General features: G+C 42.8%; 2 protein-coding genes across 3 annotated transcripts in view; one reads left to right on the top strand and one right to left on the bottom strand.

Moving 5' to 3' along the window:
• Window positions 1–64101: 64101 nt before the first annotated feature.
• GRAMD4 (GRAM domain containing 4) lies at window positions 64102–122890 on the bottom strand. Of its 2 annotated transcripts, XM_042872674.1 has the most exons (20): window positions 122786–122890; window positions 114003–114213; window positions 105556–105676; window positions 93841–93961; window positions 85882–85943; window positions 84696–84828; window positions 84207–84232; window positions 82151–82242; window positions 80621–80712; window positions 79559–79607; window positions 78620–78691; window positions 77359–77402; window positions 77152–77261; window positions 75864–76018; window positions 73571–73606; window positions 72061–72208; window positions 71533–71626; window positions 70390–70474; window positions 68662–68730; window positions 64102–67928 (listed from the first exon to the last, which is right to left on the bottom strand). In XM_042872674.1, exons 1-20 carry the CDS (start codon window positions 122809–122811, stop codon window positions 67827–67829), a joined length of 1848 nt encoding a protein of 615 aa, XP_042728608.1. In that variant the 5' UTR covers window positions 122812–122890; the 3' UTR covers window positions 64102–67826. The 2 variants fall into 2 exon arrangements, with proteins under 2 accessions (XP_042728608.1, XP_042728609.1); XM_042872675.1 differs by lacking the exon at window positions 73571–73606.
• Window positions 122891–139499: 16609 nt separating this feature from the next.
• CELSR1 (cadherin EGF LAG seven-pass G-type receptor 1) overlaps window positions 139500–139802 on the top strand; it is a 198954-nt gene continuing 198651 nt past the window's right edge. Inside the window, exon 1 of the mRNA XM_042872737.1 lies at window positions 139500–139573. Within this exon, the coding sequence (XP_042728671.1) occupies window positions 139500–139573 (74 nt within the window). The remainder of the gene's footprint in view (window positions 139574–139802) is intronic.

Raw genomic sequence — 139802 nt, 5'->3', positions numbered from 1 at the left:
TAGGGAAGGGAAGGGAAGGGAAGGGAAGGGAAGGGAAGGGAAGGGAAGGGAAGGGAAGGGAAGGGAAGGGAAGGGAAGGGAAGGGAAAGACCCTCCCACAAACACATGAAAAGGAATAAACTGAAATTTCCCTCTAAAAGTGCCTCCAAACAGCTGCCAGTACCAAAGCCCTTGCAATGGAGAGTTTCTCTCAGTCTGCAATATCTGTGTGTGCTACTAACACCTCTCTTGTCATTCCCACCTCTGTGGTAATGGAGATAAGTCAGTGGGCACAACAGGGGAGCAGGAAAGAAGGGATCAATACATCAATGGGATGATATGTGCTGCACATATATATTCCTGTGCGTGGATCAACACTTTCAAAATCCCAACAGAAATGATCCCCACTTGAAGATGTTCTCCTCCACTTCATGTTTAGTGAGCTGATGGGTGGCCTCATGGTCCCACTTCTTGGCCTTCAGAGTATTCGTGCTCCATAAATCATGGCCAATGCTTTCTGCTGCTTAACAGAGGGTCCTTGCAGCAACCTTCTGAGCTGTCTCCTGCTTTGGTAGTTGTGATTTATTTGGGAAACAAAGAGCCAGTTCAGAGGTACTGTAGTGGTTTCTACTTAAAAGCACCACTGCACTTTGACACTTTACTGACTTTGCTTTACAAGCACAGTTTCTTCAGCCCTTAGTTGTTCACAAAACCACAGCATGGCTGAGGCTGGCGGGGCCCTCTGTGTGCTTCTGCCCAACCCCTGCCTCAGCAGGGATACCCAGAGCAGGGTGCCCAGGACACGGTCAGGTGGCTTCTGGAGATCTCCAGTATCTCCATGTTTATATTAGAATCATTTAGAATCACACTGAAAATCCCAGGGAGATAGAACAGAAAAAAGGTTGGGCTTCCTGAGAGCTTCCGTCCAGGGCAGAAGTTACACCACTTCTGAAAGTTCTCAGACAGCAGCAGTACACCTTGTTTTGACCAGCATCCATAAGGCCTGGCTGGGCCCAAAACTCTGTTCCAATTGTTTCATTCCTGAGAGGTGCCTGATCTCCAATGAATATGAAAAAAAACCACATTTTAGAGCTCTGTCAATTAGACAGATCATCTTGAAAAAGAAGATTCATTAATTAGTTACACTGGCAGTCTCTTTAATTAGGCATCGCTGAGTACTTTCAGTCTTTGTGATCTCCAGCATTCTTAGCTTCTTGTGCCTTATTTACATATTTTTGGGACATGTACGCATCTCCTAATTAACACAGTAGAGTCTACTCCATCTATTTCAAGATGTCACGTTCTGAAGATCTTCAGACATGTTTATGGGATGTCTACTACATTTAAATTACTCCTTTAATCAAGCCAGAAATCCCACATCCCTTTTTGGGGTACAAGAACCACCACCAGAGGCATCCGGGGGAAGGTAATCCTGTTTTCAGGTGGTTTCAGTGTGAGAGCAAATGAAAGACACTTACAGAAGGAAGCCTTTCAAAGTCATCTCTGCCAGGAATTTTAAAAAGCGGATTTGCCTGCAGGGAAATCCCTCTGACAGCAGGCTGTCAGCAGCACGTCCCACCAGGGTGGGCTGCAGAAAGGAACTGCGCAGCCTGGATCGTGTTGGGATTTTGGGAGACTTGGGCAAATGTGGCGTTTCTTAAAAGGAAAGTGGAAGGTTTGTAACCTGGTGGGAGAACACACACTCGTATAACAGACCTCAAAGAAAAGGTCTTGGCAAGGAGGAGCCTGAGAAAGTAAGGGGTGCCCCTGCGCCCTTCCCATGTGTTGAACCAAGCAATCCTTGAAATAAAAGGATCTTCTCTTCTTCTAGCTGTGTCCCTCTCTGCACCAGTCTGCCAAGTGCATTTTTGTGAAAGCCTCAACCTGATATCCAGCTTCTTTCTACTCAGCTTCTATTTTTAGAGAGCAGAAAGGATACTTTGCAGGGGACGGTCCTACAGAGGCAGATAATTGGGAGAGAGGATGAGAATATTGTGTCTCCTCCCCATCTAACTTAGCTAACAAAACCCTGCTTTGCCTGTCCTAGCTTAAACTGATCGAGTTGCCCCGATCTTATCCATCAGTGTATCTTTCCCTGGTCCTTCTCCTTACTGGCAGCTATGATCAATATACAACACTGTCTTCCTGCAAGGTGGTGCCCTATGTTTTTCAAGAACTTCTGCCACTGCTTTCTCAGGTGCTTCAGATTGAACCTCATCTTTTGTAGGTGCCTTTCTCCCGTGCAGATGGGCCTGACCCTAAAAGACAACCATATTAACTGAATGATGATTTTTTTTGCTCCTCTTCCACAGCTCAGTTTACCCCAGTCCATAAGCAAATGAATAAAGCCTGATGAGCTCTCCCTGCAAGGGCACTTTGCCTTATCCTCAGAGATAAGAGAAAGAAAGAATATGAATAAGGTGAGCAACTGATAAGTCCTGCCCAGACATTTATGCAAAATAGAGACAGAAGGTCTGGATTTTGCAATCTCCCCATTGCTAGAAGAAAAGTGGTCCAGATTAGCACAGCAGTGTGGGGATGTTGCATCCCTCCTGCTCAGCTTTCTGCGGTGAGCTGCAGTGCTCCACAGCTAATTGTGCTGAAGCAGTCCTCCCTCTCACTTGTCAGCCATAAAATAAAGTTCTTCACTGCAGCAAATCTTATAAATTCTATATAAAAAATGCCCAGGTTTCTCTCTCACACACAGAGCTGCGCCTGGCAGCTGCTTGGCAGGAAACAAAATAGCAGCTTAGGAGTGCTGGAGGGAAGGGACCATCCTTTTATCTCAGTCGTTCTGCTGTGTCCTGTGTTGGGATCCATGGTCTGAGAGCACAATGATAACAGAAATATGTAAATAATGGTGACAGGAGTAATAAGAATGCTCCTTGTCCTTGCTGCATGGAGACATTAAGATTTGGCAGCTGTTGCTGTTGCTTTCTGCACCTGGGCTGGCTCCAGCAAGCCAAAGCAAGGTCTGGATTGAATCAAGCACTACCTGTATCAGAAACATCAGTGTTCTGGGTGTCAAACTCTGTATCACTGCTGAGCGCTCGTTCTCTAGGAGTTAGTTAGATCCTGGACCCAGCTGTGGTGAAAACCCTTCACCTCCTCAAGAAGGAAGCACTGCACCTCTTGTGCTCTCCGGGAGGGCATGCCATGTCCTGTTTCTTGGGGCTAAAGGACTAAGAAAAAAGGAGGAGGAGGCTTGAAGGACAGTGGTTAAATTTCCAAAGTCTATCTCAGAGCCAGTTGCAGGATGGGACCAAAACTGAGGCTGTTGTGACATCTTCATCTTGCTTGTGAAAAAACAGGGATCTCATAAAGTTTACTATGGGCAAGCAGAACGGCTTGATAAGGTAGAGGAAGTCCAGCAAAGGGCCTCTGAGATTCCTCAGGGGCTGGAATGTGGCGGGAACTGATGAAGCAGGATCAGTTAACCTTGAGAACTGCGGGCCCTCTGCTGCCCGAAGTGGAGGTAACATCTTCCAGCACTGCAGAGGAGACAAACCCGGATTCTCAGAGACACAGTCACCTCTGGGAAGCACCAGACAGATGCAAGGGAATAGAAATGGAGAGTAAGAGTGGCTGCAAAGCAGAATGGGATGCCCAAAGCATTTTGGAGTCTCCATTTGCAAACATATTCACAACTCAGGGCTGGACAAGAAACAACCTGCCCCTCTTTGAAGCTTGCCCCACGCTGTGACCAGAGATCTCCACAGTCCTCCCCAGGTCTGAATCATTCTATGATTATGGCTTTCATTAACTTATTTCCCCCTTCTGCTAGAAGTAACAATTTGATCAAACGATAGGGCAGGTTGCAGCATCTAAACACGGGATGCACTTCACAGGTTGACACCAGCCTAACAGCTAATGCAGCAGCTGTCCTGTTAGGCTTTCAACCATTTAGTCTCCTGGTAAACAGTGTCACTTCTCCTATTGACTAATAAGTGCCACTGAACAAAAACTTGCGTGCAAATTACATATGGCAGTGAATCTTGGAAGACAGCTTCCCCTCCTAATATTGAGACATGACATATTGTCACAAGAGTTATAAATGAAGAAGTGCATAAACCTTTTCTTTTTTTTTTTTTTTTCTTTTTTTTCAGACAGACAAGCTGTACAAGATGTCTTGAAGAGCCAAGGTATTATTCAGTTGGTTATCTGCATCCTACAGTCTCAGGAGAACTCAGCTGATACTAAACATGTCAAATTGCAGCACATATAAAGCCCAGATGCCTAACTCGGCTCTGCACTGTAGTACTCATAATTGCCAGTGAAGGGGAAGACCACTGGAAAAATTAACAACCTGTATCAAGATTGGTACTTTACTTTAGCATGCTTAGAATTGCATGTTTTAGAGCATAATCTGGTTAATAGAAGATGTTAGAAGCTGTTAAATGGAAGGGCTTCTTGTTTGCAGGATCTCAGCAAGCAGTGTGGCCACCCAAGTCCCTACTCTCTGGTTCCCACATGTGAATGACGTTGCACTGCCCACTGTTCTTCCTTGAGGACACTGGGATAAACTGCTGGACTGAACACGTGGTGGGACTACAACTCTATTTAGGAATCTCATTTTTCTGGCATTAATTTTCTTAGAAAAGTTTTCCTTTATTTCTTGGTCATGCGCACTAAAAGAAGAGATCTCCTTATTTGAAGCAGATGCTCTCCAGGGCCAGTGGCATTTTCCCCCAATAATCCTGTCCCAGAGCAAAATCTTCACAGCTCCATAGGCATCGGCTTAAAGGTTAATGCTCCGCAGAAAGAAACCCAGTCAATCCTCCTCAAAGGGCAAGAGGTGCCAGCCACTATCTCAGAGATTTGTTTAAAGCTACCTTTAAAATGAAACTGACTTTAACCTGCCAGTGCCATAGGTACTAAATCAAGAAAGAGTAGAGCAGCTGCTAAGAAAAGACATTTTATGGTGCGTGAAAATATTGTCTGTAGTGGCAAACAGCATGTTGCTTAATTATTGGGCTCTCTGTCCCATACTCATCCCATCGCCAGCTGCCTGATGCCATATCGCCGCCTGCTCTGGGTCCTTTCCCTGCCACATCACTGCCTGCTCAGGGTCCAGCCTCACTGTACCACACCACATCTCCACTACATCCCAAATCCTCAGCAAAAATGGAATCAGTGTCAGGAGAGACACTTCTGTGCATATCTTCAAGGATCCTTTTAGTTGGTGGGGTCAGAGGTGAGGATGAGTGCAGTTGTTGCCATGGGGGAGCAGTGATGAATCCAAATGCTGCTATAAAAGTCTTCAGCCTCTGGGGCAAGTGGAAGAGGTGGCTCTGGGAAGAAGAATGAATTTACCATTTGAAATGCAGTATGTAGCAATATGGTCAGAGAAGTCAGTGCCCTAATCACATTACTGTGCACCACATCTGCTGGGGAGTTATTTAAAATCACTTGAGATTGCAGCTGAGAAAAGTAGCTCTGGAGGAGCAGCCTGAGGAAGAGGCTGTGTGTCACAGCAGTCAGCCCTGACTTCTTCTGTAAGGAGAAAAGCAGAAACAAGCCCTGAAATCAGCAGGGCCACAGGGAGCATCTGCCTGCAGGACAGACGTGATGCGGTGCCACCACCTACATGTGAACAGGTCTGTGGGGCTCAGGGTTGTGCGAGGCAGAGGAAGGCAGGGGCTGCTTCTGGCTGCTCCCCTGTCCCACCCATGCCTTGGTGTCTGTGTAATGTGGACAGAGAAGGGACGAGTCCCTGCTCATTGTTCTGACACAGCTGTTATCATTGCACATGAAATCACATCAAGTTTTCAAGGTCCTATCTACTACTCTCTGGGCTTCTCAACTATTGTGAAGTTTTGCCAGCAGTACCAGCCCACAAGAACATCATCAGGTTCAATAAATCAAGTGCAAGCTCTTGCACCTGGGTTGAGGCAACATCCACTACCAATATTACCTGGGGGATCAAATGATAGAGCACAGTCCTACCGAAAAGGACCTGGGGGTACTGGTGGATGGCAGCTGGATATGAGCCAGCACTGTGCTCTCACAGCCCAGAAAGCCAACTGTACCCTGGGCTGCATCAAAAGCAGCACGGCCAGTAGGGCAAGGAGGTGATCCTGCCTTTCTGCTCTGCTCTGTGAGGCCTCACCTGGAGTGCTGCGTCCAGATGTGGAGTCCTCAGTACTGGAGAGACACAGACCTGCTGGAGTGCATCCAGAGGAGGGCCACAGAAATGATGCAAGGGATGGAACACATCTCCTGTGAGGACAAGCTGAGAGCTGGGGCTGTTCAGTCTGGAGAAGAGAAGGCACTGGGGACATAGGAAAGAAGGGGAGAGACTCTTTAACAGGTTCTGTTGTGACAGGACAATGGGAAATTGTTTCAAACTTGAAGAGCAGAGATTTCGATTGGGTGTAAAGAAAAAGTCTTTTGCAGTGAGAGTGGTGAGGCACTGGCACAGGTTGCCCAGAGAGGTGGTGGATGTCCTGTCCATGGAGACTTTCAAGTCCAGGCTGATGGGGCTCTGAGCACACTGATCTAGATGTGGGTGTCCCTGTTCATTGCTGGGAAGTTGGACTAGATGATCTTTAGAGGGCCCTTCCAACTCTGTGGATTCTGTGATTCTTTGCTCCTGAGTTCAGAGAAACTCAGTGCCTACTGTTTTACTTTGGATCTGTCTGATTCCTGACCGAGGGCAAAGTCTGAGCAGTTTCTTGGGGCCCCAGTTCCACTATTTCTGAACCATATGTGACAGCACTGTTGACACATGATGCTAAATGTCCATGTCAGCATAGCAGCTCTGAGAAATTCAGATGGGAGGGAAAAGATGTTATTTTTACCAGGCTTCATCTTCACTGTAAAGACCTTATCACAGAATCACAGAATCACAAGGTTGGAAACGACCTGCAAGATCATCCAGTCCAACCACCCTCCCATTCCTATTAGTACCACAAGCTACTAAACCATCTCTCGTAGCTCCTCATCCAGGCGCCTCTTGAACACTGCCAGGGACGGCGACTCCACCACCTCCCTGGGCAGCCATTCCAGTGCCTGACCACCCTTTGAGAGAAAGAGTTTCTCCTAATATCCAACCTAAACCTCCTCTGGTATAACTTCTGGCTGTTTCCTCGGGTCCTACTATTTGCCTGGGAGAAGAGGCCAGACCCTTTTGCACCACAACCTCCCTTCAGGAAGTTGTAGAGTGCAATGAGGTCTCCCCTGAGCCTCCTCTTCTCCAGACTGAACAATCCCAGCTCCCTCAGCCGCTCCTCATAAGACTTGTGCTCCAGACCCCTCACCAGTTTCGTTGCCCTTCTCTGGACACGTTCCAGGGCCTCAATGTCTTTCCTGTAGTGAGGGGCCCAAAACTGAACACAGTACTCGAGGTGCGGCCTCACCAGTGCTGAGTAGAGGGGGATGATCACCTCCCTGCTCCTGCTGGCCACACTATTTCTAATGCAGGCCAGGATGCCATTGGCCCTCTTGGCCACAAAACAGGCATGCGAAAGTCAGATCAAGAACATTTGCTTTCAGGACATTACTTTGCAGAGCAATTTTCTGCCTACAGGTGTTGATGCCCATGACTGTTTGCTTGGCAGGGATGGCCAACTGGGAGTGTCCTAGATCAGTTAGGAGGTTTGCGTTGCTTCTGGTTGTTTCCTTGAACAACTGAAGATACACGCAACCCTATTTTTTTCCTGGAACATCATTGAATCAGTAAATCAAGACAGCTTATTTAGCTATTTTATTTATTAACAGCAGTTCAGGGCTCCCCTGCAACAAAGTGGGTACAGCATTGCCTCAGATTGCCCTTGTGTTTAAATAACAGCGTGTTACCAGAAAGCTAAACTGTTCCCCACCATACAAATAGAAATTGTGTTACCAGCTGTCCTGCTATGGGCTTTCTGGCTCTGTATGAGCATCAGGACTGGGCCGACCTGAGGGAGCATCCCAAAAGACACTGCAGCTCTTTGGGGTGACCCTGAGCTGAGAAGTGCCTTTGCATGAATTTCAACTTCTACATTGCTTGGACGGAAAGAAAGATGAATTCCAGGGCTGCTTTCCTGGATATAAATGATTTTGATGGGAAAGCAATCAGATTTCAAAGATGACCATTGCCATGCAGTGCATCACTTGTTGGGGTGAAATATCAAGTCAGCATAGGTGCATTTTTTGCCCAGCATATCACCCCTTGGTCATTTCACTAGGAGATGTATTCCCCACAGAATCCCCCACTATTCACAGCACATTTCTCGGTGTGAGAGGTGTTATTTCAATTCCAGTGTGATGTCTATGTGTCTGCTGGAGAGCATGAGGAAATAGAGGATGAAGTACATTTTTCCTAGTAACTCAGAAATATTGATTAACTAGTTCAAGGTCTGGCAGATACTGAAGTAACATATTGAAAGCCTGACTGCTGCTTTTGATGGAAGTTTATATAAAACTGGGTTCGCCAGACCTTAAAAATCATTACTGTAAAGGAAAAAGAATTAATAACAAAGGTACATTTTTCATGCACTTCTCTCCAAATTCATATGCTGGTAAAGTACACATGAAACAAGGTAAATAGCTTATCAGCAAGATGAGCCATAATCTTTCCCTGATGTTCATAGTCTGTCTACTGCTAAACAGATTGCCAGGTTTGTCCACAACAAAGTCAGCCCCTGCTCTTTGTAACCAGCTAGCGCATGTGCCCTGCAAGTGCTGATTCAGGTGTGGGAAGCAGGAAGGTTATCTGCACTGTGCTCGATTGCTGGCAGGAGAGCAGCTTTCTGGGAAGTGGCTGTGCTCTGGGGTGTGCTATAGATTCACTCTGATGCTGGGTAAGTGTGCTCCTCCATGCTGCCCAGGCAGAGGGGACACAGTGTCCTATGAGGACAAGGCGCCCTATGAGGACATGGCATCCTGTAGGGACACAGCGTTCTGCAGGGACAGGGCTTCTCATCTCAGTGTGCTCTGCAGCAGTGAACCCTGACGGTTCACTTTAGAATTAATTCAGAATTAAGCCTTTCACTTCTGATGAGGGCACAGTCATGTGCACACCATCATTTCTATTTTGAAGAAGATGCCATCAAATATTGGGAAGCACTTCTGCAGCTGGATAATTGAATTCAGAGCAACCCGTTCCCGAGTGGAAAATTAATAACTTGGCAACTTCAGACTTTACCTTTATTAACTCTATCACTGACACTCAAGAAATGTTGCTCTTAATTCTTTGAAATAAAGAAGCCTCTTAGGATTTCTTGTACCAATATCTCACATCCAGTACACTTGCCCCAGGAATCATCGAATTACAGAATCATTTGAGTTGGAAGAACCCTTAAAGATCATAAAGTACAAATTCTCTGCTATGCTCAGAATCACCTGTCTCTCATTCATGGTACTCAGAGATCTATCCATCCTGACCTTGAATGTCTTCAAGGATGGGGTGTCATCCACCGCTCTAGGCAACCAGTACAGTGCTTCACCACCCTTATCATAATAAACGTCTTCCTTATATCCAATCTGTATCTCCCCTCTTTTAGTTTGTAAACGTTTCTCCATGTGCTATCACAACAGATTCTGCTAAAGAATCTGTCCCCTTCCTTCCTGCAGTCCCCCCTTTAGATACTGAAAGGAAACCCTAAACAACCTGTCTTTAACCCTAAAACAAAAAAGACCACTTACAGGGAGTTCTGTTTGCAGAACACAGACACCATACATCTAATCTGGATACTTTCAGCATGCTGTAACCATAAATATGTTCAAATTGAAACATATTTTGTTGGCCACACCAAAAATGTTGGATTAACGTGTCAAGTGAGTGGATACACCAGTGTGGTCATTAACACAATAGCTGTGTTGTCAGTGTTGTGGCCAACGAAGTAGATCACAGAATCACAATTACAGAATCACAGAATAGTTTGGGAATAGAGGGAACCTTAAAGCCCACCACTCCCAAGCCCTGCCCTAGGCTGGCTGCCCTCCACCATCTCAGGATGCTCAGGGTTCCATCCAACCTGGCCTTCACATCTCCACAATGGGGCACCCACAGCATCTCTGGGCAGCCGTGCCAGGCCCTCACTGCCCTCTGAGTAAAGAATTTTCTTCATAACATCTAACCTAACCTCCCATTTTTGTTGACAACCGTTCCCCCTTGCCCTATCACCACAGTTACTGATAACCAGTTCCACCCATCTTCCCTGTAGGCCCTTTTGGGTACAAGGAGGCCACTGTAATCGGTGTTTTTATTAATCAGTAAGTTGCTCATTGGCATAACCTCTTTCCAGGACAGATAAGCAATTTGAGTGTGAAAAAAAGCCCTCACAGCTCTTATCTCAAAAGAAAGCTCACAGAAATGTAAAGAATTTGTTACCTGGAAAATTGTTTAAAGGTGCTATCTCAGCACTCAGAAAGGTCCTACTCTTGCAACGCATCAATTTTGGTCTGCTCTGAACAACTGGAGCTGGTCTAATAAAGGTGCATGGCAAATAAGTAGAAATAAGTATAAGGGTAATAAAAAAGAAATTGCTTGATTCACTCTCTTGGAATTTATTCCCAACATTTATAGCAAACTGAATAATAAAGTGAGTAAAGCTGTACTTCAGACTCAGGATAAATTCAGCATTAATCTGATTATAAGAATAATTCTTTTGCAGCGGAGGTAATACGTTGACTGAGATGTAAAACCTGAATGTACTGGGAAACAGAACTGTAGCACAAGAAGGCATGTATCCATTCTACAAATTAATTACAGAGAAGCACAGTGTGCAAAAAAAGCCACCGCTTTTTGGTTGTCTGAAACAACCAAACAGATATCCCAGGCATGAAAGTGCATCATTCCTGTTTGAGAGGTGTCACAGCAGCTTCCCATGCACCTAAACCCACTGCGGTGTGATTGCTCCTTAGGGCTCCTGCTATGAGAAAGCAGAGCCACATGGAACTCAGCAGCTTTTTACAGGATTTAACCTTCTTCAGAAATGGCTTTTTTGACTTTTTTTTTAAATTTATTTTTATTCTGACTGCTGTCTGGAGAAATCTCAGCCCTCATGCAATCCTGCTTTCGTGGGTGTGGATTTGGGTCAGCCCCCGCTGGGGTGAGAACCCTGCAGGGCAGCGGGTGCCAACAGGAGAGATGCTGCTGCCCTGAGCGATGGCAGCCTCCATCCCATTCCTGCCTTGGGCGTGAAGGCAGATCCCAGTGCCTGTGCTGCTGGCATGACCTGCACTGCCCCGTGGGCAATGGCATCCACCTGCTCTGTGGGATTCCATCCTCCCACCACACACACAGCCCTCCCAAAAAGGCCTCACTCAGTCTCTTAGCAACTCCTCAATGAAGAGAGGGCAAGAGCCCTCCTGCAGCGTGAATTGGCTGCTGGCACAAGCTGGGCAGGGAAAGAAAAACCATGACAGTGTTGGAAATGCCAGCATGGGTGGGCTGTGAGCTCTAGTTTGTGGGCAAATGAAAGAGCCTGCCTGTGGGAACCACTCAGTCAGCCTTTCCTTCAGCCTTAAGTACAATGTATGTATTTAATAACAATTTAAACATCCGTTATGCAAACATAAATACTTTGCCTACCTTTAATCCTAGTTATCTTCAGCCATTATAGTGTTGTGAATCAAAAATGCCATATTTATAGGCCTGAAATTGCTGCAGCAGCATAAGATTAGTAAAGAAAGCCAAATGCACAGCAGCTCCACTAGACATGGTGTGACTCTGGCTGAAGCCTGGCAACTACCCGCAGAAATCACAGGCCCTGAATCGCAGTTCACCCTGATGGGTTCATGTAGAATCATAGAACTACCAAATCGTTTGAGTTGGAAGGAACCCTCACAGGTCATCTAGTCCAACTCCCTGCAATGCTCAAGGACACCTACAGCTCTATCAGGGTGCTACTCAGAGCCCAGTCCAGCCTGACCTTGAATATTTCCAGGGATAAGTCATCCTCCACCTCTCTGGGCAACCTGTTCCATACATAAATTGATCTCTCTGAGATGAAGTTAGCAGGCACAAAAGCTGCAGTACCTTCTGTTAGCACAGTCCAGCACAGGACACTGCATGCTCTGTGCAGCATCTGAGCACCATTGCATGACTTTTTTGTGGAGCACAACTTCGTATGCTTGAAAAAAATCCCAAGGTCCTCCCCAAGGCAGAACTAAAGACCAAGGGCTGGGAGATGTGAAAACGGAAGCAAAAACAGGGTGGCTCAGATTGCTCAACCCAATTAGGAGTTGATAGACATGGAGCAAAGTCAAGAGAAGCTGATCTGGTGAGATGTATGGCAGTATCACTCAGTCTCAGCCTCACTACTGATTTTTCTCAGCCCAGAAAAAGAGGAGAAAGTAATACAATAGAACAGAGAAGACTGCATTCATTAAGGCACTTCTATACCTGCTCTGCATTTTTCAGACCTTAAGGAAATTTCTGTCACTGAAATCTGACAGAAAGTACATTGGAAAGTATATTTCATATAATGGTGGAAAAGGAGCTGTAATTTCACAGTAAAGCAGGATCTGATGATCTAGTATTAAATGTGGTTTAACTTAAATTACCTCATTAAATGTTCTTCTTATTATTACACATTGTCAAGCAACAGCAGATAACTGAGGCACTGCTGGATGGTTCCCTGGGAAGGATGATGCAGAAAATCTTTCTATTTTTGGTGTGATTTGTTTTACAGTAGTCCTTGAGCACAGGATGGTGGTGTGTAAACCAGGTTTGCTTACTGACATCTTCAGAAACACAGTCTGCACCACCAGGAATCTGTATCAATGCAATTAACCACGCACACAGTAGCTTCTCAAGACATGCACACCTTCATAGAATCATCAAATCATAGAATCGTTGAGGTTGGAAAAGATCACTGAGATCATTCCAGTCCAACCCTCCACCTACCACCAATGTTGTCCACTAACCCACGTCCCTCAGTGCCACATCCACTCTCTTCTTGAACACCTCCAGGGATGGTGACTCCACCACCTGCCTAGGCAGCCTGCGCCACTGCCTCGTCACTCTTTCAGAGAAGAAGTTTTTCCTAATATCCAACCATTGCTTAGTTGTCAAGGAACCAAACCGTAGTTTATTCCAAATTCAAATACTAACAGAGCCCAAAAATAGAGCTCCTACCCTGCTGTCTTCTCACCCCTCCAACCAGCCCTCAGGCTCTCCCACATGCAGGAGATGCAAGGGCCAGCTCAATATAATTGCTTTATATTCCTTTATAAAAAGGTCAGAAAAATGAAAATCAACAGTAACAAAACATTGCCATCGCAGTGAGTGAGCTGAACCATTTATTACGTTACTGTGTTGTATTATGCAGAGCTGCCATAATACCACAAAGAGGTAAGATTAAAAGCAGTTGATACAATTCACATGTTAATAGCTTGAGTATCCGAGAAAGACAACAAATATTGCTGGAGTGCAGACATGAAAGGTCAAGGCAGATCGAGTGGCTGGCAGGCACGGAGCACAAAATCAGCACTGTAGAAATCGTACTGAGAGTACTAAACAACAAGGAATTAGGATGGAAGGCAGATGAGTCTTTAATTCCCCTTTAAATTCCCTTTGCAAAGGTGCTTGTTCCCAGGTACAGAGTGTGGAGAAGCCATGTTTCAGCAAAACCAAGGCAGAGGTCAGAGCACAACAGTGGCTGCTGGACTGGGTGCTGACACTCAGCAGGGCTGGGGCCTGAGCCCACCTGCCTTTCTCACATCTGCACACAACTTCCGCTCACGTTTCTTGTTGCTCAGACAGGCTGTGGGTGCCCCATCCCTGGAGGTGCTTAAGGTCAAGCTGGATGGGGCCCTGGGCAGCCTGAGCTGGAGAATAATATCCCTGCCGGCAGCAGGGGCTGGAACTGGGTGGGCTTTAGGGTCCCATCCAACCTGAGCCATTCTTTGATTCCATAATTTTTTTTCCGTATGAGTTACAGAAAGTACCAGTGGAGAAAACCACGAGAACAGAGGCTTGTTGCACTTTCAGGATCACCTCTGCCAGCACTGTCTTTTGCAGTCTGATTTTGCAATGCTGTGCCCAAAACGTGTCATTGCTATTCATCTCACGGCTGCGTTTCAGAACTTTCACCTGCAAATGGGATTACAAATGCAATCATTAGTACAGATTCCCCAAGAAGCTTTCACAGTATTACAATTAGATTTCCCATTCTAGCAGCATCTAAATCAATACGATATGATTAGTTACTCTCGTGGATTACATGCTGCTGTACAAAACCTTCACACACAGAAATCTGGGTAATTTAATCAGGCAGTAATGGATTCTGGGAATGCTCCCACTGTCTAGAAACTTAAAATGATTCTATCTCTATAATAATTTGCCATTATGCACCTGAAGCTAAATTGCCTGACATACCTGACAGTGGACAGCAGTGATTAAAACAGGTCACATCTCATCATCAGGAGTGGCGACTCCTGCTGAATCCACTTAGAAAACTGAATTTGCAGGAGGAAAAAAAAAAGGAGAAAAAACAAAAGGTTGAGTAGTTTGCCCAGGACTTTGACTTAACTTTTAAGATGTCTCTTTAAATATGCGTATGTGTATATTTGTGTATGTGAGAGTGAGAGAGGAAGAGAAAGACGGAGTGTAAGTGCCATCCATTCCTCATCATTTCAATCAAGGCAAGAAGAATATATGAATTAATGCTCCCAGGGAAATGCAGCCGAGCGAGATGGAAATGAACACATAATTCTGTCTCTGCACCTCTGTATTAAAGCATCATTCTCCTGCAGTCATCTTGGGATAGCAAAATACCCTAAAAAACAAAGCCGCCGTGCCCAGTGCCACACAGAGAAGCTCTGAGCAGAGTGGGGGAGAGAACACCGAACCAAGCACGAACAAACAGCTAAAGCTTCATAGGAAAAATTAAGGCTGGGTATTTTTAGACAGAAGATGCTCAGAAATGTACTGCTGCTCAGCATTTATCCTACTAGCGTGCAACAGTTTATGTCTAAAATATACAACACATTATTTTACTGTTCAGGACATTTCTTTTTCTATGGCATTGCTCCACTGAAATATTCTTGACCTACTGAAATATTCCTGACCCAGGGTGCTCTTGACAAGAATGCTTCCTATGGTAAATTGCAATCTCAGATAGCCATCTGGCAAGAAGGGACAGATATACAGCCATCCACACAGGCTCTCCTAGGCAGTAATTGCCAGTGAACTCTGCCCTCATTATAAAACTCTGTATAGCTTCGCCATAAAAAAGCCCCATGATGCATATAAGCTTTTCACCTCTAGGTTCTCCGTAATAGTCTTGGCTGTATTATTCTGGTCAGATACATTAACCACTCTCAGTGTTAATCTTCATCTTTTTTTAGGACTGTGTGCTGCAGCTGCTCCTATGGTGCCCAGCACCAAATCCCACTGATACGACCCATCCCACTGGTCCTCATGACACGTGTCTGCTAGACAAAGCTCCTCATTTCTTCATCCCCTGTGGAGGGCATGGGGCATGACGCTGTTGGCACAGGACACGGCCATCCCTCCCCGACCCCCATCAAGGTGCTGATAGTGAATGTAGGCTGGAAATTGGACCAGTGCATTGCCATTAATAAACAATAAGGCTATTAAGGCGTATTAAAGCTTCACGATGAACTTGTCAAAATGGATGATCTATAAATCAATATAAATAACAGTGACAGGCAGTAATTGAATTGCAGCAGTCCCTCAGCACGTGCTAAATATGAAGGGACATGACGTGCTGAAAATAAAGTTGGAGAGCTGAAAAATTGATAGCATTAACATTCTCCTGGTGAAACGTGGCATCGCTTTGGCTTTTAATGGGGGTCAAACTGTGAATGCGTATTGACTTCTTCTTTTAAAACAAGAAAATAGCTACATAAATCTGAGACTTCCCAAATTAGACATTGCTGCTTCAAAGTTCACTGTGACTCTGGATGCGGTTGTCACAGAGAGGACAGCACAGCCCTCCAATGGGTTCATTAGCAAGGCCTGCTGCCTCGCTTGGGTAGCAAGAGGAATGGGTTTCGTTCAGTCCAGAAGGTCTCTGAAGTTGATTAATCAGTTTTCATCTTCCTCAGAGGAGTAGCAGAAGGAAGCAGGGCACAGGAAGCTAACGTTTGCACTCTGCCAGGCTCTGGGGGCCGCACATCTTTTAAATTCAGACGTAACCGGCCCAGCCTCAACACAAGCAGATGACAAGACAACCAGAATGGAAAGACATCAGTGAATCTGAAGCAAGCTTTTTAATGGAGATTCAAACAACAGCAAACAAATCATGACAGGTTTTTTGGATGAAATCAAGATCTCATTTTCTTATTTCGTCTTGATGTGCTCCATTCAGTGAAAGATAATGCAGCTATGCTCAGTTGGCTTTTAAAATGAAGCTGTATGGCACAGGAGTTCAGAAACTGCTGAAATGGAGGCTCAACAGACATATTTTTGAAGACAACTCCATTTGTGCCACCTTGCTCATGGGCAGACAGCACCAAAGGTCAAAAACAGTGAAGGCATTTGCTTTTCATGGGTCTCTCTGTGCAAAGAGGCAAAGCTAAGCACAGATACACAAGTGGTCATCCTGTGTGTTAAGGAATGACCTGCCAATAAGGTCCCAAAAGTCTGAGAGCAGCAGAGCTGGGACTGGGGCTGGCATCTCTCCTCTCCCAGCATCACAGCTGCTCTACCCACTTCCACGTGTCCTCCTTCCCATTCTCCAAAATTCTTCTCATGCCCTCTGGATGCTCCCAGCCATGAGAGTGGCTTCCTGCCCATGCCTTTAAACTGACACAAGTTGGGAAGCGTGATGCTCCGTCCGAGTATTCACTTCAATCAACAGGACACCACTGATACATCCAGTGAAACAGGCGAGCATGCCTTGTCTTTTCTCTGAGTTTGCTTCATTCTTAATTTTTCTTCTGTCAAGTTTTTTAAAAAGGTGAGAATTTAGTCTACTGAATGCAGTGCTGATTAGCTCAGTATTATAATTGTGCTTCATGGACTACTGCTTGTATGTCTCAGCTCTTCAAATTCCTATTATATTATTAATCTAGGTTTTACGGTACTTCAGAACTGAAGTATTATAAAACTACGAGGTAAGTGGAAAAATCACACTGGCAATTTACCAAAGAGCTCCTGTGTGGTATTATGAAAACAACAAAAAACAAAACAAGGGGCCCTGTTTGCAAAACCAAGCGTGAGCCTGCTGGCCCCAGAGAACATGCAGCTGTTACACGGCAATCACTGCCTTTCCAACGCCGCCTACAGCATTTCATCATCCTGCATTCAAGGCTGTGCATTTGTTCTTCTTGCAGAAGGGAGAAACGTGTGCCTCAAAGATTAATGAAGGTAAATGAGACCACTCCGGGATGCTTTTACAGAATCCAGCCCTCTCCTTTCCACAGCATCTGGAGGGGAAGAGAAGGAACCTGTTTGTGACTGTGCTAATGCATGCCACACATTTCCATTTGTTGTTTCTCAGCTGCCATACTCAGTTTTATACCTTTAAAGAAATTTTTGTTTCTCAAGGACTTATACCCCAAAGATGCTACTTCACAGGCATCTGAGTCACTGTTTTGTTTGAATTATTATTCACTATTTGAACTGGCACAACCAGAACAGATCTAATTTATTCTAGCAAAATAACACAGTGAACCACCCTGCAGAGCTGGAGAGGAGATGCCCCATAACCTTGTGCTGCTGTGAGCCACTCCCAGACTGGGTCTCTTCTGCAGCTCTTCTGCTTAGGGCCACACAGGAAAAAAAGTGGTTTAAGATGCACTGACAAGGTCTTACAGTGAGCATGATAAATCTGCCTTTGCTTCATGCATTCTTGGAAAGAAACCAGATAACAAGTTATTTTGATTGGGAACACACCACCCCATTTTGTTATGAAATAACCATCTACTTGAGGCGGACCAGAAAATGGTTTCCTTGGCAATCTCAGGAGCAAGGAAGCCACTGGGAACTGTTCCAGAAGCTGCAGATCCCTGGGAAAAGCAAGACATTTCCCTTTTTGACTGCCCTAGCATATACCGTACCCCTAATCCTAACCCTTCCCTGACCTTAAAGCTAGCCCTTTTCCCAGAGGAAGAAGAAAGGGGTTTTGCTGCTCTTGCTGTTATGATCTAACATAAATCTAGGAGAACTCATCCCATGTTTAGGGTCAGAGTAGCAAAAAAAAATTTGAGTGGTCATGGCATTAAGTCTGAGATGGGGATGCAAAAGGAAAACGAAAGCTGCAGAGATATTGGCTGTAAGAAATACTTTGTCTGAGTAATGGCTGAGGAAAAATGGTATGTTTAGGGTTAAGATTAGGGTAGGCATTGAGAGACAGGGATAGCCTGCTGCCCCATTAGCAGGGGGAGGCTGGAAAGGAGCTGTAAAAAGAAGCAAAATTTTTCAAGAGCATCTGTGACATTAACCCTCATCAACAACTCGAGAGATGGCACAGAAAGCCTGGGAAGTGCCCTGTATCCTTTTTCCAGCATTGGCTTCCATGAAAGCATGTCAAGGGGGAACTGTTTCCAGGTACCTTTCCTCTGTACTGTTTAAGGCTGATTATCCACCACATGTATGCTCTTTGATTCCTGGCCAATTACCTGCGCCAGCTCTGGCTGCTGGACCAAACGCACTGCTTGAAAATAATCAAAACACCCAAAAGAGAGGCTTTGATCAGTGTGCTGAAAATGAAGACTGAAACAAACAAAACAATAGGTGCTTCCCACAAACAAACCATGCTGAGGCACATTTCTGGTTGTCTCTAGCCTCGTTATTCTTCACCTGCATACTAAGGACAGTAGTGTTCTGTGCACTGTCTCTGGAGGCTGTGGAAGCAGAGCCTGCTTGTACTCACCTAACGAGGTGGCCCTGCACAACACTGTATAGCAAAGCCCACCAACAAAGCAGGATCTTTGATTCTTGCCAGCTTTCTGCTGAGATTGCAATTGCAATCTCACAGTTCCCAGGACAGGAGGACAAATAGCTATTTACGGTGAACCACAGACTCATAAGAAATTAAATTCCTTTGGTGGTTACGGATGTAAATACACATCTCTTTACACAGATTCCTGGAACTGTTTCCCACTCGACATTTTGGGTGAGGAGCCAACTCCAAGCATTGCAAACGTGCAGCTTGAAGTGAAGAGCGCCATATCCTGCCTTGCTGTGATTGCTCAACAAGGGAGGGAGGAAGCAGGCTGAGTTCAGTGGTGGCAAAGCACTCAGGAGGCTGTGCAAAGCCATCTTTCTGATTTCACAATGTCTCTGCAAGCCTTTTGCCATTAAATATGATTAAATATGATGCACTGGTCAGGAGGACTTCACCTTTAGAAAATGACGCTTACAAGAAATCACTGCCCAAACAGATAGTTGCCTGAATCCGTGAGGTGGAGAAGAGGTCTGATGGATGAGAAGGCAGTATTAAAATGTCTCCTCACATAAGAAAACAGAACGAGAGCTATCATCAAAATTTATCAGCCAGAGAGAAGCAGAGTGTTTTCTTGGCACTAAAGGGACCTGATATACTAAATCAAAACCAGAACACAGGCTCACAAAAGAAAGATAAAGATGTCTTTGCCATATAAACACTGTATAAATGAACTTTCTGGAACTGAGATCTTGTTTAAGCACACACAGTAGTGACATCTGAGAAAGAAATAAGAAATTAAAGCCAAGCACAAAGTTAGTTTCAGCACTAGAACAGCAGCCATTTGTGAGGAATAACTGCCCATCTGCCAATTGAGCCTGCGAGTTACAGCTTTCTGGCTTTTTTGTTTCTACTGCTGTGCAAAGCCCCAACTCCTTGTAACACCTAAACCAGAAGCCATGTACTTGCATTTCACCCATTCTGAACACATTCAGCCAGAAATGCAGTTTAGGCACCAACAGCATTACTGCATATGTAGGGAACCACAGCAGGGCAGTGATCCCAATCACTCATTGCACTCACGGATTAAAATGCACCAGAGTCCTCATCCTGAGCACTGCTGGATGGCAGCTGGAATATGGTTCTCTGGTAATGCGTACATCATTCACTTCTATGATACATATAAACTTATCCACATGAGCTTCAGTGCTGAGGCTGGCTACTTAACCTTGCTGCGGGTAAATACCCATATTGTGTTTTAAGGGTTTTCATTTTCTGAAATTCATGTCTTTGGACATGGCTGTTCCTGAGAGATTTAAATGCCTCTCTTGTGTTAGATGCCAAACAGAAAAGAACAACCACAAACTTTCCTTTATGAAGATGAATTGAGTCTTAAGCCAAGTTAAATTTGGGCTCAAATGTGACTGTTGCATGGCTGCCAAAAATTCTCACATGTAAAATACAACTTCCATTTCCTAAAAGAGAGTTCCAGACTGCACGGGACTTCCCATACAACAGAAGAAAACAGTAAAGCAAGGAGTGAGGCTTTGCAATATCTGTGTGGGGGGATTTTGCACGGAGGGAAGGGCTTTGTGGTGCTTCCTGGTAAAATAGGCTCTGAGAGCTGGCAGACATGGCGCGACAGGTCAGCCACAAACCTCCACTTGGGAACGGGTGAGCTGGCACCTACCGTAGCCATCTACGTTAACCTTAACCTTGGGGCTGATTAGCCTTCAACTCCTTCCTGCAAGAGCAGTCTGCAAATAGCACAAAGCCTGACCTACTTCTGGCCGCTGAACTGCAAATTGTAGTTACTGTGATTGAACTCTTTCCACTCTGGGTTTCTTCCAGCAAGATGTCAGGCTTTTCTTCCCTGCTCTTCAAATGCAGCAAACAAGCTCAAGGCCTGAATTGTGCCTCGCTGGAGCAGGGAGGAGAAGCACAAAGCTCTAGTGCTGGAGGTCATCCAGCAAGCTGCCACTCCTTGGAGCACTGGAGATCCCAGCATCTAGCAAGTAGTCCTGGCAGAAATAAATGAAATTTGAAAGGCACGGCTTGGGTGAACACATCCTGCTTTTTACAGGCAGAGAATGGCTTAGTAAAGAGATGCGGAAACTTCAACAGCATGCTTGACAGCGCATTCATTCAGAGGGAAAAATCATACAAGTGCCATGTATGTTGAACTCCTTTCAGTCCCGTGAAGAGCGAGAGGAGCTGGAGCTAGCAGGTCAGGTCATAAGCTAACTCAAGAAAAAATTTCTACAGCTTGAAAGTTCTTTACATTTTTTTGTTGTTGTTGTTTGGACATTTTTTCTGTTTGTTTGTTTGGTTATTGGTTGTTGTTGTTTCTTTTTTTTACTGCTGAGCACTGCCTCTCAGCAAGAATATTCAGGGACAGCCACTAGAACACAAAAAGTTTTGTCATTCCTTTCTTCCAAGAGCGCATCTCACCTCTTTGTCCCAATCAGTAGAAATTAGGCTGCAATTAATACAGTCATTTGGGGAGTTAGGATAAGCTAATGTATTAATTACCTCTAGGAGTTTGTATTTTATTCCAGTGACATGACCATTTATCATTCCTTAACAGGGTACATTTTTATCCCTCTACAGTCATACAAAATGAACACCCCATTTAAGTGGAGCAGGAGCATTGTCCTCCCAGCCAGAAGTCAGGAAAAAACCTTCAACTGCTTATCTCCATGACATAGAAATAGCTGCAAATGAATGTGTTATTAATAATAGGAACTTTTCTGTTAATAATACAGGAGAGAAAAAAGAAGCGTCCTGAATGAAGTGCCTTATCCGAAAAATTCCATCAAGGTCCAGTTCCTCAGCCCGTTATTATCGTGATTCCACTAATGCAAGTGGGAATACAAGTGCCGACCCCTAACAGAACACATTCTTATGCTATGACATGTGTTGTACTTAAGGACATGGCTGTGGTATTTGAGGACATGGCTGTGGTACTTAGGAACGTGGTTTAATAGGCTATATTGGTGGTAGGTGGATGGTTGGACTAGATGATCTTAGAGGCCTTTTTCAACCTTGGTGATTCTGTGATTCTTTGTACAGTAGTATATACAAGACACTGTCCTTGCCAGGAACATGAGACCCAGTTTGATTTTTTCCCACTGCTAAACTGGTACCTGGAAGATCAAAGAAGGCTGCAAATGTGTGGTGCTCTTTTGATGCATTGATACATATCCTACTATTTATCCTAACTCTCTTAAGTGCAGTACTGTAATATGACTATTAAATCAACACATGAAAACTCTTGCTAAGCAGATGGCAGTTTGATCTTAGTTTGATGAAGGAGTTGAAAATCAAGCACAGCTCCTCTTTGAAAATTATAGGGGTCTTCTTTAAAGATTTTGAGATTTCTTTATACTGCAGTAAAATCCACGAGTGCCTGTTTTTTATACAGTTCCACTCAAAGAAATGAAGAGATGATGAAGAAGTCACTCATTCATATGAGTAATTGGCTACTGACAATGACTCTTACGAAGCTTTTGCTGAGGCCACATGTGCAAGGACGTCAAATTTGTCGTGGCCATAGATTTAACAGACAAACTACATCTGAGCAACAAAAGAACATCCTTGAAAATCAGTGTAGCATTTCAACTACTATATCTATGCATTAAAAGGGATGAGTAATTTTATGGTCAGTAATAATAGCATTTTTATTTTCGCAAATAAGAGAATCTTGTGTCAGGCAGAAAGATGATTGCCAAGGCATTAAAAAGAAACAAGCGCGTATATGTAGATAGCACTGTGTGCTAGACCAGGTTCATAACACTTAGATAAACAGATCATCAATTTTTCTGCTAATATTTAATATCTTTCTCATTTCTTTCCCCAAGATCCTTTCTGTTGGATCCCAGAAGCCAGCGTAGGCACTGACACCTTGAGCAGGTAGACCCTGGCTCTAGGCAGGGGAGGGTGCAGGCTGTTTAAGGCCATTTAAGGTCAATTAAGATGCCAAGTTATTGAAGAGATGCTTCTCTGTCTCTCCTCTGCTTCTGTATGGACCAAAGGCACTTCAGAGGGAGCTGTAGGTCACTTAAAGCTATCCCTACTCTGGAGGATGTATAGAACAAATGTGAGATCTGAGGGATCCCCACCCAGTCTCCCAGTCCTCTTCTGGACAAGACACAAAGAACAGGTGGTGGTTGTAGCTGGCGCGTTATCATCATTCTCTGGAAAGAAAGTGGGAAGTTCTGGTTTCTTAGCTCTATATGTGGGTTTGAGCAGCATCCCAGCAATAAGTCCTGAAAAGCAAATCCTGACTATATGTACTGAAGATAAACACTCTTTTCTCCTTCTGAAGACAAATTCCATACAGAACTGTCAATGCTGATGGTCCAGAAAGAGAGCTGATGGATTTGCAGTACCAGAAAAGCTACAGTAAAGGAGGACTCAGGGTTGTCAAGTCTGGGAAGAATTAATAGCTTCAGTGTGAAGCAAAGACATTTTAGATATCAAGAAAAGATACTAAGAGTAAGGAGAGACAGGGCTCAGGAACCAGCTCAGCTCACTTCTATACACATATTTAGTTGCTAAATCACCTTCTAAATCTGCACATCTTTAACTATGAACTAAATCCTGGTCAGAGAGGACACAGTGAGTTCTGGAGAAGTGATGCTCAGATTGGCACACTCCTCCACAGCTGGTGAGTCCTCTCAGGTCATGTAGGAAGAGTCATACACCACTTGCTGCAGATTTCATGTGAGATCCATGAGTTGTACCAGCTAACAGAGTCCTGGCTCATAGAACCTTGGACCTCAGCGGAGCAGTCTAACAGGTTTTACTTTCATAAAGCTCTGCTTTGGTGTCTGCCACTGATCTTCTCTAAAGATGCATCTGAAGGAGCAGCAAAGTATGCACACTGACCTAGAAGACAACACACACTTGGCACACTTTGCAGATACACTGATTTATCAGTGGTGCTCACACAGGATCTCAGAAAGGCTCAGGAAACATTCTACCCAAGAACATATCACCAGACAGAAATACACCTGGGACATCTCTCTCTCTGACAGTATTAGCTGTGGTAATGATGTCTCTAGTCCAGAGAGAATATATTTCTTTCTCAGAGTGAAATAAAAAGTTAGCATTTTGAGGGCTTTGCATATATTACAAGAATTAGATATACTATGCCACAAACACTGCCATGCTGCACGAGCCCTCCGCAGTGCTTTGGATATATGCATCTATAAATCAGATCTTCCGGAAAGCGAAAGAGGGTGATCTCTGCATAAAAACCACACAGCGTGGCATACACTTTTCATTGTGTGATGGCAGTGGGGCTCTGTGGGCGGTGGTCCTCGTGGGAGAGGGCACAGCCCCTACTGAAATGGAACCTTCCAGGGTGTTAGCAGTGCTGTCTCCCTGACTGTGGTGCAATCTGCAGAGTACTGCTAAACCAGACAGATTCTCAAGTAGCTTTTCCCATTTTGAATGATGTCCCTTCCCAAAGAGGCGGTATCCTTTTGTGTCCCCTGCCATCCCAGCTGCAGTTAATGAACTCAACAGAAAAATATGGAGTTGGTTTTTCTGCTCTCCTGGGCCTGGAGCTCTATCAGGAATGCAGGTCCAGAGGACAGTAACTGGACCATATGAGGGGTTATACAGGAGCTGAATTTTCAACTGAAAATCCTTCCCTGGCTCGCTCCAACTCCCATTAAAGGTAACAGCAGAGTAGCTGTGACTCCCCTGGCGCAGGATTAGGTCCCTGCAGCACGGATCATCCATTTATTTTCCTAAGAGGACAGCAAGAGGCCACTGGTTTAAGTGATTTGACTTAGTCACTCGCATGCAGAAAGAATTAATTTGCACTGGCTGTAAAGCAGCAGGACAGCCAGGTGCAATCATGGATCTCGGCAGCTCTTCATATTTATATTAGGCCCTTTGCAGCTGCTCTAGAGGCGCCTCACTAACTCTGAACCTCCCCTGAATACCAAGTGACTGCGGCTACGCAGTGTGCTGTCCCTCTTCTCAAGGCTGAAAAAAAGATAAAATAATCAACAGAAGCAGTTGGAAAGCCTTTCCTTTGGGAGAGAAAACAGGGGCAAGCAGTTCTTCTCCCAGAGAACAGAGCGAGAGGATGGAGTAGCCCAGAGCAGGTCTCTTCGGCAGTGAGGGCTGGGCTGCCAACATGCCAAGAACTAGGACAGCCTGGTCTGTAGCCCCCCAGAAGCCAGGAAGCTGGTTTTTAAGGAAACATCAGAAGTAGGCAGCTGTGTTTTTATGTCTGTGTACACATACAGTGTACACAAATAGAGACACATCAACAGAAAAGCTCACACATGGCTCTGGTTGTGCTCCTTCACACAGCAAGAGCGCGGTGATGGGAGACCAACTTCATGAGCTTCTCAGCTTCTGGGCTCTTCCTAAAGTTTTGTCTCTTGGCTGACAACACAAGTAGCATTGCCTGACTCTGGTGATTCATGCCCCACTCCCCAAATGGCTGCCCACATTTTGTGCCTACACTGATAGGATTGGAATCACAAACCACACATTTTCATCTTCATCTGTGCTTATGTTGCAGTACTTTCTATGTACAGGTGGTTTTAATACCTCTTTTTATACAATCATAGGATCATTAAAATTGGAAAAAATCTTTAAGGTCATCTAGTCCTACCATCAATCTACCACCAGTACCGCCCACTAACCGCATCCCTCTGCAACATCCACACATTTCTTGGACACCTCCAGAAACAGTGACTCCACCACCTCCCCGGGCAGCCTCTGCCAGTCCTCACCACTCCTGCAGAGAAGAAATCGTTGCAAATATTCAACCTGAGCCTCCCCTGCTGCAACTTCAAGATATTCCCTCCCATTCTATCTCCAGTTACATCGGAGAATAGGCCAGTCCCTACCTCACCAAACTTCCTTTCAGGCTGCTGTAGAGAGCAATATTGTCTCCTCTGAGCCTCCTCTTCTCCAGACTGACCCATCCCAGTTCTCTCAGCCACTCCCCATCAGACCTGGGCTCCAGACCCTCCACAGCTTCACTGCCCTTCCCTGAACACACTCCAGGGCCTCCATGTCTTTCTTGTGAGGAGCTCAAAAACTGAATGCAGTACTCGAGGTACAGCCTCTCCAGGGCTTCATCCCTGGGCATATGTTAACAGCTGGAGCGTGAAGTAGATATTCAGGCACTTTTCCCCTGCCTAGTTAGGGACTAAGTATATGAGGTGACCCTGTCACCTCCTGATGTCATCCTGATTACAACTGGTTAAAATGTTAGCATCATAAAGTGTTGGTAGGATATATTATTTTCCTTAAAAATTTCACAAAGGGATTTGGTAGGAAGAGGTAATTTCTTAAAATAGTGCCGGTGTGGGTTTCTGATTTGATCTTTGAGAGCCCTGAGCTCAAACTCCTGCCTGGCCATAACTGAAGTGCATAGCTACATACAGTGAGGGCAGTCAGCAAAGATCTCTGCTCGGGGGGAGAACTTCAGCAAAGCAACTGGAAAACTTTTAAAATGTGGTTCTGTGAACCTTCTGCCCTCTCTCATGTTGCTGGGTGGGCTCAATTGTGCTTTTGGGACCTGGGTCATATCTTGTGCTGGATGAAGAGGTCTGTAGCCATCTGACCACCATGGACCATTTGGCTGTGCTTTGTAACTGGTTTCTGAGGAAGAAGCCCCAGGCTGTAAGCTGTCAGCAGAGAGGAATGGATACCTGGTCACAGGGTTAAGCAGCAGGAACCAGCCTGAAGCAGATCCATATGTATGAGTTTACCTAAGACTCAGAAAAGCCAGTGAGAAGTTCAGTGTTACGGAGTCAGGGAAAGCAGCAGCCAACAGGATTGAAAAGCAAGCAAGCAAGCAATAGCATATAGCTCCAGTTCTGTGCCCTGCAAACAAGCTGCCAGCCACGCTGCTTGCCACAGGCTGTATCACTCCTTGGTTCTTTGTGTCTCCACTTGCTGTACTTAGGTCGATGCATTATATTGACAAAGTGGTGTACCTCCTCACCCACATACACTTCCAGGGTGTGTTTGCACCAAAACCAGCGCTCTGTGAAGAAGAAAATTTAATTGCATGCATGCTTTCTCTCCAGTGCCCAGTATATGCATCCTCCCCTGTTTCTATCATTCCCACATAAAACCATTCTTCTAACTCGAGTGAGATACAAAAGTTTGTTATTCTGAAGCCTCGAGGCACCTCTGTTCTCCAAACTATCCTGCCCACGTGGGCAGAGCAGCCAGCCTTGCTCTCCTTCACAACCTAAACCTCTATTTTATTCAGTGGTTTAGGGCATCTCTGAAACTTTCCAAATTATTTGCCTCGATAAAAGAGAAACCAAACCTCAGCAGCTTGCAGAGATCTGGGTTTCAATAAATAAATATAAAGATGAAGAAAAGGGAAATGTGAGTTGTTTGATGCCTGGCCTCAAATAGTTGCTGCATCTCCCATCCACTGCCTAACTAACTTGTGTCATCTACTTCTCAGCTCCACCTGGGCAATCATTTGCAGAAGCATTATTAGCTGTTCCGTTTTTTTCCCCGTTTGCTTCCATAGCAACATCCATCAGGAAGAGAACAGTAGGAGCATATGGGGAAGTTACAAAACGCATTTTCTACAAGAGAAGGAGGCCAGAGCATTTAACAGACAGCATTTAGGTTTCCCTTAGTAACTGAAAATCCAACATACCTTTCTTGTTTCAATATGTCCTGGTATTAATTACGCTGCTTAATGATGCACCAGTGCAGGCTGGAGGTAACATGGGTTGTCTTTAATTAATTAGGGTAGTGGAACTTTTCTGTGAGATTTAAGCTTGTTGCTGAAACAGAATCTTGTTACACTGCGACGCGCATGTGTTTTACAAGCAGGTCCCTGAGCTGTCAGACAGCCTTTGACATGCTAAATATTGTGGAAGAGTCTGTGTATGAAGTTCCAAAGTGAAATGCAAGAACTGAAAATTATGTGTTTGAACAGTCTGAAACCCTGGGAACTGCCAGGTCAATTTTAGAATAAGCTTACAATAAATAAAAGCATTTCTCCTGCTTAGTCATTTTTCTCCTTGCCAGTAGCAAACTGTATAGCATGCGCAGTGATATTTTATTAATGAAAACCGTACTGGTGCTCCTCTTTAGTTTAAAATAAAGCCCTTGAAACTCAGGATGAAAATGTGGTTTTGAGGAAAGGGAAACAACACCTTCTTGCTCCCCAGTCTGAGCGAGAGCAGGAAAACAATTTGCAGCATATCAGTGTTGGAGAAAGGAACAGGTGCAATAAAATAAAGCAGTCAGCCAACTCTGCACTGCCTGTCTCTGAAACACAGAGTGTTGTCAGGCCTTCTGGTAAATCAAGCACTGCGCTTTTCTTTCGGCTGGAGTCTGAAACGGAGACCCTGATGTTCTGGAGGCTGTCGCACGCTGCACAAACAGCAGTAGGACTGCAGTAGGACTGGTGAGATGCAGTGCAGGCATTGGTGGGGATGGAACTACTGGCACTGCACAAACACTCAGAAGCATGCTTTAGAGCTGACTGGAGCAAAATGCAGCAGGATTCTCCCGTGGCCATTTCTCCTGAGAAATGGAGAGAAATGTTTGGAATTGTAGCTACAGTTTTTGCTCTTCATTTTTACCCATCTTTTTTTTCTTGCTTTTTAATTCTCGTGTCCAAGTCATTCTTTGCTTCATGCACGGCACTTCAGCCCCCTCCACTTTTGTCTCATCCTCTCCACTGGCAGAAATCTGGGTCCAGCCAAAAGAAATTCCTACTGCTACTCATATTCAGTATCTCTCAATATGAGCTCTTCCACATCTGATCTTTCTGCCAATGCAGGTGCTCTTTCTGCAACCAGTTAACGATTCTCTGCTCCCTCCTACTTTGAACACCACCCCCATCAGCTCTGCAAACAGAGCTGTTCTGCAACAAGACCCTGAAATTCTCACTAACAATCAAAGTTTGCCAGGAAGCTCAAAAACTTTGGCCAGCCATGAGGAACATGGGCTGCTTGAGCTTTCCAGCTGAGCTGAGCTAGCAGACTCAGAGCTACTTGGGGACATACACTTGTGAACCACAAGCCACTGCCTGAGGCTGCTCTTTACTTTTGCTAAGTTGTGTTCTTTGAAACAGGCAAATGTGACTTCGTCCTCCTCCTGCTCTCATGTTGCAGGTCAAAATGGTTTCCTGTATAGCAATAAACCGTGTCATTCTGTAGCTGCATGAAAGTAATTCAGTCCATAACCATGAATAAAACTGCAAGTAACAAAATTGCTCTGGCTGTAATTCCACCAGATGCAAATTATTCACCTTTTTAAGAGACTACTTAAAAACAAATAAATTACCACCCTTCCCCCTCAGAGTTTGAAGGAAGATCTTAATTTCCTGCCATTTGCTTTGGTTTAAAGTGGGAACTGGGAGCTCTTGGGTGACCACATATGTCATGATCAGCCTTGCCTGGTGAGCAGAGGGTTAAGGCTTCCCGAAGTACCAGCCCTTCTTTAACACTGGCTCCTGTGATATTACAACAGCTCTCTTGAATCCTGTTTCTATTAAGGATGGCATAGGCAGAATGTATCCACCTAGAAGTTATCAAACACGAAATAAACAGGAAAGCAATATATCTCCCTTTGTTTAAAAAGCACCTGCTGCATCAACTAAGTTATAGCACAGATAGAACATGAAAAATAAGAGCTGGCATAGCCTAAATTGGAGAAACAATATTTCTGTTTGTTCTGCTACAGGAGCGACTCTTGTCGGACTGATGGCAAGGACGGACAGAGCCAGCTCTCCACTCTGCTCTACTTTCAGAGGCGGCTGGAAATCCCAGCCAAGGTGTGCTGTTGGCCAACTCTTAGCACAGGCAAAGCCAGCAAAGCGCTGAGCGCTGAAAGCAGGGAGGCTGAGATAGCCAGGCTGGGTAGCGTGGCTTATTCCTCTGCACAGCTGAAGGCACCATAGGAAAGAGAGAAAATAAATTGGTTTTTTTCCAAATGAGACTCCTAGCCTTCACTGTTCCAGAAGGGTTGTATCCTGTGTCTTCTAGTTTGTACCTCTATGGTGGATAGTTTTTATTTCTTAATGAGGGCAATATGTCATTTTTATATACATATAGAATGTAACTGCTATTTAAATGAATATAATGTAATTACAGATAAGCTCTGGAGAGCAAATTAACCTCATCTTTTGTTTACTACAGGGGCATAGAAATAGTTTAAACAACACAATTTCATTATTAGCAAATTAGAATAAAAATAATGACATTATTACACTTGCATTATTATTCTGCCATTATTATTGAGATTTTAAACTTCTGAAGTGTGCTAAATGCTCCGCAGAAAACCACAGGGCTACATTCAGACTGTCAACACCAAGGACAGGATTCAGCTCAAGGCTAAATCAAGGTGCCACCTCCTATGCTGCACGTATAAGTTTGTATTACAGTCCAGGGGGGCCCAGTCAATAGAGTCAGCAGAGCATAGAGAGTGATTCAGTTCACTAACAAGGTCACATCCAGAGTGATTCAGCTGCACAAACACAGATATCAAGTACCATTTCAGATATTACAGGAGCCTTGCTGGCATAGCAGCAGTGAGCTTACTGATTTGCTACCACATCCACCAGCCCTTGCAACTGTTTCAAGTGTCCTGGGACATCCAGATCGATGCAGACATCTATGTTTAGATATCCTCAATAGCTGGGAGGACAAAGGCTCAGTGTACTGTATTCAGTTGCCTAAACTGAAAGAGGCACCTAATGATGTTTGTGATGCTTGGAAGTGCTTCAAAGACAGCACCAGAAGGTCATCTTCACCCTGTTTTGTGTTCTTGCCTGGTGAAGTCATCTCAGTTACGCATAGAGCATCTCAAATTGTCTTTTCTTAACATGGGCATCTATATCCCGCCATCCATTCCCTGTACTGGGTGTTGGTTTCACTAATTCCCAGCTGTGGATATATATCTAAGAGAATTCCCTAAGCAAAGTGCACTTGGAGTCAGATGGTCCAGGGCCAGCAGAAGGTCCCGTGCTCCTGGACTAGCAGACACACCAAGCACCTCTCATGGTACTAGATGTTTATGCAGGAAAACTGATTCCACCTTGGTTCCCAAGACAAATGTTGCAGTTACAATCATGTTTTGCTAGGGTGCCTTGATGTCCGGCATCCCTGCCTGAGCAGGGCCATCTAGAGCTGGTGGCCCAGGCTCCACTTTAATATGACTGCTACTGAGACAGTGGATGAAAACCTGAACATGAGCCTGCAGTGTGTGCTTGCAGCCCAGAAGGCCAACTGTATCCTGGGCTGCACCAAAAGAGGGGTGGCTCGCAGGGAGAGGGAGGTGATTGTGCCCCTCTGTTCTGCCCTCCTGAGGCCTCCGCCTGCAGTACTGCTTCCAGGCCTGGGTACCCAGCATAAGATGCTGAGCTGTTGGACTGGGCACAGAGGAAGGCCACAAAGATTACAGGGGGGCTGGAGCATTCCTCATACAAAGAAAGGCTGGGGGAGCTGGGCTTATTCAGCTTGGAGGAGACTCCCGAGAGACCTCATTATGGCCTCCCAGTGCTAAAAATGAGACTGCAGGAAAGTTGGAGAGAGACTCTATATCCAGGAGTGTTGTAATAGGACAAGGGGTAGTGGCTATAAGCTAAAAAAGGAGAGATTTAGGTTAGGTGTTAGAAGGAAACTCTTTTCTCAGAGAGCAGTGAGGCCCTGGCACAGCTGCTATAGAGCTGTGGGTGCCCCATTCCTGCAGGTGCTCAGGGCCAGGTTGGATGGGGCACTGGGCAGCCTGAGCTGGTGGGGGGCAGCCAGCCCACGGCAGGGGTTGGGAATGGGTGGGCTTTAGGGTCTCTTCCCACCCAAACCATACTGTGATTCTATGACAAGCCTGCAATTTATCAGCATGAACATGCTGAAATAGAACCAGACAAACACTCTTCCCAATTCCAGAAGAGCAGACCAAGAAGGCAGAGGAAGGAATAGAGGGACCAAGAGTGCATACAGAGAAGTCAAAACTTCTTCACTGAATGCAGGGAACAGAAAATGAGAAAGTAAGATCAAGAAGCTGAGGAGACAAGTGTCAGCTTTAGGAAGACAGAAAATCAGATCATTGCTTACACCTTGGGAGAAAGGGAGATTAAGGCTGAGGGAGAACCTGTGAGATGCCCAAGTCCTCTGCAGGAGTTGGCAGGGATCAGGGTTGCTGGAGGACAGGGGTGAGGCTGGAGTAACCCTCTGGATTTTAAGAGCGCAAACACTGCTGTGTATTTTGAAAAAGAAAAAAGAAAAAAGAATTGTAAGAAAGAAATAATTGCCTTATTCCTGCAAGAATGTCCCAAACCTCAAATGCTCACTTCATAATTTCACTTGCTCTATGTAACTATTCTAAATCCCCTATGAGATCCAATACTTTTAATATTTTAAATAACTCAAAAGGGATTAAATAAGGAGTTAGTGGTCTTATCTTCCTATGGATAACAACGTGAGGCTTTTCCACCTGTTTGTTGCTGTGTTCTCTCCCTTTCTGTTCTGAGTACGTGACAGTGATGCTTTCTATTCCTCTGCTCTGAGAATTAACCTCCCCAAATGCTGACACGCTGTAACAGCTGTGGTTCCTAATTTGCACTAAAATGAAGTATTATTCCATAATGCTATGCAATTTGCCAACTCTTACACCTCCGCAGTCCTGAAATCTTTTTCTCTGCATCAGAAGACATTTGCATACATCAGGTCATAGCCGATTTCCTTATGAAAACCAAATGCAAACTCTGCCTGTTTTCTTAACGTTTCAGTAGTCTGAAATTCCTGTTATCTAGTCTGGTTGCAAAAACCCCTTTCAACCATGGTCCATTTATCTTGGATGGCAGCAAGAGAGAGGAGAGCATCTCCTAGCCTGGGGTTGGGGACTGGAGCCATGCCTAAATCCCTACCCCTGTGGCTCTTAGAGGTGTGTACCCCATTTCTGGCTATTGTCATGATGGAGGTTATGCCGATCCTCCTGCTGATTTTGATCCCAGAATTTCAGTCTGTGACTGCCTTGGCCATCTAAGCTCAGTCTTGATGGGATGTTGCAGCATATGGAGAAGCTATATCCATCCATGAAGAGCCGTACTGGATGTGGGACGGGGCTGCAAAGGACCAGTCATCTCACACGGCACCACTAGAGACCATCCAGGATGGACAGTCGTGCTCTCCTCATTGCCCCCAAGCTGAGCCACATTGCTGAGCACTGCCTTCACAGTGGGCATCAGTGGGTGATTTTGTGGATGTGGCAAGGGGCAGAAAAATACACAGTCCAGCCCACTTCATTTTTCAGTCTTTAGGAAGTGTCAGAATTGAATTTCCAGATGTACCACTCCGTTGTGAATCTGACTGAGAGATTTAAAGCTTCAAGAACGTATTTCTTTCTTGTTCTGATGCAGATGAAAACTCACAAGAATAACAGTTCTCCTGGGATTTTTGCCCAGGAGTAGTAGAAATATCAAGCATGCAATCCGTTTTGTAATATCTCTGACTTTTCTGTTCAAAATCTTGCAAGGAAATTTTCCAGGACAGTTGAGTCTAAAGCAAAGCGCTACCCAGCCAAGGTCTCAAATCCAAACGAGTCCAGATAACTTCTTATTTTTCTTTGATAATTTACAGAAATAATTTGGGCTACTTAAAGAGAGCATGGTCCAGCCTCAGTGTTTGGTGCTCTGCTATCAGGAAATTTAGGCACAAACGGAACAGAACTGGCCACGAAATAAGCCCAACAGAGGGTTGCTCCCCAGTGACATACAGTGACCATGGGCAGTCCTGGTGGCTTGCTTTGCACTGCCCTGATTTTTACATCTCTGCAGCCACCATGTGGTTGTGCAATTGGTAGAAAAGCAAGATGCTGGCCCAGCACTGATCTGCAGCAGACAAAAGTGCAAGGAGAGCCTGTGAGCCAGGAATGCCTTAACCTTGACCAGGCTCTGCATGATGGACACATGCTTCTGCCCTTGGCTTTCTGTCTGGGTCACAACTGCAGTTCAAATGAGGCATTTTGTAAAAGGAAAACCAACAAAAGTATAACCACCAGGTATTTACAGCTATTCCACTTTACATCACAGAAGTGAGATCCTGGGATTAGCTTATATCCTGCACGTCTGCATCCTCTCTTCCACTGCAGCACTAATAGTGCTGGGGTATAGTCACAGGAAGAAAGATGCATTGGCAGGATCTGATGATCTCTAACACTGAAAGATTTTTAGAGGAGAAAATAAGAAGAAAGAGGAGAGAGAAAGAAAAGTGCACAGGGCATTTTATACTCCCATAGCAAATGGTTCAAGGCCTATAATGGGTAAAAGGCTGTGGCAGAAAAAAAGAATCAGAAGGGGAGGACTAGTGTGTAAGAAAGTACAGGGCCTCCCTCTTGTGAAGCAGAGTCAACAGAAGTGAAAATTTGTGGCTTATGGCTGAGAAACCCTGACTTGACATCCTGTCTTGGTTTGGTACCTGAGAAGCCCTTTAAGACAGGGTAAAGCATTCATGGGAAGAAGATAGGCAGGAGTGAGGAAGAAAGAAGAATCAGCTATTTTCCAAACCTTCCCTAAGGAACGTGACACCTAATAGTGCCCACTCCTGTTCCTGTGAGCTCTGCTGCAAGACAGACAAATGCAAATGAAGCATGCTCTGGCCAATTTGTGGGGAATCTGTAGCTTAGCTCTTGAAAAACTGACTCCTTGTATGATAGATGTTCTTCTCAGCGTGGTACAAACTGCTTGGTATCCCTAAATAGAGATTCCCAAGCACACCCCTCAGTGACTCCCTGCAGATGATTCAGGCCAAGTCTCTGACTCAGGACCCGCTCCTCACAGGGGCACGCACAGCGCATGCAGTACCAAGGGCTCTCAGTGTTACTAAGAGGATCTGCGTAACAGAGCAGTTACATTACACAGAAATAATGGCATTCACACTTACATCAGACAAAAGCACCAGTATCAGGCTTGCAGACACCCACAGCCCTGTTCAGCTTTACACGACCAGTTATTCTGGGAGTTGCGGGGAAGCGCAGCCGCACGCTGCCCCAGCTCAGGGAGGCTGGCAGGCAGGGCGTGCTGCCTTTGGTGCTCCGAGAGCCCAGAGGCCTGGCAGCAGCTCCAAAAATCCTCCCGCAGCTTCCACCTGCAATCAGCACTTTTATCTCCAAGACAAACACTGTCTGTGTGCCATTTCCTGGAGCTGTCAGGTAATCACGGCTGTCTGTGTTCTCCCAGCACATTTCATGGCTACAAGGCCTCGAAACAGAGCGGCCAGGCAAGGAGGAATTTCTCTGGATGAGATGTGTTGACTAAACAGTTTGAAGCTTTTACTCACAGTAGAAATAAAATTGATTGTGTGTACCTGCCCAGTCGAAAGCCCACTCGTGTTCCACAGAAATACAAAAGCACCATGCTGTGCTGCCACAAGGAAAGGAGACAGAAATGCCATAGAAGCCGTGAGGGTACAAGGTCAGACCCAGGATTCAGCCCTGTCTCCAGCTGTGCCAGGAGGTGGGTTGCCTGCTTGGGAACTGTGTGAAATAAAGTGTGACATGCAGCTCATTCCTCTGGGTCTAGCTCCTTCTCATCTGCCCTGCACTGATGTGGGGAAGAAAGGACACCTTCCAGGATGTGTTGGCTGGAGCTACCGGCTGGATGGGTGGCCAGCAGCATCTGGTGGATTTCTCTCTGAGGTGACAGTGGCACATCCTGGGTGTGCAGGAGTCTGGTTTTCAGCTTTGAGGTCTTTAAAAGGCAACAGCACCCTGCATTTTGATGAACAGCGAGAGTAAGAAAGGTAAGATGAGAAACACGTTCATCAACCCAGAGATGGCAGTGGGTGCCCTCCAAGCTAGTTACACCAAGACTTCATTTACGTATGTCATCTGGGAGGAGGAGGAGTGCTTAGGGTGCAGATCTGCTTTACATTTCTAGCCATTCATGTGTCTGCATGGTCAGACAATTCGTGCCTGGCATATCTAAAGCTTTAACTGGTGGTCTGATTTCCTACCTTCTCTGTAGCTGTAAATCAGGTGTTCCTCCAGCGGTCTCCTGGGCAGGGTAGGAGAGGTGAATCAGATCTTGCCAACTCAGAACAAGGTGCAAGAAATACAAAACCATAGCTGTAATCATATTCACCCAGGCAAGATCTGTCCTGATAGGGAAAAACAGGCTTAAAATGCAGTAGAAACAAACCAAATGAAAAAACATTTAGAAAAATAGCTGATGTATTACTTATACTAGATGCACTTTAAATGTCTGAGAGTAATGAACTGGTACCTCACACAAATGGAAACTAAAAGGGAAAGGTTTCACATGGATGGAGGGATGGTAAATAATCCTGCTGCATATATTGTTTTCTGAATGTAAACCTACTTCACACTCCTGTAGGCTAGCACACCTCCCGTGCAAACATCTTTACTCTGAAAGGCTTTTATTTATTTTCATCTGAAAAGAAAACTTCTGTTGCCCAGAAAAGATGAAAGAATATTGAACCAGATCTAACACAGCCTGCTGTAAATAGCAAGAATAGAAAACGGAGATGCTCTCAGCAGTCATTTTACCTTTTTGTTGCAAGCAGTTAACCTGGGATGCACAGCCTGGACAAGCACTGTGTTTTCTGGGAATGGCTGAGCCCTGAGCTGGAGGGTATGATCCTAGAAGTTGAGAAGCAGCAATGGATGACCAAGAAAGACAAACATCGTTTGCTCATCAAAACTTTCAGCTTGCTACTTAGCAATTTTAACAGTGAAGAACAGCATGAACAGCTTGTCCTTAGAGTACCTCTGTAACACAAGTGCTGTGATTAAGAGAAAAGAGTAATCTGCTAGATAACTGTGTGCTGCCTCTTCCCTCTTCTAACCCCTATGGACGCAGGAGGCAGGGAGCTCACACAGACGTGAAATGTGAACCACTTGGTCTCAGCTCACAGCCATCTCCCGGCCTAGCAGCTCAGTGAGGGCCAGTTGCTTGGAGCAGCCCATTCAACACGACTGCTCCCACTGCAGAGTGGCCAGGTGCTGAGACAGCTCGTTGGAGCTCTCCCAGCGATTCCAGCAGGGTTTTTCTCCGATTATCCTCCCACAGCCCCTGGGGATATGATTAATTCATAGAGCATCACTGAAGGCATCTTTCTGTGGCATATGGAGTTAAAGTGTCCTCTTCACAGAGCTGCCTGGGGACAACTGTGAAATTTGTACAGACAATCCCACTAGGTAGTCAATCTTGTAAAAGCACTGATATTACAAAGTAAATACAAGTGATCTATTTGTTTAAGGTTATTACTGTGACCGACAGGGTATTAAAACAATCTTTCTACTGACAAAAGATATCAGGCCTGCACTCCCATTTGATGTTCCTAGGCAGCCTTTTTCTTCTCTCTTTCTCAGCCACTAAGCTTTGGGGTGTTCATCAAATTTGACTGATATGGAGATTGGAATACACTGCACAACCATCCCATTGAAATTCAATTCAGATATGGGCTTAAATTATAAAAAGAAACCTTAGCTAGTAGTAACACTTTGATGTGCAGATGCATAAAAGTTTTAACTTCTACATTCTTCTGAAAGGAACCAGATTCCAGTCATGCTATTTGATTTATATTTTATCTTTTAATACATCCAAAGCACGAATATTAAACATTGCCCTCTGTGGTCAGGAAAATTATAGTGGGTACCGTATGAAGACTTCCATTTCATCCTTTAATCAAGGTTGTATATGGACACTTCCATGAAACGTGAATATACTGCCCAATACTTAGAGTAAAAAGGTCAGTCCCTTCAAATCTGGCCCCTCTTCAAAAGCGTACCAGTTCTTTTCAAACTGGAAATTTCAGCTAGGAAAGGACGTTGGCTGGATTCTACATTCTGGCAGCAGAGAGCTAAGCAAGAAGCCAGCACTGGACACAGTGAGCAGCTGGACTGATCTGTGCTTTGTAGCCCCTGCCATGCTCTCCTGGACACTTTTACTCTGAGGCCTGCCTGCCAACTCTCCACTTTGCTCATTTTTTTTATTTTTGCTTTTCTGTACAATTATCCCACAATGGCAGATCTTGGCAAATCCATTAGTGTTTTAACTGCTCTTGTCTGCTGTACCCAAATCCTCACCCAGTCCAGGGAGAGGTACCACTATTCCTTCACTCACACCCACCTTATCCTTCCTTGGGATTTTACAGCATCCTGCAGCTAGTAAAAAATTATTTGCCCTCACAATCTCCAAGCTTAGCACTAACTGTAAGCTTAACAATAATTAATTGTCACTAAACTATAATTCAGTTACTCTTGTGAAAATCAGCTTCATTCTAACCTCACTGATCTGCTGAGATTTTGTAAATGTCAACAGGAGAGGTGATCATCCCTCTGTGCTCAACAGTGGTGAGGCTGCAGCTTGAGTGCTGTGTACAGTTTTGGGCCCCTCACTACAAGAAAGACTCAATTGCCTGTAATATGCCTAGAAAATGGCAGCAAATCTGCAAAGGGTCTGGAGCACAGGTCTGATGGGGGCAGCTGAGGGAACTGGAATTGTTCAGTCTGGAGGAGTCTCAGGGGAGACATTATTGCTCTCTACAACTGCCTGAAAGGAGGTAGTGAGGAGGTGGGGATCAATATCTTCTCCCAGGTAACAGTAACAGAACAAGAGGAAATAGCTTTAAGTTGTGCCAGGAGAGGTTCAGGTTGGGTATTGGGAAAAAAATTTTCTCAGAAAGAACAGTGATGCATTGGAACAGGCTGCTCAGGGAGGTGGTGGAGTCACCATCCCTGAAGGAGTTCAAGAAACATGGAGATGTGGTACTTAGGGGCATGGTTAGTGGGCATTATTGGCGGTAGCTGAATGGCTGGACTAGATGATCTTAAAGTTCTTTCTCAGTCTTAATGATTCTGTGATTCTAACACTGCACATCTCTACCTCTAACCCTCAGCCCTAATTCTAGCTTTAAATCCAGCCCAGCAATACCTTTGTGTCTCAAAATTTAACATGGATGATTCCAGAAATAAATTTAGCTTATCATTAACCAGAACACATTCATCTTGCTTTCATCTCTCATTTTAATATTTCATGTTTCCCCTTTTGTAACCTGGAACCGTGACCTTAAGCCAAACCATGTCTTTATTCCTTGAGGTTTTGGGATCTATCAGCATTAATATGTCAATATGAGGGAGGGACTAAAGAGCTAGATTTATGTCTCAAGATTCAAAGTCTGGGGTGGAGCTCTGTACCCACAGTGGGGATTTCAACAATATGCGCCAGAACTACACAGTGGCCTTTACTACCCCACAGGAGGCACAGGGCTGCCAATGCATAACCCTCTTCAGGTTCTTAATTCCTGTTCTTTAAGCAGACCTTAACTTAAATCAGACACACAGCCTGTGAGAAGCTGTGTTCCAGGGGAACCAAACCTCACTCCTCTTCTTCAGGAGCTCAGGATGTGCCCAGCTCTTTGACATATGGTTTCCTCAAAAAATTCCTCAAACCCAAGCCTTGTGTAGATCACAACCCAGTCACCTATCCCAGACCGAACAAATCACAAGACATCACCCCATAGGCACAAGTCTTTATCCTACCTCTTAAAGGAGCTTTGGCTCTTTCCTCCAGCCTGTGCTATGCTCTAAGGTATGTCCCAAACTGTGTACAGCCAGATCAGGGCAATGCCCCACAGGGGACTGTGTTAATAACCAAACAATACAGTCAATTGCATATCCTGGCTCTGTTTAATTTACTGCGATAGATATAGCCACAAATACAGTAATAAATACAGCCCTGGAGGCCCCGAGATCAGAAGGCATGTTCTTTATCCCACTCCATCTCTGTCTTAGCTGTAATGCCATAAACAATAACTTTGCTAGATAAAATAGAAGTAATTCTACCCTGCAGGCACCTGTCTTGATTCTAGCATGGAAGATTTGGCAGAACACAATGCAGATAAACAATAAATGATTAATTTTCCAGGCCTGGCAGGTCCCTGTTGTAAAGGTTATTGCTGGGTATTAAGTCCTAGGAGTGAAAAAGTAGAACCAGATAATTGCAGAGCAGTTCAGATGAGAAAGGACATCCCTGCAGAGATCTCTGGTCCTACCTTCTGCTCAAAGCAGAGCAGGACCTTGCCCAAGACAATGCTCCACGACAAGTTTGACCATCCCCTTCCAGTTCATAACTACTCCCCTTGAAAAATGTTGTTCTTATGTCTAGTTGGTATTTCTGTTGTTGCAGACTGTGGCTGTGGCTTCTCACCCTCTCATTCTGCATCTCTGAAAAGGGTTTGGATTTATCATCTCTATGAACACTCCACTCCTTGGGCTGAGTCAGGCTCAGCGCTTTATTTCCTCACAGCCTTGAGCTTAACTAAATCAAATGGTTACCTTTCGTGATTTTTTGTCAGAGGGAAAAGTCTTCTATGCAGGCAGAAGGAGAAAGTAAACATGCCAGACCGATGTGGAAGCTAACAGTGGTGGGACAGATGGCCACTGTTTCAGGATAAGGAAGAAGTGGTTGCCGTAGCCTGTGCTGACTGCAGGCAGCAATGTAGGCTGCTATGAAATGAAGCCAATAGATCAGAGCAATTTCTGAGCACTGTAGTAGCACAGCATGATATGCAGCGATCATAAAAAAAAATATATTATTTTTCAGCTCCTATTTCTAAATCCTACCTCATAACTATCCATTTCATTCCCTAACAGATGAAGAAATGCAACCAACCCTAAGGCAAATCACTCATCCCAGTGAACACTGCTCCTCTTCTCAGCAAACAAGCCTTGCAGGACACAGCAATGGCACAAGCGTTTCTGTCACAGGAATCCCATATTTGTGATACGTGGAACTATAATGTGCATGATGCCAATGGCACCAAATGTAACAAAAGGCTGCTATTTTGTGAGACTCTGTACCATACTAGGTTTCCAGTCCTGGATTTCATAGACCTTAATGCCAACCTCACTGTGTACCAGGTGATGGCATCTCTGCTTCAGTGAACTGTAAGTCACTCTGTTTGTTGGCACTGGCCCTCCTCAGAGACTCTGATAGCAGAAAGAACCTCTAATTTTTCAACACCTGGTTTGCATGCCTCACTGAGCCACGTAGCTTTGATGTGTGCTGTGCAGCACAGGACATGACCTTCAGCAATATGATCTAGCTTTGAAGTCAAAGATAACATCAAAGTTGGCCCTGCTTTGATTGCAGGGTTAAGCCAGAAGTCCTCAGATGACCCTACCAACCTTAACTGAGAGCCTGCATGCAAACTCAGCCTCTCACCTGAGCTTTGTAATATCAACCAAGAAATTCATTTATGCACTCCTTTCTCTACCTGAACACAATGCCAACTATAGCCTTAGTGAGAACCATCCTTATTGCTTATTGCTTAGTGAGAACTATCCAGACCTTATTGCTCTCTATAACTTCCTGAAGGGAGGTTGTAGTGAGCTGGGGGTCGGCCTCTTCTCTCGTGTCATTAGTGATAGGACCAGGGGGAATGGTTTCAAGCTACGCCAGGGGAGATTCAGGCTGGACATGAGGAAGTATTACTTTTCAGAAAGGGTGGTCAGGCACTGGAATGGACTGCCCAGGGAGGTGGTGGAATCACCGACCCTGGGGGTGTTCAAGGAAAGACTGGATGTTGTGTTGAGGGACATGGTTTAGTAGGAGCTTGGGAATAGGTGAACGGTTGGACTGGGTGATCTTTTAGGTCTTTTCCAACCTTGGTGATTCTATGATTCTATGATTCTATGATCCAGTCTAGGTCTGCAGTAGAAATAATTCATGCTATTTGCCCATGCTGACATACAAATGTGGGCTTTGAAATACACTCAGTAAAATTCTATATCAACCCAAGGAAGGAAAGAGAAGCCATCTTTTGCTTTCGCATCACAACCCTCTCATTCACATTTTTTAGAGTTATTTGAAAGTCTCACCTATATGCTTCTGGCTTCCTAGCAGTTCTTTGGCTATTGCAGTTCAGTCTTTCCTTCTGGGATCAGTCCATTCCAAATACACTTTTCCCTTGTTTACAGAGGCACTGACAGCTCTCCTCTGCTCATCCCAAGTGAAGTAATTTCCTGTCTCTCAGACTCTTCATTTTCTTTTCTTGACAGTGATGGAGAGATGAATTTTCATGGGTTTCTAAAGACAATTGTAAATATTACCTTAACACAGCATGTGAAAAACCAAGCAAAAACTTGGAAGTTACAGGTCACCTCTAATTTAATAATTAAGTCAGAGTAGGATGTCTGTCATTTAACTTGCTTCCTTGGTACAGCAGTTTGTAATGGAGGAAGAGTTTCCCCTCCACAGTGATGCCAGCTTCCGGCTGTGCCACAGTGCGTCCTGGCACAGAGCTGAGCATCGTGCCCTGCTCAGCTCTGGGGGAACGACAGCTTCACAGTGCCCTTGCTGAGGGCACAGGGATGTGGCAGCATCATTTCAGATGGATTCCATTTTTCTACTCAAGTGAAGTAGAGTTTCAAAATGAGAGAATGCATTTAAAGGGAATGAAAACCACTACTTCTCAATGAATTTTGATGTCAAGGGTTACCATCTAGCTACAAAAGCTCTGTCGCCGTGAAATACCAAGTACATATCAGTGTACAAAGCCTACATTTTCCAAGCAGATGGTCAGTGGCAGATGACCTAACCCACCAGCTACTCATTCCAAGCTGCAGCTGTGGCTTAGGTTAATTTTCCTGCCAAGTCTTAACTATAATTTAAATTTCCTACACTAGTTAAGCTGAGCAATCTGTACTTCAGATCTCTTGAGCATTAATAAAAGAGTTATGAGAAGTTTCAGGATAAAAGGTTAAGCCCATAAAAATATGCAACTCATTTATAAAAATAACTCCATCAGGTTTTTCACAGGCTGTAAAGACAAAGATGTTAATTTCTGCATTGGTAATAAACTTGGGACTTTCAGTAGTAGAAGTCACAGGGGCAGCCTCCCTTTGGGAATCCCAAACTTTACAAATCTGAAACTAGCCCGCTTGCTTCACCGGCATTTTTGGCTTCACAATTGTGACATTTTATACTTCACAACCAGGGGAGTCACTCAGGAGGCAGAGACACAACCTCAGTCACCCCAGGGAAGCTCTCTGGAGCTCACCACCTCTCTTATGAAGCTCAGGTCCTTTTCTGATGGGTTGCTTAACCACAGAAATCTCCCAGTGGGATTGTCCTTCCTAATAAGTCAGGCTGTTTCAATGAGTCATGCTCCCTGTTGCCTAGAGCTTCTGCTTGCAGGGCATCAGGGACAGTCTCCCTGCACCCCTGACTGTGGCAGTGTCACCTTCAGAGTGATGTTTCAGGATATGTCAGGCATCTCAAGCACCCTCGTGGCTTTTGTGAGTGGGGCAAGTCTGCCTCTCTCTGGTGAACAAAGGGAATCACTGGGGCTAGCTCAGACGCAGACATCCGGGGGTCGTGTCGGCCTCTTCCTTTCTTTCTCAACTCGAAGGGAATTAGTCTGAGTTACAAACTGAGTACAGCTGAAAACAATACAACATTCCACAGTCATAGAATCATTAAGGTTGGAAAGACAGTAAGATCATCCATCAACCCATACATCTGACCACTCCAGATCACGTCCCTCAATGCCTCATCTCCACGTTTCTTGAGCACTTCCAGGGGCAGTGACTCCACCTCCTCCTTGGGCAGCCTGTGCCAGTGCCTCACCACTCCTGCTGAGAAGAAATTGTTCTGAATGTCCCAGCTGAATCTCTGTGGGTGAAACTTGAAGCCATTCTCTCTTGTCCTATTGCTACCTGGGAAAAGAGACCCCCCACCTCTCTACAACCTCCTCTGAGCTAAGCCTGTCAACAAGTCAAGGTTTGTAAGCTGCCCAGTGCATATACAAAGTCAGTGGGGTCTGGAGACAACTTTTAAGCTTTACTAAAAGCCCAGATTTCTTGCTATTGCTGTGAAATACTATGAGAAATGTTTATGCAGTTCCTCAGGAGCTCAGAAATTACTTTAAAATAAATCAGCTTAAAATAAACCCAATAATTCCTTGTTATACTTGATACCATATTCATCCTCATATAATCAGCTTTTCTTGCTAAGCATTAGCTTGTATTTGCCTATCAATTTTAAAAGGTCTGTTCTTTCTTCTCATCGAGAAGCCTTTAAAGCCTCTTCCTCTGCAGCATCTGCTGGGGAGACAGGGAAATGAAATGCAAGCATGTGGCACACAGTGCTACTCCAGAAACAGCAGCCCTGGGTTGGCCGTAAATAGGCAGCCCATGGTATTTATTAAGAGATATATGAATTTACAGCAAAATATAAAGCTGTGTTGATATGGCTAGGGACAACCACTTCAACAAACCCCAGCAACCAGAATTTCTTGCCTGTTTGATGTCTCCAACCCATGGAACAAATGCACAAAGATAGTGAGGAGCTGCCAGCTGGGAGTGAGGGATGGGAGCAAAACCATGGCTGGTGGCAGCGAGACCTTTAGCAGCCCCTGGAAACCATCACCTCACTCAGACAACTTTAATCTCAAGTAAGACAGCTCACTCTAGGCTGGCCATCCCCTTAGATCTATTATTTTCTTCCTATTTGTGTTAAAAACGAGAGCAGAAGCAGGAGAGTGCTTCAAGCCTATACTGTGTGAATAGAAGTAGAAATAATAGTACTTTGGCTTTATGTAGCAGCTTTTTATCTGTAGATTTTAAAGCACTTCCACAAAAGAACATCACAGTCACTCTCCACATTCTCCCAGAAGAAGAGAGGTAGCCAAGCTCAGTGGCATATCCCACCAGGGCAGGCAGCAGCCCCCAGTCCTGTGCTTCCTTCCCCTCCACTCACTCGTGAGCTCTCCAAAGCACGCAGGGCTGCTTCTCTCCACTGCCCATCCCTGGTACCTGCAGCATCTCCTGGGACAGGGACCAGCCCTGTTGGTGGGAGAAGCATCAGAGCACTGGGTGGGATGGGCCCAGGAGCCAGTGCTGCACAGCATCATCCCAGGGCAGCAATAGCTCACTGGAGACAGCCTGAAGAGCTGTGCATCTCCCTGCCGCTGGTGAAAAGGAAACAGTGAATTAGTGCTGTGCTAATAAAGCAGACCTCCAGGTGTGTTTGCTTTTCTTATTAATATGAGGTACACAACAAAAAAAGACCGATACATAGAAGAAAAGGAGTAGCTTGCTTGCTTTGTTCTACCTCAAGAAAGGATGCTCCCATACAAACTAGAATCCTCCTTCATCAATATGCCTGCAACATACACTCATGAGAACTGCAATACTCACTGCACCGAGTTTTGCACTTCTCTGCAGGCCTTTTATACCAACCTGGAATCTGCTGCAAGGTCCTCATGATTTGAGACAGAAAAGGGCTGAAAGCCCAGCACTTTCTGATGTTTAAAAGCATTTTAATCAGAACAGCTGTACTGAATGGGTAAATGGCAGCAGGGAACCCTTCACAGCTGCTGGAGAATTTGGGCCTGCCCTTTACATGGGCAAAATGTGTCTTCTGTGCTTCTTGCTTGTGTGCTGCAAACCCTGTACAACACCAGGATTTCCATGGAGATGGAGGCATTGCATATTGTCGAGGTAAGGATGTGAATTTAAAATAGAAATATGATTGATCTTGCAGTGTTTCTCAGGGGGCAAGGCACTGTTATGCTAAAAAGCGTGCTTTGCAGTCCTCTGCCACCGGCAGCAGGGCTGCTGTTAACTCCTGCAGCACTGAACCCCATGCACCTAAGAGCAGCCTGCAGTAATGTAGGAGCGATGCACAGGCAGCACAGCTGCTTGTCTGCTTGGAAGCCCCAACTTCCCTGTGGCATTAGTATGGCCATACCAGTGTGGCACTGCTCATCCTGCAGCAAGCTGGGAACCCCTGGGGGAGAGTGGGGGCTGAGCATCCTGTAGGATAGGGACATGAGATTTTGGATTTGCAGAAGAACTTATCAGGAAGAGTTAATATATGTATATTTTTGGTATATCAGTGCTCTGCTAATTGCCAGAAAACATGAGCAAAACATATTATTCAAGCCCAATAATAAGTATCTGGTGCCAAGATTTTCTCCTCCCACATCCCCCGCCTGCCACTCAGCGCTTAAACAGAACTGGGAACCAGGAGGAAGTGCAGGGAATGTGGGCAGGTGACCCCGGAGGTGGCTTCATCTGCTTCTGGCTGACACAGGTCTCTCAGATGAATGTCTGTAAAGCTCTCTCAGGACTGAGAAGCCTCATATATATTAACAACAATGTGCATAGTGTATTAGAGGAAAATAAACAGCATGGCAATGCAGAGGTGTAGGCAGCCTTTGCACAGCTCTCACATAGATGTGCAGGGAGTGTTAGCCTGGAAGAGGCATAGGCAGTCTGCTTGGGAAGGAGACTTGGAGGCAGACAAGTTGGTCTGCTCTACAAAAATCAAGGCCTGAGGAGTGTTAAAACATGCAGATTACAGAAGAGCATGGCACAGGGACACACAGTGCTGAGTTCAGAGCCAGGATGGGGATCCGCAGCCCAGGGCTGCACCAGGGCATCAGCACTGCTCTGAGCCACCTTCAGCACAAGGAAAGGCCTCAGAGCCTTTGGTTCTTCGCAAAGAGCTGAGGACCTCCACGATTTAAATTTGTTTTATGTAGGACTGTAGCAGGAGGACGGCATTAACAACACACCCCAGACTGTTGGTTGCACTCAAAGAAACCATAACTACAGATATCTGTGGCTCCACATCCTCTGGTCCTCTCTAAGATCAATCAGCCTTTGCAAAAGCTCAGGTGGCAGCAGGTCCCACCGACCACAGAACCACGGAATACCCCAGGTTGGAAGGGCCCACAAGGACTGCACTTCAAGTACCTTGTTCAGTTGTAGGTCCCTCACAAGAAAGACACTGACGCCCTGGTACATGTCCAGGGAAGGGCAGTGAAGTTGGTGAGGGGCCTGGAGCACAGGTTTGATAGGGAGCAGCTGAGAGAACTGAGATGGTTCAGCCTGGAGAAGAGGAGGCTCAGAGGAGAACCTTATCACTCTGCAACTGCCTGAAAGGAGGCCGTGGTGAGGTGGAGGTCAGCCTCTGCTCCAAGAATATGTTTTTGCAGTGACCAGATCCACTCACAGTCTATATTTTACCTGGGAGCACAGACCCTTTGTTCACAGAATCATGGAATGGCTGGAATTATAAGGGAACATAAGGGCCATCTGGTTCCAACCCACCAGCTCAGGCTGCCCAGGGCCCCATCCAATCCGGCCCTGATTGCCTGCAGGGATGGGTCACACACAGCTCTATGGGCAGCTGTGCCAGGACCTCTCTGCCCTCTGAGTAAAGTGTTTTCTGTAAAGTAAACATCTGACCTAAATCTCTTCTCTTTTAGTTTGCAACCATTCCCCTTGTCCTATCACTATCTGACTGTGTACAAATTGGTCTCCATCTTGCTTATAAGCTCCCTTCAAATACTAGAAGTCCTCAACAAGGTTTACCTAAAGCCTTCTCCAGGCTGAAAAGATCCTCTGGCAGCGGTGGGATCCAAACCCACAGCTGAAATAACAACCTGGATTCTCAGGCATCTCTTCTGGATACCAGAGAGCAGATGCAGAAGATGAGTATGGGTTTGAAGTTGGTCAGAACATCACTGCTGTCAGTGTAAGAGTAACCTTGCTTGAGGGACTCTGAAGTAAAAGCTATTCACTGTTGCCTTCTCTTCAGCAAAAATAGTTAAATTCCCCAGAGATGTTTTCAAAAACAGCCCAGGGAATGCTTAGGCAAGCTGTGAAAGCAGGAGCCCCATCACACAGCCTTCTGCCACCATCCTCCAAGGGCTCTCCCTTGTGTGCCTCCTGGGCTGCTGCCCACACGGGCCTTGGTGGGAGCAGAGTTCAGCCTTGTATCCTGCCTCAGTGAAGATTCAAATGTGACAGAAAGATTCAAGATAAAACAAATTTCAGAGAGAGTGACAGGGGGATTAAAATCCAAGAATAGCATAAATAGACAGGGTTAGCATCATCAAAATGAAATTACTTTCTCCTTATTGTTCTTTACAGACTTCATATTGACCATGTAAGTGAACTGTTTTCTGTAGCGTGTACAATCGACTTCGGGAAACTTCCTTAAATCAAATTGGAAATGTTTCGAGATTTCTCAGGAGAGCGAATGAGAAATAAATAGCAAAGCAGCATTTTGTTGAGGTGTCTAGTCACCAGTCATCATTAGATCTGACAGACAGAACAAGATGTTTAGAAAACTTACTGAATATGGTCTGTTATCTAGCTATGTACTGAGCTTTTTATCTGATGTATCTCTGACTTTCTTTGTATAAAAAGAACTCTGTTGCATTTGCAACAGAAACGTCTGTTTATCCTAAGGACCTCGTTGTCTACATTTACATTGCTTCTGAGCACTACGCAATTTATTTTATGGCAACAGAGTTCTCTCTGTTTTAATGTTGCTGTGAAAAATTAGGAACATTGCAGTTTGGTGAAGGGCAGACAGAAATCTGCTCGTGTTTATGCTTGAATAAATATAAAACAACTGTTGACTTCAGTTGCTCATCTAGATACCCGCTGGTGCAACAGGGGAGAAACAGCCACAGGATGCTCATTTTTCTGGATGACGATCGTGCCTGTAGGGCTGAGCCTGGGCTCCTCATAGATAATGCACAAATGCTTTGAAGAAGTCCTTGTCCTGCAGCCTGGATCTTCAGTCTTCTCCTGCCCCTGGATCTTCAGTCTTCTCCTGCCCCTGTCTCTGCAGCATTAAAGTGAATCAGAGACTTCAGAAGCCTTTTCCCTGGATAGGGACTTACAGGCCATGATGAAGGCACTTAAGCTTCTTCTGGATAAATTATATTGAATACTTGGCACCCTCTAAGCTTTTCCAGACTTCAAATCATTCTTGCAGCACTTCTCTGAATCCTTTCCAATTTATCAGCATGCTCTTTAAACTGGGGATCCAAGAAGTGGTCAGTTTGTTCCAGTAATGCTCTTGCTAATGCCTCACAGAGTGATAATTTCTCCTCACGCCTCTCATGAGCACTTTCCTCCTTCACAGCCCAGGATTGCTGCAGCACTTTAGCCACTTGGTTAGAGGGGAGCCATTAGCAGTCAGCTGTCCACTGTGAAACCATTTCTTGGCCATTGCTTGCTGAAATACAGACCCAAGTCCTACCCCTGGCACCTGCGTTTTTGTTCCAGCAGACGCATTTCTATCTCCAGCAGTTCAGCACAGCATTAAATGGCTCATTGTTCAAGTGGGGCCAGACTGCTGGGCAATCTGATAGCCTTGAAGAGCTGCCCTTCAGCATCTTGCTCTGTGCCATCGGCAGCCAGCTCCCTCGGGGCACTGCTGCACCCCCAGCTGCTGTGGACCACGAGCAGGTAAATCCCAGCAAACACACTCCTCTGGGATGCTGGCTCCTAAACACAATCACTTTCCGGGCTCCATCCATTAGCAGATTTCTGAAGCCTTTTGATAGGGGTTTGTGAACAGAAATGCTGTTGGTTTTCTTAGCAGAACGTCAGATGCTATCCAACAAGATGCCTGACAGTGCAGCGCCTGGCAATACGTTTCTTCTATCAGCCCAGCCGAATCTCAAAGAAAAAGCAATATCAGGTTTGACAGAAATACTGCTCTGCACTCATTTGCCTATGCACACAAAAAAAGCAATCAATCTGCAAAACCTTGGCAAATAAGAAAATACATTCAGTTATTTAAATTTCCTAAGAAAAATCTTTAGTTCATCCGCTTTGCAATATTCCTGCAAACAGAAAGGTTTCTCCTCCTTACTGATATGCAGCAACTCCCATCACATCTGAGACAGCTAATTTCAGTCTCAAGCCATTTAAAGCAGATGGATTGTAGTCATGCACAAAACTCTCTAATGAATAAGTAAAACTACAGTTACTTATTATATTACATAATAGCCATTTGTAAAGAACTGATCATTGAAGCAGTTGAAGTTTTCAGCTTCTCTTTGCCGTGCTATATTTAATTGCCTTTGTCTGAGGAACTTTTGTTGTGCATTTACTGCCATCCAGTGCTTGTGTGAGAGATTGCTCTCACACTCAGAGCTAACCCACAGCATGGCTGTTAGACTCTTCGTGAATTTGCCAGCCTCATTAGCAGGAGCAGTGCCACAGGCGTGTTACAGCACTTAGCTGTGCACGGCTCCGCTGCTGGCAGTGTTTGGTGATGCTGCAGTGTCTCCCTGTGCTGACACTTCATAACGATGGGACTTAAGTGGCCCAAACCCGTCTGTAGGGCTCAGCGTGCCCAGCATAGGAGCAGGCTGACAGAGCTGCTGTTTGCAGGTGTTGGAGGGAAAGCACTTCAGGATGAGCACCTTCAATTGTTGTTTGCTTTGGCTTTAAGATGTTAATCTTTTCTCTCTTTTTTTTTTTTTTTTCCTCTTTATTTCCTACCCAGGATTTGCTTTAGCACAGCCTGCAAATATTCACACAGCTCTCACAGAATGAGCTGCTTCTGCTTGGCTGGAAGTGAAAGCTCAGCGCCTAAGAAGCATCCATCTCACCCGGATTGCACACTTCATAAGATCTGCAACATTTGTACAACATCTAAGAGCTGAAGCAGCAGAGATTTAAATCTTAAAGAATACATATTGTTCCTGTTTTCATGAAATGTAGAGGGGTGTTCATAATGAACTGTCCATGTTGGGGAGAGGGAGGAAAGGTAATCATATGTTCTGCACCTATGACCAAGTTAGAGTGGCTTAGTGCTGCAAGGGATAAATTGGGGCTTCAGGAAGGCCAGAAAATGTTACTGCAGATCTCCTGAGGAGCTTGGGAGAGAGTGGACCGGAGCAAATGAGGAGCTGGGGGCTATGAGCTGGGAAGCCAGGCTGATCCCCGTCCTCCCAAGGCACTCAGACCCCATTCTAGAAGTTCCACAAGCACTCCTTGTCTTGGGAATGGGCGAGACGCCTGAAGAGCTGTATGTATCCATTTTTGTGTTCTCAGAGTTTACCTATGCCATCTAGTGGTATTTTCCCTATTGCAACGATATAGCACATTTAGCAAGGAATTACTGAGGAAAAAATATATAGTAGTATATCTAAACTGAAGTCTGTTTTGCCATCAAGTGCCGATTTAAGGAAGTCTGAGCTTGCAGGATACAGAACTTGAACACTTTTGTTTTTTTAATTATTGTTGTGAGGAAGGTCAAATGCTGGAATTCATTGCTCAGCGAGGTGGTGAGATCTCCAGCCTTGGAGATACTCAACCCCAGCTGGATGTGGTCTTGAGCAAGATGCTGTGGCTGATCCTGCGCTGAGCAAGGGTTGGAGCAGATGGTCTCCAGAGGCACATCCAGCCTCAGACGTCCTGTGATTATGTGGTAAACTGTATGGATTTGTCCTGAAATAAAACACTGTGCAGGGCAGGAAAATATCGTACAGCAATTCTAGTCAGAATTATAGCCAAACAGTTTAATTTACATTCATGAGTTAACCACTTTTCAAGTTCTATTAAGATAATGAACCTCTAACGACGCACTAACTCATAATAACATTCATAAATATAATGTAATTTAATTTCTAATGTACTAAAATGTTGAAGCATGTGTGCGGGTATCAGGTTAACCCTGCTGTGGTCTGTACACATATTAATGCCAAGCAGGTGGTCAGATGAACAGGAAACCCCTACCTTTTAACACATACACTGCTGCGGTGTCAATACTCCAGACCAATGAGCTAGTTAATAAAGGACCAAGAAAGATTTTATGAGACGGAAGCAAACTGTGAGGCAGCTCAAAGAAGGGAAAACCCGGCCCAGAAAACACTTGGTACAGCCATGAATTCCCCACATAAAACATCAAGCACACCTTGTTCGGATACTCCACGAATCTCAGGTGAGTTTGGCCCCAGGTTACAAATGTACAGGATTCGCCCTTCCACAGCAGTATTGAACCAGGAAGGCCGGCACAGGAAAGCATCTCAGCTACCCCGACCCAGTTGTCCTGGCCATCTGGTTCTGTCTGGCATGGCACTCCACAGGTCGCCCCATCCCCAGGAGCACGCATCCCATCAGCACCAAAGCCTTTGTCTCCCCGTGCCACAGATCCGCCACACGCAGACATCTTTCTTTTTCCTTCTGTCTTTTCTCCTTGAGGAGGAAAAGGGCCTCTATAGCTCCCACCTCTGTAACACAACTGCCCACATCACAGTATGCATCCAAGCAGTGGGGTGCTCTTTGATTAGTCGTTCTCTCACATAAGCAGGAGGCTGAGGAACAGCTGAATACCATAATCCAGTACTATGTTTTGTGCTACAACGTTTTACTGTGTTTTATTTCCTTTTAGAACCATGTTAATTAAAAATCTTTGCCTCAGCTAATCTCTGTGTCTTACAAGGTTTCAACTGAACCCTTTAAAAAGTGCTCTTCCTCCTTTATCATTGTTTCCAATTCTGTGCTTCTTTCAGAGTGGTGAATGAAAGAGAAATTAATCTGATTCAATTTGTGTTTGGTTTTGTTTTTTTTTTAATTGATTCCAATTCCAGATGGTTTTTACACCCTTCAAATGGTTTAATTGATGACGGTAGGGAAATGCAGACCCATTTCCACAAGAATAATAATTAAAAAAACTGTCCTGAGTACTTCCATCCTTATCTAAAACAAATCACCAGAAGCACAGAAAAGACTTTGAGAATCTGTAAAGGAGACCTGAACTTGGGGAGGAAGGGGCTGTGTTTTGCATGCTCTCTTCCAAGGCTTTCATCTCATTCGTTTCTTTTCCCTTTATCATGAAGTCTAGGAACTGGGAGCTATCAATTTGACTTCCCGTGGAATAAAAAGCCTTCAGAAGACATTTAAGTCTCCTGCAGAAGAAAACAAGGAGGATTTGGAGCAAAAGTCATTTTGTATCAATAACCTCCTAATCTGCTCCAGCCATCCACTGTAATCTTCCAGTTCTGAACATTAAAAAAAAAATCACTTATCAACGGATATTTTTAATTAGCACTCCCTATGTAGAATAAATACCACAGATTCATAAAAGAAATGGCTTGATGTAGAGATTCCTGGGGGAAGGAAACAGGCTCTTTGTCTTCCTTTTCTTAAATGAAATGTAGAGTTACATCCAATGCTTGGTTCCATGAAGAGCACTTCCAACCTGGACCCACACGTTTGATGTCCAACGCCCAGGTCTGAGTTTGGCCCCAGATTGTCCTGACTGGAAGCTGCAAGACCTCAATGAGCTTTAATATCGATCTGCCTTCAGCTCTGAATAAAAATCATAATTTAAGCATAATTAAAATATTAAAATAAAAATGTAGCACACGGCTGGAGCACGTCTTACAGGATTGTTTGAGGGAGCTGGAATTGTTTGGTCTGAAGGAGGCTCAGGAGAGACCTTATCTCTCTCTACAACTGCCTGAAGGGGGGTCGGCCTCCTCAGTAGGACAATAGGTAATGGCCTCAAGCTGTGCCAGGGGATGCTCGGGGTGGGTATTAGGAACATTTCTTCTCAGAAGGAGGGGCCAGGTGTTGGAATGGGCTGCCCAGGGAGGAGGTGGATTCACCAGCCCTGGTGGTGTTCAAGAAAAGAAAGAGTGGAGATGTGGCACTGAGGGATGCGGTTCAGTGGGGGAGGATTACTGGTAGATGGATGGTTGGACCAGATGATCTTGGAGGTCTTTTCCAACCTTGGTGATTCTATGAAATGCTGAAATCACAGTTGAAGCACAGAATGTATGTTTGCATTTAAATGGCAGGAGAAGAATGCATTTGTTTTGTTTGTTTGTTTGTTTGTTTTACAAATGTCTTTACAAAGTGGGCAAAGACAACATCCAAGCCTTTTCTGGTCACTGATATCTTTACAGAACTGTTCATTGTGATGTTTTTTCCAAAGTTTCATTCACCTGTTCTTGGATGCCTGTGCTGTGGTGCCCCAGCTTAGTATTTCATCATGACTTAAGTCTGTTATTCAAGTTGTTCAGCTTGTTAAGGATCTGACCTGCCTGTTCTCATCTTAGCTTCTCCTACAGTCTCTGGACAGCTCCTCCTCTTCTTAGCCAGATTTTGAATTCTTTTTGGTCCGTCCTTTTATAAACTCTGCATCAGATTAATCCCTCTCTCTGAGCTTTTTTTCTGTAAGAATTTCATAGCAGCAGATTCAGAAGAAATCCTGCAAACTGCAAGAATATTAATTGGGTCCTGTCTCACAAACTGAAAGTCAGCACAGATTCTGAAGGCAGCTGGAGGAACACATGACAGGTCAATCTATCAAATAGGAATGCTGTGGCTTCCACAAGCCTCCTTTTTAAAATTGGGAATTGCTGGCCTCAGCCTTTCGGATGCTGTATGTGTGCTCAGGGGGCTGATGAGGTCCCACAGAAGCAAATGAGAGAAAGCAAAGCAGGCTGCTGCCTAATGGGCAGTGCCTCCTGAGGGCTGTTGGCTGTGATGTAGCAAAGCTGAAGGCTGATGCCATGGGGACAGTGGGAGTGGACAGGACAGCCGCATGCCCTCATGGGCTGCAGCTTCAGAGGCACGTGCAAGCTGTAGATCACAGCTTATAGCACAGACACCTCGATGCTTCCAAATCAGACAGCATTTTGGGATATTTTGTACTGATGTTTATGCTCAGTTTGCATTAGGACAAAACAACAAATGTTGAAAAACCCATTTTTCCCCTGCGATGAAATACCTAATTTCTGCTTGGCTGTAAAAAATAAACAATCTGCAGTAGCTTGGAGGCTTAATTAAAAGCAGACTATACCTGTGGTAAGAACTGGCAAACATCAACTTCTTAATGGCTTGTGAGAGCAATCAAAGGGAAAAGAAAAAAAAGAAAAGGCTGTTGGAGTCTGCACTGTAATGAGAAAAGCAGTTCTGAAGAGCAGCCAGTGTGGGGACCGCGACCTTCGCTGATGGCACCCTTGGAGATAAACATGACTAATGTAAGCACTGAGTGACCCACGGGATGGAGAATATTACTTTAACAAGATGTGTTTTATAGAGCTGCTTGATTTTACCACCAGGATACAATGAAGACATAATGAAAAACAGCAATAGGAGTACATCAGAAATGGTGGAAACAACGTTTATTCCCAGCACCAACTGAAAGGAAGAGGGGCCTAAGCCAGTCCCTCAGCACCCGCCCTGTGGGAGGAAGGAAATGCTCACCAGAGATTCCCCAGGACGGATTTCAAAGAAGCAACACTAAAACCTGTAGAGTTTAATTCCATTTGAAAGGATTGTTTGCTGCGTGCCTCCCTTTTTGCTGCACTGAATTCCCCTACTAGAGAAGAGCCCCATTTCACACTAATGGTGGTGCTGTGCTGGTGGCTCCCCTGCAAGCACAGCGCTGCCCACCGCTGCCCTCAGTGCCTCGCAGTAAGTTTTCTCTACCCTGATTATTTACTACAGAAGAGATGCAATAGCAAATGCTTTCAGATATGTTCATCTGTTAGTCAAAGAGAGGAGGAAGCTGCTTAATTTGGTAACAGGGAGACGTTCTTTACTGAAACATCACAGGCAACAAATGAGCATTCTGGGGCTTGGGTTTGTTGATTATTCTCTGTCTGTCAAAAAGAGAATTCTTCTGGTGCTGTGTTTCAAGTGGGAAAAATATACAGTCGTGTGTTGAACTTTTGAGAGAGAAACCTAAGATGTTTGCAAAGACAAATTACAGTGGAAAAATAAAACATATGTGATTTATTACTGACTTTAATCCTTTCTGTTCTTACTTCTAGACAAGCTCATTAGAGAAGAACTGAATTCTGCAGGAGCTGCCTTGGTTCACAGGCCTGTGATGAGCAATCAGTGCTGTGCTCTGAAGCGTGAACTTTATAAGTGTACAGAAATTCACAGTTCAACAAATTCCAGCGGTCAGCCAGGAGATGGAATAACGACAGAAGTGGATGTGTTATTACAGATAGTGACCCAACACCTTCCTTATCAGTCTTTGAATTTACCTTTTCCTTTGCCCGCCTCTGAAGTGACAAGCTGAGTCTATCCCCACTCCATCACTTATACGACGAGATGTATGATGAAATTTCAGCTGGACAAAAATACGACTGCTGTATTTTTAATTTTGATACTGTTTTTCTTGCTTTGCTTTGCTATTCACATAAAAGCCATATATACATGATGGAGATTAAAAAACATCACGGTGCACAGCCTTCAAATTAAAATGACGTTTTCACCTCCTTCTTTAGGACGTAGAAAACACGTGGGGGATCCTGCATTCCCTCCGCTGTTGGAGGTGGAATCGCAGGGATCACCCAAGACCTGCAGGCAGCACAGGGCAGCACATCAGCCTGTTGGTGGCAGCAGGGGTGGGCAGAGGCTGCCATTAACCTACATAGACTTCTTAGGTCCAGCACTTCTAGTGCATCTTGGCTTCCTGTCTTTGAATGACATTAACTTTTCTGAGGTGGAAGGAGCATAGTGATGCTCTGAGGATTGCAGAGAGAAAACCTGAAATCATAAAAGCTGTTCTGAACACCTATTGTAGGGAACATGCTTTAGCAGGGGGTTGGACTTGATGATGATCTCCTGAGATCCCTTCCGACTTATGCAATTCTGTGATTTTGTGACAAGATCCTTTCATTTAATATACAGCTACATTGCTATTATGAGATAAAGTAAGGAACAGGTGACAAAATGCAGTCTGAGACTTCAGTTTCTCTCGTCTCACAGTCTTAAGCCAAAGCAGTATCAGTGACACCAGTAGTGCAGCCTGGCACTTCCTATTTTCTCTTTTATTTTGCTTAATTCTTCCCATTCTCCCTCCCTCCCAGCCACTGGAGAATATTTTTAAGGCTTCTAGTCACTGAAAAAACTCCTTTATGTAATACATGTTCCATAAAATGAGAGATTTTGGAGCTCATTCCCTGATACATGAGCTGAGTAAGGATGAATTTGCAGAGGATGCATCCATTTGGGAAATGGAGCTGCAGAGTGCTCTCGTCCCTGGAGTCAGGCCGTTGTGTCCTGCTTGCTGAAGGGACAACTGGCAGCCACCTACCCACACCAAACACTCCTTGCCAGCACAGCATCCCCCATCCTCTGTCCTGTCAGCAGAGTGGAAGCGTCCTACCAAATGCTGGAGATCATCACAGCTCCTGCTGGCATCAACCAGAGCTGCCCTAAGCAATGGTTCTTGTCAGTAAGAAACACATTTGCTCTATCCACTAAAGGTAGATGGGTATCTAAATGAACGGGTAAAGGAATTACTGTGTTCTGAAGTGGTCACCAAAAGACTAAAAGGAATGCAGGTTTGTATGGACAGATCCAGGTTCTCCCATTGATGCTGCCTGAAAGCACATCCCCTGCTTCTGTCCCTGCCATCCTCCACAGAAATCAGCCCCAAGAACCCCACCAGCTACTTCTACTTCTCACACCTGTATTATTCACACCTTTCGCTCATTTAAAGTTCCCTAGCAAAGATCATGGAATCGTTATGGTTTGAAAAGACCACGAAGATCATTTAGTTCAACCATCAACTCATAGCCACCATGCCCACTAACCACATCCCTCAGTGCCACATCTCCACGTTTCATGAACTCCTCCACAGACAGTGACTGCACCACCTCCCTGGGCAGCCTGTGCCACTGCCTCACCTCTCTTGCTGAGAAGAAATTGTTCCTAATACCCAATCTGAGCCTCCCCTGGAGCAACTTCAAAGATGTCCTCCCAGGCAGGGAGTTGTCCTACAGCGAGGGCCTGTAGTCAGCTCCATGCCTGCTCAGAAGTTGACCGACCGCAGAATCTTTGGGAACCAATTCAACATCTTCAGAGATTTCCCTTCCCTGATAATGCAGCAGTGGGGCCAGCTTTCTCACAAAGCGTGGCTGATGCCACACCAGTGATGAAGGATGGTATTTTAATTAGTTCAAGGTGGTTTATGCTGTCACAGGACATCACAGAAGTCCAGTAGCTCTATCATCACAAAGCTCCAAACTGATGCATCTGATAGCAGCATGCCTCAAATCTGTTTCCATTAAAGCATTACCCACCCACAAAAATGGAAAATAAATCATCCTATTATTCACTGGACTTTGACCATATCCTAATCTCATGAAACACACAGAAATAGCTATGCTAATGATGTTGTTATGAATCCCTTTTTCCTACTCATCATTACCATTTTAAAGCTGCTTAAATGGGCTAGTAATCACCATAGCAACAAAGCAGCAGTCAGGAGGACTACTATCAAGAGAATGTGGCATCTCAAAAGGAAATGTGATTTTTTTTTTTTTCAAATATCTTCCTAATGGAAACTGAGTTTCTTCTGATTTTGAACGTGACAACAGACCAAAAAGAAACAAGAAAATACAAACATTCTTAGGAAAGCATCAAATATCCCTAAGCAAACACTGCTTATTTATTGAAGCAAAGTTTAAGAGGCGTAAATAGAGAATTAGTATGACACCAAGGATCTGAAGAATGCATTGAGGTAAATAACACGTTCAGGTAGCAAAAAGGCAATGGTACGCTGGGGAGAGCACATAACTGAGGTGCAGAAGAAGACAGCAGTCTCACTGTACCTCAGATTTCAGGTGGTTTGTTTGGCTTTGCTTTAAAGATCCTCTTCCTTGTTTTGCTTCCTCCTTCAGTTGTTCCGTCTGATAGACCCTTAAAATGATCTGCCATGCTATATCCCACAGGCTAACACCATTATTTTAGTTGTTCCTTAGACACTGGCAAACTAAAGGTAATTCTATTAGAAGTGATATATTATTTATTAAAAAAAAGAAGAAAAAAAAAGAAGAAAAAAAAATAGGCCTTGCTGCTGCCTGGCTTGTAAAAATTCTGTATGTTTACAATGACTGAAACATTGAAATAACTATCATTGCTTGTCTGTGGTTTCTCTCCTTTCCTTCACAATTTCTGGAAGACTTTATAGGTCACAGGAAGAAGCAAGTTGATTCAAAGACAAATAATAAAACCATTAAAAACAAAGAAAACTTTAAAATAATGAATCCCATCTGTTCGTATGCCTCACAAACTGTCTGCATAAAAACACCTTCTGTGAAAAAGGCACAAGTTGTGCCTGACACTGGGAAGTTCCTCTGCCACGAGTCCATCCCCGTTGCATGGCACAGGTTTAGAGGCTTCCCAAAGTATGGCTTTTTGTCCCCAAAGTGTCTGACAGCAGCTGTTCCATTCAGGCACTTAACTAGAACAGAGAGCAAGTACAAGAAGAACGCTTGCCTGTAAGCACACATAGCTTAGTAGCCATGCTGGAGTTCCGTGGAGCAGCCCTTCCAACCCTACAAGAAAGCAGCAATCTTAGAGAGGATGGCATTTAGACCCATGCAAAGGTTGGGAAGGACCCTTATGGATCATTTAGGTCCAGCCATAGCAGGGACATGTCCCACTCAAACCATCATCCCACCCAGCCTTGAGCACTCTGGTGGGGGCAGCCATGTCTCCCCAGGACAGCTGAGCTGCTCCCAGGGCCACAGAGCGCCCATCCTGCCTGCAGGCCTCTGTGTGGGGAGGGCTGGAAATCAGGCATGGCTTCAGCCTCAAATGGGCACAAAAGCATCTCAGCATCACGGTGCACTTGGCTGAACCGCACGGCTGCTTTGCGTGGATTGTGCAGCCATGCTTTTAACTGGCCTGGGTGCATGTGGAATACACACGGTACAGAGGCCTCCCCCAGGCCTGCCTGCTGCTCTGCAGCCAGCTGCTGCTCCCACCTCACAGCCCGTGAGCACGCGCAGACTGCTGAGGGGCAGATCTTAAACGGCGCGTACTCTCCAAGCTTCTTTCCTTCATTATTGAACACCAGCAGGCAGACTTGGTGTTTTTACCGGGCTGTGCTCAAGGTTCAGGGAGAACGTGAGCTGTATTAGCGAGCTGAATGCATCAGGAGAGCTCACAGGAAAGCACAGTAGGTAAAAACCTCTAGCAAAGTCTCCCTACCCACCTGAGCTCTGTTTGTGGCTGAAGACTTCTACAGCAGTACAACAGCAACCCCAGTGTCACACGGAACAGCTCTTCTCCATCCCTTGCACAGGAGCTGACACATCACCCTTGCAGCTGAACAGGCTCCAGTGAGTTACAGTCTGCATCAACCACCAGCCAAATGCAGATGAAAAAGGTGCCTGCTGCTCATTAAAAACACACAGAATGAGAGAGAATGCAGGCAGTGTAGTTCTTCCTGGTGAGAGCATCAAACTCAGCATCTGAGAAACACACTGAACTTCATTCTCTGCAAGAACTTCAATTTAAGTTGGTCAAATATCTCATCCATTAGCTATGTTTCAACAATGATCTAGCAGAGGAATAGGAGTTTCAGCTCCTCAGCTGCACTGATAGCAAAAGAAAGTGCAGACAGGAAGAGTTCCTCGAGTCCTGATCGACCCAACGCAGCAAGATCAGAGAATTACAGAGGGGCTGAGGCTGGAATGGACCTCTGCATCCACTGTCCTGGGGCACGAGGTGCCAAGCCTGGGTGTTTCTGCTGCCTGTGATGAGCCTTGACCTGGAGCTGGCCCAGTTTCACCAAGCTAGAGAGGAGCAGCACGGGGCTCTGGCAACCTTCAGTGCCAGGGAACCAAGAGCTGCTCTCCATGTGGTGCAGGCACAGCCAACCAGAGACCCAGCCTTGAATCACCTGCACCCGAAATAGGGAGTCCTATCAACTGTCCCACCATCGCATTTCTCCTGTCATCACCCAACTGCACAGCTCGTGACGTGCCCTCCGTCAGGCCAGGTGCCTGGTTCTTCTTTCATCAACCAATCTGGTGACGAGCAACTTAATGAGGCTGCTGAAATGGTGCTGCTGAAAGCTGGGAGAGAAGCGTCTCTCATGAGGCCTTTTTTGGTATCAATAGGGAAAATATATATATATATACATCCTAAAAAGAACAAAAGCTTACAAACTGCTGAAATTGGGCACTTATATTTTGTTATTCTCTGGCAAAAAGTGGATTATAATGCAGCTGTATCAGCAGTAGAGCAACACGAAGAGCATATAAAGGACCACACGTACAACAGAACTCCAGTCTTCTCCAGCCTGTGCTCTGTGGATGCCCTACAACTTTCCCTGCTCAGAACACAATGCCCAAACACCCCTAGGTGAACCTCCCTCTTTGCCTTCTTTTTCCCAGCTCTGAAGTTCTGAGAGCAAGAGCAGGGGAAAAGCTGCTGCTTGAAGGCTCAGATGAAAGGCAGAGCTAACAGCAGCATGCTGATCTGCAAATATTTGCACCAATGGGATTCACACCAAGTTGTGCACACAGAAGATAGCTTTAGCTCACAGTTCCTTTCATTATTCTTTAACACTATAGTCAGGGCCAACACCGTGATGTTTATCCAATCTGTATGAAAAGGTTACCTCTGAAATCCGACGGACATTGCAGAATGTTCCCAAATGCTGTAGGCCAGGGGAACACTGAGGCAGTTTTATATACCCCCAAAACTTACCTGAGGCTGCAGTTGCAAGGGCAGCTGTGCCAACCCACGATGGCTCACTGTGCTGGAAAGGGAGATGTGCAGAGCACTCCAAGGTGCTCTGCTGGGCTCCTGCCTTTTTAGGAAGGTCTGATGAGTCCCAGTGCCAGCATTAGGTAGGTGGCAGCACACAGGAGCTCTCAGCCCTTGTATTAAGACAGCAACATGAGTAAATACCAACTCGTAACACACGTTTCCCATGGAGAAATGTTCAGTGTATGTCACTGTTAGTTTACGCAGGAGCCCATCCCCCAGCTTTTCCCAAAGAGGATCTGAAAGATGTGATCATTTTTCCCAAACACCAAAGTGCTTCTCAGACTTACATCATTTCTGCAAATTTACAGACGTACGTGATATTTTTAGGGATGGCTGGCTTTAGAAACAGCCCATGCAACTCATTCCTTACTTATGTCAGCGTTTGTCAGTGGCTAAAGACATTTCTGATCAGAAACGACTTTTCAAAATGTATAAATAATACTTAATGCACCTGTTTGGTCTACAGACTTCATACTAACAGCAGTTCCTCTTAAATACTTCCCTGACTTAGGAAAACCAAGGAGAGCATTTACAGAAGCTCTTACTGACTTAGCTGAGAGAGATCAAAACCTGATGCCCTGTGCTCAATAGAACAGCATGGAGACGACTGAGCAAATATCAGCTTAGATTGAACAATCTTCCCCAAATACCTCTCTGTGTTATGCAGCTACTTTTACATTCATCTTTTACAGACACATCTTTTGCTCAAGGTAAACCTGAATCAGTCAGAACCCTTGGACATATTCACCTTCAATCTCAGCTAGACTGTAGGGTAGAAGCCAGCCACTCATTGCTACTAATTACCATGTGAAGCAAAGATGAAGATTAGTTTCTGGTCCATAGGATCTTACCCAGCCATGTGAATCATTCAGAGATGAAACAGAGCAGATGGCAAATGGATCAAATGGTTTTGGATAAAGGTTTGTGTACTCACATGAGAGGGATGAAGCTAGGTGTATAGAGGAAAACATGCACATGGAATTAGGGGAGGGTGAAACACAGGGAGCAGCTAAAGAATAGGCAAAGTTGATAGTTAACCAAAAGAAAAACATAATGAAAAAGGAAGACTGAAGGAAATCCTTCTCCACATATAGCCATTTGAAGTTTGAAGTGGTAAAAACAGAGCGTCAGTAGAGAATGCAAAAACAGATTATACACAGTTCACATCTCAAAAAGGTGTGAAGCTCACAATGCACGAAGAAGAGCCAGGTATCTAAATGTGGAAACAGGTCTCTATCTTCCCATCATCTTTCCTCTCTGCTTCCCAACCAAAGCTAAACTGGCCAAATAAATCAGTTCAGGTTAAATACAGTACCAGGCACATTCACAACTACATCCTTGAGGCACTGCATTAAGCCCACTTCTCATGTCAACAGCTCAGTGAGGAGCTGCTGCTGCAAGAGAGTTCTCTTAAGAATGCCTCAGCTTGTCTAACACATAAAATACATCTTTTACAACTCTTAACTCATGATGTAGGGAAATGTTTGAAGCTGAGATGAGCCATTAACTTGCAGACAGAACATTTAGCTTACCCTGAAACTGTCTAAAAAGAGGAATGTACTGAATCCAGGGACTCCATAGAGGAACTTAGATCTAAAAAAAAAAAAAATACTTAGAATAGGGGAAAAAGAACAAACCACATTTGTATCTCTGGTCTGAATGCAGTAACTGTCCTTTACAATCTCATTAATACTTGTTCTGCACAATGGAGTCAGAGCTGCATGGAGGGCAGGTATGCAGCTCATTCAGTAAATCCTATTATTTCCATGGGCTGCTAAAGTGGGGCTGAGAAAACAAGAGCCGTTTTCAGCAACAACGGCCTCCCCTCCCCAGGTCTCAGGCAGCCTACAGCCAAAACCAGACATGAAGGCTCCACGCACTCCTCCCACCAGGCTGCAGGCAGCCGGGGCTGAATCCAACCTGTGTGAGCGCCGCTGCAGATGCACCTGGCCTTGTATAAAAGTATTTAATGAAAAAGGCATTAACAGAAGAACAAGAGGGAAGTTAAGTATGGTTTGAACACACAAGTATTTAAAATAGCAGCTTAAAAGCATCACTTCGTCACCAAACGCATAGCTGCCATCGTGAGGAAACTAAATATAGAAGTAAATGAAACAGCGCGCATTCATGACTGCAGGATCTGCTGTGGACTGATCTATTTCAATGGAGCAAAACATAAAAAGGAGTATTGTAGGGACAAACAAATACACTCAGATTAGATGATCAGGAAGCTTACTCTTAGTATCATGTTCCTAACCAGAGACAAAGCCCTGAGTATGCAGTGAAAGCCAGTGCTGTGCAGCCAGCTCCTGTGACAGACACCACGGACAAAGAAGCCCCACCATTAATCCCCAGTAGGGTTACAGATTTCACAGAAGCACGGCCAAAGGCACAGCAACTGACTGCATCTAAGTCTGTGAGACAGAAGACCTGAAACGACCACAGGTACTGAAAGACAAAGAACAGCCCTGGGTCAGCTATACAAGCTTTCTAAGCACACCTCCCACATACCTCTGAGGCAGAAAGGCTCCCATTCTTACCTCCGTGCCTACGGTCTGCAACTATTGCTTTGCCTAAGAGCTATTGAGTCTTGTTTTACCCCTGCTCTCCTTCAGTGGGAGCACCTCAGACTCACCTGCCGCTTCTCCATCCCTGGATTTAACTACATGATTACAAAGGGACAGGTGCTCAACAGCACAGGAGCCAAAACCACAGCCGTGCTCTCCAATGCACCAGCAGGATCACTTCAGATAAAAGCACAGTTCTTGAGCTTCAAAAGCAGTGAGCACCAGAAACCACACACTTCCCCAGCAAAGGGCTTGAGTCTGCTGTGAAAATGCCAAAAGGCAGTATTGTGCTCTGCTGCAAGAAATCTGCTGTCGAATTCGCTGCACCAACTACTGGAGTTTGTAAAAAGGGTTAGCACAAAGCATTTGTATGTTTATTTAAATAAAAATTATAATTTATACAAGACTTTTTAAACAAACAACATTTCCTTAAAAAATGTACAGGGCAAATCATTTCATTATCTCAATTTTTCATACAGTATAAGTCTTTTGTCAAACAAAAGTTACACTGATAATGAGTTATTTACAACTTCAAAATATAGACTCAAACTTCAGACATAAAAATTTTAACATCCATTATATTTCAATGATCAGTAGTAGAAATTAAACATCTGCCAAAATGTACAGAATTCAATAAAAACTACCAGTGTTCTTCATACAAGTTTAAGTAGCCAAAAAAAAAAGTACATCCTGTCATCTCTTCAAGATTGGGTGAAATCTTGTTCTTCTTTGTCTGCAGGAACAACAGTGGGGTTTTGCTGCTGGCTTCCGTTTGATGCTGCTACTTAGAAACAGCTTGTTTCATTCAATCTTGCCTCACAAAAGCTACAGTGTATGGAAAGGCATGATTTCATATTTCAGCTTTTTTTTTTCCTTCTGAATTTAAATGGTCACCAATAAGAAACTGAAGTAGTCAGTTTTCATCTCCCTTTTTTTCTTCCTGTAAAAGGGACTCAAACTAACCAATGCACTTCTATTAAAAGAAGTTAAATCCAACAGCAGCGAACCGCATACATCAACATAACTGCAAATATAAACAGCAAACAGAATGACAAGAACATCACTTTCTGCTATTAGAAAGTAACACTCTACATTAAGTGGTACTACCCAGCCTGCTAATGAAGCAAAGCAGGTTACACTGCAAAGTTACGTAGGTCAATTGGAATCGAAGGTTAACTTGAGTGTAATCGTACAAATCAAGTATACACTTCCTCACTGTCCCACCCCTGCTGCCCTCCGAGCACTCGGGGATGCAGCAGAGGAACGAGCACAGGACTCGTCAGTAAACACACTGAGGGCACCTTGGAGCAGCAGTGATGTTCTGTAACGCACAGAGCAGCTACACAGCAGGAACCTGGACAACCTAATGTAAAGTGAGCTTTGCAAAATATGTACATAGACGTCTGTCTGTTATATTACAGCTCCCCCCAAAAAATCCAGTCTGGTTTCTACACGTTCGAATGAAATGGTGTTGCATTGCAGTTTGCCCTAGGTTTACTGCTCAAGGAATTGCTCATTTTCAAATTCACACTGTTAAAGCGTGCATTGATTCTGAATGCCAACACATTAGATTTTGTAAAAAGTTTTTAATTTCTTTGTCCAGAAAGAAAATAAAATTAAGAGTATATTGTACACGAGGCATTTCAGGCTGGGAGAAAGGATCGTGACCTCTTTTCTCCTGCTCTGAAGCCTAGGTATAGTGAACCACCCTGGCACCACAAGCACAGGACCTACAGCTCCTTCAGGAACCAGAATCCAGGACAGCCCCATAAGCCAGGGTCAACCAGTGATGGAGGTGTGGGGGAAGTAACAAGTGTCAGTCAACTGATTTCCTACTGAAACTGCTGTTATGATCAGAGTGAAGGTATAAATTACACTTGAAAAAATGATACAAAAATAAGAAAAAGAGCAGGCTCTCTGTAAAAAATATAGTTTTCTGTTTCTTCAAAAAAAAAAGCCCCAAAACCAATACCTTTAAACATACCCAAGGGATTTCTTCCTTAAGACAAAATGGATGAATCTGGTTAAGATTTGTATAACATTAAGCGATTTTAATGCCTATTAGCCACACTCACTACTCAGGGAAGCTTCTAGGAAGGAAAATCAGATGATAATACAAAACAATTGCAAAAAGATTAATTGATTTTGAAGCAGGTCTGAAGAAGAAAATTAAGTTCAAGGAATTTAAACATAAAACCTGAGTATGTCAAGCGAAGAAACCATAAACTGCCAAGCTACATCCATGTTAGATGGTGGTAAAAAGGAAAGCCCACCCAGCCTCACTTACGTGTTAAGTTTTCAGGTCCTGATGCACACACATGGGCAGCATTAGAAATGCACCCCTTTTCCTGGTTGCAAAGGTCAAGAGATCTCCAAAATGACATCCCAGCCCTTATGGATTCTCTCCTGCTCCTGTTCACAGTTCCATCCAGGGCATGGTGCTGTACCACAGTCAGTGTTTTACTTCACAACACCCAACCAAATCACAGTATTCGACAGTATTTCTTCATATCAGGTGCACTTTAAGTTCTTTGCATCATACCTCTTCACAGCCAGACTGAAATAGTTTCGTACAGTTTAACTGCCTCCTTCAGTACTGCTGCATTTAGTTACTTTAAGTAAAAACTGTGCTAAGTGTTAAAGATGCTTTGGTGTTTGGCTCTGCCACTCCTTCATTCTATCTTTTTCCCCATATAAAGAAAGAAAAATCCCTGTTAAAAAAAAATCTGTGAAACTAAGTCCTATTTTTTATATAAGAATTTGCATTTCCACTACTTTTCTGGGGTCCTCCATATAACACCTGGAGACATTGCACTACTCAACTCAAAAGACACAGAGAAGGAACAGACAAACTGGAAGGCTCAGTGTAACTCCTACTGTGCTTCAGGAAAAATGCAAATTGAATTCTAAACCTCTCAGATGGGTGCTATTGTATAGAATAAAAAAGCTTTCTGTATTAAAGTTGAAGATCAATATGTGCTTTGCTGCCAGAAAGGCCTGAGAGAGTTTAGAGGAGCACAGCCTTCCTGTTTTACCTGGCAATTGGGTTTAACTGTTACTGAAATTTAATTTTACAAGTGGAAACAGTGACAGTGCAATGCCCCTCAAATGATGTTGTGAGAAGGAAATAGTGCTTTCACTCGCTGTCTCATAGTGTTATTATAAGGTAACTCCAGAGAAAAGCCAAATTAAAAACCAGCCATGTTGCAGGTTAGTTTAACCACTCCCAGCTCCCCAACACAAAAAGCCCACAAGTCTTTTATGCAGTAACATACAAACACCTTGTACATACAACATGTACAACAGTTGAGCCCTTCTATGACAACTATCTACAGAAATACAAATATATGATGCCTAACATTTTAGGAACAACGTTTTGATGCCCTCTTTTATAAAAAGTATCTGCCTGCCTTCCTTCCTCTTGCTTTGGTTAATCAGGAAAGGAAGATATAGCTAGAAATGTTTTCCTCCAATTCACTGTACAAACAATTTAAATCTCTGTAAGCAGAAAAAACTGACCCAACTGGTAAACAACCTTCTTCGATGCAAGATTTAGCAAGGAGGAGTTATGTTAAGTGCAGTTACAAATATGGAAATACTAAGATGATAATACTTCCTTGGTGTTGGCCACCAGTTTTAATATAGAACCCAATTTAAAACTTAAAGCTGAAGAAACAGACTTCAGGATATTGCAGTTGTCGTTCTCACATCTTGGGGAAAAAATAACTGAGATAATGGGTCCAACGTATCCCCAGTGATATAAGTGCAGTTAAAAGGGATCAGTCTGTTTCAGTCCATTACTCAGTCGCTTCTTCTAGTGTCTTTTGAGCTACTCATGTCAGTAAATAAACATTAAAAGTGCTTAATGTACAAGGCTAATAGTGATGATAGCACTTCCACTGTTTTGCTTCATTTTGTTGTTGGTTTTTTTTTTTGTGGGTTTTTTACAATTTTTTTTTTTTTTTTTTACAAAAACCTTAAAAACAAACATGAAGGCATATATAAAATACACTTGATTTATGTAACAGATAGAATATAAACCACCAGACAAGAAAAATTATTGCAAAATAGATGAGGATGTTCATTATTTTTTTTTCACTACCAAATTGCAAAATAAGAAAGTTTCCTTTATGTTTTCTAAGATAAGATACTAGCTCTCACTGTTCGATGATGCAGAGGTTATTTTCACATACTGGTTGAAAATCGTCTCAAAAGCTTCATCTCTGTGTACCATAGCACCAAACACCAAAGGCTAAACAACAGGGAAAGAAAGAAAAGATCACGTCAGTCTGGAATAAGAAAACTCTTCCTTTAGGTACTTTATGGTTCTGGCCATATCATTAGGAGCAGGACTGTACTCAAAGTACATTAATAAAGAGTAAGAATCCTTTTCTCTACTAAATCCTTGGATATATGCCCAAGTTTCTAATGTGTCTCCATCTCCATCTTGTCTTTATAAAACAACCACAGCATAAAGCACACAGAACAGGCAACCGAGGGCATTTTAACTCGCTCATGAAGTGCATGAAGTTTTCCTGATGATACTTAACTGTTTAGTACAATAAGGTTTGAACAGGAAAACTAAATCCACCCCAAAACATGCCATACAGCAGATCGTTCCTCACCCAAAGATACTGTCAAGCCATCAACTTTTATTCTCTGACTGTTGCACTATCACCCCTTACGCTCTCAAAGGATGCTGAGAGAGCAGTCAATTGAGGTAATGAAAGAAAGGAGCTGAAAGGATGAAGCAAATCTGTCTGAAGTGTTACAGTGAAGTAGTCAGATGCAGTAAAACAGGTTGAATGTTTAATTCATTAAAATTCTGAAAGAAACATGCTGAATTATGTACAAGCGAATTAGAGAAAGAAGCAAAACACTAGCAAGAGGAAAAAGAAAAACCCTTTTTGCTACCGCTTGCCAGAGAAAGATGTCAAAAAGGGCATGAAGGCAAACAGACAACACAGATAGAGCCAGCTACTTACTTTTTGTGTAGATGGTGTTGATACGGCAATACCCATCCCTGATCCCGGGAGAACAGAGAGCACTTTATACTGGAAGAGCAAGCACAGACCTAAGGTATCTTAGATGTACCGAACAATTGTAAGAAGTGCTGAGGAGGTTATGCAGCTCATCAGAGGTAGACCCTTCCAGCCACAACTAACAGGCCTGTGTTAAAATCAGCACAGGCCACACTTCTTGCTGGCCCCGAAATAAACCAGCACAGCTCTGCCCACGCAGCAAGCACCTGCCCCATGTTGTGCTACCTGCCCACCCCAATGGTCCCCAGCCCAGCACTGCTACTGGGAGCTGCCCCAGCTTCCCCTGCCAGGGTCCAGTCAGGAGCTTCACACTAAGGGATATCAGTGGTCACTGACCAGGCGTGCACCCTGCTCTTCTGCAGTACATCAGTGTGCCTCTGTGCTCATATATATTGTTTACATATATATACATGTGCATAAATTTAAGCAGGCAGAAGAGGTGTGCAAGTGCCCAGAGTTTAAGGGTTTCCCTAGAATTAATAATATTCATTGATAGTTTAAAGCAGCAGGAAATAGACAAAAAAAACCTAATTTTCAAAATTAAGTAGATCAACAGAATATGTACAGTTGGGCTTTTTAAAGAAAGTCTGCAAGGCTATGCAGAAATACTGCTGGCTGAGCTAGAGAATATCCTAAATATAGAAGGAGCGTGAGCCTGTCCTGTTTTCACCCACCCACAAATAAAACAAGGCCCACTGTGCTTTTATGCTTGGCTGCACAATCTCTGTCTCATCTTCATCAAGAAGCTACACTGATACAAAAGGACTTCCATGGCAGTAAAGACCAACTAAACAAGCCAGTGCTGCTTCAAGTATGGTGTTTAAAATACATCAGTATGAATTATTAATTTCAATGAGAAGTTCGAGCTGAGCTCGAGTCATCTCCCTAATGGACATGTGATGTGAATGGAAAGAATTCATTTGCAAATCTGGAGGTACCCAAACTACAGACACCAGACTGACTTCTTTCTCTGTGGGTTATGATTTGTGGTTCTCATGGCCACAGGATATAGCAAAAAGTAGGGGTGCCTGTATTTAAGAGTGAGACAATTTAAAAGAGGTAACAAGAAGTGATACTAAACATCATACAGCGTGATGCTAGGCACAGAATGCAGCCACTGGTGACAGCAGGCTCAACCAGAAGATCACGCTGTACTTGCCAGGCTTCTAACCATCCACTTTTCACTCTCTTAGTGATGGATTCCATCTACACAAAATTCCAGTCCGATTCAGTAATGCTACTCTAATGCTTTATCCTTCTTCACTGTCAGTAATCCCTCTTTCCTCCAAGGCATCTACATTTAAGATGGTGGATCTTCTGACATCAACCCTCTAATTTAAGTTAAGGTTACACAATTCTTGCTAACAAAAAAATCTTAAAGCCTAAGCAGATCCAGTCAATACAGGAGAAACAACATAATTTTAATTAAAAAATAATTCAGGAATGTAAGAGTTTTGTAAACATTTATGCTCCCAGTGAGTTTGCCTGTGGTTACTCTAAACAACTGAACAAATATTCCTGATCAAAGAACGGTCTCAGTTACATAAACGATCAATGTCATCTTCCCCTCCTCCCTCAAAATCCCAAATCACCATAAGCAGAAAATCAAGACATAACTAACAGAACAGAAAATCAACTTTTTTCTCTATGTGCAACACAAAAAAGACATACCTTCTGAATATCTGTTATATCCGTTAGCTTTATAACTTTATTTCTTTTAGATGAGCCTGATTTGGAACTTTCAAAGCACAAGTAACTGAAGACAAGAAAAGAAAATGCTCATTTTAACACAGTATTCTAAAACAAAATTCAATTAATTTGAATTCAATTAATTCAATTACAACTTTCGATTCAGAACAAACATTCATGAAATGCTAGCAACTGGCTAACACATTGGAAAGCCAGGAACACACAGCAAGTACAGACCAAAAAAACATTGTTTTTATATTACTGCACTTATGGGGAAACCCAACAAGCACTTTAAAAATACAGGAAACAAGTAAAGACTTAAACAGTTGAAATATTCTATCTCAAAAAGCTTGTAAGTCTTTTACCCTCCCCTAAAATAGGACCTAATGGAAAATTACTGTGTTAATTTCATGTTATTGTGATGCAGACAAAAGCTCAAATTTTTAAATGCTACAGATTCCAAACACTCTCCATCACTGGGTGACACTGCATACGGATTAGCTTTACTTCCATTCATTACACTCCAAAGGAATTTCAGTGCAAGAGCCAAACGGTAGTGACACTCATTTCAGCACAGGGGAGGAAGAAAAAGGAAGTAAAAACTAAAAACAAGAACAAAAAAAACAGCAACAAAAAAAATCAATTACTAGTTTTGAAACCAAGGCTTGAGTTTCTTTGGTTTGCTGGTTTGATTGCACATTGCTTCAAGGAAGCATTCTTTAAAAATGAAACTTAAGAATAATTGTCACATAACCATTAATCACAGCTCCCAAAATACATCCGGCTGTTAGGTTTCTTTTTTTTTTTTGGCATACACACATAGAGAGTGTATGTTATCCTTATCACGGATTGCAGCTACTAACAACTGGCTATAGAGCTGCTCTCCATTCCCACACAAGCCTTCCCAAGACAAAACCAGGCTTGTTAAGCTTTACTACACCCCAGATTTTGATCTCGCTCTCCTATCATGCTTTGAGGTTTTAAAGCACCATGAAAAGGCACTTTATACCCACTTATAAGAAGAGTGTTGTTTCAAAATATTGTCAAAGGATCACTTTCAGATTCTTTTTTTTTAATGTCTGCTGCATTTTCCTCCTAAGAAATGTGTCAATTTTAATGACTCACTTTTCCGTGACGTAAAGAATTCCATTTCTGATGTAGTCTGTAGGCATCTTCCTATCTCTATTGATCAAGCAACAACGCCAGCCATTTTCACACACTAAACAAAAAATCACAGGAAGAAATCTTACTTCAGGAAAGAAACAGCAATTCCCTTATAAAAGGGCAGAACTGAAAATTCACCTTTAGATACCGAAAACAAGAAGTGTTTGCATAGCAAAACCTAGAGAAGGTGTTTCTAGGCATCATAACTGTTTTAACACCGTTGCTTTTTTTTTTTAAGTTAAGAACAAAGGTCCAACCCACAAACACAATTATTTACTTTAACATTTGCACTACAACAAAAGACATGACCTGCTGTTGATTCCTGCAAACAACTGTAAAGACATAGAATGAAAGAGACCACCACTATTCATTGTAATTTAAAGCAGGTATTTTAAATCAAAAACTTCTATTTATACATTACACAGAGGGAGAATTCAGCTTTAAGCTATCTTTGGCTTTTCAGAATGTATTCCACTAATGTTGCAATACCTGCCAAAGGACGCTCATTTTCTGACAGGTTAAAAACTTCATGGAAATTCCCCCTCTTAGTGGTATGGAAGCGACTCGTGTCTTCATCTTTGTTTATTCCAGTTGGGGCACTTGAGCCCACGTAACTTCTGGATGCTGCTGTTTGAAGCTGAAAAAGCAAGAAACATATTCCAAAATTTGAACAGCACATTTTGGAACTGCGCTCTCAAAAGCCTGGCTAGCTATTCTTCCTCAAGGAAAGGCAGGACAACAATTTTCATTAACTACTTCAACAAAGTTGTTGCTGCTGCACCATACTACTTCTATAACACAAGGCTGCGAATTTCTACCTGCAGACAGCCTTGCAAAGTGCTACACTTTGAAGGGCAGCCTCTACAGAAATGAAAGTACATGGTGCTAGATATTCCTGTCTTAAAATATCATTTCTTTACAGTAAAAGGGTATATCTGATTAGATACAGCTAGGCCACTGCACACAATTCCAAATTAACTGTGCTACTGGGACTAATCATAAGTTAACATAATTTCACTATTCAGTTTGTCTTCAAGAGACAGGCCAAGATATTTTTGCACAAACTAAGGTTATAAAGAAAAAAAAAAGCAAACAACAAAAAAAAGTCACACGAAACTGCAGAAGCTCATTAGGAATACAAATGCTGAAATTGAAGGGGAGTTTTCCACGCTACGATCCATACCTTTTCATGCCCTGACAGCTAGCAGGAAAAGAAACAAACAACACAAATGTGACAGTGACAAAAGAAAAAAGTGAAGTCTATATAACAGCATATTAGATAGAATAAAACATGAACTGAGTGAAGCTGCAAGATCTTGCTCACATACCAAAAGACTACACACGACAAATGCAATTAAAAATGAGAGTTAGCAGTGGTTAGAGCACACCAGTTCAATTTATTCAGGTTGTGTTAGAGTCATTGATCTTTGCTTTCCTTTGAAGTTGCACTGAATTTTGAGCGTTGACATGTGGAATAAAACTAGAATGGCAGTCAGTATCCTTGGGAAGGGGGTGGGGTGGCTGGGAAGTAGCACGGCGTTCTTAAAGTTGAATTACTTCAGTAAAATCTTCTTTTCAGCAGGGCTCCTGAACCACTGTAGCCCTAATAAAACAGCCTTGCTTCTGGAACGACAGCAGGCAGCTATTTTCCAAAAGCTTGCCTCCATTTGCTTTGTTCATCTTGCTAGTGTACCACACAATTCTAAAGGCTGGCTTTTGTCACAAAAGCAGGAACAGCTCCATTCTTAGTCCTACTGCAGACATGCAGTTAAACAACTGGCAAAGTGACAGCGTGCAAGCCTGGGACTAAGCCCTTCTCCTGCAGCAGCCCAATGCCATGGGAAGCTGACTAGCCTCAGCTGCTTTCTGAGTTTCAGTTGGCAGCACTCAACACTTCACAGGATTTAGCTTAACAAAAGCAAATGAAAAGTGTGCATTGCATTCACCGACTATAAAATCAGACTTGACAAAACAGTTATGCACAACAGAGTGTATTTACCATCCAGCTTTTAGGGTAACCGTAATACAACGATGCCTCAGGGGAAAAGAATAAAGAAAGTTGAGATTGAAAGCAAATGTTTGACAATAATTGTACTATTGCTTCAGTTACTGCCTTTCTGCTGTGCCCTTAGCAATGATAAAGCCCCTGCAACCAAGGAATTCTTTCTTTGTGAGTAAAGACCAGATGAGATTCTGGAAGGCACCCTTTGACAAGATATTTGGCTCTATACTTGCGTAACCAGGTGAAGCTCCATGGTCCGAGACATACAAAAGGTCAGGAAAAGAGACCTAATGATTTTTGCTCTGAAATAAAGATTATCCCTGCTCTGTGCTGCACAGCTTCCTACCTAACCATTACATGGAGAAGAAAAAAGTGGCCGGGCTTCAATGCCATATTCCACTCTGAGGCTGGAGATGTGAGAAGTTTTGCCCTTTCCTTGCATCCTCCCTAAAAGAGGCACATGTTTCCACTACCCTTAAAGCAACCAGCTCGTTTAAGTATAACCTCTCAGGCTATGAGGCAATGAGACAATGAAGGGTCCTTTACTAAAAGAATTTTGGTAAGCTTAAATATAACTGGAAGGTGTTAGATTTGTAATACTGGTGGAATCCTGCCTGGCTGGAATTGTCATCAACAGTCTGGAAACAGGCAAGCAGTATTCCTTGTTGGTTCCACTTGATCTGTCATCAGCTTTTGACATACAACCTGTACCCATCAGATACTGTTATCAAGACTATTCTCTGAGGACATGGGGCCAGGGTGGTACAGTTGATGAATATTGCATGGTGTCTAAGTTTACCGTGTCTTGTACACCATTTAAGGATAAAAAGCCAAGGCAAATGCACATATAATGTAATATATGCTTTTGTGCTTTCTCTTTTGTATGAAAAAAAAAAAAGAAGAAGAAAAGAAAAACCACAACTATTTTTATTCTACAATTTTCCCAGAAATCTCCCAAGGAGTGAGAAAGTTTGTCTAAAATTAATGAAATTACTGAGATCAAGTTAATGCTTTTGAAGACATTTTGAGGAAAATAATGCTGTCCCACAATTAATTTCCAAGATGAAAAACTAACTCTATGAAGTCAGTCTCAAAAGCCTGGTCAACTTGTCAAAACTTAAGCCATAAAGGAGAAGCAGAAAGGACAGTTATTCTTTAAGTTTATGGATTCAGATTCAGCTCCTTAGAGCCTTTCTATCCCTAAGGTAGATTACACAATCTTCACAGCAAGTGAAGGATAACCTGTAAGCTCTAGGGATACAAGAAGTTTTAAATCCATCTTTTGCAAGCAACAGAAATAGCAGCTACAGACGACAGAATCTACAACCCTGCCTAACCTCTTGATCATTTCTCTCATCAGACAGAAGATACAAACAGAAGATTCAATTTCAGTCAGATTTTCTCTCTCTTCTACTTTGTTCCGAAAAACTCAGCTTAAGTTGCACTTATCATTTTGCCACCTTCTATTCAACTTCCCCCAGGCCCCAGACTTCTTCCTGACAGGTTAACCACAGGTTACAGTTTACCCCTGTTGCTCCCCAATTGCATGCCCAGCCTGAGTTACTGCTAAGTGTTTCACATTTTAGCCAGGAACTTTATGAGAATACTCAGAAACCCCATGATGCAATTTCTGTAGTAAGAGGCATTAAGCCAACACTAAGATGGGACCAGACTACAGTCTACGAGACTTTAACAAAAGAAAAATTTACTGAGAAGAGTACCAACATGGTGAAAAATCATTTGTCATCACTATGCTAAAAGGTTGTCTAATACGAATAACTTTTAGACATAATATCTATGTCTCTAAGCTACTAATTCCATTAACATGTATCCCATTAGCAAGCTATGTATTTACTCTTTTCTTCCTGTTCTTCATGCAAGCAGCCGAATCTCCACTAAAAAATATCTGAGAACAGAGAAAGGCAACACAAGACTGAATTTTGACTATGAAAAAAAAATCACACAGAATGTATGTTACAGAAATAGTAATAGGAATGAATATGGATGGAATTATTTTTGTGTATTTAGCTTCATGTGATTGCCATTATTTTTGTGTGCATACGTACACGCACACTTTGATACTGGATTAATTTCTTACAAGAAACAAAGTCAATACGAAAACACTATGAATCTTCAACATAATTATAGAAATTGAACTAATAATAATTGTTAAGTTTAAATTAATCTTCCTCTTAATTGTGCTCTAGCCACTGGGGAAAAGTGGAAGGGAGAAAGGTATCTGATTTTAAGATGTTGGGGACAGAGGTACAAAATGATTTATTATCCTTACTCGTCTCGACACTGTAGCGTTAGATCTTTCTTTGAGTTGAGGATCTGTTGGGAGACTTGTCCAGATGATATAAGGAGTATCATACTTAGCTCTTAGTCTGGGGCATCGTTTGAAGATGAAATCAATAAGGAAAAACTTGATTCCAGCATAGAGTCCTGAAAAAAATAAATCACTATGGTATGCATTTGTAAAGGCACTGAGAAAATCACAGTTTTGACCATGTTTGAACAAGTTCATGAAGGAAACCAAATTATTTAAGTCTCCTCATTCACAGTGCTAAACCAGTCCTTGGTGCTACTTGGAGTCTTCTTACAATGGCAGCAAAACCTTTTTCCCCTTCCTCACCCACAGATCTCTCCCCTTCCCACGTTCTTACAAACACAAAGTTTCTTACTATGTAGAAGAGCATTGAAATAATTCAAACATACAAAGTTTATTACCAAAAACATCTTGAAAACATAATATACTTCCAGAATAGAAAACATGTCAGAGCACTAAGCTCTACAGTTACTTGCAAAAATTTATACGGCAACAGAGGGCTCTCACGTACTGCATTAACCTCTACCTTCCAGTACAGCATGTCTTATCTTACCTTCTGTGACAGAAGGTACTCTCGTGCATTCTAACAGATTAAAAAGGGCTTGAAATACTCTCTTAAGACTTCAGTGAATGAGATTCAGATCTCCTAAGAGTCAGAGCAATAAAATAATACCTCATGCTTATAATTCAATAGCTGTATCAAGCAAATCCATACATATGTTTAGGTTAACAGGGTTTAAAGGTTTGAAGTTCAGCTCCACTGAAGCTAATACTCTTCCGATCATCTCATTACCTCAAGAAAAAGACCATAAAACCAAAGATCTTGGTTCACACTCATATCTTGTCATTTTCTATTCATACCAGTTTTCCCAACCCTACCATCCTCAAGCCTTCTGTGTGTGTTTCATGTACAAGGAAGTATGAGCAAAAAAAACAAAATACAAGACTTCTTCTAAGTCTTGGAGCTGACAGTCTGAAAATCTCTCCTAAAAGCTCATCACAGACTTCCCCACTTTAAGGACTAAATGTATTCTCCAGTCTTTGTCTATTAGATTATGTATTCAGATGTGGCTTTCAGAAATGCATGCAACAAACAATGCCAAGCTCAGTGAAGACACTTTACAACACTGCATTATTTATTAATGTAGGGTATTCTTTCTTACACTCCAAAATTCCCTCTCTGAAGATCATGCTAAATTTTAAAGCATTAAGTCTAGACTTTAATAGGTCAATTATTTAATGTGTTTACCCATTGCAAGTCCAATAATCCTGTAGGGCAAAAAGCAGGATGCAATAAAAGCTGCCCATAGAACGATGTAGAGCTTCTGTGTTATTTCTGGTTGGACCCACATGAACAAGCTGAAAACAAATAAAACCAAAACTGTATTACCACGCTTTCCAGATGTTGTCTTTATTTAAAAAGGACAAAAAAAAAAAATTAACTTATATAACTTACTTTTTAATTTTTTCCAGTATGTCTGCCATCTTCCCAAAAAGATTCTGCATAAGAAGCAAGAGAATTAAATCCAATTCTTGTGTTACTTTGGAGGGTTTTTGTCCACGTATTAGAAACCAACAAAGTTATCTTACAGAATAAGCAATCCCTGAAAGTGATTTTTTAAAAAATCATTTTTTAGCCATTTACAGACTTCACAACTGAATAAATACAGCACTGAACAGCAACATTCAACAACTTCTAATTTAACACCTTGTTCTTCAATTCAAATTTGGTTATTAGAAGTGAAAGAAGTTTTTCAAACTCACTGTTATAACTGGAAACTGTTTGTATCACTGCAAAAAATTTAAATTGCCAGAATTTGGAAGCAAGGAGCTTCTGTTAGTTGGTAACAAAATGGAAACCTGGTTGAATCATTAGAGCACCGAAATTTTAGGAAGTGCTTACTGAGATTGTCAAATGTTGGGCTATTCGCTTTTTTTAATGGGATTTTTATGATACACCCTTGAAGATTCCATATAATTCTTACAGATACAAATAGACCACTTCTCTGGATTAACAGTGTTATTCAGCAACCTTCTCTAACTGATCCTTGCTGTCACAACACCTGTAAATTTCATCTTCCAAACGAACTTTGAGATGCATTCATATAAACATAAGCTGCAGTTCAACTCTATGGTTGACTCAATGAACTACCAGTGTAGCTAACCAAAATGATATAGCTGAGAGAGTCTTCCCTCATCTTTTGCCACGCAAACAGATTTCAGGCTAAGGTGGTGGTGTTTAAAAACCAGACTGTTCTGGTGACAACTGTTAACTAACACATCTAAACATGCAGCAACCTTCACCTTAAAACTTGAAGGGATAAAGTCTCAAGCTAATTTTGTGACTAGCACATTTGTGGTATGGACCTATGTTCCAGTACTTTTCTAAGATTCACTGCCTGGTCTACATTTTCAGAAACTTGACTGCATACTGTAGGGAAAAAAAGAGTCAGAAATGATTTCTCTTCCCCTTTGGACTTTGTTCTGAATCATGACTTGGAGAACGCCAACCAGTTTTCCAAAGCATTTGGCCATTTCAGAAGCTCCAGGCATCCTATTGGTAGTTCTATTGCTTGTAAGTAAAGAATGTGAGAAAAGTATTGTTTAAGCACTTGTTTTCACACCATCTGTAACAGGCTGGGTAGGTGCTCTGACCACTTCAGAACGAACCTTTTTGTTTTAGGGAAGAAGCCAAAGAGATGAGAGTAGCACAGTACCTGCGCCTTCTGAGCCACATCTAGAACAAGCTGAAACTTTTCAGACACCGTCAGATCCTCTTTTGGAGGTTCCTTGAGCAAGAAAGAGAGATAACTGATTAATTTTTGTCTCAGATGGAAGTGACATTTTACAAAACTACTCACAACAATGCGACTCCTCCACATTCTTGAAAACAATAGTTTCACTTTAAACAATCTCTAAATGTAGCAAGTTCCTCCCTTGTTTTAGATCTACAGAATATATTTTTCACTGATGGTTATCTTCAGCTATGAATGCTTTTCCTCCATGGTATATACAAATATGAGTCATACGAGACTGCAGACAAAAGACAATATGTCTTTGAAGAAATGCAGTTACAATGGCTTTCAGTCTATGCCACAGACCTAGAGTGACTTATTTCTGGTCTAGCAAGGAAATGTCATTTTTAGAAATTTTGCAACTTTTTTTTCCACTAGATTACTGATCTTTTAACAGTATTGGTAAGTCTCAGTGCACGATTTGAAATTCAAAGAACTTCATCTTACATTAGTACTTCAAACAAAAAAAAACATGTGAAGTTAGATGGCAATTCAGGTTAGAAGGGACCTTAAGAGGTCACCTAGTCCAACTTACTGCTTAAAGTAGGTTCACAAGTAATAATTATAATTCATTACAAACAAAACACAACACAAGGCTTCTTTTAAGTTCCCACAGGATCTACCTTGGCCCCAGTTATTACATGAAAGTTTATTCCAGAAATTTCAATCAAATTCAGAACATTTTATGAAGCACCCAAATATAAGAGCACTATTAGTTTCTAAGTGGCAAGAGAAAGAAGTTGTTACATCTTTATTTACACCTTATTCTTCTTTCCTGTCTCAACTACTCACACACATAGAAAGATTGTGAAAGTGCAGCTTTTAACATAGTCGCATAGACCAAACTGATCAAAGACTTACCACAGGTTCAGAAACTTCAGGCACAATACTCCACTGTATTCTCCAACCCCTAGAAGTTACGGAAATAGTTAAAGAGAGCAAGTATTTCTTTTCCATCTGCCAACATGGATTGGTTCTAAGAGGCTGAAAAGCAGTTTTCTGCAGTAAGTAAAATGGCTTTTAAAAAAAAAACACTCAAAAACCAACAAGGAGCCTACAACACGACAAAAGTAGAAGGAGCCAACCACAAGTGGCTTTAAATGCATATATATATATATTTAACAATATTAGCTAAGTAGATACTGCATGGAATCAGGTACACTGCTTGTGGATTTTATCATAAAAGTGGACTGCGTGCACAGAACAGATAATGAGGATTTTTTTGTGAGTGAACGAATTGCATAAACATATCCAGGAGCCTCTTTGGTCTTGTTAATTTTCAAAGAATGGAGCATCAGACTGCAAGTATTAAGCAAGAAATTAGAAAATGATTTTGTAAGACACACACTGAAAGGTCCCCATCTCAATTTTAAGGGGAAAAAAATCATAAGCTTATAATAGCATTTTAAAAGATATTCTCAGCACAGAAAGAAGAAAAAAGGATTTTTTAAGAAGCCTTAATTTTTAATAGAGACCAAGTATACAAATGGAAGACTCTGGATATAAGAGCCAAAGAAAAAGAATAAATTGCAATTTAGGTGTAGGTGAAAATTCTCTCTAGGAAGCTGCAGGCTTCAATATGTAAGGTGATATTCGAGATATTCTTCAATATGTAAGGTGATATTCTGAATACTGCAGGGTATTTTTATTTTCGATTCTTTAAGTATTAAGAGGTTTGTCTGAGAACACGCAGTCTCATTTATGATGACCCAAGCCGTGGCAAATAAAGATAATTCCTAAGTGCATTCAAAGATTATAGAATTAAGCAATGAAATCATAGATACTGGAGTTTGAATTCTAGCCTGTAAACTTAATTCACAATGTTAGAAAAAGTAACAGTTTACAAATCAATACAAGAACAAAAAATCCCCATTCAAGCAAAGTGTTACAAGAAAATAATCTAGTATTTAAGTACATACATACCTGGCTATGAGGTAATTTAGGGACAACCTCAAAATTGCTAAAAATAAGAACATAGGAATGGCCCAGCCATGCCATACAGCATTCATGTAAATCTGCAGATTGTGAAGGAAAAGAAAAAAAGACACAGATTACAAACTTAGGTACAGTGAGTCACTCACATTTTCCCACGGTACTGCCGGGTTCAGGAGAATACAACTCAGATCATGAATATTAATGAATTTTAGCCACTCCAGGATTGACAACAGTAATGCATTAATGAATGTAAAGCTGAAACTATAAGGCTGAACCAAATCTCCAGAGATAACACTTAAATAGCTCTCAGCTGCACAAGATCGACTATTTCCAAAGTTGCAATTATGTGAAGATGTGGGGAAAAAAAAATAATCATAAATCTTCAAGTCTGAATCTACTACATAAACATGATATGGTCTAATATCTTATAAAATCTGTAGAGTTGGAAAGGACCTTTAGAAGTCATTTAGTTCAACTCCCCTCACTGAATAGGGACACCACAGCTAGATCAGGTTGCCTAGAACCTTGTTCAGCATGGCCTTGAATGTCTTCAAGGCCAGGGATGAGCTGGACCAGGCTAGGTCAGTGAAAGAAACACTGTAGAAGAGGAAGAGCTAGGACAGTTATACCCTCACAGGGCATCAGGACAACTCACTGTTTTATTTCAGATCAATTAAATCCCAAACTTCAGTGGTGAGAAAGTCTCCTCCTCAGTATTCTTTCAGCTGTGCAGTGCAAAGTATCATTCAACAAGGCTCTATAACTTACAGAGGTGGATCATTTAATGGAAAAGTGTGTAGCATTTTCACCAAAAAGATTAATTCTGATAAAATCAGTTAGAACTACTGTTTATAATTTCCTCTGACATTCTAAATATTGTGTCTACAGCACAACCAAAGGAATTTAGATCATTTCATTAACACGTAGAAGAAAAAAGAACAAATCAAAACTCCACTAAATAGTTATGTCACAGCAGCATGCAAACTTTCTTACACTGCCCTATGGGAACACTTAAATTTAGCTCATGGGAACACTTAGATTTAGTTCACAGATCTCATGTTGGCACATTAAATGAAACTAAAATCAGGGTGCTTTGTCTCTCATCACTAAGTGTGACTCTAATCAATAGAAAAGAGCACTGATGGTGAAAGATATCTTACTATCAAGTATAGCCTCTATCAGCCTTTCAGCTCCAGAAAAAGAGAGATTTTGCAGAGGCTGCAGTAACCATCATCAGTTCACTGACCAGGGAGACAGGAAGCAAAGAATATGAGAACAATGTCCATATTGTTCCAAGTTATTTTAACAATTACAAAACAAATTTGGAATGTACAACTGAAATGGCTCTGAAATTTAATTTAAATGGCAACTACACCGTATCTTTTGTTAACTGCAATCCTACTATTTGACTTGACTTCAACGTAATCCCTCTGAATATATGGCAGTTTCAATGAATTTCCATAAATAATATATTTTAAAATAAGTTCTTATAACTTCTGGAGGAATAGCATAACTTACAATAAAGGCAATAGCAGAAGTGTAGATAGAATACCAGTCTGATAAGGCAGAAAGGTTCTTCACAAAATTAGTAACAGGTTTGGCACCTCTCTCTAAACAGAGCAGAGAAAGAACACAATTATTAGAATTAGCAGACAGTGGGGTTAAGTCACTTGTAAACATCAAACAACAAAATCAGAAAGTTAGTAAGAACACTCAAGGCATGTAAATATAAAAAAGCCGTATCAAAATTAAGGAAAACTAAAATGTAGAGACCCATCAACGTAACAACAACCAGTTCAGTAATGCATTTTCGAAAACTGAATTGTTATTCAAGATAAAAGTTATATCTAAACTCTTAAGTGCACATCAAATAAATAAATCAAGATTTGCATTATTTTTAGAAGGGTAACTCGGATGCCTACAGCAGTCTGTCCTGAGCTCTGTTCACACTGCTCCAAAGAACTCAGCATAGGTCAGCCCACTGTACTGTAAAACAAGCTAAACTAGCCTGACTGGACTCCAAGCCACCAACGAGCAATTCACTGTTACTTCAAAAAAGATGACCTCAAACCAGGTTACATATCTCTTGGCTGCACTTCTGCTGCAGTCAAACTGTTAGCAGGACTTGGCTGCTTACTCTTTCTAAGGCACAGCACAAGACCTCGCTGCCTGTCTCTCAGCTCTGCAGACCTTTGCTCTTGCTGAGTGACAAATCTGTACAGGGAAGGGCACTGCTCCCATCTGCAGACACACTCAGCCAGGCAGCGGCAGCAAAAGCAGCTCTTTTTCAACTCCCTAAAATACACTTGTCCTTCACTCTTCCTATTCCTATATGCTTTTTTACCACTTAGCTAAGCAACACAGCAAAACAGGAAGGGGCTGTTGCAAGAAGACCTTTGCTTTTTCTATTGAAAAACACTGCTTTTGCCTCTCCTACTGATAAGAGTAAATATTCTTGGAAAGGGGAGCCCAGAGGTACCCACCCTTGTTTGCAGCACAGCTCACAGCTTTGAAAGGCTGTCCTCAAGAGAGCCTGCAATTTGCTGTCCTAGTTTGTTCGGCTTGAAATTCAGCTAGCCTTGGTGCATTCCCTATGGGAAGTGATTAAACAGCCAGATTTCCTTGAGCATCAGTGACTTAAACAAAGCCGTGGATGAAACAAGTGGATGGGCAGACTCGAGGCTTCAGACAAGGCACTGACTTGAGCAATGCTTCCAGCAGTTCCTCCCATCTGCTCTGTTTCACCATCCCACACCAAATCTGCAGGGAAGGTCACCACTTGGAAAGCACTGCTGATGGAAAGGCCCTTGAGAGCTGCAGGTGGCAACCAGGCACCCCTGAACAACAGGCACCTTTGAGAACCACTCAAAGCATAAGCTCAGTACTCTTTTTTAAACTACTCAAAAGGCAAAGCACATTCACTACAAGGAACAGGTCACAGGTATGCTCCCAAAGTACTGGTATTGATTCTAAGGATACTAAAATCACAATTATACTGAGATTAAAGACCCTTATGCGCCTCCCATCGACAATACTATAAAGATTTGAGGCACAAAACAGCCTTTTTTTTTCAAGCTGTAGCAATTCTTGGTTGTACAGAACTTCTAGAGGGTTTAACTACTTAGTTTAACCTGCCACCACCCATCCTTCACCTTCCAATACACCTCACTAAGAGAAAAAATTCAAGACCCACTCATAGACTAACCTATCCTCCTTTGAAAGCATAAGCTAAAAGCCCAGCAAGCAAACTGCAAGGAGCTTGGGAAAAAGTATGTGGGCAGCTCAGGAATAAGCATCTTGCCACTGTAGAAATAACCTGTTCTCACTTGTTATGTGCTTTCACATTTTAATTAGCACTACATTTTTACCACTGAGATACTTTGTGCAATGCTAGATGCTAGATTTAAGGCAATTTAAGTTACTTTGCACTCCAAGCACTAATGCAGGATTTCAGAACCATTCCTGCTTTTGAACAGGCAGAAGTATTTCTAAACTTCATACGTTGCATGCAGCAGTCCTCGCAATAAAATCACTAAGAACTACTTGCAGAAATTGAAGTACTTTTAATACTTACTTAATCTTCTCATATTTTCAGTCAACCTGAAAAAAATCAATAAAAGAAACTTGTTAAAAAGACAACAAGTGAATTATATCGAAATGCAGTCATGCTCCCCTGGTCTCTGGAACACTGCTCACAGTTATAAATTAAACGTTTGTACATCTAGCTTCATTCTTGCCTCTTATGAAATGTGCTTCTAGTAATATAGGCTATCTTGCATCAAATCAAAAATTGAAATGTAAAAGCTCTGCAGCCTAACTAAGCCTTAGCCCACATTTTGAGAAGTGCATGGCAGAGCCTGCTAAACAATTCTTCTACCTAAGGTTGCAGATGGAGTTTTGTGTTTCATCCAAGGTACTCACAAACCATTTGAGATAGCTTTAGTTTAATTACTCCTGATACAAACACTTGCTCATATCATCTAAAAGGTGCTGATTTTTTGTCTTTGAAGAGAAGCAACTTGTAAAAACCCAACAATTCCTTTCAATCATGTTGGAGATTTACCTTCTAGCACTAAGTGGCTCCTCTGTTTCCACTGTGTTCTCCTCTGGTTGAAATCTGAAGTCCTCAACATACTCCCCAAATTTGTCACAAAACCACTTCTGGAGTCTTGAACATACAGTGTGACTACATTTATCTACAAAACAAAGAAGCACTCTGTATCAGGATATTACTAGAAAACATCTTTGTATAAAACCTCATGTGCTCCGTATGCTGTTTTTGGTAAGATAGTATTCTTTGTAACAGCATTTCTGTCTTTCAGTAACACTTCTCCTGGAAGTTCACTATGTGATTTAGTTCTGCCATTTCACAGAAACAGAGACTATGCCATGCTTGTAAAGATGACTGAAGAAGATTCCTGCATCCAGCACAAGTTTTGCTGTAAGTACAGCACATGGGAACACCTCACTATACAACTACAGAAATTACTGAAACACTCTTAACAGATGAGAACTTTTAGCAAACACTAACAAACTTTTTGCTGTGTTCTGTTAACAAAGGTCTGACTCAAATCTCAGCACTCCTGTTGTGCTGATGGGTCATCCAGAGAAAAGGAAGTGTAAAGCAAAACACTCCTGAGCAGAGAATAGGATGATCACCTTACAGCTATGCTAATTTGACAGGAAAAGGAGATGGAAAGCAACGAAGTACTGCATGCTTTCTTTATGCTGGTTTCAGTGGAAGTACGTAGCAGGATTAGGCAGTGCAGATGAGAGCAGAACACTCATCTTTTGTGTTGTCTCTACCTCAGAAAATCACTTTCTAGCAGCATTCTTCGGAAAGAAAAGTCAATAAAACAGTGTAAAAGAGGAGATGAGTCACAGCTCCCCTTTAGATATTGAAAGGCTGCTATCGGGTCTCCCTGGAGCTTTCTCTTCTCCAGGTTGAACAGCTCGACATGCAAAAAGTCAGACAACAGATTTCATTACATTCCTGAAGGTCGTCTAATTAAAAATATATATATATCCTTATTCAAGCATATAAAATCATCTACAAAAACTAAAAGCAGAATCATATGCAGACGTAAGAATCTGCTCAGATGCTCTTACTACTTGGCTTCTTCAAAAGTCTGATTCATGACCAAGCAAGTTTTCCCATAACATCTTATTTTCTGGAAGAGCTTCAAAAGAAACGAGTGGAAAGAAAACGAACTGCATCAAACTGCTAGTACAGATCTGACCAAGATTACCTGCTCCATTGGCCTGTGTCTGTGGCTTTGCAGGTTGTTGAGCTGCAGATACCTCCTCAGCTCTGCAAAGAAAAACAGAAACAATGCAAAATCCTGCAAGTTAATTAAAGAGAAAACCAAACGTGCGTCCTCTTGCAGGATTAAAATTATCACAGTACGCTGCATTCAGGATCCAGGGAAATATCACCATGTAACGGATAAGTGTAGTTTAGCCATTTTCTGTCAGCAACCACTCAGCCTGATCTTTTAACAAAATATTTTAGTATCATTTGGTTGCATTACTTATGTCTTTGCATTTTATGTTTATTGCAATGCTGCCAGAAAACTCTTCAGAGCCCTGACTCTTCCCACAGCAATAAATGAAAAGGGATTCCATACTGCAAGCTGATAACCACAGTACTCAAACAATACCACAGTTTATTATATGACCCTTGAATTCTGCTGCTGTTAGTACAGTCAATACCACTCATCTTCACAGTGAGAAGAGCAGATACCAAGAATTATTTCAAATGATACATTGTTAGCTCTCAGTGCGCAGATGCCAAGCCAAGATGAAACTGTATTAAAAAATAAATAAATGCAAAATTCATGTATCAGTGTGAAAAACAGAGATGATAATGTTCCAAAGCCACACAACAAGAATCAGGCATCACTGGTTTCATCTTTCAAGACAGATCAAGAATAATGCTCTCATTCTTAAAACCACGCGTTTTGGAAAACAAGAACCATCTGGCCATTCTGCACACGTATAAGGCTCCACATCTGCAGGATCCATAGCCTCCAACTGCTAAAGTGTCTTGAGAACACTTCCAGCATCAGTTCATCAGCCTTTAGCCATCCATGCAGACATGCTACAGAAAGATTTCTCTAATGAAGAAGCAGCTTTGCAACAGAACAGCTGCAGCAAGCTTTTTGTGACACAGAACTGTATAACCAAAAAGGTTATTATTCAAAACAATAACATGTTAGCTGTGTACTTTCACTGACACCTATTTAAGGAGACAAGGTAGGTGCTTTCAAATGTTCGTTCCATCTCTCACTCCTCAGGAAAGGAATCAAGTGGGACGGATGCAGGTCAGCAAGAGGAGATCACAGTGCATAGGCAGGTAACAGAATATAGATGGGTTTATAGGCATCTTGCCTTTCTTCCAAGAAGTACATTAGGTAAAATCTCACTGTATTGTCTGCACATGGCAAAGGCTTCTGTGAATTTGTGCATTCTGACTCATTAAGATGGAAAAATGACAGGGCTAATTACAAGCACTCCCCATACATAATGGATTTTCTACGTTCCTGTTTATTTCTAAAAGGAACATTTAGAAATAGTTTATTGATTTGTAAAGTAACTGGATGTCAGTCAAGGTGAACTCAATGGTTTCATCTTTGAAAACCACTTGTTTTCACCCCTCTGCAGATCTTTTCCACACTGTTTCTATATTTGCAGCAACTCTTCAAATTTTCTCAGAAGTAATCTAAATACCAGCAGGTTTTTTTTTTCCCCTAACTAAACTTCCACTTGTGTTTCTCTGCAATTTTTCCCCAGTTCTGTACAGCCCTGAGTTCTCCACCCAGACATTCCTTCTCCTTGCGCCTTCTCACACATGCATCCAACTCCATCCCTCTAAAGACAACAAGCACTGAATGTGATCAAATTTGCACAGATTATTGCATAGCAGTGTCTTTCTCCCAACACACTTCTACAGTGACTCCATACACGTGGGACATTTTTAGTCACCGTCTGTCACTGCCACCACGTATCGCTGAAAACTCATTTTGGTAGGAAGGCCACAGTCATTCACAGGCAGGTTCCCATTGCTTGAGCAGCGTCCTGGGGGGATGTCACACCTGAACAGCTCCGGTGACAGAATGGAGATGGGATCCCACCATCAACAACCATCAGAGCCTTCAGGCTGGGTCTTCCTTTGACATGCTGGGATCTATTTTCAGAAGCAGCTCAGCGTCATTACTCTCTATGTTAGTTGGAAAAAAGTCAAGAAAGATCTCATCCAGCAACAGTCTGGAATACCAGGCTTACTGCCTTCCTCAGTAGCACACCAGAGTCTGGCTCTGGCCATTCCTGGTGGTTTTTCCATTTGTTCATTTTTTGGCACTGTTTTACTTGCCATCTGCCTCTCACTCTTTCCCCATGAAGAACATGACCTTTATGAATCACCAGGTTAATGACAACTCATTACTGCACCTGTGAATCAGGTTATAATTAGCCATCTCAGACAAATTTGGTTCAGGAAGCTCAAAATTCATTCTTTAGGCTTGAAAACCCATTGGGAAGCCCAACTCACTACAGCAAGACCCCTGATGGGCAGGAATCATCCTTCCTACAGTTTCTGAACCTCTTCTCATGCCAGAGACCAATTAGAAGGCAGGAAAATATGAACTGTCTTTGAAACAACACAGAAGGTTGTGTTTTGCTGCAGACTTCCTAACTGCAGCCTGTACAGAAGAAAACAAGCTGCATTAATGCCTCTGTGAGCGTGCTTTCCACCCAGAAAAAAAGCTGTGGTCAGTAAGGCTAACTGGCCATCCTCCTGATGGAAGGGCATGTTTATGCAACTACAGATTGAACCCACTTAGAAGCAAAGGCTGATTAAAACAGGAAATAGCAAGCTACAGCTAAGAAAAGATGAGCACAAGTGTGGGAATTCTTTTATACACACGTGGCAGGGAAGCATGGATGTTAGAGCTGCTCATGATGAGTACATGTGCAATGTTTAAAAATGACAAGCACACATCAGTGAGGCTTCCACTCAATTCTGCCCCACAGAAACACACAAAATGGTGCCAAACTGTTATTTTCATAGCCATATGACCCAAATGTTTAGGGAACCTTGATGCTGAACTGCTGCTCGTTTATCGTATCTAAATATTTTTGCTTTGTGTGTCTTTAGCCTTGACTACAGCTGTGAGTTGAACTGAATGTGAATCAAAAGAATCTTTCCAAAAAACTACACGAAGACCTGACCTACTGCACACAGCCTTACAACAGCTACAGGGCTGTTCTCAGCCATGTGCACTCTTCCTACAGACTAGCTCTAATACTGAGCTCACAAACCCATCATCATTCCTTTGACAGCTTTTCTGAAGCCAGTTTTGTCTCTGTTGGATCTCAAAGAAACACATGCACACTTCCATGGAAAGCACCTTCCAATAACAGAAACAAAAATATTATGCAGAAATGAGGTATTTTCATGGCTCAGTTTAAAGACAAATCAGTCAGATATACATGGCATCTCAACCAGAGGGGCTGTTACATACTTGAGTTAGAATACTTTCACGTTTTCCATTTCCCTCCCATTAAAATACACCAAATACTTTAGGACGCTTTGTCCTTCCCACACAGATATTCCCACATTTTACATGGCTAATACAGTTTGTACTTTCAGAAACAAAATAAAAGCTCTCAGAAGAACTGTTATCAACTCAAAGTTATGCAAGATCTCATCTAAATATCTGTGGCCAGAGAAAAACAACAAAAAAAAAACAACAAAAAAAACCCACAACACCCCAAACTACTCTTTACAGGAGGTAGATTTGGTGACAGGCTGATAAGTTAAAAATAATGAGAAGGACAGTTCAGCCAGATGGATTTGTTAGCAATCCCAGCGCAGTACCACTGCCAAAAACCTGACCTGGGTGTCAGCTTCTTGCTACCTGTGTGCAGTCCCAGCCTAACAGGTACCTTTCCAGTGGAGAAAGTCTTCAGTGAACAGCTATTTTCACTGTCATGCAGAGCATCTTCTCAAGGGATGCCATTCAGCAAGGGGCCAGTTAGTCAATAAAAATGCACAATACAGAAGAAACGGTGGCTTATGTCAAACCACTGTCTATTCTTCTTAAAAATAGCTCAAGAGATTCATATGAGACACAGCTTGCTGGTAAGTGTTGTTACAGTACTTCGTATTTTTTATTGTGTGACAGAGCTGGAAACAAATTGTAAAACAAGGCAGCAACAGCCCACAATTTACACTAAACAAGCATTACTCATACAAGACTATTCCAGATTATTTATGCATTGTTCCACCAGTAAAATGTTACTGGCTTCAGCTGTTGCACCAAATGCTGGGCTGTCTCAAAGTGTCTATGGAAAACTTGAGCCGAGGGCCTCTTTCTGAATGCTCAGACATACAGTGAACACTGCAACAAACAAATGCAAATCCAACTAAACATCCCCTTCTTCCACTCCTCCCTACAAACAATTTGATGAAATAAGCCCATGCTCTACACACAAAAAGTATGTCATTAACCCATTGTTCTCTCCTTGTTGCACACTTTGCATGTATTTATACAGCTGCGTGTACTGATCTGCTTCACACATAATTCTGAATACTGGAATAGCTAAAATAATTTCTTTCTCCTTACAATATAGCTTGATTTGTTTTTCATTAGTAGTTCACTTCTGTAAGCAAAGAGGATACATGCAAACATTTTTATAAACATACTACTTGAAGATGACATGGAAACTTAACTGAGACTTGGGCAAATGTTTCTGCTGATGTAAGTACAAATAGTGACTTTCCAAGGCAAATTCACTTAATAAAATTAAGTTGCTAGCAGATATATATTTAGCCTACTATATGCTTGATTGTGTCAACACTGTCTGTAGTAATAACAGAGGTATTTTAAAATGCCTATAGTAAAGTGCAAACAGATAAAAAGCAGTGGAAAAGAATTTCACACAATGAGCACGGTGTAACAAAAAGCCTAGGTAAACCAATTTTTCTTCTGAGTGTAAACTGGAAAGCAGTTTCAATATATTTTTTTTGCTGTTGTATAAATGTCTGCCCAAAAAGACTGAAATGTTAGCAACACGAATCAGAAAAAGACTTGGATAAAATGGGTAATTGGCTGAATGTAAACCTCAAGTGCAAGCCAAGTTCAAAGGGCTAGTGTAATCCTTAAGATATCTAAATGGGAATACAGCATTGAGGGGCAGAGGTCATGCCACATTAGTTTAATAGTGGCACACTTGTTAGAGATTTTCTCTGATTATGGTTATCCACAACCCAACACAACAGATGTTGACAGTTCGAGAGAAAACACTGAGAGCTGAAAAAAAGCCCAAACATTTGATAAACAAAGACCAAACTCTTTTCTCTGTAAAATGCTCATACTTGCAAGTCACAGTCAGACCCTTATTTGGCCAATATCAGATCCTGGGACACCCCCATTGCTTCCTGTAAAGAGCAAGTCCACACACAGGACGGTGGGCACTTCCTACAGAGGAAGCCCTTGTCCTTCTTCAGAACTCTCAGTTAGAATGGAATAATTCTCCCCCTTCTGTGATGGGCATGAACCCAGGTGTTCCCCTCTCAGAAGAAAGCCTAAGGTCCAGAGTTGATGGTACAACCAGTACTGTACTCAGCTGTACGGGATTTGCTTACTTTCAGCTGGGATGGAATTGTTTTCTTCAAAGTGTCTGGTATAATGCTATGTTTTGGTTCTAGAAGAAAAACAATATTGATAACACACCATTGCTTACAGTTGCCCACTAAGCAGCGCTGTACAGGGCCAAAAAGGCCCAAAGAGCTGGAAGGGAACAGAATTAGGATAGCTGACTTAAACTGGCCAAAAGGATATTCCATGCCATATGACATCAAGTGGAAGGAGTTCTGGAGGTGGTGGGAGTTCATCTCTCTCTATTCTGCTGCTTGGGGGTCTAGTTGGGGGATGACAGGCAATTGCTTGTGCATCACTTGCTATACACATTTTTATATACATAGTGATAACTAGTTTCCATTTCTCTATCTCAGTAAATAGTTTTATCTCAACCCACCAGTTCTAGTTTGTGTTGTTTTTTTTTCTTTAATTCTCTCCCCTGTCCCACTAGGAAGCAGGGGAGTGAGCAAATGACTGTGTGGTGCTGCCTGGTTGAACCACAGCAGGTAGCACAGTAGACAAAAAGGTGCCCTGAAGCATCAGTTTCACCTACTAACATTCACACTTTATAATGCTGTTATGGGGCAAACAGATATTCTCAGCATGGGAACAGGTCCAACTTTGTCCCTCTTCCACTGTTCCCAGCAGTTCATTCAAACAATGAATCTTCAGTCTAGACACTAAATGGAAGTTACATGTGCATGCAGCAAAGCCAACCAGCACAGGAGGTGAAAAACGGTCTCCTACTTCACAGCTCTGAGAGCAACCATAAAACCATAGAAAAAATTCCCAAAACAGAACCATGCAGGTCACATTTCCAGTGCATGACCACAGGACTGGCTTGCAAGGACCTCACAGAGCCTCTTCTAAGCATACAGCGTGGGTCAGGACTGCACATGGACCAATCCTGCATGGAACCAGTGATTTTGACAAAACATCAGCCAAAATAAAAAAAACTAATGCTGTACTAGGTTTTGAGAGTAAGAGAGTAAGAGTATTTCATCTGCCATATAAAAGCCTCGGTGAACCTACAGTGTGAACACAGACTTTTCATCTTAAGACAGAAGAATTAAAGAATAGTAACTGAAGCACTGAAGGGAAACACAGGAAAATCTGGAACTCTACAGTCTGCAGAAAAGAGTAAGTGACCAAAGGTAATACTTAAGCTGAATGCTTAACAGTTACTCACTTCTGTGATTAACTCAACTCTAAGTAGAGACACTAGGAAATGTATTAAAGAAACAAACTCCCACAACTGCTTCTTCGTAGTTAACAGTGAACTTCTGAACTACTTCCATAGCTTAGCATAGACTACTGAAAGCAAGTAAGCTCACATACTCTCCATAAACATCTCCCATCCCCCTGCAACAGAATACTGGGTGTAAGGGCAGCTGGCCTAACCATAAAAGGATTTTTATGCTCAGCATATGTACTGCAGGAAGTAGCTAGTGAAGTCTGTATAGTATTGGAAATCTCATACCCAGAGCAAAAAGTTTTGCCAGTTTGCTCTTGCCTGTAACCTCCAAATAGCTGGCAGCGTTTACTCTGCACAATTACCAACTCAGCTTGCACTATTTAGTGATGACTGTAGCTGATGTTGAACCACAGCTCCAAGTACTCAGCCAAGTAACCTTAGCTATGCTGAGGACAACAACGCAGGCAAGCGAGTTAGACCATCAGGGTCACCAAGCATCTGCTACAGTTCTAAGATCTAAAGTCTCCATACAGACAGGCAGACTAAGAAGAGACATCATCAAATGTGTTGCCTAGTAGCATCAGGGGAAATGTCTTCAAAACTGTACAAATTTAGGAGTATGGGGAGGGACATAGTCCTCACTGCAGTGGCAAGGAAGGCTCAAATTTCAGCCACTTCCACACATTAAGGACTGTGGTGTGGTACTGGGATGTCCTTGCACTCACCAGAAGAGGAGTAGCACTGACTGGGCAGTCAGGAGATGACAGTGTTTGAAGAGGCAACATATATCCATCAGCACGGCACAGGCTGTGTCATTCAGCATCACACAGTGCATGCTGACAGCTCCATGCAGGTCAGACCCCAGAGATGATAGGAAGAACATTCCAACCAGACAACTGCCAGGACATCTCTGTTGCTATGACAGTACGTATGGTCAAGTAATATGGGAGTACTGCTCTGTACAAGTTGTACTTTTATAGGAAAGGACAGCTTCTTTTTCTGTGAACCACTCGTTTATTTTAAGAGTCTAAACTGGAAATGGATATTTTCACCCAAACTTTCATTCAGTTTGAGACCTCAAGTGGCTTTCAGCAAAGACATTTCTCTTACCCTTCTTTAAGTACTCACTGACTTCATGTTCTAGTTTTCACTTTCCCTGCCTCTTTAAAGCCCTTCCCTTAATGTTTCAGTCTTTGTTTCATCACTCAGCTTCCTGATGTACTTTTACAGGAAAACATAGCTTCTCTCTCCGTGAATTACTCATCTAAGTGAGTCTAGGCTGGTAATTGATGTTTTCACCAAAACTCCTCATTCAGAGAGTCTGAGACCTCAAGTGGCTTTCAGCTATACAGTGAAGACATTTCTCTTACCTTGCTTTAAGCACTTCATTGACTTTTTGTTCCAGTTCTAGCCTCCTCTGTCGTTCCTTTTCTAGTTCTTGCCTTAATGTTTCAGCATTCGTTTCTTCTCTCAGCTTCCTGAGTTCCTCCTCTGTTAAGTAGGATAGAAGAAAAACATTTTGTTATTTTGAAGAACAATAAACCCTAAATATGGCAAATAAGATTTTTTTTGTTGTTTTCTTGTCGTTTCCATTTGGGCTACAGCAAATATTTTCACCATAAAAAACAAATAATTGAGATCTGGAATAACTTCACAAAAAATGCACAGGTATACCATGTACAAAACATTCCATTCTAACTGTTAAAGCAAGTAGAAAAATGACTTCAAAGTTCTCCTCTACAGATACATCCTTTGGTACAAGCTACCTTTAGCTAAATAAAGCTTGACATCTCCTTCATTCCCCACAGAAATAATCAGCAGGAAAGGCTATTTGTTGCTCATAAAATAAAATAATAAAAAAAATCTGTTCCTCCTTTTCCTCCCATGTGTATGGGTAGGAAAAAACAAACACACACTCATGAAGTTATCCAATGCTATATAATTCTCTGTCAACAACTGGCACGCCAGTATTTTCATTCAAGTCAGGTGGATGCATTACAGACTTGAGTACAGCACAGAACAGGTTATGGGATGAGGAACTGAGTTCAAGTTTCTATTTTTTTCCAAGGTTACAGTGTGCCTGACTAAATTCCAAGAAATTATGTATGTATAAACACACCTATATATACACAAATATACATATTCTCTTTCATGAACTATCAACTATGCATAAGACTTTTTTGTGGCTAATTAGCTTTGCTTTTTGTCACTGACAGTATCTTTGTCATGATCTTATTTTAGTCTAGAGCTACAACAGACTTGCTGTCACCAATCACTTTGCCAAGATAGGCACTCAAGAGACGTGACAAAAAGAAGACTGGGAATCTCTTTTGTTCTTTCCTTTTTTTAAATGACAAAATTACTCTATTTTTTGTTCTCTGGGCTGCTGAGTTTTTTAGCTCAGTCTTGGCAGTAAGTAGAACAGCAGGTGTATTTCAGGCTTATAGCAAACCAGAACAGAAATACTTGCTAATTCTACTATCTCCACAGACACAGGAGTTCAAGCTTTACCGTTTTACACGAGTCAACAGATTATGTTCTACCCTACAGCAACCTGTTCTGTTTCTTTTTATATAGTCTTGTAAATTTGTGGTCAATCTGACAGTTTTGATATCTGAACCTTGTCACTTCAATCAGCATGTGCCTTGAGGAGGTCACAAGTCCCACTGCAAGTATTCAGAAGATCTGATAAACTCTCTGCCCCCACTGCACGAGGGGCTCCTGCAGCATCTCCCATCATTTTATCTGCTGTGCCAGTTAGCTGGTGGCAGATTATCCATATTCCTGCCACACTAAGAGGTTTAGAGCACAGAATTAGGAGAGAAAAACATGAAGTGAGAGAACAGCACAATGCAATGTGTTCCACTGGGAGGCTACAGGTTGTAATCCAGCAAACAGGAGTGTGCTGTCATTTCACCACTGATGCTTTGTTAACAGCCCCAGAAAGAAGTCATGAAGCAGAGAAGTCAACTTGTCCTCTAGCAAAAGAACTCCAGATTTATTCTCAAGACTATACTATGCTATATCATAATATGATACAGAAGGAAATCTCCTGCTGTTGCAGCAGAGATTGTTTGCCCTGTAGATAAAGATACAGGCATAAGGGCACATCTTTTTACACAGAGCTGTTTCTAATTACATGTCTACAAGCAATTTGAATTCCAGCAAGAAAACTGTGCTTGCAATTAGCCTTTCCTACACTTTCGAGAGTTTGCATTGCTGCATAACAAGAGCATGCATTCAAATGAACGGAAGCAGTTCTTGTAATTCAAATACACTGGAGCATGTGCAATATTACAAAAGGTTCCAGAGGGAAGATTAATTTCTCAAGACCATTAAAGGGAAAAAAATTCTTTGATAGCTATTTGAAAAATAAAAACTGAAAAAAAGAGGAAATGAATAAGCATTTTGTGTACACAAGAAAACCACAAGTAGTATAAATTAACCTCAGTGCTCTTGAAAGCCTACACAGATCTTCCAGCTTTCATAATCCTTCTTGTTCTGATTGTACTGTGTCTCATCCTATTAAAAACAAAACAAAACCCAGAAACTTGAACACTGGGAGGACAAGAAGAGCCAGATAATTATTTTATGCAAAGGAGGCAGAGTAAAAGGGTGCACAATGAACAAGACAGAACTCCTATAAAACAAGGCAAAAAACACAGCATCTGCTAGTACTCCTTAACTTTCAAGTATGCAACTTTGCAATTTAAACCCACCTCAGCTCTGCTCGTTCCATTCTTTAAAGCAGCATTTGTTGCTGCTTTGGCAGCAGTATGGGTCTGGCGTTGTAAAATCTCCGTGTCTGGTGAGTTAAATACGCCAAGTTTGCTAAGCAACAGAAACCACCACAGAGGATAGAGAAAAGAAGAAGAAAAAAAAAAGAAAAAAAAAAAGAGCTGTTCTTCCTTGCTCTCTGCCCTGAAATAATCTACAGTTTGGCTAAACTGAACTGAAATTCTCAAGTCCCAGGTGCTCCTCCTGCAAAGCAACCAAATTGGCCACAAAGACCAGAACCCACGAACTCTAGAGCAGAGCCCACAAGATAACACCATGTCTTCCCATTGAGCTTTACAGATGTGTATTCACCATGATGATGAGAGAAGTGCACTCCTTGGAGTTTACCCTCAGACAGCCAAAGTCCAGTGCTCTCCCTCCCCCACTACCCCAAAGGGGTGCACACAAAGAAGGCTGTGCTTCAGGTCCAAGATTAATCCATTTCCCTCCCAGGCACATCAGTCACAGCTCCCAGTCTCCTGCTGTATATGACATTACAAGAGATTCGGGGTATGGCTCAACCAGACATGGAGATGCGACCCTCAAAAATGCTTTAAAGACTCTCCAAGTAAAGTGAAGTTTCTGGATGCTGCTTGCTGCATTTTTAAAAATGAGCTTTAGAAGTCTGCAAGGAGTCAGTCATCTAAATTTAAAGATTTAACATTTCCAGAAGCTTAGTTGCTCTCACCCAGTCACTCAAAGACAAGCTACCCAGTATTTCAATGCAATGCAGCTATCATTTCCCACCATGCCATCAGCCTTTACAGCTATTGAAAAAAATCAGTTTCCCTCTCAGGACAGACAGAAACATTTTGCTGAAAACCCCATAAATACTGTATATCTATATGTCTAGTTCAGAGAGAACAAAGAAAGCACAGCCACATTTGGGAAAAGAAGATGCTATGTTAGGCTGGGAAGGCATTACACAGTAAGTTGGCTTTCTAATTCAACACCGCAAGTGCGGTAAAGCGGATGTTTCCTTTAATAAGGGGATTGGAGGTGGATTAGGGAGACTCCCAGTAGCTATTTTACATAATAGCTTTCCTTTGGAGGCCTACAGGTATGCAGCAAAATCTCCCTGTGAGACAAAGAGAGAAAAAATTGCTTCCAGAGCAGAGCCTAGAGAGAATACTGAAAATTGGTGTTTATGGATACCGTCAGCTCAGCGTTAAATCAAATCAGACAAAGTTAAAATAGCAGAAGTGCCAAATAGCATTGGATGTATCCTGCCACATTTACATGGGGAAGCACCAGTGCTTAATAAGACAGGAATAACTCTTCTACGTCTATGTTAATTATGGCAAATCTCCCTTTAACCCCTTGAACAATTACTGGAGTTCAAGTATGTAGTCCAATAGGTAATGAACGTGCTAAATCTCAACAACACACTACCAAAGTGGATCTCAGCACCAGTGCTAGAAGCTATCTCCAACACATGCACCTTCTGCCTTTGCCTGACTCCCAGTTCCTCCAGACAGCCAGACTATTAAGTGTGTCCCAGGTAAGCCAGTACAACATAGCAGACAAAAATGTTAAAAATCTGAAAATACATATATTTTTATTGTCATAGACTTTGAAGTGCTTTTATTCTTTATCCTGAACTCCAGCAATAAATAGCATAGTAGAAGACATGGAAGCGTTTCACCATTTGTCATAAAGTAAAGCCACATTCTAAGAACACTTTCTGCTGTCTGAGCAACAAGTAGTGATGAGGAAAGACGTACCAAAAAAATAACTACTTAGGTTGGTAGGTAGGTCTTTTTTTTTTTTTTTTTCCTACTTTTTATGGTGATGTTGTGATTTATTCTGTATCGTGGAGGCAAGTTCCCAATCCACAGCTACAAAAGGATACAGCTGAAGTGTGAACTAATTATTTACCAGTTCTCCTTTGAATCCTTCCCTTCCCTCCCGAAAGCTTCTGTCCTTTTCACCACAGACTCGAGAGCCATGGAGACTCCAAAGCCTTACTACACCTCTATCCATAAGACTTCAAATAATGTACTAACTTTTGATACCAGACAGTGCCAGACATTCTAATTTTTTGCATGAGAAATGCTCAGGAAAGAAAAGGGCTTGACTAAGATACTGTTCCAGCAGCTTCACTTTATTAGCTGTCCTTTGTTCTTTAAGTCACCTCTTCAATTTATGAGCTTTCAAGTCAATACAGAATTTTTTGAGCATGGCACGCAGGCTCTTGTTCATATTAGGCAAAGTGCACAGCTAATGGTGGTGATAATGCTGAAAAACAGTGCTTTGTAGCTGAGAATTTGCTTTGTCAAATAGCACTATTTTGCTCTTTGTAGCTGTTTGAATTTTCATGGAAACAAATAGGATGCATTACTTTTGGAGCAACCTACATACTTCCAGTATGTTGCAACTACAGTTCCCTCTTTTTACAAGCACAGTTTAAAATATCAGTCAATGCATTCTTGAGAGCAAAAAAGAGTCATTTAAGGGTTCAGATTGATTTATGGAACATTCAGCAGTTAGTGCCACAGTAACATTTGATACCGCAAGCATAAAATTTTTGTCATGTTAGGTTGTTTTTTGGTGTTTGCTTTTTTTTTTAATCACAAGACATTCAGTGCTGAGGAGTCTTAGCCGAGCAAAGAATTTGTATGAATAAATTAAAAAACCAATCAAACAAAAAAAATCCAAGACCTCTCATGATCTGCCCAAGGAGGTTGCGGATGCCCCATCCCTGGAGGCATTCAAGGCCAGGCTGGATGTGGCTCTGGGCAGCCTGGTCTGGTGGTTGGCGACTCTGCACGCAGCAGGGGGTTGAAACTGTTTGGTCACTGTGGTCCTTTTCAACCCAGGCCATTCTGTGATTCTATGACACTGCTGCATAAGGATTGAAATGCATTCTCCACATATTTAACTACTCTTACAGAATTCTCATTTCTCTTGCTTCAAAAACCTGTTTTCACGTTGTCCTATAAAACTTACCCTGCATTATTTTATCTTCAGCTGATCTTTGCTGAACTACACTGTCTGTGATATGTGGAAGAAAATAATGATAAAAACACTCTTCTTTTTTAAATCCAACCAGACTATGTACGAGGGCAAGTAGTAAGACACTTAAATGCTAATGAGGTAAGATATGGCAAAAAAAAGTCAGTGAAGATGGAAGATGGAAGGAAGAGCTATTCATTTTATTCCATTTGCAAATGCCTTGCTTTGTTAATTCAATGGTTTTCCTTTGTGATCACCTCCCTCCTGTCTGCTTGAAAGAGTCTTTCACGCCTAAAGAAGAGGAAAAAGATTTTCTAATGGGAATACGGCTGTCTCATGAAGCCAGAGAAGCAGACAGGATACATTAAAAATGGACTATGTTTATCTGGCACATATCTTTTCCTCCTTCCTCCTGCATTCTGTATGGGCACTCTGTTAAGAGCAGAGAAATGAAACAGTTAAATATTTAAAAAGAAAGAATAAAGCACACGCACATTTTCACCATAAACTTTCTCCAGCTCAGTTCAGTTTACCTGCACACAAACTGAAGTGACCTGTCACTTTCAGAAACAGCTAAGCCAGCTCGCTTTAAGCCAACCTATCTCAAATCTGGCTGTTAAAAACTCCCCCTTTCTCCTTTTGCTCTTTTTTTCCCCCTTCTCCTTTCTTTGTCATTTTGCTGCACCTCCATTTACTGCTTTTTGGTGGTTTTTTGTTTGTTTGTTTTGTTTTGCTTTTTAAGGCAAAGCTCCTTCTCCAGCATCTTCAATAGGCACAGCTTTGGGGAACCAATTTCTGAATCTTTTAGCATACGCCTACAGGAACTGAGAGAGAGGCATGGAATTCCTCTGCACTGATAGAAGGCAGAGCAGAGCTGATCCTGAAGCAGCAGCAGCAAAGGCTGAGCCTGAACTTTCATCCTGCTGCTCAGGAGTGTGGTATTCTTCATCTCAGTAGCAGAATTTTGTGTTGTGTGTGAAGTGTTGTTCTGTCTTACATAAATGAGGAAGTCTAATTTAAAAAGCACATCTTATTCAACATCTATGCGAAGTGGTGTGGTCTTCTCTCTCACCACTCCTGTTGCATCCCACTTGGAGCAGGTGATGCTAGAAAGAACTGAGATGTCATTACTACAGTTGGAACAGAATAATTATGCTAATGTTTAATTAGTTACCTTACATTTACACACAGACTTTTCAATTGAGCTTTATTATAATAGACACAGAAAAGACAGGAGCATTTCACTTTTGCAACGGGCTTTAGCTTAAAAAGCTTCCTGAAAGCATGCTGATTATCTTAAAAATCAACAACTCACTGAGATAGATCCTACTCTCAAAACATCCACTGTGAAGTTCTCTACTGTTAGATGCACTTCTGTCAGCTTAAAAGTCATGAGAACTACTGCTCTGTGAATTTTCAGAAATTTCAGAGAATAAAAATGCCAGAAGAGCTGCAGATCCATCTAAAATGAAGAGAGCTGTGAAAAATGTTGTCGTTAGCGCAGGAAGTGTTTTCACTCCATGATTTTGGCAGAATAAATGAATCAGGCTATAAACATTTCATCTCCTGGTTTGGGAATAGCTGCAGACTCTCTAAGACGTCTGTGTTACTGAACCAACAAGGGAAGGGCAAGCTACAGAGCTCCTAAAATCTCCAGCCCAGTTATACAACAGGGACAGGCACAGTGTAGTGTCCACACTGCTCCGCTCAAGGTTTCAGCCACTTCCAGCCTCACAATTCATGAAGCAAAGCTGGGCAGCCAAAGGAAAAAAAAAAAACAACGCAGGAGGAAGAGCACGCTGTATCTACATAACACAGTGTTGTAGGCAGCATCTGTCAGAAGCAGTGAGGGAGCAAGTTTCAGAACCAAAACCAATCTATCTTTGTCAGCACAGTGCTGCACTGAGATTAACTGGCCCCACAGAAGACGTCAGAGGAGTGTGGGATCCTCCTGGGTTGGGCCTCCCAGGCTTCTGGCACCTTCACACAACCACTGTCAACACGTTTTGGGCAATATCTAGTGCAGGCTGCATAAGGTAGCCCTGGAACAGGACCAGCCCAGGACTCCATCCTGCTGCTGGCTCTGGGCTGTAATTGTAGCCTTTCCTTCTCTGGTATTGGAAAGCCTGGGCTCTCGGAGTCAAGCTGAGAGAGCAAGAGCAGAACCCATTCTCCACCAGCTAGATAGAGCACTGGACATGTACTGATCTCCCAGAAACACCCATCAGGAATCTGGGAGTCCAGAATATTAAGCTGAGAAAAACAAGGCTGAGGTGAAGGCACAGAGGCAGTACACAGCATCAGCACACTTTAAGAAGGCGGGCTGCTGCATCAACTCCTAATTCCACTTCAAAATTTCTGAACCAAAGGTGACTACAGGCTGCTAAGTCAGCAAGAAAGCAAAACTTGCACTGAAACAGTTCCCCTGCTGTTTTCCAGCTTTGCTGCTGCAGCAGGCATTTGACCTTGGTATCAGGAACAATTACACCAAGGGTACTGTGACAATGGGACTCTGACTCAGCTTTACAGTCACTTTGTTGCATACAATTCCTGTGGCTTTGCTAGGAGCTGTTAGTGTTTCTATACAGAACAGGCCTTCAAACAGGATAATTTGGTCACAACCACCAGCACCACACATTAAATCTCCTTTTCTAACATCCCAGATGTACCTGAAGACCACACAGGTATCTGGAGCTCTACTTTCTTCAGTACATTCTGTTAATTTGCTTTTCATACAGTCACTGAGTTGGTTAGCAACAAAACAGAAGAAGTCACAGTTAGCCATACACACAGTTTAAAAATGCATACCAGAGAGGGAGAAAAGTTCAGCAGAACTTTTAATGTGAAAGATGCATTTTCTCAATTTCTTTAATATTGTTATAAAAATCATAACCTTGAACAGTGGTTTTTTAAGCACCAAGGGACTCCTGCAACAGCCTGCTGAACAGAGAGGGATGCAAAATCCTTGTGGGAAGGGACCTTATTTCCTCCCAAAGCCTTTCACTCTCATTCCAAGTTCCTTCAGTTCATGTCACCAGGTGACTCTTCTCTAAGACACCTGGTTTATTTACTCTCAGCTGCTGCCACCATCATCTCCTCTTCCTTGAGTTGCTAAAATTGAGTTGCAACAGGCTTGAACATCCCTAAGTGAGAATTAGCTAATGCTTCAGGTGAGCCATAGGATGCATGCCTACCCACAAAGCATGCCTGTAGCATAAACTAATACCAGCTGCAGAACTGCCCTCTACAATCAGGCACAAACACAGGGAAAAAAGCCCTCAGTGAGGTACAAATCCAGAAGGATATCGCCTATCCTTTTGTCTTCCAAATGCAAGAGCAGCAAGTTAGGCTTTATTTCTCCTTTAGATACAGAAAGTGTGAAATGGAAGCACTGAAAGCTGTTGTAGCACGGTTCAATAGTTTGTTCATCTGTACTAAGTATGATCTGAAAGAACAAATACTATGAACCATGTTTTCAAAAACCGTGCTAACCATACCATATTAGCCTAGGCACCCCAGTTCAGTATCTGTCTTCCAAACCTGAGCCCTCAGCTAGCATCCACGTAGTGCTGGAGTGCACAGAAGCAAGGTTGTAGTAATGCACCGTCCTTTACAAATGTAAAATAGCAACAGCTCCAAAACTATTTTTTTTTCATCCACTTCTGTTTGGTGTTTCCAGCAGACAGAACTCTTTGCAGGTTTCATTCAGCAGGCATTTAAACAGTGTTCTGCAGGAACGACTCACTGAGTCATCCACTCCAATACTGCAGCCTGGTACCCAAAATGCTGTGGTCATCATTCCTATAATGAGGCTCAGAAGGAACCATTAGATTATGCAGATTAAGAACATTCCTGTACGGACAGGAAAAGCAACTTTAGCCCTTTTGGCTGGAAGAGTCAGATGATCCCTCCCTTGCTTAAGATGTCATTATCTAAGATCCTTTCCTCCTGGTGAGTGACAGAAGGACTCCTGTCAGTCTGAAGCTTAATATCCTCACATTTTCAGTCACATTTTATTTGCATTTATAGCTATGGAACATGCTAAGTAATGCCTCTCCATCTTCACCTTCCTGGATTTTTAGATTCTCTCTTTAGAAAGGAAGGAAGGGATTCATTTGGCACCACAGATGAAGATATTCTCCCTTTAGAAAACTACATTATTTTGTGAGCGTGTTGGGTAAATATTTGCTCTAGATTTCCGTTCCAGCTTTTAGAGGCTATGGTCGTGCGTAGATGTGTTTTACTGAAAATATTACTGAGCCAAACTGCACTTTTTACTCGTGCCCACTAACTGTAACTGTTACTGTGCCCATTAACTTGACTGAATGTAATTTAGGAAAGATCAGCAGTCTGCTACTCACTGAGCTATACATTTACAGCCATAAAGTGACCTGCAGCTTTATATACACATACAGTACAGTGTGGTGTACACCTAACTTTTTAAGAGACCTTAAGGGAACACATAATTTAAAAAAAAAAAAAAAATCCAACAAATAAAAGCATGCAGATACAGTTAATAGCCTTAAAAATCATCTATTGAAGCAGTAAGATTTAAAAAACAACAACAGAAAACACTAAAAACCAGGCTTTCTTCCAAAGGCAAATAAAGCAAACAAACTGCACATTTCAAGAATGTTTCTCTGCTCATTGTCAGTTCACTTCTGGGAAGAAAAAAAGATATATATATCACACAGCATTTCTAGAACCAAATAAAAAACACAGAAAGAACCCTTCAACTCGTTAACCTCAAAGAAATAAGGAAGAGAATTAATGAATACAAGAACCATATTCAAAAAATTCAGCTCCTACTTCATTCCAACTGGCAAACACATTTCAGACCAAAACTCTGAAGGGGGTAAAAGTGGGAGTGAGGAATGAGATTTTTCTGTGCTTATTCCTTTACCAGTTTATCATTCCTTCTTTTGATTTTCTGTAGAGTTGCAAAAAACTCATCAGGATAAGAATGACTGCAGATAAAGCAAAGCCAAGGCTTCAGGAAAGACCTCTTGACCCAGCAGGAAGGCTGGAGTGAGCCTGACCTACCTACCAGAACCACCCCTGTTGGCCTGCACTTCCAAACACATTCTCAAACAATTATGTTCCTTATCTTCCAGCCTTGAGATTTGTGTTCAATATGCAAAAGAAAAGGATTCATTTACAAGTGGTTGATAAGAAGGTTTTCAGACTACAGCATAAGCCTGAAAGTAAAAAAATATTTGCAAAAATGTGTCCCCTACACATTTTTTAGCTCCTGTAACTATACACTAAATGCTGCAAATGGATTCACCAGCAGTGGAAGTGTTTGGCAGCCATACAATGTTTTTATAGCAAGATATACGTCCTTGTTCAAGCCAGAAATGAGTTCTGGGAAGGCCTACTTTCTCTCACACACCAAGTTACATTAGGAAATCATGAAAATCCCATCTGGTTCAAAGAACAATCTGATAACAGTAGCTTAAGCAATACAATTCCAGGGATATAAGAAGTATGAGGTAACTTCAGTACTGCACAGATGAGTTAGAATTCAAATAAATTACAACCAGCTTTTGCTTGGTAGATCAATCATGATACTTCTTCCAGGCTACCAGTGGAAGTTGGTATCAGCTTACCATACATTTTTGTCCAGTTTCTTTATCATGCCACCCTCTTGCACTCAGGGGAATAAAACATCAAAAAAAAATATTGCCAAAAGATAAACAAGCCACATAAAATTAATTTCAAGTTCTTGAGAACATGCTGAAGGTAAAATACAAGTCTTAAATTACTTTAAGACTTTAATCTGGTTATTGAATAGAATCTGTAAACATGTTATTTTTATCCTTAGAAAACATTTGACGAGCTTTGAGCATCTAAAAACAACCCTCATATTCTTAAGTTCAAAAATTATCCACTAAAATGACCATTTGGTAAAGCAGCTGAGTGAGAACTCTATTTGTTGGAGATCTCTGCTTCTATAACATTAAAGGAATGCCTGTCTTCCGTTCTGATCTGTTGAAATGAGGGCTGCTCTGTAAATAATTCCTCGTTTTATTATGTTGGCCCACAGTATCAGAGGCAGATGTTGGTGGTATTGCACTAGAGGTTGAACCTTCCAACAATATTCCCTTACAACACTAAGGCTTCCAATAAACAGCATTTGTCACAGAGCATTGTATGTTGTGACAAATGCCATTTAAAAAAAAAATACTTCAGTGATGTAGCAACCTTGAGAAACGTCAGCCCCTGCATTATCCAGTCATCAGCATACCGCAGAATTCTGATGCAACCTCTTGCAGTTTTGGAGAACATACATCAAGTCTTTTTCCAGCAGGCCTAAGCCATTCCTTTCCACAGAGTACTAATGTCATACTTACGCAAAAAGTGTTTTTCCAGTAAGGCTATTTCCAGGTGACCTTTGATTTCATTCAGTCTGTCAGACTCCGTTCGGTTAAAATCCTGGACTCCTGAAGCCATGATGATGGTCCCTGGACCAGCCTGTAAGAAAGCCAGAACACACTGACAGCTCAGAGGCACATTTGGTTTTGGTCATTTAAATATATCAACTTACTTTTAGTGCAGTAAAGACAGCCGTGGGAAAAACACACAAGTATCAACAATTTTGCATGTCTCTTAATCTGCATTTAACAACCAAAAATGGATGAGTGCAAACCAATCCAAAGCATGGTATCTTTCCCACGTGAATCTGAATGACGCAGACCTCAAGGAGATACAGAAAACAAATTTTCTGCTCCCTCAGCATCTATGCCGTACCATCATTTACCCTTTCTTCTGCTGATTTGAAAAGTGTAATTATACTATGCACCTCCCACTCCCAGTTAAGAAATGATGTGACATACTTTACACATTAAATTGAAAAGCTAGTGAAAGAAATATTCTAAATATTTACTCTAAAAGAGCATCCTGGGGGTCCAGGCGGAGGGGAGTCAGGAGACTGTCCTGACTGATTTATTGCTGTCACCCCGAGCACGGGAAATACTGCCAGAGATGAGAATTAAATAGCAATGTGATCAGTTAAGAACAGCAGTGACAATCGCCACCTCCACAAAGAGAGCAGAGAGAGAAAGTGAGCCCACACAGCAGAAGGCAGGTGATGCTGCCCATTTCTCATGAAGTGAGCATTTTCAGAAAGCAGGGAAAGGGGAGTGTGTGAGGGCATCTCTTCAGCAATGGAGGGTGAGGCCCTGCATGCAGTGCCCACTGCTTACAAGAAGGCTGCCAATGAGGTTTACAGGAGGCCAAACTGAACGGCATTACGGGAGCCTGCATTTTGAAAATGATCTTCAGACAAAGAGGGATTTATCATGAACACTTCCCCAATCCCTATTTATCTCTGAAAACATACAGGAGCTCTACTGCTTTCTGAAGTCAGCTACATATATTTAACTGCAACAGTTTAATTACATACTTACATCAACTCAGCTAATTTACAGGAGAGTTAATTAAAATACATTTTCTATGTCTTAGGAAAGGATGTACAAAGATCACAGGCTGCAAAGTACTTTTACTGGTGGGAATGATTTGCTCTTTTAAATAAAGCAGTGTGGAAATACCTATTAAACATCTGTTTTCTTGCTCAAGCTGAACAGACACAGTTTGAACCTCAGAACTGTCAATGAAGTCAAATGAAGAAGCGGTGGACACTTACTGCAGGACATCTACCTGGCATCAGCTTCCCACCTGGATTTGTTTCATATAGTGCCAAGCAGGGATGCTATTTCCTGTTCCAAAAGTGCCACAGTGACACCCACAATCCTGCAAGCTGTCGGCCCTGATAAGAGAAGCTGTCAGCACAGCGCTGCTCCCAGCTGGAGCATGAGCATCCCAGCAGCATGGCACAGCAGGCAGACAGAACCCACAGCCATACTGGTATGGGGAGATGCAGCACAGCATCCTGCTGTCCAGGTACCACACCTCCCATCCAGCCAGTGAGGTGCAGCACTACAGGCCACCTGACACTGCTCCAGCCTGGTGAGAGGAGCGGTTTATTTCCAGATGAGCACAGGACGGTGATTAACCTTGGTGTTGATTTCTTATCTTTAAACCTGGATCATATGCATTCAGTGCTGTAGGACTTAGTGTTACTGCTTGCTAGACACAGTCCCACTGAGGAAGGTGTGGCAGACGTCAGGCAGGAGCACCTTGCAATACGCTATAGGCAGGCAGAAGGAAGCATTATAAAAATGCAGACTGCTACCCAGTCATGAAAGCACAGATTTTATATTGCAACTGAGTTTTTATCACTCTGTGACTCATATAGGAGGGAGCTTAACATGTTTGGCAGAAGTACACCTTGCTCAAGAGGACAGCTTTTGGCCCCAGCATGTAGGATTAGATATGGAACTGGCTACAGACACTGCTGAGAAAATACACAGCTTAAAAAAAAAAAAAAAACCACACTAAAAACCCCCCCACAACATAAAGGCCAGAGAGTAAGGTGCTATACTCATCAGGAATGCTCACAAGCTATGCACATCAGGCCATGTGATAGCATGTGCTGTGACACTTCAGCCGTACTGCTAGAGGCACACTGCTCCTGCCACACTGCTCCCCAGTCCCACGCAGAGCAGATGGGATAGAAGATGACAGGTGAGGGAAGAGTGGAGGGAGAAAGGGGCTTGTACTTGTCTGAGATATTCAAGTTTCCACCCAAGTAATGGGATAAAAATCAGCAGGTACACACAGAATCATAGAATGGCATGGACTGAAAAGGACCTTAAAGATCATCTAGTTTCAACCCCCCTGCTGGGGGCCATTAAACTAACCCCAAACAACCTAAGCCAGAGAGAAGAAAACAAATAAAAAGATAAATTAAAATATAAGGCTGCTTGCTAAGAACACCAGGAGCAACATCATGCATGTACTGTATGATGTACAATAATAATGAAATGGTTTAACCTGAGTAGTAAGATGAGATGCACAGCAACACAAATTTGGTGAAAAACAGAGCACCCACTCCAAACTTAGTGACATCATAAAGTATTGCTGAACACAACTGAGAAGGGCCAAAAAAGTGAGCACATACAGGAAAGAGAGACATTTAAGCAGATGGCATTTCTGTCAGAGAAGATTTTTCTCCACACCAACACACCTTGCTCTGTCAAGAGGTGTTATGGGCTAAAAAGATAAGAAATGAGCCTGTTACGTTCACTGGAAGTCAGCTGCCTGTCTCAGGAATGCATAACTGACTCCACTCACAGGTTAATAAAAAATGTTCCTGTTGTAATTCCTGTGTTAAATGGGTAATAGCATTTCTTTCTTCAGTTGCTGTAGGACAGCTCAGGGACTGGGATTGGATTAACACAACTCTACTGTACAGATGCCCTTTCTTGCTTCTGCATGACTCAGTAAAAGCCTTAAAGGCTTCCACAGATTTCTGCTTTTCCATAGCTTCTCCCTCTCCAGCTTTGACAATGTTTGACGCAAGGACCCTCTTAAAATGTTGGCAATCACAATTACTTAGCGAAGATGAGTTTGTAGTGCCTAGGAAGCCAGCAAAATGCCACGGAGTTGAGCAGGAAGAGTTTAAGTCAGAGGGGTTAAAGGCACATTGCTGATGACAACAGACAACCTGCTGTCTGAACTCCTGCTCCACACCACATCCAGCTCCAGGTCTGAAGGCAAATCTCACTGGCCCACTAATGTGCTTTTATAGCCACCTGCAGGTTAGGTTTTTAGCAACAGCACCTCTCAACCTGAGAGCTCTTTACCTTCTACAGACTTGTATCCCAAGAGCCCTGGCATTTGGTTTTGAATGCTGAGCACCCAAACCTGTGAACGCCATCACTGCGCAGCCGCAGCAGAGGAACTCCATTGCTCAGCAGATACGAGTGCATCTCCATCTGCAGCACAGCATATCTCAGCATTACACAGACATGCAACTGTTCAATTCCTTTTATTTATTCACACAACATCACATGGAGATTTTTTTTTCCAGGAGCATCTAAGAAGATGTTGGTCTTGTTTCCAGGTTTGCAATCACCTTATTAGAGGAACAGTTCCCAAATGAAACAACTACTGACGCAGGCAAAGATGAGTGCTATTTTCACTGCAATTTGCACACCACATTGGTTGCCATACCCGGGGACAACAGCTTAGATATAACATCCTGCCCTTCTCCCCCATTCCTCAACAAAAACCCTCACATATTAGGGCTGCCCAGAGTGCACACGACTTCCAGATTACTTCCTTCATATACCCACACGCTATGAATTAGCCTGCTGTTCTCAACTGACACTGCTCAAAGATTCTTTGAAATAAGCAAGGGTTCACCATGGCTGCCACAAGTACCTGCTGCAGGGAAAGGAAAAACACCAGGCAGACGGCTCAAGAACAAAGCATCCGCATCAACTGCTAATCCTCAATAGCTGCTCTGGGAAGCACACCCACAACAGATAGCTCACAAAGCACTGCTATATTTTGAAAGATTTTTTTTGTTGTTATTTTAGTGGCAGCTTATTTTATCTGTAATGTTTGCCTGAGTCTTCATATCTTCAAATCATTGCAAATGAGGCAACAGATACACAAATTTTAAGGTTTTAATTGACATGCTTCAGGAAAAGCCAAACTGTACTGGAACAGCAATTAAATTAATGTTTGCTGCACCATAATAACTCAGATTTAATCCTAGCACACTGGCAGGGAACTTGCATAAGTAGATTAGGCTGCTTTCAGTACAATATGCCAGGTACCAGAGAGCTTCAATTGGAAATTCTCACTGAGTTCAGTGCAGAAGCTCCGGGGGCTGGAACACAAATTTGTTCTTCCCCTCTTCTGCCCAAGGGGACGTGATCTTCTCTCTGCTGTACTTGAATTCACTGTGTGTACTAGGAAACATTTTCTCCCTCTTATAAAAATGGAATACTTTTAACATTAACAGTGCATAAATTCACCTGGATCACAAAACAACGAGACACTATATAGAAGGCAAGACAAGCCAAAACAGGCAAATACAAGGATGGGCCATGATTTCCAGGGTGCAGTCCCAGCCCTGAAGATTTGCGTCATAGTAAATCAGGCTGCAGACATTACATCTCTAAAATAGGAAAACGTGATGCCTGAGTCTTCCCTCTGTACTCAGCACTAGTGAGGCCACACCTCGAGTACTGTGTTCAGTTTTGGGCTTCTCACTACAAAAAAGACATTGAAGCCCTGGAACGTGTCCAGAGAAGGGCAACGAAACTGGAGAGGGGTCTGGAGCACAAGTCTTATGAGGAGCAGCTGAGGGAGCTGGGATTGTTCAGTCTGGAGAAGAGGAGGCTCAGGGGAGACCTCATTACACTCTACAACTTCCTGAAGGGAGGCTGTGGTGAGGAGGGGTTTGGCCTCTTCTCCCAGGCAACAGACAGGACCCGAGGAAATGGCCGCAAGTTGTACCAGAGGAGTTTAGGTTGGACATGAGGAAAAACTTTTTCTCTCAGAGAGTGGTCAGGCACTGGAATGGCTGCCCAGGGAGGTGGTGGAGTCGCCGTCCCTGGCAGTGTTCAAGAGGCACCTGGATGAGGAGCTGCGAGATGTGGTTTAGTGCTTGTGGTAGCAGTGGTGATGAGAAGACGGTTGGACTGGATGGTCTTGCAGGACATTTCCAGCCTTGCGATTCTATGATTCTATTCTATGTGATAGCACTGAATGAAAGGGGCTTTAATTAATCAATTAATAAATCTTATGTAAAGTTTCAACATCACAATATGACAAATGCTAATACTTTCACTATAAAGAAGATGGAATGGACCAGGTTACTCACAGTCAATTCAATAATTGTGGTGTTTTGACAAAACGAGCTTGAAATACCATTGCTGCATATGGAGTTGAATGTCCACATTTATTAAAAAAAAAAAACAAAAAAAACTGATGCTAAAATGGGGAGAAGGAGTAATCTGGGAAGCCATTCAAGAACTGAAAAAACGCTTCACTAAGAGCTTATTAAGCAACACAGTGCCTGGGCTATGACATGGTCACAGTGTCCAGGAAGCCCCAGACACCTAAGAAAGTAGCTGCTATCCCAGAAGTACCGGGTAGTAAGGGCAGAGAAGGGAGAAGTACAACCTAGTCTAGCCGCAGGCATCCCAGTTCATTGCAGGGGAGCTGGACTAGGTGGCCTTTAAGAGACCCTTCCAACTCATATGATTCTATGAAGTAACTACACAAGGAAATGGACAGCCTGTAAGTCAAGACTGAACTAGTTCAAGGTAAGAGCAACGAGTATTTTGAACAGTACAGAAGATTCTGAACAGAATTCAAATGAATTCAAAGAAAAACAACAAATCTTCAAGTCTAGGGCTTCCCTCGCAGTGCCAACCTGTTCTTATGGAACAGCTGCTTTACCCAAACACAGGTCCAGGTGTTTATTATGGAGCTAAACAGGTAATGCTTACAGTTTAAGATAGAGCATACAAGATTCCTTCATCCGGTCATCCTTTCTCTAGCCACAGGATGTAAATTCTGCATGTGTTACTTCAGTAAGATGTGAAGTTGTGGGACTAACTCCCACAGCTCTGTTTGTGGCTTGTGACTGAACATTCACTTAACTTGCTGAAGCTGGATAACAGAGATTACTCTTCTCTGCACACCATTAGACTGAAAAGTTAGAAGTAAAAGCAAAGCAGTGAGGGGCAAAGAAGAAACCTTTAACAAAGGGATGGCTGACAGCAGACTCAAAGACATCCATGTACTGAAGATGCAGTTAAGGGTGCTGAGATTCAAATCTTCCACGCTTATGTTCAGGTCTAAGCCAACAATGCTGCTGTTTCCAGCTCAGGAGTTCTCCACTCAGATTTCAAGAGAAACAACAAAGCAACAGAAGTGAAAATACAGCACCAGCTCACCTGTACATGAAAATACACGTGACCTAACTTCCATTTATGCACAAGATTTGCACTCACTTCTGTCTGCTTTGAAGAGCTCCCTCAAGTATTCATCAGGAAGAAATCAACCCAACTTGGTCTTTTCTCGATCCCTCTCCTAGACAGCGTAATCATAGTATGATGCCATGGTGCTTACAAAGCCTATGAAAGACAACCACCCCATATAAGCAATCTAAGATTTGAGTTTCAGTCATGGAGAACAGTTTGGGCAGAACTCAAGCATCTGATCTCAACAAGACACAGACATAACTCAGAATCCCTCTGTTCACATGATGTCAGCCACTATTTTAACACTGGCTTAAATACAGAAGAATTACTTTGGTTACTCCTGGCAACTCTGCAGGACTAGGGATTATTTCTTCTCCCTTCACTTCATGGGTGGGCAGCAGTGCTTAGGAGGACAGAAGCCTTCCAGAGCCAAGTAGCAATCCCTCACACTTTCCATGTGAAACTTAGCCCCTATAGTTCAGGTCTCTTTCCTCATCCAAGTTTGCTTTGCCACTATCTGCAACACAGCTGCTGCTCTTAGCCAGTGGTTCTGGCATCACACTGGCTTTGGAAGTCACTAACACTATGAGCAGGGCATAACAAGTTTGATAGCATTCCTGCTTTTCTTTTCTCCCCTTTCTCTCTGTTTCTCTGTGCTCAATTATATCCCACAGAGTTAGGTCAGGGCACTCCACATCATGTAATCAGCCAGCTAGCAAAGTGCTTCTCTTCAAATTGGTTTCTGAAATTGTTCAGCTCTGCACACTGAGGTGTCTGGATGAAAATAAGCCACTACTTACCTAAGATAAATTGAGACAATACCATGTTGGAAGAGTAAAAACACAACAGCCTCAGTACATACAACAGATATGTAGTAACAAAAGACAGATGCCACAGAAGAGTAAGAGCAAAGATATTCAAAAGACCTTCCTTGTCTGAGGAGCTTGACAATATGAATACAATAGGTTTTTTTGTGATACAAAAATGCTCTATTGTTACCACTTGTTTCATTATTATAGGAAACAAAACCTGGCAGAAGAGCTTCACATAAGCAAAGACCATTTGTGCTACTATATGCTTACAAAAAAAAAAAAAAAAAAAGGCACCATTAATAATAGCCACTGAACAGGATACAAGCTGCCAAACCAAGGGAAATGCTTAACCCTACACAGATTGCAATCTTTCAGATGATTCCTGTAAGCAGTGAGCACGCGTGTTTGAAACGTGGTCCAGCTGTTATCTGAAAGCTTGTATCTGGGTCCAAGAACCACACTGTGAGTCCCCAGAGTGGTACAAGTTCTGACTTCAACAGCTGAATTGCCAAACTGTAATTTAGATTGTACCCAGTAGTCCAAGCTCAAGGACCACAGTCATATAAGAGGTCAAAGGAGGATTCCTTATATTGTTTTAAAAACAATATTTAACAATTCCTGAAGCATTTCTATTTTTATAGAAAGCCATTATATTCAGTTGCTCCTGCTTGCAAGTGTCAAAAAGTTGTAGCGGAAGAGTCTTGCATGGGGTTAAGACAGCCATGAAATATGGCAGCATCACTGGATACAACACTCCAGTAAACAATGAGGATTCAGAAATTGTATGCCTACAGTTCTGGGCAGTGGCAGTTATGAGTTTCTCTAGCTGAAAAACAACCAGAAGTCTCTCCTTTGTATTTATTAGTAAAAACTTGAGAGCATTCAGAAGCACATCCAAAGTTAACAGACTTGTCAATCTACAACATCTAAAAACAACAGCAGGAAGAGGAAACATTACTATTAAGAAAGTACCTTGAACTTTCCACAATGTGGAAGCCTACTTAAAGCTTTATTCCCAATCCACAAATCTTCAAGTGCTAAATGCAAAATATAGGGGGCAAGGAATTATTCATTTGGTTGTTGTGTTTTTTTTCTACCCAACAATGACATAATTTAACAATACTTGAAGCTAGTACTTACAGGGTCTCTCAGCTCTTCATTGTCTCGGGGTGATGTTCGAGGTATTTTCACTGGGATTTCATCTCCACATTCAGTGTCAGAAGCATTTGGAGACTCTGCTAAATCAAGGAACTCATCTCTCTTGTGACCTCTGAACCTTATTTTGTCCAACTTCTTTAGCATGTTCAGCACTGCACTTTTCTGCTTTACCTTAACATGACGGTTGGAGTCTCTGCAAGAAGCAAGACATGAAGAGTACTTTAGAAAGCTTTCAATAAGCCTAAATACATACATTTTGTTAATTACCTACTTACAGCCATCTTTTCAAGAGCCTTCCTGTCACTAGAAGAAAAAACATTCTGCAGCTTAGCTTTTTTTAAGAGGCATTTCTCCCCACCCCCTGTGTAACAGGTGCACGGCTTGTTTTCCAGTAGTTGATAACTTACCATCTTCCTGCACATCTTCCCCTACTGTTACAACCTCTTTCTCATGGCTATTTCTAAAGACAGAATGGGAACAAACTCACCACCTACCCCCAAAACAAGTTACTTTAAACAAAAAAGGTACAGTTGACATTGTTCAGCTTGTTGACATGTCTAATTAAAGACATGAAAATCCATTACACATCACAACCCATCTTTAAATCTGAAAAACTGAAGAAGAAGAGTAGCAAGGCTATCATAACGCTCTCCTACTTCAGAGTAAGAAAAAGGAAGGTAACAGGGATTTACTGAGGAATGCTGACAGGTAGATCCACACAGAAGATCCCATCAAAAATTTATGGATGGTTGAATTTGATATAGCACTTATTTAAATATACAGCCAAAATCCTTAACATTATTGTTATCAACAATCTTGTATACTTCGGGAAGCAATTTTGCTAGATTTCTACAACTCTCTTCTCAATGCAAAGGAGAATCACTTCATTAGTGATTTTCACATTGCCTAAAGGCAGAGCAAGCAGAAGTTTACTCTGAGTGCAACAGTTCACCCAGCACTTCTGCAAACAGTGCAGATATCATCTCATCGGGAGGGATAGGAGATGCACACATATCACTTCTGGAGATAACAGCTCATGCAAGAGTACTTGAATTTAGACTTAGTCTTTGAATTTAGTCTTAAAATTGTAATTCAGAAACCACAGAATCATAGAATCACCAAGGTTGGAAAAGACTTCTAAGATTATCTAGTCCAACCACCCACCTACCACCAATATTTCCCCACTAAACCATGCCTCAAACACATCCAGGGATGGTAATTCCACCACCTCCCTGGGCAGCCCGCTCCAGCATCTGACCACTCTTTGGGATTAGAAACTTTTCCAAACATCCAACCTCAACCTCCCTGATGCAATTTGAGGCCATTTCCTCTCGCCCTAGTGCTGGTTATGCGAGAACAGAGGCCGACCCCCACCTCCCACAACCTCCTTTCAGGCAGCTGTAGAGAGCGATAAGGTCTCCCACGAGCTTCCTCTTCTCCAGACAGAACCACCCCAGCCTCTCCTCATTAGACCTGCATTCACGACCCCTCACACCTCCAATGCCCTTCTCTGGACATATTCCAAAGCCTTGATGCCTATCTTGTAGCGAGGGGCCCAAAACTGAACAGAGAACTCAAGGTGCTGCCTCACCAGTACTGAGTATAGAGGGTTGATCACTTCCCTGCTCCTGCTGGCCAAACTATTTCTGATACAAGCTGGGATGCCATTTGGCTGTCTGAGCACACTACTGGCTCATGTTGACTAATACCCCCAAGTCCATTTCCTCAATGCAGTTTTCCAGCCACTCTGCCCCAAGCCTGTACCATTGCCTGGGGTTGTTGTGGCCAAAATGTAGGACCTGACACCAGGTCTTGCTGAACTTCATCCCATTGGCCTCAGACCAGCAATGCAGCCTGTCCAGATCCCTCTGTAGGGCCTCCCTACTTCCAGGTACATCAACACTTCCTCCCAGCTTGGTGTCATCTGTAAGCTAACTGACAATGCACTCAATTCCCTCATCCAGGTTATCAACAAAGATATTAAGCAGGATGGGCTCCAGAACTGACCCATGGGGAGCATCACTTGTGACTGGTTGCCATCTGGATTTAACCCTGTTTACCACCACTCTCTTGGCCTAGCCCTCCAGCCAGTTCTTTACCCAGAAAAAAATTGTACCTATCCAAGCCACGGGCTGCCAGCTTCTTCCAGGAGAATACTGTGGGAGACAGTGTCAAAGGCGTTACTGATGTCTAAGCAGACTATGTCAATAGTCTTTCCCTCATTCACCAGGCAGGTCACTCAGTTGCATAAGGAGATCAAGGTAGTCAAGCAGGACCTGCATTTCATGAACCAGTGCTGGCTGGGCCTGATCCCCCAGCTGTCCCACACTTGCCATTTGATCTCACTCAAGATAATCTGCTCCATGACTTTATCTGGCACTGAGGTCAGGTTGAGCTCAGGAGCCCCCAGTACAAGAAAGACAGGGAGCTGTTGGAGAGGGTCCAGAGGAGGGCCACAAAGATGATCAGGGGACTGGAGCGCCTCCCCTATGAAGACAGGCTGAGGGAGCTGGGCTTGTTCAGACTGGAGAAAAGAAGGCTGCGGGGTGACCTCATTGCAGCCTTTCAATACCTAAAGGGAGCCTACAAACAGGAGGGGAATCAACTCTTTGAAAGTGTAGATAACAGCAGGACAAGGGGAAATGCCTTTAAGTTGAGGGAGGGAAGATCTAGGTTGGATATCAGCGGAAAGTTCTTCACAGACAGAGTGGTGAGGTGCTGGAACAGGCTGCCCAGAGAGACTGTGGATGCTCCGTCCCTGGAGGTGTTCGAGGCCAGACTGGATGGGGCCCCCCAGGGCCTGGTTTAGCGTTGAATGGGGAGGTTGGTGGCCCTGCATGTGGCAGGGGGGTTGTAAATTCATGATCCTTGAGGTCCCTTCCAACCCTGGCCATTCCATGATTCCGTGACAGGCCTGTAGTTCCCCAGATCTTCCTTACAACCTTTCTTATAGATGGGAGTCACATTGGTAAGTCTCCAACCCTCTGGAACTCCTCTGGTTGACCCGGACTGTTGATAAATCACTTCCACCAGCTCCCTCAGCACCCTTAGATGGATCCCATCTAGCCCCATGGATTTGTGGCAGTCCAGGTGGAATGGTAGGTCTCTAACTGTTTCCACTTGAACCATGGGGGGCTTACTCTGACTTCCAGGTCAGAGGCTAGAGTACCCTGAGGATAGTTGGTTTGGCTTTTAAAGACAGGTGTACAAAAGGCACTGAGAACCTCAGCCTTATCCTCAGCAGTAACTTTTCCCACCACATCCAGTTAAGGATGGAGATCCTCCTTAGCTCTCCTCTAATTGTTAACATACTTGTTAAAAAGCATTTTGCTCTCTTTTACTATGGCAGCCAGGTTGAGTTCAAGCTTGGTTAATGCCTGATTTTTTCCCTGCACATCCTAACAACTTCTTTATACTCTCCAAGTTGCCCATCCCTTATTCCACAGAATCACAGAATCGCAAGGTTGGAAACGACCTGCAAGATCGTCTAGTCCAACTACCCTCCCATTCCTATTAGTACCACAAGCTACTAAACCATATATAACCATATAAACCATATATAGCACAGGAAGTAGTCTCCTTTTCTCCTGGAGACTTAGAAAAAGTTCCCTGTTCACCCATGCCGATGTTCTTGCCCCTCAGCTCATCTTATGGCACAGGGGGATATCCTGTTCCTGCACTCCCCCTGAGCTCCTTCTAGAGGAGCGTTCAGCCTTCCTGGACCCTTTTACCCTTCAAGGACCAACTCCCAAGGGACCGTCCCTTCCAGTATCCTGAACAGTTCAAAGTCTGCCCTCCAAAAGTCCTGGGCAGCAGTTTTGCTGACTCCCCCTCCTGACTCCATCCTGAATACAGAACTCTGCCATTTCATGGCCACTCTGCCCAAGACAGCTCCCAAACTCTGCATCCCCCACTAGGCGTTTTCTGTTTGTGAACAGCAGGTCTAGCGGGGCACCTCCCTGGTAGGCTCTCTTACTAGCTGCGTCAGGAAATTATCTTCACACGCTCCAGAAACCTAGACTGCTTCCTCTGCGCTGTACTGTATTTCCAGCATACATCAGGGAAGTTAAAATCTCCCAAGAGAACAAGGGCTGCGGACCACACAACTTCTGCCAGCTGCTTGTACGATGCCTCATCCGCCTCTTCATCTTGGTTAGGCAGTCCATAACAAACCCCACCAGGATGTCTGCCTTGTTGGCCCTCCCTGTGATCCTTACCCACAGAGACTCAACCTCATCATTCCCAATCCCAATCTTAACAAGATTAAAACCCTCTCTAGCATAGAGAGCCATGACAAAGCTCCTCCTTCTTTGCCTATCTCTTCAGAAGAACTTACAGCCTTCCATGACAGCACTCCAGCAGTGGAGGCGCTCCCTCTACGTTTCAGTAATAGCAACTAAGCTATAGTTTGCCTGCTGCACAGCAGTTTCCAGCTCCTCCTTTTAGTTGTCCATGCTGCATGTGTTGGTGTATTTGCACTTCAGCTGAGCATTTGTCTTATCCCCAGTCCTGACGTTGTTCCCCTCGGCTCATCTTCAGTGAGCCTCATTTTAACCTCTTCCTCTTTCATACCTGCTTTAAATACTTCAACCCTACCAGGAGAAGCATTTTGCTTTTCAGAAGACAATATAAGAAAGATGAATTAATATATGTAAACTCATCGTAATTCCAGCTTTCTAAGACACTGCACTGTATCACCTATGATTTAAACTGGGCCCCCTGACTCAGTCCAATTCAGTGCTGTAAACTTATCACATTGGGTAACAAAGGTCACAAACTCCAACTTCAGAGTCAGTTCCTTGATCACACCACTCCAGAAAGCTTCCATGGGCATCTACTGCGAAATAGCCAGTTTTTTCCTTCATGCAATTTATTTTCCTCAGCTCAGAGGCCTTCACATGGAGGATGCTTTAAAACTTTCACAAATGAATGCCTGTCAGGGTTGAAATCTGTTTTGATGCATCTGTTTGTATTACTATCCTCTTTTCCCTATGGTCAACATTCCCCTCTTCATCGTTAAAAGAAATGCATTAGCTGCATTGCACATCATCACATTATCCCAGGAACCAATGCAACATAAAAGAGACAAGCAAGATATAGACAGGCAACACCTTTGACATACAAACAGCAAGAAAGAGGTAATTCTCACCTCCTTGTACAAATCTCTTTCAAGCAGACCGTTCCCTCTTTCTCCAGATTCCCCTTCTACAGCAACTCTTTGCACCAAGCTCAAACCATTTGAAACTAATACAAATTCCCCACAGCACAGCCAGCTAAAGAAACGTCTTCCTTCATCAGAGTTGCAGCCCCGTTTATTTTCCTCTTCAACCTCTTGTAGTAGCTCACCCCAAGGTTATTTTCTACGAACTGCTTCTCTTTGAAGTTCTATTACTTGTCAAAGCTAAGCTTAAAATAGAAACACTTCTGCTCATTCATTGACTATATGATGAAGAAAGTTGTCAGCTATCACATCCCAAACTATCTCCAGGCCCTGCTATTAATAGAAACTGAAGAGCAAATGCTATCAGGGAAGTTTAAACCCCTGATAAGCACTGGAACAAATGCATTATGCTCCCTCCATCTCAAAGATCTCCATCACCATTCAGTTGATGTCACACAGTATGCAGGTCAGACCCACAAGAAGGCAGTTCTCAACCAGGCTTCTCTAGCCATCACCCCTTCCATCACTGCATGAAGAAGAAATGAGGATGGCACACGCTGCCTGATACCAACAGAGACAAGCATTCCAAGCCACATCCACCCTCCTACAGACAAAGCAGTTGGCTCAAGGTTGCAGATGGGCATCTTTCCTCAGCACAGCTAGAACCCTCAGAGTTCCTTGTTGGGATTATGCTTATTCACTGCTCCCTAGGATCAGGGCTGCTGCAGGACCTTTCCCAACAACAGGCTGGCACATACAGCACTTCAACGGCCATTTTGAGATCTGAAGTCAATTTTCATCTTAGAGTGGATTCATACACACCTTATAAAAGCAGCAAGAGGCAACAAAAATACTGAGACACAGCAAACTCAGACACTCTTCTTCTAGCTTTGCTTTCAGAGGATGAAAACTGAAGGACCCACAAGGCCAGTGAAGAAGCCCAAGATTGTATCTGCCTGCATTGGGACACTATTTAGGAACAAGAAGTCCAAATGGCAGCCGTCTCCTAGGGATCATTCATGTGTTTCAGCCCTGCTCATAGAATAACCAAGCCAAAGATGTGCCCAAGAATACACTTATTGTATTTTTACTAATGAAACAGATGTACCTGTCATTAAGTGTTTCAGCACCTGCTTATTTAAAAATGCAGACCTTTGTTTGAGACACTACCAGATTACTCCACTAAACAACATGCTCAAGTTCTGTAATGGAGAGGCTAGCAAGATCTCATCAGTGTATTAATTACTAAAATTATTATTCAGTAAGTCTATCATTAAATGATTAAATAGCACAGAATTGTGTTCCTAGGCATTTTTGTATTTAAACAAGAAACTATCACTTAGAAATATCTGCTAAATTATAAAACAATATGACCATCTTGTCTAAAAATTGTTCAAATGTAACAGGCTCCCAGATTGCTTAGCTATACTAGAGAAGAAAAACTTCAGCTTGCCAAGAAGCTCCTATAGAAGCTCATTCTTTGGCCTCAAGCCAAACACATGCTCTCAGATAGGCTTTTCATGTCAGCAGCCTATTCTTGTAACAAGCAACTTCTTCTTTTTTAGATGAAGATCGATAAATATGGCAACATTTCAATAGCTTCGCGTTCACTAGAAGAAAAGCTTCTCAGAGATTCCAAGTGACTCAGATGAAATCTAGCTAAGCATGAGGAAGCAAATAAGTCCCTACAGAACAAAAAGAAATCTATTTATAGGTCAGAATCTGGTCTTGTAAAACACAGTAACTAAATACCAAAACACCTGCTTCACCACCACAGCTATTCACCCCCTTACCCTCTCCCAGCTCCCCATCCATGTCCCAGCCCCAGCTCAGCTCTGAGTTTCAGGCTGTTTCTAGAGAGATCCCATAGCAGCAATATCAAACCTGACAGGCAGCTTTGTATATGCAGAGCTACAAGCAAGAACGCAGATCCTTCTCTCAAACTATCTATCAGCAGAAAGAAATGCAACTATTTTAACTTTGCACACTGCAAATGTACGTTGCATTGCTGTACATAAGGCAGCAGTTGCTCACATTAGCATACTACAAAAATAATACAAAAATTAAGATTGGTATCACCTTCATAAATCATTAATTCAAGCAAAATAAATGCTAATTCTTACAAGACTATTTCTGAAACAAGCACTGCAGTATTAATGCAAGCAACGAGAGATCTTTCCCCCATCCAGCTCTGTGGCACTAAGCACAGGGTGCAGCACGGCAGACGCTGACTCTGCAAGACTGATTTAGGTCCAACATCACGGCACCGCAGCCAGACCTCGTAACACTAGCAGGCCCTCTTCATGATACGGTGCAGCTATCTTGCATTAACGTGCTTACAAACAAGGCTATTCAGGCACCCACGTTTTGTTTTTGTTTGTTTTTTTAAGAAGGTGGCTTTCATTTCTCTCGTTGCAGTGGCAGAGGTCAAATCAGCAAAATGAAATACCAGCCTGTTAAAATTATCTTGGCTCCCAAATCATCCTGTAACAAGGTAGGCAACAGCTCATGTACTTACTTGATGAGCTTGGTTAGGGAAAAAGGTCTGTACTTGTCACATTTAAAAAACAAGCAAATGCTCAAACAGCAAAACCACCTTTAATTTTTTTTTTTCCATTGCAATCAATATCCTTTGGCTAATGCAAAAACTTCGTGGCTGAAGTTCTATTTCTTTTACAGAGGGCCAGAGAAGAGATGATTTTATTTGGACCTAGAACTAAAACCCTCAATTGGCACCAAAAATAACTATCAGACTATCAGACATTTAAGCTATCAAGACTCCAATCCCCAAAATAATGTATGCACACATCCCAAACTTCTGATGAGGAGAAAAATTCAAATTTTCTTAAACTTTCTCATAAAAATCACATAGATCTGCAGCAGCCTTCCTGCAAGTGTTTCCAGAGCAGCTTCAGCATGAAGATAGCTGTGAGCTACCCGTGAGCCTCAGGCAGCTGGAGAACAACCAGAGCCAGCCTGCCCTGCATAGCCCAAGGATCAGCAGTTACAGGACTTGCTACTATGGAAAGAGTCTCACTTCATCACAGCACTGCTCCCCACCCCTCCCCCCAACTGACTGTCAGATTTTTGGCAGGTCCCGAGCTAACACCAGCAGCCCTTGCAGCCCTGTGGAAGCAGCAAACACGATCTGCACTTGCCTGAATGTGGAAAAGTCGTTCCCCTGCAGCTTCCTACAAGTTGCTTAAGGGTTTCGGTTTTCTTTTCTCACATCCAGACTTTGACACCAGAACACAGCGAGTGTGAATATATGGCCTGCTAGACCAGGCAGAGATGCTGCAACTAAATTCTGATGTACACTTTGTCAGAGAGGGAACTCTGCTTCACAACCCTTGCAATCTTCTCATCTGATAACGAAATGCAGAGGCACTACACAGACAGCATCCCCTTGGCACACATTCATTGGGACTCTGAGAAAAAAAGAACACAAAACACTACAACATCATAGTGTAACTGTATATAAAATCAAAAAGGCCACACCAGACTGCGACACAGAGAAAGCCCTCAAAGCACCTGTGCTCCTATCGCTAGAAAAACAATATTTCAGAAAGCTAAAGACATTAGAGCCAAAATAGATCTAACATACCCCTGCTTCTCATCTTCACATTTCATTTTCCTTCACATTCTCCTTTTAATCTCAAAACGTCTTTCTACAGAAGTCAGGGAGTTCTGGTATTCGGTAAGAGCTCAACTGTGTGTGTGAACAAACACAGGCAGTGTCAACACCAGGACATTTCAGCCTTATCACGAGGGAGGGACATGCAAATGGAGGGAGTGGACAGCATCAGGCTTACTTTAGGTATTCACTTCTTTTTCAGTGAAACAATCCTGCGCATTCTCTTGACAGGAAAGCAGGGACACCACAAGCTATGTGGACGGTCCATATATGTCACCAGATAGAGCACTGAAAACAAGGCCTGGCATGCTTTCTTCTGGACATGTCTAATTAAAACAGGACCCTGAGTGGAACACCTACACCTACAACAGATTTAAAGGGCAGCTCTGCACAGAGCTCTGCACAAAAGGTTCCCTCTTTCTACACACATTCCTCCAGCTTTTCTTTTTAATGGACAGAATCTCATCTGAAGTCACTGTCTGAACATTTTGTACTTATTAATATTTAAAAACTTTAACTGGAGAAAGATCAACTGACTGCACTGTAAGATCCCTGGGCAGCCTGGTCTAGTGGTTGGCAACCCTGCAGATAGCAGGGGGGTTGAAACTCGATGATCATTGTGGTCCTTTTCAACCCAGGCCATTCTATGGTTCTACGATCTCTGCCTGTTCAGTTCTCTTTCCCCTGTAGTTCTCCCAGTTTGCTCTCCTGAAGGTTCAAATCTGTTCAGAAAACCAAACCTTATTTACAGCTTCTTCTCTTGAACAACAGGAAGTGGTTTTGTGTAGATAAAGTCGTTATCTTTCAAGAAAACTTGGCATTAAGCTCAATTTGAGAAGACACGGAAGAGTGGGGAAGGGATGACACAGCACAGCACTATCCTAAATCCCACTGTGGAAACATGCATCTCACTTCAGACCACGCAATAGGTTAAATTCTCCGTATAGAACCATGTCATTGTTTCCCCAGAACTCAGCCACCAGCCAGCACAGTTCTCCTACCAGCACCTCACCCACACACTGACCAAGAGCCTCAGAAAGAAACGCTCTAAGTGAGCAGCTAGTTTCCGAAAGCAATAATCCTTGCCTGCTTTGGAGCTAGGGAAAAGGCCACGCACTTTATACTCACTGGAAACAAACTGCAGTCCTCTGGGCCAAACATTCAGTCAGACCAGGCAAGAGCAGCATATAAACGCCTTCCAAAAGTCACAAAGGTTGCACAAGTGCCCTCAATTTCTCACATCAACAGGCAGAACTTAACCTTCAGAGCTAAGCTCTCTCCACACGCTCAACTCACCACAAGCTCATCCAGAAATTAGTCACTGCCTTCATGCCACAGCCTGCTATAATCCTCCTCAAATTATCTTACCCTGGCCCCAGAGTCATGACAGGATGCATCCAGTACACAGAGCAAACTATTTTCTGAGTAACACCTGTCAAAAGCACCCAGTCCTTTCAAGGTCAGGAGCCCTTAAAACACTACTCTTGTATGGGGATCAGCTTTTTTTGGCATGAGAAATTACATTATCAGTTAGGCTACCTACCTAAGGTTTGGAGAAATATACTTGTTAATTCAAGTTTCCTTTTTTCCTCCCCTCAAGTTTAAAGAAAAACAGACGAGGAAAATCCAGCCGGAATATTCTTGCCAGCATTAAAGACATCTTGCAGAAGAAAGCACCCCACTCCCACAACACTCAATTAACACCAGTAGGAAAGAAGCAGGAAGCTGTGCTTGGACATATTATAAGCTTTATTAGATGCAGCTATTAATTGACAATAATTTAAATTGTTGGAAGGTTGGGAGAAAAGCGGAAAATGTGTAACATCTTCTAAGGGAAAAACCCAGACATAGGAGACAGAAGTTTAAAACACTGATCTTGACTGAGGTGAGGTTGTCACAGCAACCATAGTGCAGCTTCATAAATATGTATTACTCTGAAATCTATTTTTTCCAATAGTCTCATGTGTCATTCAGTATCCAACATGAAGCTGCCTAGGAGATGGACCAAGGTAGTACAGTAAAAGCCATTTGTCTTCAGAACATTCTCTTTGGCAGCTGTAGGCAGGAGGGACAGGGATGCCACAGAACACAGCCTCATACTACAAGGCAGCAGAGTGCAGCTGCAGGACTGGCTTCTGGATCTGCGACAGAGTTCAGCCAGCGGTCCCCCAAGGAAGGCAGAACTGCTGGGCAGTCCCCAGCCAGATGAACCATGGGGACCTGGTTTGATTACCACTGGAATACTGTGGGATGCACAGAGTGGACAAAAAAAACACCACCACCCTACACACATACCTACACAGGTCACATGTCAGTGCATGAAGAAACCGAGATCAGTAACAATTGCAGCAGAGTAGCTATTGGAGGTGTCCTTTGTACTTAATTGGAAAAATCCATCTCCCAAAACACAGCTCTTCCAAAAATACATTGACACCTTACTTCCCCGTACCATTCTCTAATCACAAAACAATATTAACAAAATACATTAAATTAATCCCTCCGTAAATTGTTTAAGTGGCAATTTTAACTCCTGATCTAGGGAAAAGCTCATTTTTCTCAAGGCACTCACGGGAGAAAGTGAAACAGTGAAACATTCACTCTTCCCCCTGAAGAACACCACCAAAAATACCCTGTCAGAAAATCACTTTGCCTGCACGAAAGAGCTGCAGTGACAGGCAGAGCCCACAGATTTAAACCACAGGACAGCAGGCTGCTTCTCAGCATCTGTGTTTACCAGCTCACGCACTCAGTCCCGTGAGTATGGCGTATAACCTGTCAGAGGGGTAGCACACACAGTAGAAACAGCAGCAGGTTGCCCTTCAGGTGAACACTTCCATCCCGGTCAGCATCTCCACCAGCAGCACCGGAGCTCTCCCCTCAGGGCCTACCCCTGGCCGAGCCAAAGGCAGCTCCAATGCAGCTGACACCACAGGGCAGCGCTCCTCACTTCTGCCAGAGCCTTTCTGTCACTTTGCCGCTCAATGCGGTTTATCAATTCACTGCTGATCCAACTACTTTTTGTGTTTGCTTTCTGGCAGGGTTGGTTTAATTGGAGCAGACATCCATTCAGCCTCACAGTTGCACACATCATTGCAGCCCTCACACCTCCCTCACAGAAGAGGCTTCTGGTCACGGGCAGAGGAGAACGTATCCTGTTACAGCAGCCACCCGCACCCAAATCAGGTTCAACAACTGTGCAACCTCGCCCTGAAAACAGCCTTTATGAAGCTGCTCTACGACATCTTCCAAAATCAGGCCCACAACAGATCTTCAGTCCCTCCTCTGAAGGACGGATGGCGAACGTGTCACAGATTAACACAGACAAAATGCATTTGTCACTCTCTCACTGATTTCTGAGGGCTGGCCAGGGGCGCTGACTGTGAGGACGGGAAGATGAGAGCAGCACCAGCTCAGCAGCGGCTCGCAGGGCAGCACAGACCCGCAGCTCAGCTCTGGCCCAGCTCCAGCAGGCAGAGCTGGGGCAAAGCACCACAACAAACAAACGAACATGGAGGCTGAAGGGACCACTGACACAGGGCAAGGTTATGTTGTCATTACATCCATCTCTTTTTCCACTCTTCTACTGGAAATATACAAAGCCTACCTTGACATAACACTTAGAATAGAGTTGGCCTTTTACATACAATCTGTTTTAAAATAAACATTTGAAGTTGAAAGTACACACGCTAGCACAGAACATCTTAATCAGGGTACTAGATTTATTACGAAAGGTGATCACTGCACTGTTTATAAAGTGAAAGCCCTGTTAGTTCCTTCAAGTAAAAACAAATGCAAGCTGTCGCGACCAATGCAGTTAAACCTGTGGAAATACGCAGTCAGCACTGAACAATCTGAACAGCACAGTCATCATCTTTCAATGATAAATACAGATAAATTAAAGGAGTGCTGTGACAAAAGGCACCATGAATGGTGAACCATACTTCAAGCTAAGAGAAAGGCATTTTGGCAACAGCCTGCCGAGGTCTATGCAGGATGGTCTGGAGCCTCTCAGAGAGGTCTCCCAGCAGCAGGCAAGTACTTCTACTCCAGCTCACAGCTCACCCAGTAATCTTCAGAAACAAAAGCATAAAACCTGATGTGTCGTTTGCACGAATGACTACGCAGTCACTTTGTAATAAATATTTCAACTTGCTATTCATTAAAAATATAGAAGAGAGAGAAAAGGCACACACTTGAAGCAGGACACAACTCACTGCAAGTGACTAACGCAGCGATCCTCAGCTCAGCACAGCTAAGATCACGCAGCTCACACTCGAAGCAAAGCCTGTCCCAACCCTTACCAACAAACACAGCAGGGCCACGTCTGTTCCCCTTTCACGCTGGGCAGTGCATCACAAGCTACCTATGCACTGCAGATGTTCTTAGGCAAGACCACTCCAAAGGAGTTACTAAGCTATCACACAAAAGATCACAGATACTTAACTGCTATCCTAAGTATGCAGTGACAAAATGAAGTCTCCTAACTTTTTATTCAACCATGGGTTCCTCCAGATCATTCAGCTATTACACCGGGGCACCTAATTGAAAACAAGGCTATGGGCAAAAATATAGAGTGTAGAAAGATGGTCTATTTTACAAGCTTTCTTCAATTTAGAGAGGATTCAGCAAAAGGTAACAATAACAGTTTTATGAGTAACCAAATTATCAAGAAACCATCTATATGTGAACTTTCACAGACATGCTTTGAGGGTGTGGTGATTCTAAGCATAGTGCTGTGTTAACTTGCTTCTGCAAACCTGAGCTATTCTACCGTCATCTGAAAGATCTAAGCCTCTATATGAAATAAAACTCACCATAAGTTAACAAGTATTTGAGATGCAGTGACCACAGAAACCAATGATGGACACAGCCAAGGGAAGAAATGGAGTCTTTTACCAACCACCTCTCCAATCACTGTACATTCATGACAATAAACAAACACCAAAAAACCCACCACCTTCTCATAAATAAAGAAGTTCAACACTTCTAGTACATGAAAATGAACTACAGTGATATGGCTGGCACATCAACTACACCCATCATCACAATACAGAATCCTCAGCTTAATTCCTACTGGCATTGAGCTCATAAAGAATGCACAGAATCTCCAAATCCCACATTTCTGTGCAAGAAGCAGGGCTGCTTTTCATTCTGCTCCTTTCCCCAACAGAAACCTGAAAACACTCTTCCTGTTAACGTCTATGGACGTAGAATTGAGGAGGAAGGAAAAAATAAATCACTGCATAAATTAGCAAACTATGTCGTTTTCTAATTCCTCATCATATCAACTTCTAAATGAAGATACAGTTAAGTATTGCGTAAAAACTTCCAAGATAATATGTAAAAAGGCACTCTGCTAAAGAATGTTATGCTGCACAAGGCACGTAGGAGGAATTTGTCCAAGTAAGTTAAATGAAGAAATAACAGAGAGAAAGCAAGTAGCATACAGTAAGTCTGTCTTTGAACAACGTCATTTCTGGCACAGTCTGTACTACCCAGCAGCTCATAAGAACCACGTCAACTCTTTCTTCAAATCTTATCAAAGAGTAAAACATTTAAGATGAAGCTCCCACCAAACTGATGGAGAAGTGAAACGGCAGCACCTTTGGGCAGAACTTCATCACTCCTTCCTTCTCACACACTCAGCTTGGGAAGAGATCAGAGAAATGGTATTTCCAAGCTCTTCATATGGAATTAATAGAGAATGCTGTGATACACAGGAAAGCACTTTACTTGTCCTCTAGGTGTCACGGACCTCTTCTCTGTAATTCTTTATGTAAACACATTTGCACTTCTGGCACATTTGCTATAAACAGAACGGATTCACTGTACCCAAAAGAGTTTTGATTTCTGGATTGCAATCAATTGTTTAAATGATTTGATTATTTAAATGACTTCTCTTAAAACAATGAAATAAGGTTGGAAAACTGCAGTTCAAGCTAATCTCTATTACAGGAGCAAGCCTCGATCAAATTTCAAACTGAATCATTCACTCAGCATGTAAAATATCTATTCTTGTCTCCACACATAGATCAGTGATCCTGAATTTAAGAAATAAAAACTACTTTTAGTTTAGGTTGTTACAAGCTGGTACAGGCATACCAGGCAGTGGAGCAGCCAACCCTATGAGAAAATAAAAGAGCCATTAGGAACATAATCACCCATTATCCTGTACATTAACTCTCCCTGATAGTTAATTGCCTGACTATTTCATCATAACTACAGACCTTTCTGTTCGTGTACTTATTTGAACATTCTCTGGACTGCAAAAATCAGTGATCTTTGCCGTTGAGTCTGATTCTGCCAAGAGGTACTGACAGCCTGTGATTTGCCAGCATCTCCTCCACCTTCTCTCCCACTAACCTTTGCATGCTTAAGAAACAAAAAGCCAATTTTGGCCTTATCACTGATTACTGTAAGCAGAGGACAGGCACTAGACATCCACACATATGCACAATTGTGAATGGTTAAACAGTCAGGGGGCAGAGAAGTATAAAATCAACCCCAGCAGAAGTTGTTCCCTATTCCACCAGCAGTTATGGACAGGGAAGGACATGGGCAGTGCCAGATACAGACCTGCTGGAGTGCATCCAGAGGAGGGCCATGAAAATAATGCAAGGAACGGAACACCTCTCCTACAGTGACAGGCTGAGAGCTGGGGCTGTTCAGCCTGGGGAAGAGAAGGCTCCAGGGAGACCTGAGAGTATCTAAAGGAGGGCTGTAAGAAGGAAGGGGACAGACTTTTTAGCAGGGTCTGTTGTGACGGGACAACGGAAAACGCTCTCAAAATTGAAGAGGGGAGGTTTCGATTGGATATAAGGAAAAAGTTTATTACAATATGAGTGGTGAGGCACTGAAACACATTGCCCAGAGACATGGTGGAAGCCTCGTCCCTGGAGGCATTGAAGGTCATGCTGGACAGGGCTCTGAGCACTGTGATTTAGCTGTAGGTGCCCCTGTGCTTTGCAGGGGAGTTGGACTACACAACCTTTAAGGGTTCTTTCCAACTCAAATGATACTATGATTCTATGAAGTGCAATACCCTCAGAAAGAAGGACAGAACACGCAAGTCAGACACTTGTAAGGAAGTATAGGGTGGGAGAGTGAAGAAAAAAAACACCCTAAGTTTCTCACACATTCTTGTCTTTTCTCTCAAATTTTATTAGTTCATGGAACCAATTTCATCCACTTGGCATTTTGCAAGCAATTCATATATTTCATCACTTGAAACACTCTACAGTGACGCAAATGACCGGTCAGCAGCCATCATTCCCTCATCCCCAGATACACAGAGTTCAACTGTCCATCTTCAACAGCTTGGCATGTAGGACTGCATACATGTCTGATGCAAAAGAGGGAAAAGGTGAAGATACACAACTACAGCCTACAGGGAAGCAGCTATGAGGCTGTGCCAAGCCATAAGACACGTCTAGCAATTAGCCATTACAAGTCAACAAAAGAACTAACATGTATGGACTACTGGGTCACCAGCCTTAGCATGGTACTCACTAACAAAACCACTTCCTTCCTCAGCTTTTTGTCCTCCATGTCACCCTACAGTGACACTCAAATTCCCCTCCAGGCACTGCAGACTCTGAGACAATAAGAAAAATTCAGTGTCAGGCCTGAAGCACTGCCAGAATCCTGAAACCACCTCAAAGCAGTGCTTTGCAACCAGTCATTGTTTTCCACAGTCTCATGACAAAGTCACGTCCAGGTCAGTTTCCATCAGACACCAAAGAACATCTCCAAAATCTTGCAAGTACAGTAGTCCTACGGGCAAGACTGGTAGTCCAAGTAATTTCATATACAACTTCCAGATAAAAAATTTAAAAGCACAGCAGTTTCTAGAGTTTAATGTAACAGTCCTCGGCTTTTTCCCCAGCTTTCAAAGAGCTTATGACAACTATTCTTCAGGCAGCCATACAAGAAACAAGTCTGAATAGATACCTTTTAAATTTTCAGGCTTCCTTAGAGTGTGCACAGAGTTGAGGAAAGCTAAGCAAAAAACTGCACAATTTCAACAAAACACAGAAATGATGCATTACATGAATCTGTAAGAAAAGTACAAAGCCTCCTCCTAACAAGAAAGCCAACCAGCTGAAGCTGTTACCATAAACTAGTCCAGTTCTCATTAATTTGGCTGCATTGGTAGGAAATTAACATCTTAATGGCACTTTTTATCCTACTGCCTCATAACAGCAGATGTTTCCAGTGGCAAAAAAAAAATTGCACAAAGTTGACAACTACAGTTTTGAAGATGCTTGAAACAACTGGAAAAAGGCATCTTGAAAAAAGCCTTTAAATAAACCAGAGTACATCATATTGAGCTCTAACCCTGTATATGGAGGGGAATGTACTCTTGGCAGCATCACTGCAGGTTAAATCTACGCTAAATGGCATTTCTCCCAAGAGAAGCCTCTTCTGACACAGCCATATTAGCAGCGTTTCAACTGCATTTCAACATGAGAAGTACTGGACAAAAGGAAGAGGCAGACAAGTTCTGCCAAACTGTTGGGTTTTTTTTAATCCCAAACATGAAGTAGTCCCTGAATCCAATGCTGTCAGCAATTAGAAGGACTGACCCTTGGGAGAGGTTATTAACCAAGCCTGTGCAAGCACCCTGAGTTACTTTCTGCATGCTCTGTTCCAAAACAAAGTATTTCCTTGTCTCAAAGCATCACAAACACACTACAAAGGCAGTCAGGCTCCTAAAACAGTACAAAGCTAGTGACAGTAAGTAGTAATCTCACACATCACTGAGGCTTCGGAATTCAAATGGAAGTAACACAAGGAAAGCAGGATGGATAGTTTAGCAATGAAGAAATCAAGGTAGAAGGAATATGAAAAGGATTAATGCTGCCATCATTCCAATCAGACTAAGCAATTTCAAAGGCAGATAAAGGATGGCATTGGTAAGTCTGCCTGTAAGACTGGGATGAGGGCCAGAGTTACACTGTCTGAGCTGACGGGTATATTTATGCCACTATGACGCTTCAGTCAGTAACGATAAAGGTCCAAAGGTCAAAGCTGCTGAAGAAAAAAAAAACGCTGTATACACACACTATCTTTCTGAATAGTCATGGCTGGGTTCGGGGAAAGAGGCAGGGCTATTCCTTTCACACACAGGCCATGATAAAATTGTTGCATCTATGTGCATTTCAAAGCTTCTTAAGAGGCCTTTATAGAGGTAACAACTTGCTTAGCCACCAAGCTGTAGCGTTCTAAGAATCCCTTCTAAGAAATTGTTTGGCTTTCAACTCAAAGCTGAGAAGATGACAACGGTGTTTCACAGCAAAACCAAAAGGCCGTTCCTCAGTCCAAGCCCCTGCCCTCACACAAAGATGCTCCCATTGCTGACACCTGTCAGCCTCCTAGCAAGGACTTCTTCCAGCTCCATCTAGATCCCAGTTACTTTGTGAGCCTTTGCATATTTAAACCTTGGAATTTTAAAAATTAAACCATGGATTTCATTCTTCCATAAATATCTTAAGAATGTAACTACCTGTCAACCTCAAATTCTGATTCAGGGGTAGCAAGCCTACTTTTCAACCTTTTGCAAGTGTTTCAACAGATGCAGTGCCCCAAAGTCACAATAACTTGGAGTTCAGGACTTTTTGCATTAATAACATCAGCAAACTGAAGGCTGCAGGACAAGTTCAACACCACAGAGATCCAATACGGTTATATGCAATATGCAGGTCACTCCAAAAGAAACACTTCCTACTTATTTCCACAGAAACTACAACAGATACCAAGAGCACAATAACAATGCCTGATCAAGCAAGCTCTCAGCTACAAAATGTTTCTTGAATAGTCACCACCACTAGCTATGCATTTTCACCAGCAGTGAACACGGGCCTGCATGCCATGTGCATAAAAATCTGCACTAGCAGAGATGACCTACCGTTTCCTAGCTGCTCTGACAGCATCATCACTAGGAAAATGTGGCTCACAGTGCATCTTTAATCAGTCCAAACAAATGAAGTCAGAAGACTCCAAATCCAGACTATACAGTGGGTGTGGACAATCCAGTGAAGATTTGTAATGTGCTCCATGGTCTTTAAACTGATATGGTGCCTGGAGTTTATCACGTTGCAAGAAAAAAGTTGCCTTCTTCTCCGGCCTGACTGTGGAATTTATTGGATAGTATGAAACCTTAAGAGAAGCAGTTTTAATCGAGGACTGTTCTGGCTACTGCACTCAACTCCAATGGCACACCGCAAACCAGAGCTGTCAGGCCTCCAAAAGCTGCGCTGCAAGAAGCAGAAGTAAAATCACACCCTCCTGCAAATTCTCCTTCAGAAGAGGCAGCCTCACCACCTAGGAGACACACACACATTTGTCTGGTCTTGAAAAGTGCCTTCAAGCCAGTAATTGGAAAGGTTTCTGGGTACCCAGGAACAAAGGCAAGCAGTAAGATATGAAAGCCAGGTCCAATTTATTACCAATAGCCCCCCAGAGACCTTGACTAAAAGCTCACAAGGGTATGAAAAAAAAAAAAAAAAAAAGCCTTTGGAGAACAGACTGGGCACATGCTTTAACACAGCTACAAGACGAGCTCAGATCATAGTGGCAGTCCTACACAAAAATGCAAACAAGAGTAGATGGGAGCACCTACAGAAACATCAGGACTGCTCAACCTCATGGCGTTACATCCTTTTACACATGGGAGTTTTCTTCAGCTGACTGACTACAAGATGAGCTTTCCTTTACACCCTGATAAGCGGAGTGATCTGCTGTTCCTTGTCCACCTAAAAACACTCATATTACTGTTTATGGCTGCATTTGGCAAATATACATATATATTTTTATGAAGTGCATCTACTGGTAAATCTTCATATAATAAGGAAGCTACTTCAAACAATGATCATCCTGTAAGCAAGAAAGTATGTGTGGCAGCAGTAGATAATCTCCTCAAGTGTTGGCATCTGGTATTTCCTCCATGGTTCAGAAACCATAAGCAATGCGTCTGCTGCCTAAACACAGCTCCACAGGTCCTCATCTCTCGTTTCAGATAACAAGCAAGTTGTGGTCAGCCAGTCAGGGGTGCAGCCCCTTCTTATCATTTCCAGTACATCTGTCTTTTCCTACTTCTGACATTCATGAGAACGCAGTATTAACATCATAACTTTGATATTTATATAAAAAAAGCCCAAAGGAATATCAGACTATGTAACCACAAATGCTTTGTTTAGCTGAGATATTTGAAAAGGAACAAGAAAGTAGAAAAGCAAATCACCACCTTTAGAACAAACAGACATTCTTCTTTGCTTAAGTCCATGCAGTGTTTCCAGAAGCCACCTAAGACAATTGTTCCACAGCTCTAAGTACACACATGACATCTTTGTGCCACGAGTGAGGTCCGCTGTAGTGCTCAGATATTATGATGAACTTCCAACCAGCTGAGAACAAAAGCCACCTAGAGGATAAGATAAACAAGTGGAGTTTGCTTCAGACACAAAGAAATACAAACTGCATGGAAGGATTTTCCATGATTTAACAAAGACAATAAATGGTCATCAACAGCAGACTACAGAGGAATGGGTCACAGATAATAGCTTAATGCTTATCTATAAAGAAAAAAATATTTATGCAATTTCAAAGTATTAACAGCAAAATATAGAATTACTTATGAATTCCATCTTCTCCAACTTAACTCATCTAAGTGAAACTCAAAGCAGATACTGTACATTCAGGCTTGCACTCTGCTAGAAAAACCAGCCTGAGAACACCAGGCAGTTTCTCACTCAAAAACCATGTGCTGTCTCTGCTCTGCTTTATGAGAGGACTCCCAAGTGCCAGAGAGCTTCACCAGTCAGCTGCTCAGCAATGCAATCTCCACGTTCTTCCTACAAAACATTCCAAGAAATGATGTTTGTGCCTCACTTTTTTTCCTTGTTGTAGAGGGATTAATGATCCAACATTAAATGAAATCATTGTTAGAAGATCCGTCAAAAACGGAAGCAAGACTGCTACTAGAAGAAACAGGAAAGAAGCAGATTTGACATAAAAATATTTCTTAATTGTGAGTTTTCTGGGGAAATCAGAACTATCTTACTTAGACTGGTTATTTCACTGGGAGTACAAGTAAGAGCTGCTGAATGCACATACCTTCATCAATCCCATCAGTAACTGCTAGATAGGGAAAGTGAAAAACACACAAAACAGGCACAGATCCTTTTCTAAGCTTCATACTCAGAATGTTTCTCTAAACACAACAGTGTTAGCTCCATGTCGTCTGGAGGAGACCACAGCCCTCACTTCTGCAGTGTGCTGCACGCTCCCAACATTTTAGTTTTAATTACTGCAAGTTTCCAGGAAGCTTTTACAGCTCAAGTGAAACTTGAACATACAGCATCCCGCAGCAGCTGGCAGAGCTCTTAAAGGATCCACACATCTAGCTAGGTGCTCTATAGCTTATTGTGAATGACACCCCCCATTGCACGCTCCCAGTTCTTGCAGTGTTGACACCACACAGCATTTCACACAGCAGCAGCTGCACTTCAGTGCAAAAAGTTACAAAGTTAATCAAACTGCTGTAATGCCTGGAAGTGGTTTAATGTTTTGAAAAGACAGACTACATAAAGAACATAGTAACGCAGGCTCCACATATTCCTACTCCATCCAAAACAGCCAAGAGCTCTGGGATGGGACACACAGACAACACTCCAAGAGCTACGGCTTATCTCAGGAGGGAAAAGGTGAGGAATAAGGAAGATGAAGGAAGTCTGAAGAAAGAGTGACTATACCCCAGAGATAAGATCCTGGATTACATATCGACTTGCAGCTTGATTTTGAATCATGCAGCCAAGGGTGTGTTCATCAAGGGCCATATAAGTGCAAGGAACACCACAGAGTAAACAGCATCTTATCACTGGGTGTTGAATGTGCTATTTTTTTCTTGCTGTGACATGACATCTTGTCACAAGTCTTACAGAACGCTCAGAGCCCAGGCCACCGGTCCCTTCAGCTCCAAGAGGGTTTTCCGAATGGTCTCTGCTGCTTGGATGTCTGGAGCCCAAATTGGGCACACCACCCAGCTCTGCAGCCAACGCAGGCAGCACACAGTCATCAGGCTCCAGGCAGCACTCTGTCCTGGCACACCTGCAGCAGGCCCTGCTTCAGTGTTTGGGGGAAGCAGCTTGTGCCTGAAGCCATGACTACACAGCTCCTCAAGACTAAGGTCTGGAATCAATTACAGGATTTACAGCTTCCACATCAGTCCTCAAATAACTAGAGGAACCCCAAGGCTGTACGTCTACAGCCAAGAGCCAGCTCTACCAAAAGCAAAAAGGAAGAGATTTTTTTCAGACTCATAAAGCAGCACCACAACTACATGTGGCCTTCAGACCACATTACAAGAACTCCTCCATCGGTACGGCTGTGCTACCGCTTAAACACTGCTGACAGTTGTAAATCCACGTGTCTCTGTGCAGCGCCGCCACATTTTGCCTGGCATGTCAAAATGCTGTTAACCTTGAGAAGCGCAGCAGGTTATTTCGAAGCGCAGTTACTCTGCACGCATAAGGACACAAACGAGATCCAGAGAGAGTAAACAGATAAACCCTTTCCAGAATGTGGCACTTCAGTCAGTAATATCAGCAACGTGAGACAGAAGGACTCCTGCAGACAGCTTCAGAGCTAAAACTCCTGCTCATATTATATTTAAAAAGTTCTGTTACATGTTTAACTTTCAACGTTCAGGTTCATGGTAATCTTCAAGTTTATTTCATAACTCTGCTTTGAGCATCTAAAGATAACTTGTGGATCCTTCATTCAAAACTCTGATATTAATTTTCAAAATTGATTCGTTTCCAAACCTGTGAATCTCCAGTGTTCTATATATAAGCAACTTTGTACCTGAAATGAATATTGAAGTAACAACTGGCTTCTATGAGATGGTAAAAAAGCCAAGCATTAGTAATGGAAGCTATTAATAAAAGCCACTGACAGTCCTATCAAGAGCTCTGATAAGGCAGCTATAGTGGTAGAAAATAATAGAATTCAGGCACTGATTGTATATGCCAGGCCACCACAAAGCGTGCGGCTTTGTTCTCTTTAATTAAGATAAGTATAGACCTCTCATAATAAAGTTATTTTCAGGGGGGTACTCTGGAAATTTAAAATTCATTTACCAATGTGGAGAAGACAAGCAACTGCTAACTACTTTTCCTGCATAAAAAAAAATCCACCACAGCCTGGCCAACTTCATACAGATATACAGGAGGAGACGCTCAACACTCAAGAAACACAACTGTGCCCTCCCACAGAGCATGATGAGTATCCCAAGGACAAAGTGCTGTTTCATGCTTTATTCCGTTCTCTTGTCCTCCTGCCTCCCTCCCAGCTGACAGCAGTGTTACGTGGCTGTCAACATTCCACTAACAGTTTTACTCTGCACCTGGAGCGTTGACCTAAAAATAAAATCCTCCTTTATAAATTTAACATGGACCACAGAGTTCCTCACATAAGCACACAAAACAGATGTGGCAGAATAAGAAACATCTGAACTTCACCCCATTTACTTTAGTTTCTAAGGCAGATGTTCACCTTCACGCACATCACAAAGGAATCTTGAGAACATGGGAATATGCACTGAGCAGACAGAAGAGCCCTAATTTTCCTAATGAAGGAAAGAGCCCTGAGTGAGGTGGCTGCTGCTGAGCCAGGGCAGCATACAGCAACAACGTGCCCACACATCAGCAAGCACTTGTTCAAAACAGAGATAAGTTTGAGACCAAACATCCCAAGGAACACACACACACATCTATGCTATGCAGCATTTAATGATAGTGCTTCCTGGGCACGTGCATCCCACAAATCTAGTCATAAATCCCTTAATCACGGGTCAAAAGATGTGTCAACATCTGCGTTGATGAGATCAGGAAGAGAGGGCTGCAGTGTCTGAGGTTTGCCACCAGAAACATCAGCTCCTGCAGAAGGGCAGCAGCACTCAGAACAGCTGCAGCACCAGTGACTTACAGTGACCTCTAAGACCTGCATCCCAGGAAGAAAGAGCAAGACACAGAACATTTACTTTTTTTTAAAGTATACTAGGAAATAAAAGATCTGTTTGTTTCTGTCCCCAAGACACCTATAGAGCAAGCCTTATGCTAAGTGCAGTGCACTCTTTATAGCATTTCTCTACAACAGGCGATGTGTTCTCAACAGAGCTTGGCAGAGAATGGCTGCAGTAACTCCGAGTTGTAAGCAGCTCAGCTGAACTCCAGTTTCTGTTGAGATGCAGACATAGCTTTCAAACTAAAAGCAAACCAGACAACCCTAAGTATTCTCCAAGCACATTTACAAAAACCATCAAAGCCAGTAGTTTTTTCCCTTGTTAACATGAGCAAATGTTAAAGACACACGGTGACCCAAGATTCAAATTTTTCAAATGCAACCAACGGAGCAGGTCAGGAGCCTTCACCTTCTGCCACTCTCAGAAGCACATAACTGCATCTTCAGTCATTTACGCATCTCTGAAGGCCTGGTCTCCTGTCAGGGAATTAAATCTATTACTGCCAGAGGGTGCATCAGGAGAAAGGATTGGGTGTCAAAGGGAGGAGAGTGAAAAGAGCAAAAAAGCTCCTAACTGGAAATAATGTGTTTTTAATTTGCAGCTGAATGCCACCCTTTAGTCAAGGCCATTTACCATACAAGAGAAATTGTACCTTTAAGATGAAGAAAAAAAAATTCAGTGCCTACTCTCCACAAAGATTCCAAAGATTGCTAATATTTATGAAGTCAAAAGTGGCTTCAAAGACTTCTTTTTTGTGTGTGTGTCATAACACAAAGCAGCATTAACTCACTTCCAGCTGAATTCACCACTAAACTGTCATTGTATTAGTGAATTCTGACCAAAAAGGAAAACGCTCCGCTTCTTTGCCTTGTCCCCCCCCATGACTGACAGTGACCATGGGATAAAAGGAAAAAAAAACTCACATTTTTCTGAGACTTTAAAGACCAAAACTCTTAAATCCTGGCAGTGCCCAACGATGTGACCCAAAGCGACACTTAACAGCTGTATTTCTGTGCAGAGATTGCTCCACAGATCAGCTCGCCAACGTGCAGGCAGTACCTAACCCAGAAAAACAAATCAGTGCAGAGAAGAAAAAGAACCAGTGTTGCAAAATAAAGCTGGAAAATGGTACACTTCACTTGGGTCAGAAACAGTCAGGTCTGCAGAAGAGAGCCCGCAGCTCAGGATGGCAGACTATCTGTACATAGGACTGCAGTCTCGTACTAACAGCCTGGGATTTGGGAACTCTGAGAGTAACCCTGACAAATTAGCCTGACAAATACTGGGCTGAGAAGGAAGAGACCTGGAGCAGCCACTGCCTAGCTCAAACCAGGAAAATCCAGCGAGGTGCTCATCCATTGCTAAACAGCATTCATTTTCCTGACCTTTAGGAAACAAAACATCAGGAAACATGATCTTTGACTTCATAAACAAGAAGACAATCATCATAAAACTTTTAATGGAACCATATGTCACACACAAAGCAGTCTCCCGTCTGCAAGAACAGGAGAGGTGGTGACTGAGTTAAAACTAAACTATGAATTTTCACAGCAGCGCAATGTGAAATGAGGTCATGGTTCATTTTCCAACAGGTCGTTACTTTGGAGGTTGAACAGTTTATGTTTCTCCTCAGCTGTAAAGTCTTTGTATTGAAGAGTGAACATGAAATACCAATCTATGGTGAAAACACTGAATACATACAGCATTATGGACAGACAAGGCTTCATATTGCGGAGGTATATCTGAATTTAACAGCGACACTAACCACTTCTCATACACTGCACAAGCTTCCTTACAAAAACAAATACAGGTTTTTTTCTCCCCTCAAGCCTCCTACTCTCAAACAACACTGAACGGCTGACACCTGATACTGCACTCACACCTACAAGGAACTCCCATCAGTTTCCACACTACACAAGGGCAGGAGGGCAGGGGTAGTGCCTGGGGCTGCCACACTTTGCTACC

The sequence above is a fragment of the Lagopus leucura genome, unplaced genomic scaffold (assembly GCF_019238085.1).
Source record: "Lagopus leucura isolate 7727_CA_CO unplaced genomic scaffold, USGS_WTPT01 Super-Scaffold_100008, whole genome shotgun sequence".
In the NCBI taxonomy this organism is placed as follows: Eukaryota; Metazoa; Chordata; class Aves; order Galliformes; family Phasianidae; genus Lagopus; species Lagopus leucura.
Note: the sequence above shows the minus strand (reverse complement) of the source record. Positions and strands in the feature narration are given on the sequence as shown.

What these genes read in the sequence shown, in the direction of transcription:
- GRAMD4 (XM_042872674.1), bottom strand. Translation starts at nt 122,811, where the DNA reads ATGAAATGTGAAGATGAGAAGCAGGG. An exon ending in CTAAATTACCTCATAGCCAG is followed by an intron (nt 79,608 to 80,620) that starts GTATGTATGTAC and finishes CGTAACTTCTAG; the next exon opens with GGGTTGGAGAATACAGTGGA. An exon ending in CAACACCATCTACACAAAAA is followed by an intron (nt 67,929 to 68,661) that starts GTAAGTAGCTGG and finishes CCTGTTGTTTAG; the next exon opens with CCTTTGGTGTTTGGTGCTAT.